This window comes from Camelus ferus, chromosome 1, assembly GCF_009834535.1.
Source record: "Camelus ferus isolate YT-003-E chromosome 1, BCGSAC_Cfer_1.0, whole genome shotgun sequence".
Lineage (NCBI taxonomy): Eukaryota > Metazoa > Chordata > Mammalia > Artiodactyla > Camelidae > Camelus > Camelus ferus.
This window is the reverse complement of record NC_045696.1, coordinates 49,450,878-49,556,554: the sequence shown is the minus strand read 5'-3', so window position 1 is coordinate 49,556,554 and position 105,677 is coordinate 49,450,878. Positions and strand designations below refer to the sequence as shown.

General features: G+C 40.1%; 2 protein-coding genes, 1 long non-coding RNA gene and 1 pseudogene across 3 annotated transcripts; 2 read left to right on the top strand and 2 right to left on the bottom strand.

The window, feature by feature from the left end:
* Window positions 1-13,083: 13,083 nt before the first annotated feature.
* CD96 (CD96 molecule) lies at window positions 13,084-92,904 on the bottom strand. Its single transcript, XM_014567760.2, is given in 14 exon segments — window positions 13,084-15,193; window positions 17,188-17,311; window positions 20,282-20,371; window positions 21,146-21,208; window positions 29,457-29,528; window positions 50,543-50,635; window positions 55,293-55,481; window positions 57,227-57,317; window positions 67,913-67,968; window positions 71,338-71,545; window positions 79,765-79,889; window positions 90,478-90,658; window positions 90,660-90,835; window positions 92,734-92,904. Coding segments are annotated over 14 exon segments (1,638 nt in total). The 5' UTR covers window positions 92,795-92,904; the 3' UTR covers window positions 13,084-15,084.
* LOC106731041 lies at window positions 23,396-28,358 on the bottom strand (annotated as a pseudogene).
* On the top strand, window positions 60,777-63,996 carry ZBED2 (zinc finger BED-type containing 2). The gene is made up of 2 exons (XM_014567762.2): window positions 60,777-60,935; window positions 61,177-63,996. Exon 2 carries the CDS (start codon window positions 62,013-62,015, stop codon window positions 62,664-62,666), a length of 654 nt encoding a protein of 217 aa, XP_014423248.2. The 5' UTR covers window positions 60,777-60,935; window positions 61,177-62,012; the 3' UTR covers window positions 62,667-63,996.
* On the top strand, window positions 71,309-93,814 carry LOC116663310. Its single transcript, XR_004319564.1, has 3 exons — window positions 71,309-71,440; window positions 90,344-90,467; window positions 93,382-93,814. It is a non-coding gene; the product is annotated as an uncharacterized LOC116663310 (long non-coding RNA).
* Window positions 93,815-105,677: the final 11,863 nt, after the last annotated feature.

Below are 105,677 nucleotides of genomic sequence, written 5' to 3'. Positions count from 1 at the left end.
ACTGCAGTCAGTGCCAAGACTGAAGGCTCAGATACAGACAGATCTGCAGGTCAGCTGACATTTAATCACCAAAAGTCCTCACCTCCTCTCTGAGGTAACCACACAGCAGCAATGCAGCTACTTTTCTATACACGTAACTTCTGCTGCATGTTGCCCCCTTTTGACATCTTACTAAATTTCCTCTTCTGGGCTATTATTAACATTCACTTAAGCCTGCTTCTCAGCCTTTTGAGCTGTGTAACATTACCAAAAGTCTGTTCGTTTGTTTTTTACTGGAGGAGTATGCCTTGGTTAATAAAAAGAAAGTCTACACTATTTATCATATAGCTTCTAATTCTTAAAGAACACTTCAAGGTAGTTCTCTACATATTGGGATTAAGTCACCTAGCTATTTTAGTCGATGGAATTCCCCCATCTCCACCACCACCCCTCAAAAAATAACACTATGAAGGAATAGCCCAAGATTTATTTTGCAAATGTCACCTTTCTGGACTTCCTTTGAACTGAAAAAAAAATTTGTTTTAATTCCCAAACACAAAACTTTATGAAAGCAGCCTACGGCAAACAAAATGTGTTCTTTAAGCTCTACTGTGGAGTGTCAGTTTCAATGTCTTTTTTCCCCTTATTTTTCAGCTCTTAATGGGAGGAAGGAGCATAATAAAAAAGCATTAAGCCCTAGACTTAGAGACATCACTGTGTGAGAACTTGAAAATAGGAGAAGTAGGACCACTTCAGAATGAGATGTTTTACACCTCTGGCAGTGTTTGCAATTAAAACTATTTGCTTTGTCCAAGGAAACAGTTCAAAAGAAGGCAACACTCTCCATATGTTCTTGAATCAGTCATGGAGGAAATTTTGCGGGTGAAAACACAGTCTCCAGTATGGTACTCGGCACACAGCAGGGGCTCTATAAATATTTGCCAGAAGGAGGGAGATGCTCAGGAGAACACACTCTGCTGGGTTCTGGGTAGCACCTCAGAGCAGCGCTTTTCAAACTTTAATGTGCAAATCAGCTGTATTCTGATTGAGCTGGTCTGAGACAGGCCCGAGGTTCTGCATTTCTAACAAGATTCTAGCTGGTGCTGATACTGCTGGTTCAAACCCATCTTGAATAACTAGCAAGGCTTTAGGAAACAGACTCATGTTTGATAGGTGGGAACATGTATTGCGTTTTCCTTCTCTTTTCTAAGATTTTATAATATTTTGTCACTTTTATAATGAAAAAAATAAATTTGCATTAAAAATCCCAGCTAAGAATTTTTAACTATTAGAGAATAGTTTTTCTGTCGTACATTGTAATGGAAACCAAATTATCAGTGGGATTTTTATATTATGACACAGTTGCTTTCGATAAACTAATTTTAAAATAAGAAAAACTTTTATAATTTGGATAGTTAATCTTTTCTTCTACTGTATTATGAAATTTATCAAAGGGAGAGGAGACCAAGTAAACAGGAGGACTGAAATTTTAAAGCAAGTCAGTCTCTCTCTCTCTCTCTCTCTATATATATATATTATTGAAGTATAATCAGTTTACAATGTTGTGTCAATTCCTGGTGTACAATATAATGCTTCAGTCATACATGAACATACATATATTCATTTTCATATTCTTTTTCACCATAAGTTACTACAAGATATTGAATATAGTTCTCTGTGCTATACAGTATGAACTTTTTGTTTATCTATTTTATGTATATTATCATCAAATCTTGAACTCCCCAGTTATCCCGTCCCACGCTCTTCCCTCCCTACCCCCATAACCATGTTTGTTTTCTATGTCTATAGTCTGTTTCTGTTTTGTAAATAAGTTCGTTTGTCTTTTTTTTTTTAAGATTCCACATGTAAGTGATATCATATGGTATTTTTCTTCCTCTTTCTGGCTTACTTCACTTAGAATGACAATCACCAGGTCCATCCATGTTGCTGCAAATGGCATTCTTTTATTCTTTTTTATGGCTGAATAGTATTCCACTGTATAAATATACCACAACTTCTTTATCCAGTTATCTGTCGATGGACATTTAGGTTGTTTACATGTCTTGGCTATTGTAAATAATTAGAGAAAGTCAGTTTTAATCAGTAATTACAACCAAGGGAGTGTTTATCATGTACAAATCATGCTGACTGGTGCTAGGAATGGAAGAAAAGTTAAATAAAAGTTGGAATCTGACGAGCCTCAGATAATAATTCAGGAGAAAACAGAGTAAAATATGTGAATTCCAAAATGTAACGTGAGGCTGAATGCAGGGATAATAGAGATACATGTGGAGGACAATAAAGAGGTACGCATTTTTATGAGGGAAGGAACAAAGGATGCATTATTAGAAGAGGTAGCATTCAAGCCAGGTCTGGAATTCTGAGAAAAGTTTTTGCAAGTGGAAAATGGGTGGAGGGTTTTGGTGCAGGAAAGGGATTGTGTAGCTGAGAAAACATAACCAAAGCTGTGACAATGAATGGGAGATGTGAGAAACAAAAACCACACAAGAGTGGCAGCACGTGGAGTATATGGGGAATACAGCTCACTTACTCTCACGAACCTCACAAGAGCCCAACGAGTTAGTTCTATTCCTACCTGACAACAGACAAAGGCCACTGCTGCTTAGAGGCCCCGTAACTCTGCCCACGAGCTCCTAGCTGGTTAGTGGCAGAGCTGTGACTCCAAGTCTCTTGATCATTATGTCACTGGCTTCTCATTATATGTTACCTATTATTATTGTAAACCCGGTAAAGGATGTTTATGACCAAAGTACATTAAGGAGTTTCGACCATTTTTCCCTATAGATAAAAGGGGCCATTGCAGGTTTTTGAGAAGGGGAGTAGAATGATCCACGTTGTATTTTAGGAAGATAACTCCGGCACAGTGAACTATTGGAGAAAGACAGTCTTTCAGGTAAATCACTGAAATCGGCTATCTAAGCAAGAACAAAGTGAGAAAGCACACTGCAGTGCTGGCGCACGGAGACCGCGTGCTGGGCCTTTTAAACTACGGCGCTTGCCACCCCAACCCCACTTCTCATCTCCAAGGACCTATAACTCAAGGGCCTGAGTGGACCACTTGGAATTACTTTCATCACATGAAAAGTCTCATCAAACTGTCCATTCATTTTTATCATATGTGACCAAACGTGTTTCTGTGAATACGTCTACAAATTTTGTTTTCTTTTTTGGAAATGTTTTTCTCCATTATTTGATCCAGGACCCTACTGAATTCCTAAAGAGGTGACAGTAGGCTTTGCCTTTTCTTAGAAGCTACATTATATTTTGGAAATGTTTAAGATGGTTCAGTTTCTTTTGAATGATTGCATAAAAGAACACCGATGGTCCTAGGGCAGCTTGCCATTTGGGCAGATCTGGTTGGCAGGGCAAGATGGCCTGGATTTTCCTTGACTGAAGGCACCCTAAGAGCCTTGGAAGAAACTCTTAATGATACTGGGGCTGGGGCTGTCTCTGGCCCCACATCTAAGACCCTGTGCTGTCTTACCTCCGAGTCTGTGTGCTAGATGGGAAAGGAAGAGACCTCAAAGAGCATTAGCATCCAGGCATGTGTTTGGCCCAGGGACATTGCCTGGAGGTGAGAGAAGTGGTGTGATCCTTGAATTCCATAGTAATGTCTCATTCACAATTTTTTTTTCCTGGCTGGAGGGTGTGGGGAGGGTGAGGGACTGACACGAGGCGCCCAGTAAATGAAAGATGGGGTGGAGTGTAAGCCTGCTCTGCTTTGTGCCTCATACTCGCAAAGTTTATCCCTAGTCATTCCCAACCTCCTTTCCCCAATTCAAGACCAGAAAACTATGTGATAAGGATCAGAGTAGAATGAAGAAATGTCACCCATGTGGGTGGTGCTAAGGACATGATGACAGTAGCAACAATTACCTTCAGGAACAGTGACATCACTGCAGCAGCTCGAGACACTCAGGAGTGTTCATGTAAGGGCAGGTAGCCAAGCACACTGCCTTGGGAGCACAGATGATACAACTCAGACATTCAGGAATGAGTCAGGAGCTGGGGATCAGTTACTTTGTTGATCAGGGACTAGAGCCAGGGACCACATTATTGTGACCCAGTTCCAGATCATACCCAGGTGAGTGCCTTTAAGAATGTGAGTAAGAGAGCAGCGGCTGGTCACTAGTGTGGTATCACCTCATGCCCACCCAGCATTTAAGCCCACACAGGGATTCTGTAGGAGACAGAAGTGAATGCCACAGTAGCCGGCCAAAGCATTGTTCCTCCTGAACGTGAAAGCTTGGTGGTCAGGCAGGTTCTGGGAGCCTCTCTGCCTTTTATATTATTAGACATCAAGTGTTTCTGGTATATTTAAAGAAAATTTCCTTTAACAACACAATGTTGCTATCATACTTCTTAATCATTTATTTATTTCTTTACTTATTTACTTTTGACTACACATTAAAAAAAATTACATATATGTACTGCTCATTATTTCTAAGGATGTTTAGAGCTTTAGCTTTTTAAACTTAGTTATCAAAGGAATAAAGCCAACCACAAAATAAGAGTTAATTCAAAAAGATACATACACCCTGCTATTAACAAATGTTGTTATAATACTTTTGAGAGAAGCTAAAAACAAGAGATGATGGTAAAATTAGTTTAATGTCCATTTATTCCTTCTAGTGCGCCATACTCCTGCACCCTCTTGCGCTCCCCCTTCCCACCCACCCCGTCACCAAAAAGGTAACTGAGAGGCTGAAGACCTTTATTTTCCAGTTAGTTAGCTGGTCAAGCTGCAAAGTGCCTGATTTAATATGTTATGGAGCCACCTTCTGGTAGTAAAGGCACACTTCATGCGCACAGTGAGTTTGCTCTGTTTCAATTACCCTGAAAAAATATCTCCATGTCACCGGCACCGGTAAGAACAGCTGGGAGGTTATATAAAATACAGATTCCTGGGTCACACTGCAACCCTACTGAATCAGATCCCCTGGGGTGCCTTTTTTTCTGCCTTTTAAAAAAATTTCCTCGGGGGGACTTTTACGTCCCAAAAGCTTTAAATCAAGACTTTGAAATGTCAATCAATTTTTGCAGTTCTTGTCCATGTTGTATGTAAATTTAAGCAATCAGAGAAAACCATTTTGGTTTAACTGGCAGGAAAACCAAGTGCTCTCCCTAATTACCCTGCCCCAAGGTTCCTGGAATTATGAGTGACATAAGCTCTTAGGAGAACGCGTGCGTACTAGTGTGTATATTCTTAATCATTTGACCTGCAGTCGAAATTAGAATGACCTCTGTACATTTGTTATTCATTTAGCAGAGTTAATTTTTAAAAGGAGTACATTCTTTTTTAATGACCTGATTCTGCATATTGGGTTGCTGGCATCAGTTGGAAATACGATGATGCCGCATCACCCAAGGAGTAAATATCAGGGTAGCTGGGAGGAGATATTGTCCTTCTCTCCTAACTTCATTATTAAAGTTACAAGTTTGAAAAAACAACTTCAACCAACGTAAATAATTCTTTTTTTAAAAAGACAAAGTAAATAATTTCTAAGTAAATAAAAATAATAAATCTTTGGTGTTTTTCCCTTATCAACTCTCTCTGAAGGTAGCAGGGTCCGATGGAAGATTGACCTTTTTTCCAATCATATTCTGTATTTTCCCTCCTGCAGCTGTAAAACTGCATCTTTACACACTGAAGCCATTCCTTCCTCTCCTCTTTATTACTTTGCTTTACTCAAATCTTTGACTTCTTTTGCTAGGCCTGGGATGACTGGAACATTTTTACATAAATATGGAACTGATATTCTAAGGTCATGCTGCAGCCGGCAAAAATTTGAATTGTGGTTTTGGGAGTAGTTTTCTAATAAAGTGTTTACATTGGTTACATACTCTAGCCTCTTGGACAGCTCAACATTTTCTCTACCCCCTCCCCACATTCAGCACCCAGGATGAGATGCTCTGACCTCAGCAAGCCAGTCTCAGAAGACACTTAGTGATGTTCTCAGAGTGAGGAGAATGAAAGGCCAGGATAGGAGTCACCTTTGGCGCTTCCAGCACCTTCACGGTGGCAGGACTGGTATGTGTGTGGCCCGAGAGCAGAATTCCCCAGCTCTTCCACCTGAGATGCCCTAACCCTGGGGAACGGTAAACGTGTACTCTCTGGAGCCCTGTAAGGCAAGCACTTATCATGGCATTTCTTTCAAGTTGCATGTTTTGTTTGTTTGTTTAACAAATTCATTCAAACTTTGTTATGTGTAGACTACACTTGAATAAAATTGATGTTCTAGATGTGCTATGTTTATCTTGTGGCTTCGAGTCCCTTCTGGCACACACCCATATCCCTGGGCATTCATGTCCCCCAAGATGAAAGTCTCAGGTCTGAGGGAAAGGTACCAAAAAGCTTATTAGACACAGCAAAGATTCTTGGTTCACTCAAGCTCCAACCCACTCGGTGAGGTGGAAGACCACACGTGGATGTGAGGCCACAGCTTGAACTAGTATCCATTTGCCCAAACCTTAGGCAACTTGGAGCAACAGCAGGTTAACAGTCAGTGACACAGGCCAGATTTCTCTTGCCACTGGAGACGTGACTATCTCCTTCAAAGAGCAGGGGACCAAAAAATTCCTACCTAAGACTTCTACTCTCCATCAGGTAAAAGCTTCACCTATAGAACGAACTCCCATGGCTATTCTCTGACATGTTGAGATCTGTTCTTGCTCTCAGAGTTTCAGACCACAGCTCCTCACCTGGCTAACTGGCGTTCTTCCCCCGGGGTCTTACTGAGAGTAACTGACACATAACATTGTGTAAGTGTGTACAAGGTGATGAGGTGATACATGCATATGTTGGGAAATGTTAACCACAATAAAGTTAGTTAACACATTCTTCGCATCACATAATTACCTTTTTTTGTTGTTATGGTGAGGACATTTAAGATCAATTCGTTTAGCAACTTTCAAGTATACAATACAGTATTGTTAACTACAGTCACCCTGCTGTACTTTAGATTCCTCAGAATTTGTTCCTCTTACAACTGGAAGTTTGTGCCCTTTGACCAACATCTCATTCCCCTCACCCCTGATGGTGTTTGTGTGTCCTTAGTTTAGTCTTCACCGATTCCCTGGGTCTGGCTTTCTCTCGGCACCTGTGGATATCTGACTGATTCCACCCACAGGAGTGAAACTTTGAAACTGACCTAGAAACCTGTTCAATCTAAGGCATCTGTCAACCCACCCAGATTTAGACCCTGATCTCCTCTAGCCTGACTGGCCTTGCACAATAAGAACATTTTGAAGAATATAGATGTAAGTGGATGTACTGATCCATGACATGGAATGAGTCAAACAAAATCTCAGCTCACCAGATTTAGTTAGAGACTGTCACCTCAGTTCTCTGTTCCACAAGGGACTTTTCTATCTCTCCTTCACTCATTTGTCATCACCCAGACCATTCGTGCACACAGTACTGAACTGAGTGCTAACCTGGCCCAGGGCTTCTGCTCACTCTGGGGGTGCTGAGCTGTCTCCACAGGCATTCCAGTCCCACAGAGGAGTTCACTGCATGCATTTCCTTAACTCTGAGTTCTGATTTGAACATGCTACCCAAGCAACACAACAGACTAAAAAGTTTGGTCTCAGTAAACCAAACTTAAGTCTCAGTGCATCTTCAAAGTAAGTATTTACTGAACACATACAAATTGGTCAAGCTGTTTGGTAAAAACTTGGAGAGAGGAATAAAGTTCTCTAGGAGAAGAAAGGGAGGTGGTTGCTGGGTCTTCTGCCCCCACTTCTGCTTGGGGAGCCCCAGGTGGGAAGCTGCACCCTGAGCCAGAGCCCGCCCCCACTATGCCCGTGGGCGGGGTCCCGCTGCGGGCACTGCTGTAACTGTGAACTGTTTCCATAATTTCTGCTAAGGTGTCACTTAGCAGAAAACACTGCCCAAGGGCTTGAGCAGGAACTGGAGTTTCTCTCTTGGGTGAATTCCGGAGAGACAGCTTAGTCTCCTTTGATATAAAGTGGTTTAATGGTGAGAGGAAAAGTCTGCCCTGGAGTTCTGGGGAAATCAAAGGGGTCCATTCATTTCCTTAAGAAAGAAAAACTGACTGAAGTTTTGGTGGGTCCCAGCCAGTACCTATGGACAGAATAGGACCCAGAAATGAAACAAAAACAGTCAACTTGCAGGATGAATCCTCATTTATTTTATTCTGAACTTTGAGATTAAATAACACCCAGAAATAGAGAGGAAACTCCTCCAAAGAAATGGATCTTGGTATCTTGTCATAATGACTAAGGGCTGTAATGTTTGGAAAAATAGGCTGGTTTTGAATCAAATTAAGTATTATTTATTAGGGTCTTAAGAACTTTCTTCCTTAAGCTTTCTTTTTGGAAAAAACTTTTTAAAAAGTTTGCAAAAATAAAAACAGTAGAATAAAAAACCCTGCATATTCCCTTTACCTAGATTTATCTATTGTTAATATTTTATCACCTGCTGTTCTCTCTCCCTGCATGTAAATGTACATACGCATGCATGCATGTGTGTGTATTACATACCCATGCGCACATACCCACCTGAGAGTAAGTTATATACATCATGGCCATTTACCCTAAATACTACAGTGTGCATTTTCTAAGAGTAGGAAAATTCTCTTAGATAACCACAGCAGAGTTATCAATACTTTAATCTAGTTTCATGCTTATATTTCAGTTTTCTCAGCTGCTCTGACAAATGTCAGATCTGATTTGCCAGATTTCTTTTATAGCTTTTATTCTCCTACAGTAAAGGATCTAGTCTAGAGTTACATAGTGCAATTAATTGTCATGTCTTTTTAGCCTTCTTTAATCTGGAATATTTTCAGAGCTCCCCTCCTTTTTTGCCTTTAGGCATTTCCTATTTTGTGTCTTATTTGATGCTACTTTGTGACTGGATTCAGGTTATTCATTCTCTGCCTTAATATTACACAGGAGATAGTGTGTCCTTCTCAGGGTATGACATCTAAAGGAGCAGGGTGTCCATCTGTCTGTCACTGATGTTAATTTTGATCACTTGATCAAATGGTTGTCTAATTTCTCCACTACATAATTACTGTTTCTTTTTTCCTCCCTTGCAGCTAATAAGCTTACTTCAGGTGGACCATTAGAGACCATGAGAATAGCCTGATTGTCATTAAAATTTCGTTAATTTAGTATTTGATGATGAATCTAGACTGATTCAATCTTTACTATAATGATTATGAAATGGTAAGTTTCCAACTTCAGCACTTCGGTACTTACTAGTCAGCTCTCAGCATTCTACTGTAGGCAACAGCCCTCTATTCCCTTCTTTCCCTTCTCTCTCCCTTCCTTTTCTTTCTTTCCTTTTCTTCCTTCCTTCCTTTCTTCTTTGCTTTTCTTTTCCTTCATTCATCCCTTCCTTCCTCCCTTTTCTCTCTCCCCCTCACCTTATGTCTGTCATCTATTACTGGTAAGGATTCATGAATTCCTACTTTTCTCAATGGGTTCTAACTCATTGTATAGGTAATTATATTGGTGCTTAAATTGTCCTAGGTTTGACCAGCAGGAGATGTCAAGCTGACCCCTGTGTCTTTCTGACATACCCCTAGCATTTTTTGGAATATGTTCTTATTTTCTGGCGTAAGAAGATAGTCCGATCTCATATTGTATCTACTTTGTCCCTCATCAGATATTTCTCTGAAAAGTTTTTATTCCTTTCAGCATGAAATTATATTAGTGGCCAAAATCTGAGTGTCAGGCGTGTTTACTGCTACCAGAATATCTTTGCCTCTTGGTCCATTCAAAAGACAGATCTGGGGAAACTAGGCATGTACATATACTTGCAATACAACACACGTGTCCACTGCACTGTCAAGCTTACCACCATCATAGGGATAGATGGACATCATATAATATAAATTATATGTATTTACATAAATATACTTTTTAATTTTTCCTTCTTTCTTACACAGAAGTAGCATATTACATACTCTTTGCACTTTGCTTTTTTTCTCTTCATACTAACTCCCGGAAATCACTCCATATTAGTCAATAGAGATTTTCTTCTTTCTTGTTTTCACAGCTGTGCAGTTTGCCATTTTGTGTATTTACTATAGTTTATTCAATCAATCTCCTATGTTTGTACATTTGGATCGTTTTTAGTAGTTGGCAATGACAAATAATGCTCCCAGGAATAACTTTGTGCATATATAGTTTGATGTCATTGGAAGCTGAGCTTCAGGGTAAATTCCTGAAGAGAAGTTGCTAAGTCAAAGGATAAATTAATATGGAGTTTTGTTCGATATTGTCAATTCCTCTCTGTAGTGGTGGTACCATCTTGCATTCCCTTCAGCAATATATGAGAGTGCCTGTTCCCCCACAGCCTTGACAACAGAGCATGTTGTCAAACTTTTCAAATTCTTGACAAGTGAATGAGGAAGAAACAATGTCTCAGTGAAGTTTTGATTTGCATTTCTTTCAATGTGAATGAACCTGAAATTTTTTCAAGTGTTTAAGAGTTACTTTTGTACCTTTTTTTGGTGACTCATTGGTATCATATCCTTAGCCCATTTTTCCACAGAATTTTCCAGCTTTTTTTATCCTCAATATTTGTAAGTTCTTTATTACTTTTTATTCATGAGATATGTTGTGAATATTTTCACCTAGTTTATCATTTGCCTTTTGACTTTGCTTTTTTTCCATGTGAATTATGTTTAAGTAGTCAAATTTATCCATCTTTCCTTTCATTGGATCTGGTTATATACATATATTTGCATAGTTACAGTTGCAGTAATTTTATATACTATAATTCTAGTACAGTATATAATATGGCCATGTGTATATATACACACTATAGTATATGTTTGTGTGTGTGTATATATAGTTATATATTAATAGGTATAGATATGCACACACACCTTATGTACATCTAGAGTTAAGGAATATCCCATTTTCTCAAGAGCTTTTATTAGGAATGAGTGTTGAATTTTATCAAAGGCTTTTAAAGCATCTACGGAGATTAATCCTACACTTTTCTTCCTAAACCCTATTTATATGGTAAATTACATTGAGAGATGTTCTATCATTGAGCCCTCCTGGTATAATCCTTCGGTAAGGTTTCAAGTCCCATCACTATGTCTCAGATATCAAGGTCTCTACTCAAGTATATTTGCTCTGTTGGACTTTGTTACATCTTCCTGGCTGTAGCATGCAGCTTGGTAGTTATCACAGAATCCAGAAAAAAGCCTCTTTGCAAGAGCTGAGAAATAAAATGCTCTGTTTCCACCATTTCACCATGTGTTTCTGGCTGGAACCTCAGCCCATTTCTGCCAGTTAATGTCTTTTCCTCCCATGGTGGTAACTTTCACTCGGCATTTCAGCTGTCTCTGCTGGACACTTGAGCTTTAGCTGGTTGGCACGGCTGTGACTGCTGTTGCCACAAACTCGGGCTATGTATGTCCACCCTCAGAGAAGTTTCTCCTCTGCTCAGAGCCCCTAAGACAAGGCTCTTTTCACTGTCACTGGCCATGATTAGTTTTTAAATTTTCTTTCCAGCTTCTGATCGTGATCACTTTCTTTCCTCTTTTCATTTCCTAGTCATTTTTTCTGCACACTCTCTTGGCCATCCCACTCCAAGGGCTCATTATCTCTACTTTTCTTTGTTATCTGACAACAACATTTGGAATATACTACCTGGGCATTAAAAAAAAATCAGTATTTACTTAAGTGCACATAAAACAGCTCTTGTCTATAGTAAAAGGAGATACCAAAGCAATTAGATATCATGATATAATGGAGACTGATCACACTCTGGACTGGAAATCAGAGAGCTGGGTCATCATTTTGGCTCTATCACTGCTAATTATGTAACCTTGGGTAAGTCAACGTTACAGAGTTTCTAACTCTTTATTTGTAATATGAATTCTAATGCCCATCATGATCAAATATTTTATGATTTAAAGACCTACACCGTAAAGTTAATTTGGTCAAGCCAACCATATGTTCATCAGTCAAAACAAAACTTAGGCTGAATCAAGGGAAAGACTATTTTGATTAGGTTAAGTTTGATTTTATCTCTCACCCTAGGACTAAAATATGCCTGCCTTGGGACTTATGTGTATAGATTACTTTTGCTACAATAATGCTATGTAACAATCACACAATTTCAGTAGCATATAACAATATTTAATAATGCACATTTGAGTTGCATTGGTTGGTTGCATTGGAAGTTGGTTGGTCTAAACTGGGCCTGGCTTGAGTGGTTCTGCTCTGATCCATGATTCTCTCATCTTCTTCTTGGAGCTAACAGGCTAGCCTGAAAATGTTCTTCTTATGGTAATGACAGTGAACAAGAGAGTGAGTCCAACCATACAAGTGCCTTCCAAGTCTTGGGTTAGTCATGTTCATGATATTCCACTGTCCAAAGGAAATCATATGGCCAATTTCAAAGTCAAGGAGTACTTATGATACAGGTAGGTAAAGAAGTGAATACTTCTGAACAACAATGTTATCTAACACACTGTGCTTTGGAAATGATTGATGAAAATGCTTATGTACTATTTCTTTCAGTGAAAATGAAGCCAATGATGAAGACATGTAGAAACCTTAGGGATTAGAGTCCAGTGTTGCTACTCCTGCGGGAAAGAACTAAACCCATTTCTAGTGAGAGGAGCGGCTGGTTTGAAACAGGCTCTAAGAACTTACTTGCACACAATTTTAAGGTGCAGGTGAAAGCATCATATTAGTCAAATGAAGGAGGTTAAGATCATAGCACTGCCTAAAAAATATCTAGAGTCCTTCTATGTTGCAGAAAATTCCTCTGAACCACTGAATGAGTATCCCTCCATGAAGGAGCAACTGTTCACTCTACTCAAGTTGGAGATGGATTTACAAATGTGAACCAGATCTTACTTATAAAACCCAAGGAGGGTACTTCAAAGAGGAGGTTAAGACAAAAACAATGTAAGACACTCGTTATGTGATAGACTAAAAGATTATATGACTTGTACTGTACACCGTCTATCCCTTTACTAAAATAATCCAATTCTGCCACTTTCTACCCCAATACTTCTACCTGTATTCATGTCACCTAATGAAACAGCAAAATAAAACCACAATGACCTTTCCATAAATTACTGATAATTAAGGTTTATTAAATAAAAATAACTATACATGAAGCAATAGTCATACATATAGAAGTTAGTCTTATTTCTTTCTTGAGAACGAATGAGAAACTGAGGGTCCCCGCCAAAAGATCAACTGAGGATGCAGTTATCTGAAGACTTGAGTTGGGGCAGGAGGATATATTTCCAAGATGGCTCACTCAAAAGCCTGGCTTCGTTCCTTGGCAGGTGGACCTCTTGGTAGGGCTGCTTGTGTGCCCTCACAGCATGGTGACTGGCTCCCTCCAGAGCAGGTGATCAAAGAGAGATCAAGGAAGAAGCTACAAAGTATTTTGTGACAAAGCCTTGGAAGTCACACTCTGGTCATTTCTGCAGTACCTTCTTGGTTATACCAGGCCTGGGGTTGGTACTCACTCACAAGATTGTGCAAGTGCATGACTCTGAGTGTGAATTTCTCCTTAAATTTTATAGCCTAGGTCCTTTGCTTGCCTTATCTTAGTACTGTCCAGCCATAGAAGCCAGCTGTATCAAGTGTCAGAGAGGACCACATAAGAGGCAAGAGTCCTGGGCGACATCTTGGATCACAAGAGTTAAGCACTCAGCCAAGATTCTGACTAGTGAGAAGGGACTGCCACTGGTTTGGCAGTTCTCAACCTTGGTTGAAAACGTGAATCATCTAGGATGCTGGTATTCGTGGGCTTCACTCCACAGAGATTCCGATCTAATTGATAGGGGTTGGGATGGCCATGATGTTTCAAAAAAATAACAACTCTGCAAGTCATTCTCATGTGCAGCCAGGAGTAAGTACACTGCAAATGAGCTAAAGGCTCCTATTGAGACTGAAATCCACACAGAATGTGCCTGTCATATCTAACAGCAAGACCTGTTCTTCTCTCCTAGGGCTGTGGGATGTGGGGAGGTTTAGAGCAACAAGGGGTATCAGTAATTTATTCACTCATTATTGTTGCCAGAAACAGAGCAGGTCAGGTTGACGAGATTTCTTCTCCATCACCTATATGTTCTGTTTGAACTGTTCTATAAAAAATGGGTGGGAGTAGGGTTAATTCATCAATGCTAGTCTGATTTGAGGTGCTTTATTTCAGGATCTGTTTCAGGACAGACCAAAACAGGCAGATTGGATGAACAGCAAAGTCCCAAAGGAAAAGGAGAATGATGGGAATTTGATGAGTTGGACTGGGTTTAGACTGCCTGTTTACTTACATAACACGTTTGCCAATAGTCTGATGCACGCACACACACACACACACACTCAGAGGTAAAGCTGAGGATGAGACCACTCAGCTCATATAATTTTAGAGGCCAGCAAAGTGTTAGATCTACTAGGCTACGTGGCTGTGGTTGTCAGCTAGTCGTCCTGCTGCTCCCTCCCCCTTCCATGAGCACGACGGGAGGCGGGGTGAAGGAGGATTGGAACCGGGGTCCTTGTGCACGGTATTCTCTTCTCCTCCAGGGAAGATAAAGAACTGAATTTCAGTTCAAAGACTAATTGCACATTCCCATTTTTCAGAACTCTTGTTACAACTTTCACATTTTCCTCTTGTCATTTTCCTAGGGAACATGACAAACAGAGATTATCATAGTATTGGCAAATTGTTCAGAATGTTGGCAGATGCCCAAAGAGAGGAGGATCTGGTAAGGACATATGCTGGAAACCATTGTCATCACCTCAATCAGAGAACTTAAAGTGAAAAATAAAAAAACACTGCAAGTATTTTTTTGACGACAATAACCTAATTGACACTTCTTACATAAGCAAGAAAATCCCTGCAGGTGGCACCGGGTGTCGGCAGGACATAACTGCTCACTCTTGTTTAAATTTCGGGCACAGGCTGATGAAAGAGGGTGAGTTGCTGGGAAGACAAGTCATTCACTTCTGACATCTGTTTCAGCTGCAGCAGAGGCTTGGCTGGAGGGCGATTATACTAACAAAGCACGGTATCTACCTTTCCCATAGGATTCCAGCAGAGTGCGGCCTGCGTGGCGAAGTCTCAGAGGACTAGAGTGTCTCCATCTCATGACAAGGCAGATCACTTCCGATGGACTCCTGAATGCAAGTGTACTTGATGGGAGGTGGAGGGGGCTTGAAAGGCGGGGGTCTTTCCATGCTAGGAACAAAACATCACTCATTCAAGGTGATATATGTATGTATACGTTTTAAAAATAGGAAACATCGAAAGGGAAAACATGCTCCACTGAAGAGAAAGGGAAAACAGCATGCTTTCTTGGTTCCCTCAAAAATTCTCCTGGCATAGCCTCCTTGTTAGTTGTGTTATGATAACACCATTAATTAATATTTGTGCGGTATTTTACAGTTTGCAAGGCATTTTTACCATAGCATTATTTATTTTATGTTTAGGAACTGAATATTATTGTCACCATCCCACAGATAAAACTGAGGCTCAGAAGTTTCAAGCAACTTGCTCAAGAGAACCAGACCAGCAATTCTTTTAACTTTCAGCTTTTAACCAGAACCTACACTCTCTATGGCAACTGCCTCCTAATAGAAGTGTTTCTGTTATGTAGGTTAAAACATTCCTCCAGAGACAAAATTTTATAATTCTCAGACCAAAGACTGAAGTTTTTCAAATAGCCCCTTCACCAACCCTACCCCCGGCCCTCACCCACACACACACTGTGTACTGGGGGGAAGGATGGAGTAGGGGATAAAGCTCTCCTGAATCCCCGAGTTGATTAGCACTGGATGGATCATGCCCAATCCCTTCTGTTTGTATCAGTGAACATTCTTGAAGTCACCTTTGTATTGTTTAAAGTGCTGTTCTGTGTTAGCACAACTCATCTCTTTGTCTAAAATGATTCAAGCATACGAGCGTGAGCTTAGCTGTATAAATGCTCCAGCTGTGCTGATATCAGGAAATAGAAGTCTGTGAACAGATTTATGTCCATGACTCAAACACCTCTACACCTTGTCTATCAACCCATATCACCATAATTTCTCCAGAGAGATACAGATTGTTTCTCATCTCTATATACCACAGACATTTGAATAGAGAAAAATACAAAAAATCAATTCAGATTTTCAGATTCCCATTTTCTTATTTTAGTATAAAAATCCACAATGCCTATTCCCTGATTTTCTAATGCTGTAATGGGGACTATATCTATCTATCCATCTATCCATCTATCCATCTATCTATCTATCTATCTATCTATCTATCTATCTCAAAAGGTGGATAAAACTTAAGAAATTTGCACTTCCATTTTTTCAGGAAAATTAAGAACTTCTCAAGGTCACGGTGGTCAGAGACTTGTACTTGGACAGGAATCCAGAATTTATGACCGCTGATTTGGTGCTTTATTCACCACAAAACACCTTCCTGCGTGTGGCTGTAGGGTCTTGGAGGATACACTGAGAAAGTAGAAGAAGGTATTGCACACAGTCAGTGTTCTCTTAGACAGCAGTAGGAAAATGCACAGAAGACCAGCTCTCTGTATTATGAGGCTCTTTTCTAAGCACGGCCTAATCTAGGCTGATCCAAAATAGCCAAGTCAGAAAAGTGAGGCTTAGCCTTACATGTTATTTCAGACTGCTGAGTGGAGGGAGAAGGGCTTTGGAAAATATTTCAGTAAGACAAAAATGGGGTAACCTACTGCTTACTTTCTTTTCCCCTGGGGAAAAAAGGAAAAGGGCAGTAAAAGCCCATTCTGCTGAAAAGCAGCTGGAAATTTCTTAAAATTACCTTTGTCACTCAATTTCACACTTGAGTATCTAGGCCCAGCTGGGCCCTGGCAGTTCAGAGGTGCATGAAAATGAAAAAAATAATGAAGATTAAAAAAAAAAAAAAGATCAGTTTCAGTTTTGAGGTGAGGTGAGGCTCAGTTCTCATTTCATGCCCACTGACCTATTCCATCCAATGAGTGTTCTAGCCTGAACAGGTAGAGGGGGACCAAGTCAGAAGCTGCACATCTAATTCCAACTGTGTGGTGCTGGGGAGGCTAGGCAGCCTTTCTGAGCTTCCCTGAGCCTTACTTCCTCAGTTAAATCTGAGAGAAACTCCATATAGAGATGATACTTACGTGCTGGGTGAATATTCTGTACGGAAAATGTATCTATTCCTGCATATCTTAGTATTGTACTCACATTTCTTTTTGGTACTGACACCATTTCCTCACTCCAAGACCAAACAACACCAGGCAGGAAAAGAGCAAAGCTGCTACGATCACCGGCCAAGACATTCCATCTTTGGGCTTATTAACCACAATACCTGACAGGGCATAAAGAGAGACGAACCTTAAGACCAAACTTGGGCAACTGGAAAGTAGGATGAATTATCTTGCTCACCTGAAATAGGCTGTATCGAAAGGCCATGGAGTACTCATTGGTCACAATCATGCTCTGGGATCACATCTATGCCTTGTTCTCATTTCTGTTTTTGCATTTATACAGTTGCTTTTTTTTTTTTTTAACATGAATGTCTGTCTTGTTAAAATGTTCCAGAACTGATTTTCTTTTCCCAAGGATCTGGACAATTCCTGGCACATGGTGTCCAATGCAATGTTATTTGTAAGAATGAACAAAGAAAACTGACAATCTGCAAATTTGTTTTCCAAGTTTACTTCAGCAAAGAAAACCTTATATGTGAAATACTGGTCTAGCTTTGGATTTTCTTATTCTTTAAGGAGTCATTAAATGCTTTATAGAATATTAGTGTGTTAAGGAAGAGGAAGAAGCATTATGACATTGAAAATGCTGAGAGTCCAAAGTCAAGAAGGCCTGGCTAATACCTGTGGAGCTGTTGTGCTCAAAAGCCTATCATCCAAGACTTTCCATTTGGATGACACTCAAGGAATGATCTCCAGGGTAGCAATTTTCTAATCCTTTTCTATAGCCTTCCTTCTTTTTCTTTTTTTCTCTCCTATCTGTTTCAGCAATAGAAAGGGGAGAATTGACAAAAGGGGTAAAACTGAAACCAGCTGCTCTTCCTCCTTCTATGGTCTGAAAAGAGAGGAAGTTGAAAGTAGAGGGCTGGCGAAAATTCCACTGGCGGGTGATTAACAGACTGATCTTTCTCATCCATGCTGACTGTACACATATTCAACTCATTCATTCCCTTTCTGGCGTTTGAACACCAAGTCAAATGGTATGAATCAAAGACTTCCAAATACTGTGGATTCTAGACCAGAGGCAATATAAATACAATATTCTAGACTGTTTCACGTTTTCTCTACCATAAAGGGAGAATTCTTTTTGGAAATAAGATTGTTGGGTTCTGCCTGGCAGAGAATAAAAGGGAATGTTCATAATTATATGGTTACTTAATTTTTCCCTTTTTAAAAAGTATTTTATGGTCATGTTAAAAATTCAAACAGTACAGAAATATAAAATACAACGAAAAAGAAGTGTCCTTACGACTTCAGGGGCCAGCTACCTGCACTGGAAGCAATAACTTTGAATAGTTAATTATGTATCCTATCAGAAATTTTTAATGCATATGTAAGCAAATGTATGTATTGTGAACATATATCACTTTTATTACAAATGGGGGCATACTATACATACTGTTCTGTTCCTAGCTTCTTTCTCTTAAGAAACATTCTTGGAATATTTTTCACAGATGTGCACAGAGGTTTACCTCATTCGATTAAATGACTGGGTTGTTGCCCAATGTATGGATCTGTCATAGTTTATTTAATTGATTTCTCAATGTTATATAGTCAAATTGTTTCAAGGCTTTTGTTTTTTCTAACAACACTCCAGTGAAATTCCTTATACATTATAGATAGATCTTTAGCTCTTTAGATTACATAGATCATTTGGGCAAAAAGTGCACTTTTGTATTAGAATTATCTGGATTGCTTTTCTTTCATTGTTTCAGCTAGATTATAAACTGTCCATAGGTGGAGACTAGTTTTTTAATTTCTTTGTTTGCCTCAGATTTATTACACTGCTTTTCCTAAAGGAAAGTCTCAAAAAATACAGGCCAAAAAACTGGATTTAAAGTATTAGTTTAGCAAATCTTTTCTATCTTTTTACATAGTTTGGACGGCCGCCACATGATGTTGTTACGTTAACACTGGTTATCAGTGCTGAAGATTTTCCCTTTTACAACACATATCCAGGGATTCCAGGTCTTCCTCATGCTCTCCCGGCTTCAGCCCTGTCAAAGCAGACACGGAGGGTCCCCTGGAAGCCCACATAGTCCTATAATACATAACCATGTATCACTGTATGTAAAGCTGGCTAGAGCCCTCGCAGTGGTTCGAAGCGCTGGATTATTGTGATCACAAAAGAAGCAATGATGCAGATGGTCAGCTTAGTAAAAACTGACCGGGCCCTATGCTAGTAATATGGCAGGATGTAACATTTTACCTCCAAAGTTTTAGAGAAATGAAAGAACAAAAGATTTTAAATAGGTCTTACATCAATGCTTACAAATTTTCTCCCAATCAAATATAGAAAATTAGACCACTGACTTCAGGAATGTCTCAGTGGAGAAGTGGTCTTGCCCCATCTCTAACTTAGGTAGTTCTTTAAAGCACCAATATCTTAAAGACATTGGTAGGACCTCAGTTTGCCATTCTATTGCCATGTTGTGTGCAGGGTGATACAGTGATCTGGGGACTGTATGACTTTTGATATGAAATAGACTAAGTACCTAGGTGGAGAGTTCACAATTAAGGAAATACTTCCTAAAGTGAAATAGTCGACTATGCCTCTGAATTTACAATCAAGATCTGCTTTGGGAGGGTCCTAACTTTACTGAATACCTTGATCTCTTATGATACACAACAAGAGATTTCATTTAGCATGGATAAAATTTTACTAGTTGAATTATAGGAATCCTTTGTTCCAACAATTAATTGCTTTCTTGCTTCAGATTTTATTTCATAGGACTAAAATGTTTCTCATTACTTTTCATCTGGCTAATTCTTATTCACTTTTCAGATTTTAATTTGATTATATTCTGAGAGTCATTTCCTGTTCCCCAGTTAAAATCAGATCTTTCTGTTAGACTCTGACACCTTGTGCCATATTATAAGATCTGTCACAAATAAATTTAATTGCATGATGATTTATTTACTCTGTGTCATTTATAATAAATTAAAATCTTCAGGAGGCCGGTATTTTCAATGTACACCTAACACCTGGCACAGTGCCTGACAAATGGTAAGTATTCAATAAATATTTATTGAATGAATAAAACATAAAATAAAAAAAATGATAAATGACTCACCAGTGATATGGATGTCATTATTTTTAGTAGACCCATTGGCAGTTGTGGGAACTTCTGAAAATGCTCTGGTTGTACTGTTGAAGACATCACCTAGGGATATAAAGGGATATCTGAACTGATCGTAATGGCCATCTCAACTTCAAGAGGTATAAAATCATGACTGGATTTCACTTGCCATTAGAAGAGCTCAGTTTGAATGGCCTAAAGCTCTTAAAATACTATGTGTAAAGTTCACTAAGGACCAGTTTACACAAGGCTAGTATCCAAGGATCTGTCTACCAAAAGAGTGAAATTCTTATTGGCTTAAAGAAAAAAAGAGAAACAATACAGTATATACAACAAAATAACATCTGCTAAAGCATGTCCATGAGAAAGTGGTCATGGGAAAATGCCTGACGTTGGGGTCATGGAAAGATGAGGCTTATCCACAGTGTCCCAGGGTATCAGAGGTCCAGCCAGTCAAAATACTGATTCTCCCCACTCTAATGTGTTTGATAAGGTCAATAAAAATTGGTAACATTCAAGTAGATGAATCCATGCTGACAAATCATTCCATTTTCCAATGGAAAATTAAAACTTAAAATTTATCTTAATGGATTTAATTGCAAAAATGCTATTATGTAGATTTCACTTTGAAATAAAATAGAGAAAAATTTAAGTCTTGGTCTCTGACTATCTTTTTTGAGTGACTGGGAAGAATTTTGGTTCCATTCATTATCACTTTCATCATCATTGTCATTTTCATCAAGATGAACTTTTAAACACCTATCTGGCATTGGTGATATCAGTTCTTGTTTTCCCACCTCTGCCCAAATAAAGCAGACCATGACCTTCCCCAACCCTAAATCTCCCCTAAGTACTCACCATGAAGTGTCGAACCTGCACTTGAGGTGGATGAACTGTACGTTTCACTGGGCATCCATGAAGCTATTAAAGGAAGAAGATATTGGAAAAGTTAATCTGTATAAGACTGATGATTGTATTGTCTCTTCTTGATCTTCAATTGAATTTAATAATTATGAAAAAGGGATATTAGTGAACATTTAAAGCAAGATCACCAAACTATTCTGCAACACACATTAGAATGTCCCAATGTAAATTGGGTGTCCAGATGTTACCAATAAGGAAGGTTTTGATCACAGCCATTTAAAAGCAGGAAGAAGAAATGGAAGGAAAACACCAGGAGGGGCTTCTCCATCTACAGAGAGTGTGTTGTGACTGTTCTCCTGTCCATCTCATAGATGAGCTGAAAGAATGGGAGAGAAGGAAAGCCCAGGTGTGTCACAGTGGCCTTTGGTCAAGAAAAGATGCCATCAGCACTTTGACGACCTAGAACACACACAAGGGAACAGAGCAGTTTGTCCTTGTGGGTAAGCTGACATTCTTGTTTGACTATGAAAACTGAACTGTGTTGATTGCGAATTATCAGACCCTGCGGTCACAGGCTTTGTTAGCTGCTAGGTGAATCCTTTTGAAACATTCAGAGGCAAACTCCCCTTGAGTGGATGGCAGAAAATTCCAGCAGCACATATGGCTTTTGAAATAGATTTATCAACTCATTTTGTTTAGTTCTCCATCGCTGGCAAGAAAGTTCCACTTCCTGGCAGGCTCCACATATCTGTGTTTGATAACAAGCCTATAATGTGATGTAAAGTAAGATAATTACAGTAGTACATGGTTACAATCAGTAGAAGGATATTACCTTCATTTAATTAAAACACTGGTATACACAATTTTCCCAGTTAAATTCTTTCTTTTGTGTCAAGACCACAAGAAAGCAAAACCAAAATAAAACAAAACAAACATCAAAAACTTCCTTAGCCTGACCCTTTTTTGGTTTCTCTCGAGATGCCAATGGCAATACAGCTGCAGACAAAGGCATGTAATCAGGCCTTTAGAAGAGGTGCAAGTCAGTGCTTTACAGGACTGCTCGCCCGCAAGTCTGTCACAGCTGCTTCCACTTGGGGTCCCCCTCAAGGGTAGGCTGATTTTGCATATAGCTATTTTGAGTTTGTCTAGGTCAGGGAGATGCTCTTATTTTCAACATAATTCTATGATCCTGCTCATGTGACCTTGACTACTTCTCATTCTAGACAGAATGTCAAGCTCTGCAGGTGATGATGGACTAAGCACTTTTTAATGCTAATTTTTAATGTTTAGGCCATTAGGCCAGGAGTTTGATTGACATAGAGCAAGAAGCAACTAAAAAGAAACTGGAACCAGGCCTGGATTTAGGTGAAATTATGAAGAAGGCAGTTTGTTCTGGAGAATCCTACAGTTTTTTTGGCCCAATATGGTGTCTCGTTTACTTCCTACTTTTAAGGCTTGATGCCTTTATTTCTTACCTCTTCAAAGGCTTGCAAGAAAGGATGTGATAAATTAATTTATGCTAAGATATAAATGTTTCAACAAGTGCTATCACTTTGAGCAAAATGGGTATTAAAAAAAGATTTTCTACTTTATGTTCATTATCACCAAGTCGATATAAAACATTTATAATGATAAGTTACATATGGACACCAATAGTTTTTTCACCAAATACAGAGTAGTCTATTCTGTTTAATATTGATTTTCTCCAAAAAAAATAACCCTACATACATAACACAATGTCAGAAGATGGTAATACCCTCAGCATGATCCATCTGTTAAAAAAATACAGTGGAGAATGTGTTGAGAGAGGGAAAGAAAAAGGAGCTTACAGTTGATGGAATCAATGTGTGTGAAAATAGTTCAGTAATGTAAAGGAACAACTTCAAAAGCAAGCATATATTATATTATGAGTCTTTCAGCAAGATGAAGAGATGAGGAGTTCTTGTACCACTTCTCCCATAGGAGACGGGGCTTCTTGAGGAATGCTAGTTTACAAATCTTCAGTAAGGTAGGATTAGCTATCTCCAATGATTTATCTTTCCATAAAACAATACTTTTCTAAAAGCTCATCCACTCCATCATTCAGAGATCCAGTTTTTAGAATTTGTTACACACTGGCTACTCCATCTGCTCTTCTTAAGTCTCCCTGTGAGTCTCTCAGCAGAGTTACATTGCTATTGGCCTTTAATTGACTGAAATATTCTGTGATCTTCAAAGTATCATCATGTTGGTTAAATACATGAGTTAGTTCTCCTTTAAATCTTTTGAGAACACAGTTTCATTAAAATCCATGAATGAACACTACTTTGACACGTGGATGATAAACACCAGAGTGACGGATAACTTCCTCTATGGTACCATTATCAGCAGAAAATATGAACATAGGATGATACTGTGTGGTTGGAATTTCTCAAATAAATTCTTATATCCCTCCTTTAGCATAACATCAGTTTCTCCCACAATTCCTTTAAAGTTAGCTTTTGATAAAGATTGTTCAACAAGGAGACTATGTGACTTAGCACACTACCATAAAAGGGCATTTCTCTTCTATGGTAAACACAAGATCAACTTCAATAACACTGTATTTTTCCTTGAGTTGCAATAACATTTTTTGACACTCATCTGTAATCAGCTCATGGTTCTCAATAATATTATGACATGTTAAGCATCCTTCCCTTTGTAGGAAAATCTATTTAATGTCATATCAAAGTCCAAGATTATCTGGTTTGGCAGCTTCTCTTTCGACAAAATCACAGATAATTTTTGACTCACAGGGTTCTTGAGGCAAACTGAATTTTTTGAAAATTCTGGCATTACTTTATGTGTAGAGACTTTATTTTGGGTAACGAATCTTTCTTAAGGCACTCCAAGTTCTTCTGTCCTGAATTTTGTCCTGGAACAAAGGCATAGGCAGCAAGCAATAACCACAGATGCAGTGCTTGGGGACAGAGATCTCAATGATCTCGGTCTTCTGCCCCATCTTTCTTTCTCTTCAAGGTGGATATGTACTGGGTCAGCACCACTCCTTCCACCAAGATGCAAATGCTGCACTAGCTATGGTGTCCCCTCTTGCCATGACCATCTAATCCATAAATGGGACCCACATGCTCTTCCTGACCACAAAAAGGAGATGACACCCAGGAACTTTGAAAGGATGGGGCATGTGTGCTAGCTGTGGAGAAGCCCCCAGAAATTGGTACTTTAACAGAAGACTGAATTTTAAGTCAGAGGAATAAATCTTTAATTTGATCTAGACAGGAACTAGGTGACAAAATGGGAGCAGAATAGTGTTTTAGAGAAGAGGAAAATGGAATGAAATGTAACCTGGGACACAGAAGATTTTAGAATGTGAAGACAAGAGGGGTGAGTTCAAAGAATCAGCATCCCGGCCAACAAGGAACAGAGGGGCCGCAGGGATTATGGTGCAGCCTGAAATAGCGCCCAGCCTCGTTGTAGGTCCTGGCATTGCTATGTCCCTCCCACTGACCCTCAGCTCCTCAACTGTAGCCTCTCCCTCACCTTCTGCCCACGGAAAGTAGAAGGCGCTGCTATGAAATTATTAGGCACTACTACCTGGAGCCTAAGAAGAACCAGCCAGGACCAGGGGCAGGATAAGCAATGCATTTGTAAGATTTAAGAAGAGTACGTAGATTTTGAGGAATATGGGATGCAAGGTCAAAGAACAGAATAAAGACGTCATGTGAGATCAAGAAGATGTACTCTGAGGCCTGTGTGTGTGTGTGTGTGTGTTTGTGTGAGCACGCACGTGCATGTGTGGTGACAGTGAACTTGATTTTGGTAATGGGATAAATTGGAGGCTTAGGGACCCATGGGGACTTGTACCATTCTTCTGCTTGTCTAACTTAGACAGACTGACTGATTTCAATGTGGCTTTAGGCTCCACTGGGTCAGGTGGATGACAGGAAAAACCAGAAAGAAAAAAGTAATTAAGCTTCAATTTTCTGCTCCATAGCCTGATCATCTGAGGGTCAGGATGAAAATGTGCCCCAGGATTATTAACCTTATACATTCTGAGTATTTAGATGACCAGATTTGGTACCCTCATTTCATAGGTGGTTAAAGTAAAATATGCATTCCTGTTCTAGACTGAAGGAAATTTGGAAGCTGAACTAGGATAAGATTCCAATATTCTTCAATCCCAGCCTAGACCTCGTCAAGTCAATAAATAAAAAAAAATGACAAAAGAATATATTAAAATATACACTTATAAATTTAGTGTAAAGGCAATGTACTCAGAACCTTCTAGTGACATCCAAATATATACGAGCTACACAAAATGCACGTATAAGCAAATATCCCATAGAATGTGTTCACAAATAGCAAGGGCCCTAGAAACACTGCAAGTAGGTTTATTTCACCAGAAATCCATCCATTATCATTCTTTTTCTGCCTCTGAATATTTCATAAATCTACTGAACTAAACATACTGGGAAAAAAAATCCCATTACCAATGCCTATTTGCGAATCTTGCCAAATGTATCATCTCATATTGGATGTCACATTACAGTCCAATCCAACGAGCAGAAACATGTTTCAAAAACAGTTTGGGAGTGAGCAATCAATATTAACTTGTTGGATCTTAACGTGTTCTTGTGAATGATTATAAATAGAGCAACTCACTGTAGGGAATTTTCTCTCTCAGCTTATAGATAAAAAATGGCAAGTGGTTAACAAGATCTTTTTATTCCTGTATAAATAAGAATGTGGGTTTTCACTGCCAGAAAAAATTGCTTCTTGGGTTTTAGAGGCGCTTCCTAGATTTCACAATTTCTATTTTTATGGTAAGAATAATAAAGAGATGTCTGAGGATAACTGAAGTTGTCAAGTGGGGAAGGACAGAAAAAGTGAAGGATTATAACAGTTCATTATGAAATCTATTTAAAAGACCAAGAATATACTTGTGTAAATTATGAAGAACTTTCAAGCAAGACCCTTTCAGTTTTCTAGTTTCTGGGGCAAAAAGCACCTTGGGTGGCCTCTGTGCTTCGTATTGATGTGATGCATGGGATGAAAAGGAATTTATCCTGGGCGCACATGCCAGTATAATAACAATTTAAATAAAGAAAACAAGTAAAAAGTTCAAAACTTTCAATTAAGCAGATAATTTCTTTTCACTGTGCGTGTTTTCTTCCTTGCCCATATGTACCGGTATCTTTTCAATCATTCAGCAAATACTTGCTAAGCATCTACGGCATTCCTGCCACTGTTACAGACACTGGAACACTACAGTGAAAAGACAGAAAAAGGGTGAGGTCTCTGTTCTTGTGTATCCTAGATTTTAATATATTTTCGACAAACAATCAAATAATTCGAATAAACAAAGGAAAACATCAAATGCTAAGTGTTATGCTGAGACTTAAAATGTAGGATAATCTATACATCATCATAGCATAAATTTAAGCTGGAGTTCAGCATTTCCTATAACCCTGTCCAATCAACTTTTATCCTCAGTGTCACATGATTTGCTCCCTGTAACCAAGAAGTACTAATTCACTTATTTATTCAATAATATTCATCGAGCCCTAACTCTATGTCAGCCATTATCTCAGGCAACAAACAAAAAAAAAGATCTTAGGGAACTTACTTGTATTACAGTATTAAAAATAAAGGGTGACAAACCAGTGTAGGTAAAGTAGAGTTTCAGCACAGTTTATTATAAACAACTCAATTTTATGTTAACACCATATAGGATAAACGTTGATCTAGGAAGTATGAACTTTTATCCCCAGTCTAATGTTTTTATCCTCAATTAATATCTGATTGGTAAAAAAAATTCCAGCTCATACCCTTTTCTGTATAGCTTAGTATGTTACAGCTATTGTTCTGATTGGTTTCATAATATCCATTGAGTTATGATCTTAGCCTATTCCACATTCTTTTATTATTAGACCTATTTTTCTGAACCCCTCCCCCAACTCGTACGGATTTTGGAATTATTATAAATAACTTTATAAATGTTTACTCCCTGTCCCATCCCTTGTATGCCCATTCAGAAGCAAATGCTGTTCTGAATGTTTTGTATTAGTCACTTATATAGTTTTAAAATTTTTATCACATATTACATCTAAGCCATATACTGTTTGGTTGCACTTGCTTTTAAATTGTATTTAAAAATATCATTCCATGTACTGTCACCTGGCGTTTACTTTTTTGCCTCAAGACAGTGTTATCAAGATGCACTCATGCTGTTGTATGGGGCTGACCTTCACTCATTTTTCATTGAACCATAATATTTTATTATATGACTACAATACTATTTATTTTTCTACTCTTCTAACTATGGCCATTTAGATTATTTACAGTTTTTTGTTATCATGAGTAGTGTCTTCCCCCCAACATCTGCGTACATATCTCCTGGATACATGTAATACTTTGTCTTCAGGCGGTGTGTACCTAGGAGTAGAATTGCTGGATTGTATGGTATGACGATATTCAGCTATAAAACATAATACTTAAGTGATGGAAAGAGACGGTACCAATTGATACTCTCATCAACAACACATAAGAAATTGTATTGATCAACATCCTATATACCACGCAGCAATTCCAGACTTGTTAATTTTTGCAAATGGATGACAAGCACAGTGACAGTCTTCCCTGGCATGTCCTGATTATTAGTGAGGCTGAGCATCTCCAGATGTTTTCTAGCTACTTGCGTTTCATCTTCTGTGATGTGCCTGTTTGCTCATTTCCTATTGCTCTGTCTTTTTAAAAATTGATTTGTAAGCATTCTTGATGTAACGTTTTGATCCTTTGTCAGCTATATATTCTTGATCATTTTCTAAACTTGTGTGGCAAATATCTTCCCCCAGATTATGGCTTGCTTTTTTAAAAAAAAAAAAAAACCAACAACTTTCTTTTGAATTTTCTTAATTTTATTGTATTCTAATTTTTAAATCGTTTTTATGGCTAGTGCTTTATGTCTCTTCTTTAAGCCTTTCCCTATGCCAAAGCCAGGAAGAAATTCACCCTTATTTTATGACATGTTTTAATATTTAGCTTTTGACATAAATATCTTAAACTATATGGAGTTTATTTTTGTGTAATGTGCATGGTGGAAGTGCTTTTTAATGCTTTTTTCTTATAAATAATCAGTGTTCCCATGTCCATTTACCGTTTAGTCTCCCCTTTTCACAGCCACCTCTGGCATAGATCTAGATTCTGCTGCCTGATGGATCCTCCTCATGTCCTCGCTCTCCTGACTCTCCAGACAATGCCTTCTCAGGTCTTGTATTTGGGTACTGAGTTCATAGGTGTCTATTATAATAGCAACATATTTGTTGAGAGAAATATGTTGCATTAAATTATAGACGGTGGTACCCAGACTAATGATGAAGGTGTGTCATGAATTAAAGGTTACGATGAATGTAAATCTGTGAAACTGAGGCCCATAAAAGAGATGCAATAAATAAATTATGCTCAAAGAGCGATTTTACAGCAGGTTCCTTTTCTCTCTTTGATTTATTTCCTAAGGACAAGTTCCCAGCAGTGAGATGACTGAGCCAGCGGGTATAGAAGACTTTCAGAGGTTTTCAATGTACAACTTAAATGCTTTTCAAAAGGGGCACACACATGTATTCTGTAGCAAAGAGCCTGGGAGTTAAATTCAGAGTTCTGCACCCATGAGGTCCAGGATCTTCGTTCTCTTGGCTTCAGCCACATCCTTTGTCACTTCTTACCACACTGATCTTTGTCACTTCTTACCACACTGATCTTTGTCTAACACCACTGAGACACAGTGTACTTCCTTTCCAGACCCTGCTAATACCTGCTAAAGCAGCATCCGCAGACGCTGCTGATACGTGGTCAGATTACAAGTAACAAACCATTTCTGTCCCTCCTACTGACCTCCCTCTTTTCAGTTTTGTTAGTAATAGGCATAGTCTAGCTAATTTCCTCTTTCCCCAGATCTACTCAGTTTGCTTTTAAAAATTTCCACTAGTTGTAACTCCTAACACAGATGTCCCCTTCCTCGGTAAGTAACCCTGTTTAAAATGGCAGGGCCCCCTCACCCCTGACCCTCACTGTCTCCCTTCTCTGCTTTATTTTTTCCATATCACTTATCACTATTTGTCAGTCTCTCCCCCACCAGAATTTGGTACTTAGACCCGTTTTGTTTGCAGGTGTATCCCCCAGCAACTACAACAATCCTTTAAACATGACAGATGCCTTGTAAATATTTGTTAATATGATCGTAAACAAGGCACAGAGTAGTTGTTCAATATATATGTTGGATGAATGAATGAGACCCAGAGGACGCCAAGGGGCTCATAGTTATACTTACAGTACTTGACATCTTTCCCACTGGAGGTCTCAGAGTAGCTGAAGCCTCGGGTAGTCACATCGGAATTGCTGGCTGAAAGACAAAAATTTTAGAACCCAACCTTCTTATAAAGCTATTATTTAACTTTACTTTGATGTGCTGAATTTTTAATCTATATGATTTTGGGGGAAATCTGAAATTGAAAATATGCTTCTTTATGCATGAACACTGGCTAGCATATTAAGCCAAAGTCTGTAGTTTATGTTTAATGCCAACTTGTCTCTGATTTTCTTTCTTTTTCTGTTCCTGTCACCAAGTCAGATACTGGGAGTATTGTCAAGATTACTTTAATAGTACCTTAAAATCCCACAACAAATGAAAGGTACAAAATAATAACAAATCATCAACCTATATTTTTAAGATTATAGTGACTGTCATATCAATATATAGTCATCAGATTACAATTTGCCACAGAGTAACTCAAAACCAAAATAACAACATCAAATGAAAACACTAAGCGTTTTGCCCAAATCTCAGTATTATCACAGCTGTGGTGAAATTTGTGCGTATGTTGTCTCTTTTCAGCCACATGAGGAAAGCCCTGCTCTTTGAGCACTTTGAGGGGTGACAGTTGGAGTCGATGCACTCACATCCACAAGGGCTGTTGAAGATGGAGCTGGATATCCTATTCTGAAAACAAAATTCCCAAACTGTCATAGGTATTTACATGCACATGTTTAAATATGCCACTATACTTAACAGGAGTGGCATGTAGAACATGGAATATTAGAGTTGGAAAGGATCTTGGTGAATACATAATGCAATGGCTTCATGTTACGAATTATGAAACTGAGTTCAAAAGGTCTATGCTTGTGGTTAGATACCTGTGGGAGCCCATGATTGGGTTAACAAATTGTAACAGATCCCAGCTGCTTATCTCCTTAAAGAAGATGTGCTTAGTAACTGCCTTGAGGTTTTAGCAACGACCCAGGCCCCCGGCTATAAACGCTGGGCGTGCCTGCTGTTAGATAGTCTTCTATCCCCAAAACAGCCTTCGGCTGGAATGGTATACAACTTATAAAAAGCTGCAGACTCAGAGGTGAGAAGGCTGGTTAGCCAATGACCGGTAAGATCCTCTGAGAGGGGCAACTTAAGACAGGCACAGCCTGAGTCCAAGTTGTTAAGCAGCTGATTCTCATAGTTCTGCCCTGATAAGCTGAAAGGCTCAACATGAACATGATTCACCAAAAAGGGTCTTCTGACCTTGAGCCAAACACCAACAATAAACAAAGCCATTGTACTCATCGTGATCCCACCCTGTCCTTCCCTAAATTCCTGCATTCCTCCTTTGACTGTACTCAATAAATACGGGAGATTTCAGAGGCTCGTGGAGTTGGCTCTGGACTCCCTCTCACTCTCTTGACTTTTCCACAGAGTCTTGAGTAATTCGTTCCGTCTCGGTGGGACTTCTGCTGGCCAGAACCCACAACTGGTGACGGACCCACAGATACCAGTTATTCAATATCATTTCTTTGATATTAACCCAGTTCCCCTAACTCCGAGTATACTACATTCACACTTTAAAAATACACTGTTCTAGTATCTGCTATGTGCCAGGCTCTACTCCGCCTGCAGTGCGTAAGGAAGACTAAGCCCTCAACCTCGTGGAACTTACATTGCAGTGGATTTTCCCAATTACCCGTAACATTTTCACATGCTAAATATGGTTTAATAAGTACTTCAATTTTTAGCTTTCAGAATCATCTCCATCTTCACAAGCCATCATTTCCCATTTTCCACTTCCCTCTCTTCCCCTCAAAATGAAAGACTAATTCATATTCATTTGAAAATATCTCTAGAGATAAAGCAAAGTAGACTGAAGAAGAAAAATACCCAGCCACAGCCCACTGAAACATGTTTATGTCTCTTGGGAAGACAAATCTTTAATAGATTTTATTTATATGTGTTTCTCCCTTGTTCCCAAACACATTTATGGTGGTTTCCATAAATATGCAGTGCCGGAAGATAAAAGAAGTGGATAGAAAGGGAAAATAGGTCAAAGAAAAAATTATTAGAAAAAGCAAGCTGAGTTTCGTTGAAACCTGAGTGGTGATATTACATTAAATGCGTTTCTTGATGTGGTTTTCTCCTAGTAGATACGGGCTGCACATTTGGCCAGAACTTTCTAGTGACAATGCTAAGAAATAAAACATATGTTATGCCATTGATGAACACTATTAGAGAAAAACAGTCAATTTTTAAAAGAAGCACAATTATTTGTTCTATTGTGATTAAAAAGAATTCCCCTCCCCCCAGTCTTTATAAACAGGATACTGTATAATGTGTACAACACTCTCAACAATATCCTTACAGTGTGTCAGCCATGATGCTCACTCACCCTCACACTTTAGTTAGTGAAGAGCATGGCAACTTGCCGGGTACCTCAATTCTGGGAAAGGGTATGCCTTCAGTAGAAACCATGGGTAATCACATTTCTAAAAGAAGTATATGTAAGATAAATAGGTAAACTGGTAACATGCTTTATAAGTAGTCTACACAAGAGCTAATCAACAACAATCATTTTGCAATACACCCATGAATGCAATCAACACCAAAGACACACTACACCCTAGCTCCATGAACCCAGTCAGATATGGGGAGATGTGTTAGAGGCTGCCCCACATGATGCTGTATGAGGAACAAAAATGGGCAGCCAGCATTGGGGTGGGCAGAAAAATGTTCTCAAGATGGGATATGCACAGCTTCATTTGTCCAACAAACAGCCAGTTCCCAGCATGTACCAGAATGGGGGATGAAGTGAAGAGAAAGAGGAATTTCGCCCCTATCCCATGGAGTAGACAGTTTAATGAGACTAAAGTTCAGGGTGGTGGATTACGGGGTGATCACCAAACCTAGTCCTCTTCTCCTCACCACAGAGAGACTGCACTTCTGAGCCTCCTGAGCAGTTAGGTGTGGTGGCCGGGAACCAAATCCCAAGCATTGGACTGTGAGTAAGAGTGATGGTTGTCATCAAGGCCTGACTACAAAACGCCCCCTGTGTGATCTTCCATGATCTGTCTCTATGTACTATCCAGATATTATGATGCAGGGTGACAGAGCTGCCACAGCCTGGGTTCTTGAATGACTATGGAGCAGAGAACCCAGCTACTAGCTTGGCCCTTTGTTGGCTCTTTGTTAGGATAAACAAATTTATATCATATCAAGTATAAATGAACAAAATGAAATTTTGGAATTTGTTGTTACTGCAGTCTCCTTTCACTTACAAACAATCAAAACAGAATTGCAGTATGAGATGTTACATATTATGGCAGAGAAAATACACTGTGCTGTGGGATTCCAGAGGAGGAACACACAACCAGGACATAGGAGCTCAGGGGAGGCTTTTTGAAGCAAGTGACTTATCAGCTAGGCTTGAAGGATGACAGGAATTAGCAAGACAAGTTGGAGAAGGAGAAGTGGTAAGGAGAAGAGTGTTCCAAGCAGTGTGGGCAGACGAGGTGGGAGAGGACTGAAGTCTGATCAGAATGTTGGAGGCACTCAGCATGAAGTAAAGGGATGATGAAAGAGAAGGAAGAAGAAGCTATATCCCAAGATCCCATGGAGGAAGTAATATCCAACTAGTCCTTACAAGATGCTCCGATCTCCAGGTAAATGAAGGGTGGCTTGGACTATACGTTTAAGGCTGTGGGGGAGAAGGGACGTGGACAGGTTTCAAATGTGGACTCAGCAGGGCTTAGTGAATGGCTGAATGTAGGCAATAAGGAAGAGAGAGGTCAAAATAATCCCAGTTTTCCAGCTTGGGCAGCTTTTTGGATCAAGGTGTCATTAGCTGAGAAAATAAACAGAGGAAAATAAATTTAAGAAGGGCCAGAGGCATGAAGATGAAGTAAATTTTAGACAGATTGATTTTGAGGGCATATGAGACATTCAGTTGCAGCAAAGGGTTGATCATGTGAGTCTGAATCTTAGAGTGAAACCAGGCTGCAAATGAATTATTTGTGACATCAGCATGTAGACAATAATTGGAGTAACTGAGAGCTCCAAGGAGGATGGGTCCAGGGAGAAGAGATGTGGGCCTAGGATGGATCAATGGGGAACACTTCCATGTAAGGTACCAGCAGAAGAAAAGGAGATTGAAAAGGGGGAGACAGGGACAGAAAGAAAGCCAGGGGGTATGATGTTAGAGAAACCAAGGTGACTGAGGGTTTTCAGACGCAGGACCAGTCAGTCCAATTCAGCAAATGTTGGTTGGTGAACACTGTGTACCAGATGCTGGGTCAGTGGAGTCAAATGCTCCTAAGAAGACAGATTTCCATGTAGCTGTCAACTACTAGGAAGCCACCGCGTTAGACCTATCAACTTGCATACATGCTAGGAAACATTTGCAAACCATTTGAAGATTTGCAAAAGTGGTATACCTTAGCTATTAAAAGCATGAGTGCCAGAGCAAGACTCTTGGGGTTGAATCCTGGCTTTGTTCTAGGTTAGATGTATGATCTTGGTAAAGTCTATTGACCTTTCTCTCTTTCTCACATTCCCCACTTGTAAAATAACAGTACTTTTCTAGTAGGATGATTGTGACAACTGAGAAATTGTCACACATATAAAGTACTTAGAAGAGTGCCTGGCATGAGGTGAGTGCTGAAAGCTATATAATATGTCATCTGCAGTTTAGTTCAGGTGTTGAAAATACAAGGGTATTATAGCAATAGTTGACTTGAACCTCTTGAGTTCTACCATTGCCCCATTTCCCTTGGTCTTTCTAGAAGGAGGCTGATTTGAGGTAACCAACCCCTCCTTCCTCAGGCTAGCCCAAGTCAAGAACTACATTCCAAAGCCTGCATCAGAAAGGGCTACCTGTCTGGGGTGAAGAGAGCAAGAGAGCAGCTGCTTGACAGGCATCAGCTCTGTGAAGAGATTGTAATTTCTATTGGCAGAGTCACCTACAACCATCCTCTTTCACCTTACTGAGCCACCAGTGGTTCACATTCTTGTGTGGTCACTGTAACTTCTGGCTCACTGCCTCCCACCACTCATTAAGAAAGGTTCAGTGGAACAGAGTAGAGAGCCCATAAATATACCCACAAACTTATGGTCAATTATCTTTGGCAAAGGAGGCAAGAATATACAGTAGAGATAAGATCATCTCTTTAGCAAGCAGTGTTGGGAAAGCTGGACAGCTGCATGTAAATCAATGAAGTAGGAACACTCCCTCATACCATACACAAAAATAAACTGAAACTGGCTTAAAGACTTAAATATAAGACATGACACCATAAAACTCCTAGAAGAGAACATAGGCAAAACATTCTTTGACATAAATCACAGCAATGTTCTTAGGTCAGTCTCCCAAGGCAATGGAAATAAAAGCAAAAATAAATGGAACCTAGTCAAACTTATAAGCTTTTGCACAGCAAAGGAAACCATAAAAAATGAAAAGACAAACTACAGACTAGAAAAGAAATTTGCAAATGATGCAACCGACAAGGGCTTAATTTCCAAAATAAACAAACAGCTCATACAACTCAATAACAACAACAACAAAAACAAATAATTCAATTACAAAATGGGAAGAAGACCTAAACAGATATTTCTCCAAAGAAGACATACAGATGACCAGCAAGCATATGAAAAGATGCTCAACATCGCTAATTATTGGAGAAATGCAAATCAAAACTACAATAAGGTGTCACCTCACATTGGTAAGAATGACCATCATTAAAAAGTTCACAAACGATAAATGCTAAAGAGGGTGTGGAGAAAAGGGACTCCTCCTACACTGTTGGTGGGAATGTAAATTGGTGCAGCCACTATGGAAAACAGTATGGAGGTGCCTTAAAAAACTAAAAATAGACATATGATCCAGCAATCCCACTCCTGGGCATATAACTGGAGGGAACTCTAACTTGAAAAGATACATGCACCTTAATGTTCATAGCAACACTATTTCACAACAGCCAAGACATGGAAGCAACCTAAATGTCCATCGACAGATAAGTGGATAAAAAGGATGTGGTATGTATATACAATGGAGTATTACTCAGCCATAAAAAAGAATGAAATAATATCATTTGCAGCAACATGGATGGACTTAGAGATTATCATAGTAAGTAAATCAGAGAAAGATGAATATCACATGATATCACTTACATGTGGAATCTAAAAAAAAAGACAAATGAACTTATTTACAAAACAGAAAACAACTCCACAGACATAGAAAACAAACTTATGGTTACCAAAGGAGAAAGGGCATGGGAGGAGGGATAAATTAGGTGTTTGGGATTGGTAGATACAAACTTCTATATACAGAATAGATAAACAACAAAGTCCTACTGTGTTGCACAGGGAACTATATTTGATATCCTGAAACAAACCATAATGGAAAAGAACATGAAAAAGAATATATATAGATATAGACATATGTATAACCAAATCACTTTGCTGCACACCAGAAACTATCACAGTACTATAAATCAACTATACTTCAATAAAAATAATTAAAAAAATAATATCCATGAGACAATTAAAAAAAAAAGGTAGGTAATACGAAATAATGCACAAAAAGACTGCCTTCAGGATATATGAAGTATTTGCAGAGAAAGCTCAGATTGCCTCAAACTGACTGGGATCACGTTCGTAGTCACTGCAGAACTGCACTTGGGAAGTGAGCACTGGCATTAGACGCTGGCGGGCTGCCTAAGAGCAGGGCTGCTGGCAGAGGTCAGCCATCGTCACTCTGTGAGTCTGTTGCGGGCTGTGCTCCACCGCGCCCTCCAGAGGAGGGTCCGGGCAGTCTCTGCATCAGGAGCAGCTATGCTTCTCTGCAACTGGCTCACTATGATTTTGTGAACCTATAGATCACCGAGTGAATCTGAATTTATCGCTTTCATCGAGATGGCTTTATCTTTGTCCCTCTTGGCAGTAATTCCTTCAGTTACCTATTTTTAAAATTTTGTATTGTTACATATTTTTAAAGTTATCTCATATCTATACAAGAAAAATGCACAGAACACAACTAGCCATAAGTAATCACTGGATACTGTGAGATCCTGAGAGAGGTGATGTGCTCCTCCTAATTACTAGAGAAAACAGGTGAAAGAGGAAGTGGAGCAGGGAGGTAAAAAGAAGAAAGACTATCCACATTTTGAACAATTCTCAGAAGGATTAGAAAAGAAAGATCCCTTTTCTCTGGGAGTCCATTCCTTGTGCGGGAGAACGTGCGGCTTTCATTGCCAGTCAGCAGTCTCTTATCTCCCCTCCCGCGGGCCAGCGGGCCAGCAACAAGTCTTCGTTCATTCATTCATTCATCCTTCCTCTCCCCCACCCCCTCCCTCTCATGCCTAGAACTGACCTTCACAGTAGTCACCAAATGACTTAGTAAGTGAAAGCAGAAGGGGATGGTTTCAACAGTGGTGATACGATCATAACAATGGTGATAATTGTGAAGAAAAAGACCGAGGCAATAATCAGAGAATTAGTATTTACTTATGAGCTGTACCACCATTACAGAGAAATCTAATAAGCAACTGCCAGACACCTTTTAAAATACTTCTTACTTACAAGCATCAGACAGGTTCTGATTGCCCACACTGGGTGATGGCACTGATTAGTAATTCATGATTTAATTCTGGCAGGATTCACTGGAATCCTGATGAAGTGTGATAACTGAGAATTTCATTTGTATTGAAATGACTGATTAAATGTTCTTTTCTGGAGGTCAGAAAGTAATGTGACATAAATCCTTGCTTACTGCTGAATTACTGCAGGGTAAGGAGAACTCATTCATTTGATTCCATCTAAGAGTGTTGTTCATGGGAAGAGGAATACTGCCCCGGGCATGCATCCTGCCTCGATCCTTGAGTCACTGGGTCTCCTGCCTGGCGTAGATATCAGGGCTGCTCTAAGCCTCCCCTCACAGGTAGGCTTATGGAATTTGCTGAGGGCTGAATATGTGCCAATAAGCTTCTGGGCACAAAAGGATCAGTGAGACCCATCACTATCTCGAGGGAGCCCAAGGTCATTTCAGTCTTATTGGACTCTAGCTGAATTTTGTTTCGGTCTTGGCCTGAGGGTTTGTTCCAGGCTGCATAGGTTAGTGGAAGAATGATCCCTTTACTATGAGACCTTGCCATCATGCAGAAGTCAGAGCTGAAGCCTGCTAGAGAACTATTTCCCTAGACAGATTAAATCCTCCCATTCCCCTTGGCTTTACACCATGGTTCAAGGTAAAGGCCCCTGGGTATTACATGACCTAATTGTTAACAATCTCCACACTGTTATCTCTTGCTACTCCCTGCCTATATTCTTTCATTTATTCACCCAGCATTTGGGAGCCTCTATCTTCCAGGCATCATGTCTGCCACTGGGGACACAATGACGAGCTCCCCTGGAGTTTAAGTTCATGGAGGACATGGACATTAACCGGAGAACCACACAAACCAATCCAAGTATGAGAACACATGAAGGAGGGAAGACCAAGTCAGAGTCCCAGGAATGCTGCCCTGAGAAATATAGAAGGAGAATGGAGGCAGAAAGGGGGCCGTGGGAGCTTTCAGGCAGAGGCCACAGCAAGTTCAAAGGCCCTGCACGTGGTCTCACACACTGTGGTTTAGTAGTAGCAATGTGGTACCTGTCTATTCCAGGGCTGGGCCATTACAAGCATCCAGGGAGCATTTGTTCTGCATGTTGAACTGAACTGAGAGCTGTCACAGTGCACGCCATGGCCTCAGCAGTGGCAGGACAGTGATCGAACTGTGGCATGCCAGCAGCAGCCAGCGCTGCTGGTTTCTCAGGGTTGTTTGGTTTTGTTTTGCTTCTGTTTTAAAAGCTATCCCTTCCTAGAGCCTGACCTGGAGATTCTGTAACTATAAGAGGACATATGCATCTGACAATCTCTGCACATCAAGTACAGCATGTTAAAATAATTGTATTCATATTATTTTCAGTCACGTCTTTAATAGATTCATGTTAGATACTTCAGCATGTGAATAAGCCATGTTAGCTCTTGTCTTTTCTGTTTCAAGGTTATGTTTACACTTACGAGAGCAAAATCTCTTCAACATTCCAGAGTTGGTTCTACATTATGACATATCATGTTGGCAAGTAGAATGCCAAACCCAGCAACAGACAGTTGTTTGATGGTTGTTTATTTCTTCTTCAGTTTGGGTGTTTATTGTTACTAAACCTTGTACGTGTCCAGAGATACATAATAATGATCCTTTGTTTCCAGGAAAGAAGAAGGGTTTTAGAAGAAAACACCACTTTGTACAAGATGTCTTGCTGTATTAATTCACAAACTACCAAGAGGTTAGATGAGATCTGAAACCTTCCTAGCCCATGTCTATTTCAACTTAAAATTTTTTTCACTAAGATGAAAAATTTCCCTCTATGTTATCCCTGGAAGTTCCATTAAGTCAGAAGACAGCTCTAGGCAGTTCTGAGTCGAATGGAGGAGACAGAAACTTGTTCTCTAAGAGCTAATTCTGGTCGCCTCCTTGTGACATTGTGAAGCAGAGCCAAATCTCTTAACCTGGACTCCTGCCATCTGCCCAGTGACTGCCCCTCTCACGGCCGGAGAAGGGAAAGGCAGGGAAACGCTAGAGGCCCCACAGCAGATTAATTGGGGGGAAATATTGAAATAGTTTCCAAACAATTTAAGTTAATTATATAATAAGGATTACTATGTACCAAATAAAAGAGACAGATGAGAAGTGGTGATAGGGTAAGGACTAAAGAGAAGGGTAAGGAATAAAATGGTAACAACAACAACAAAAAAGAAATATTGATTTGATCATTGCTTACTCCCTCAAAGAATTGAAAAATATAAGTAAAGGTACTGATTTATTTTAAGATGAATTTTGCTCGCTGGACCCTTCTTTTGATCACGACATCCTTCTCGGACTGGACTGTGTGAGCCTTTGCTTTATCATTGCTCTTTATGCATTTTCACATTTCCTAGTCATAATAACTATATGAGCTAGATGATATTACTTCTGTTTTTTAAGATAAAGAAACAGTATTAGAAAGGTGAAAAAACTTGCCCTGGGTTACAGAGCTAGTAGGTGGCAGAGGTAAGAATTGAACTCAAGCCTGTCTAACACCAAAGATTATATTCTTTCCAGTCTGGTAGCCTTAAAGTACAGGCAGCCTTGTTACAGGACGCGTCATCAGAACCAGGGCTTAGCCACGGAAGGGCTCAGTCCTGGTCCCTAACATGCATCCGCCCAGAGTTGAAGGCATTTACAGCCTCTGCCTGTCTCCTCTCGCCCAACATCACCTCTCAGTTTCCTGTGATGAGACTACGCCAACTGCGGGCCCTGACCAGGTGCCTTTTTCTTTAGGGAGCTTTCTTCTGCTCTTTCCAAAACTCTTCCATTGTTAGTCACATTCTCCTTCATACTTTAGAAAATATTCTTAACCCCTCAAATATTTACTGAGTTATCAATACTTATTGATAACCATGTGTTATCACTCTTCTAGGTGATCGAGATACATCGGTAGACAAATCAGACAAAAAACCCTGCCTCATGGGATTTAGTTTCTTGTAGGGAGGAGCCAGAAAAATAAATTACACAAGATGCTAAAAGATGCTACGGAGAAAAATAAAACAGGAAAAGGGGACGGGGGTAGGATGGGGGTGTTGTAGTTTTAAATGAGTTGGTCATGGAAAGCCACACTGAGAAGGTGACGTGTGAACAAAGAGTGGGAGAAGACGAGGGCGTGAGCCATGTGGATTTAGAGGGAAGAATTTCCAGGCAGAGGAAACAAGTAAAACGGCCCTGAGGTGGGGGCAGCTGAGGCACGTTGGAAGATCAGCAAGGAGACCACTTCAGGTGAAGAACAGTGAGTGAGCGGTGGCTAGAGTAGTGGGAATGTAGTAAACTGGATGTAACCTGTGGCCTTTCAGGCCATTGACAGATATCTGCCCTAGCTCACTGCCCCCGCCTCTCCTCCACTCATGTGACCTAGATCCTGGCGGGTTTTATTTACATCTGAATCTATTTCAAGTAGAAGTAGGACACATAATTCTAGACTTTTTGTTTTTATTAAAACACACAATTTAGACAAAAACAGACTGGTTAATTAATCAACCACTCTATTTCCTAACTTGGGTTCCTACTATGTTCCCAAAGGGATTTAAGGGAACTAATAATAAAATGCAGCTTTCTGACACTTACTATGAACCAGGTACTATATTAGGTGTTTTGCAGGTCTGCCTCTTCTGCTGCTTTTAATAACCCATGAGGAAGGCACTATCCATGCTAATACTCTTCCTTTCCTTCTTTCTCTTGTCTTTCCCCATTTTCTTCAAGCATCCTCACCTTGGCCTCACTTTTAGAACTCTGTCTATTACTTTTCAATCCATCACACTGTGCCCAAACCTATAGCTTTCAGTGGACCGTCTCAGTAGGTAAACCATCAATCACCTCATCATGTTTGCTTCATTTTCATTACATTTATTTTATTTTACTTACTCATTTTAAAAATTTTTAAATAAAATTGAATATATTACTGTGTACACATGATGATTTGATATACATATACATAGTAGAATGATTACTATAGTCAGTTAACACACCATCTCCTTTCGCATACTTTCTAGTGTGCCAAGAACACGTGAAATCTACTCTTAGCAAATTTCCAATATACAATCCAGTAGTATTAACTATAGTCATTATGCTATACATTAGCTCTCTAGACTTACTAGTCCTACTTAACTCCAACTTTGTACACTTTGACGAACGTCATCCCGTCTCTCCTAGCTCCCTGGCCCTGGTAACTACTGTTCTACTCTTTGCTTCCATGTAATTGACTCTTTTTAGATTCCACATATATGCAGTTTTTTTTCTTTTTGTGTCTGGCTTATTTCACTGAAGCATTATGTCCTCTATGTTCATCCACTGCATATGGTAGGATTTCCTTTTTTAAGGTCAAATTATATATATATATATATATATATAAATTTTTTTGGTCCCATCAATTGGAACTTAGGCTATTTCCATATCTATTTGAACATGGGCACACAGATTATCTCATAGAGGTGGCTGATTTCATTTCCTTTCTGTATATACCAAAAAGAGAGATTGCTGGATCAAATAGTAGTTCTATTTTTAAATTTTTTAGGAACTTCAAAGACTGGTTTCCATTAATGGCTGCATCAATTTACATTCTCACCAACAGTGTACAAGGGTTCTCTTTACTCCATATCCTCACCAACACTTGTTTATCTTTACTTTTGTTGCATTGTGACACATTGTCACAAGTGTGAGGTGATATTTCACTGTGGTTTGATTTGAATTTCTTTAATGATTAGCAATGTTGAGCACCTTTTCATATACCTTTTGGCCATTTGTATGTCTTCCTTAAAAAAATATCTATTCAGATCTATTGTCTCTTTTTTTAACAGTTTGTTTCTTGCTTTGCTATTGAACTAAGTTCCTTATATATTTTGGATATTAACCCTTTATCAGATTTATAATTTGCAAATACTTTCTTCCAGTCCATAGGTTGCTTTTGAATTTTGTTGGTTGTTTTCTTTGTTGTGCAGGGTTTTTTTGGTTTGATGTAGTACACTTGTTTATTTTTGCTTTTGCTGCCTGAACTTTTGGTGTCACATCAAAAAAATCATTGCCAAGGCCAACTGATGTCAAGTTTTTCCCTATGTTTTCTTCTAGAAGTTTTATAGTTTCAGATCTTATGTTTGTCTTTAATATATTTTGAGGTGATTTTTGTGTATTGTGTAAGAAAAGGGTCCAATTTCATTCTTTTGCATGTGGAAACATATCCAGTTTCCCGAGCACCATTTATTGAAGAGCCTTTCCTTTCCCAGTGTGTATTCTTGGTAATTTTGTTAAAAATTAGTTGACCGTATTTGCTTGGGTTTATTTCTGGGCTCTCTATTCTGTTTCCTTGGCCTACGTGCCTGTCTTATGCAAGTATCATACTGTTTTGATTACTACCCCTTTGTAGTATAGTGAGAAATTAGGAAGTGTGGTGCCTCCAACTCTGTCCTTTCTCAAGATTGCACTGGTTATTTGGTGTCTTTTGTAGATATGCATTTTAAGATTGTTTTTCTATTTCTGTGAAAAATTCATTGGAATTTTGATAGGGAACTGCACTGAATCTGTATATTGCTTTGAGTAGTGTAGACAATTTAACAATATTAATTATTCCAATCCATGAACACTGGATGTCTTTCCACTTGTTTGCATGTCTCCAATGTCTTTCATCAATGTTTTATAGTTTTCAGTGTACGGATCTTTCATTTTCTTGATTAAATTTCCTAGTGTTTTATCCTTTTTTGATGCTATTGTAAATGGATTGTTTTCTTGGTTTCTTTTTTTTGTTGTTGTTGTTGGTGTCACTGAATTTCTTTTAATTGCAATGGTTAATGCAGAACAGAATTTTCAAATGGAACTCTTCGTACATCCCTTTTAGGTGAGGTCCCAGAGGCTAAGAATGAAATTATAGGCAAGTCATTCTCACTTCTGGAGCAGAGTTCTAGACCACCTATGAAGGACATGTGAAGATAGAGTAGAATGGGTTCTGTCAGTTCAGGTCCATCAACAACCTCAAGGCTATGAACAGGGAGAGAAGCAGCCCTGGTGAGGATTTCTTTAGAGAGAGCTGTCAGGGTGCTGTGAGTTAAGTCCCTTTTCATGGAGTAGGGAAAGAAAGGGATGCCGCCTCACCTTAGTCCAAGTGAAGTGTCATTTCAAGAGACCCCTCAGAGCTCTTGGCCTCTGTGTGCTGGAGTCTGGAACAAAGGAGGCTGGTGACTGACTCAGGCTAAAGAGACTACACTGGGAGCCCTGCTTGGGCAGCTGTGTTAAATGGGCATAGAGAGGAGAGGTACAGCCCCCCTGGGAAGAGGAGCACCTCCCCCAAACAGGCGGCCAAGGAACACGTTTTCCCAGACAAAACAGGATGCTACGAAAAGAAATCTTTACTCCCCAAAATACTGAGAGGAACAAAAAGCTCCCAAGCAGACAAGCCTCCAGATGCTTACAGGCTGCAGGGATGGGGTAAGGAGGAGACCGAAAGAGAGGCACGGCCCACAGCAGGGGGACAGAATCTACAGGCCAGTCACAGATTTCTGAGAAATCTGCCAAAGTGCCCCATGACATTAAAGTATCAATTTTTATTCTTTCCATCCTTAGGGTACCTAGGTCAGATAATAGTCAGCCTGGCAAGGAAGGTCTTTCCTTACTTACTTCGCCCCTGTTTTCCCCACGCTGTGGCTGCCAAAGAGAGTTCCAAGCCAACAACTAGTAATGGAGGAGAAGATGGGGCCAGGAAATCTCAAAGATATCTCCCTTGTCTCTCCTTGACCCCCACAGACGGAAAAGACAGCCTCACGTCCCAGACTTTCAGAGCTGAGTGAGACCACACTTGGAGAGGAGGTGGGGAAGTCCCGGAGTGAATTAAGTTTTGCAAATTTTGACATGACACTCACAAGCTTTTTAAAATTACTGACACAAATCTGTTCTTGTGGCTAAAAGGGATCAGACAATATTTATTATGTGAAAATCACCAATAAAGTCAAAGAAAAAATCACCTAAAATTTCTTTCAAAGGCTAGGAAGAAACTCAATAGAGCTTGCTTGGACAGGAAATGATGCACAAAAAGAAAATTATTTTTTGCTAACCTACAGAGTTCAACTTATTTGTTCAACTAAACACAAAGGTAAAAGTTATTTGTAAGTTCAGGTTGCTGTTGTCATAGGGATCTGGTTCATCAAGCTCAATGTCCAAGACTTTACCTATGCTCATGTAAAATTAAACCTAAAAGTTTAACTTATTTTCTCAAATAGTAATATTTTTCACTTGACCTTCCACTCTGTTGACATCACATTTATTGACACAGCTACCCAGAGTCTCCTTGACAAATGTGTAATTGTATTCCATCAATTCACCTGCAGCACAAAGAGCCTTTAAACCCATAATGGCATCAACTAGACAACTGCACTGAAAAGAACATAAGTCATCACCTACATCTAAACACACGTGAGTCAGCCCCGTCAACTCCCGCTGTCAGGATAAAGTGGATAACGACCCTCAGTCAGCATAAAGGAGGCGTGTGTTGTGAAACCTTAATTTCTGCATACAACTGTTTTCCTGTGGGATGCAGATTGTTTGGTGAACATGTGCTCACTGAATGGCTAAAGGCAATGTGTACTGCTGGATTAACCATCTAGGAAGGATTTTTAGAGCTCCCTTGGGGGGAAGATGACAATAAGCAGGACAGAGCTCATCATACACCATGTGGTACATTCATCAACACTCAATAACTATGAAACGAATGGAAGAATGGGATGTCTAATAGATTTTCCCTGGAGGTACCTCACTTCAAAGGGGGGAACTGAGTAAACAAATACCCAGAGTAAATCAGTCATTGAGGAAACTACCCTTGACTTACAGGTGACAGGTATAGAAAAAATTGGGAAATTCTTTAACAATCTGTAATGTGTGCCCCAGATAAAAGGTTGTGAGAGATGCAAAATCTAGAATTCCCAGGATTCAAGGGAGAGCACTGGAGTTTGTACGGATTCTGTACGCATCTCTGCGAAGTAAGGATTATAGTATAATTATGCCGAGAAGAGAAAGGGTAATGGATGGAGGAGGGCCTTTTCCTCCAATTTATTTCCAACTGAGGACCTGTTAGCCCACTTCCAGAGGCTGCATTTCTCGGAAAGCACTGGCCCAGAGAAGGGAAAGATTAATGAAAGCATAGCCGCCATATTGACCTTTTCAGGGCAGCCATGCCAGCTTCACACTGGAAGGGGTATTCAACGTCTAAAGACTTATACTGAGCACCCAACATGCACTCTCAGAGGCAGTTTGAAGTTGCTGTCTGGACTCCTTTCTGTCTGTTTCACTTTCTGCATGACTTTGGGTGAGTTTTGTAACCTTTTTATGCCTTTGTATCTTCATCTATAAAATGGGGACGGATAATAATAGTACATATATTACTGTGTTTTGAGGAAGCTTAAATAAGAGAATACATTTACTAGTTGAGAATGGTGCCACACACACAGAGGCACTCAAACACTAACAAGGATTGTTACAATTATTGCTTAGTCCTACAATACAACCATGCCAGTTGGTGAAAAATTTTAGGTAATTACTAGTGAAAAAAAAAAAAAAACCTGGAAGGCCTTTGATGATAGTTTTCTAAGCAGCTTTTATTTATCCCCCATATTGAGGCAGACAACTCTGCTGAGTCTTCTGTCACACACAGTACTCTCCACTTTTATATCTGCCCATTCTAGTTCAGAACATTATCACTTTACATCTACATCATTTGGTCTTCTATTTTACTTACATTTTTCATATACTCAGAAAGCCACAGTGGCTGCTTTTTGTTGTCCAGATCACAGCCCAAATCCACAGCCCATTATCTTAACCTTCACCTGGTTCTACCTCACCTGAGCAACTTGCAGCCCCTCCCTAACAAGCACTGTAGAACTCACCCTGCTTGTCTTTCCATGTCCTACGCTCATTTCATTTTATGTCTTTGTCTGAGGATCTGTCTCTCATCTATCTTCCATTTGAGACTATATTTCTTTCCAGACCTGCTGTGTAACTTCCTTGATTCCACTCTCTGCCTCAGAACGCATTTATTTTTCTTAATTTTTGGTGTTTGGATACATATGATAGAGGCAGAAACTATGGGACAGCAGCAGAGGTGTCCTGACTCCTTCACTGCATACCCTGGGTAACTGCTTCCTTCCGTCTGTACGCCTCAGGTCTGACCCCCTGCTCTCCAAGGATCAGGTGTGCTCACCTGGAGAGCTGGCCAATGGTTAGAACCCGAGTGGACCTGGTATTGCACTCAGAGCTTCCAGGAGTAGGAGGATCCAGACTGTGAGGACTTGCTAAGTTTTTAGAGAGGGTTTAATATCAAAATCAATGCCCTCAGGTCAAAGAGTTGTGTACAGACATATAAATAGAAGGCTGAGCCAAAAGGCCTCTGGCCTAGTGGCCAGTGAAATGGGAGGCCAGGAAGTGGGTCTGGCTCAGTCATAAGCTCTGAGCAGCTGGGGGCCTGCCTGTTTCATTCGTCACTGTCTCCCAAGAACTCAAAAATTCCTGGCTCATAGTTGGCTTACTTGTTGAATGAACAAATGTCTTGGATGATGATCATAGTTGGGGCTGGTGTTTCTGAGGCCTGCTCTCTGAGGAGCAATTCATAGCCAGTGAGCTGGGAGGCACAGGGCTCTGCTCGGAGTCCTGCAAGGCCCGGAGTTACCAGTACTGCTCCTCCCTAGATTTGTCAGGGGTCTCTGATGGTTCCATGTGGGCTTGTCTCATCTCATCACGTCACCTGTCAGCCTCCTGTCCTTCCCTAGGACAGTGCTGAGAACGCCAGTTAGTTCAGGCTGAATTGAGCTAGGCTTCCCTGGGTAGCCCTTGCAGTGGATTATGAGTTATAAGGTTCCATTGTGTCCATTATTTTCTACAGTTGTTTAAAAAATATCCTTTCATTGAGGAAAAAATATGAATTATATGTTTGCAGCAAGATCTGTGGCTTAAAAATTCAGACTGAATTATACAGTTCACTATATCTTAGAGTCTGGAATGAAACCAAAGCCTTTTGAAGTTGGTTTCCATGACATGTTTCATCTCGCTTCCTTTCTTGAAAGAACACACAAGGGCGAATCCTACCAGCTTCTGAGGCAGTCGGTCATCATGTGACTTCACAAGTTACCCTCCAGGTTGCCAAAAAAATTTAGATTTTTCAGTTGTAATTCAATGTTTATTCTAAGTAGATAAGTTTTATTTAGATATAACCAGCCATTGATTTAACATGTTTTTTGACATATAAAAATCGGACTGAAAATTGTTCCAAATACAATCTTGTTACTACCTTGACAGAGGTGCAGATTTTGTAAAGTGAGAAATAGCTACTTTTATTATATTGGAGCCTGAATTTAAAACAGGGCTTCTCAATCTCAGCCCTACTGACTTTGCAGACGGGATAATTCTTTGCTGTGGAGGTTGTCCTGTTCGTGTTGTAGCATCTTTGGCCTCTGCCCGAGAGATGCTAGTAGCACCATCAACCCCCTAACTGTGGCAGCCAAAAATGTCCCAAGATACTGTACATGTCCCTGAGGTGGGGGGGGTGGAGGCAAAATTACTCTGGTGAGAATCATTGATCTTTAATAGTTCTGAGGTCCAATGTGGTGGGTGTTTATAATAAGGAGGTCTTTTGATTCTTCAGAAATTTCCCAACTGTATCAGCTTAGTATGATAGTAGATCAGGTAGCATGCTTTCTGCTTTTTAACAAATATGTTTATTTGACTGTGCCCTTTCAACCTCTCTAATACTAGAGCTATATTAGATTGTAGATTTTTTAGGGTAACAAGTATCCTTTTCTTTTCCTTGAATTTCTTCACAGAAATAAGAATGGTATTTGATCTGATGAAAGAATTTAGTGTATGTCAACTAACCCCACAGAAAACTCAGCTAGAAGTAATTCATTTCTGTGTTCAATTGGCAGAATGTACATGCCATGACAGTGTGAGTGTTTTTTTCTCTTTTGTTTACTGTTATATTTCCAACACCTAGAAGAGTACCTGGTGCATAGTAAGTGCTCAATAAGTATTTGGTGAATGAATTATGTCACTTCCCTTCTAAAAAAAGGTCTAATGGGGTCCCTCCCATTTCCTAAGGGATAACATTTAGAATCCTTAGACTGGGGCTTAAGGCTCTCTTTAGTCTGCATTTTCCAATCTTCATCCTTGCTTCTCTGCTGCACAATCCCACTTCTCTGACCCAAACTTATCTACTAATATTGTCAAATTCCCATGAATATTTTTACCAGTGCACAAAGGCTCACTTTGTTTTCTTTGTTTAAAATGTTTTTTCCAGCTCTCAACTTAGTCAAATAAACACAATATGTAATTCAAGGGTCAGCTTATTTCATCTGTCTTAAGTAACACTTCCTGACTCCAAAAACTCATAGGGACCTTTCCATACTCAAAGCCTAAGACTTCTTGGTCTGTTCCTCTCCCTGAGCATTTTAATTCTATAAAACATGGCACCTTGTATGCTACTGTTTAGACTGATACTTTTCCTATGTGCGTATCATCTCTCTCCAAGTGCACTGCAACCTTTTTGAAAGCAGCAAAACAAATTATCTTTTTTTGACAATGTTTTTGAGTCTATTAACTGATATTTACATAGTGAAGAAACATTATTCTCATTCATTATTTTTTATTCATTTATTCAACTATTTTTTGCACTGCCTACTCTCTGCTAGGCACGTGTAAGGAAGCAAAACAAATACCATCCCTGTCCTCATGAAGTATTTAGCCCAGCTGGAGAAAACATGCTACCTAATGCACTGAGAACTAGATTTAGAGTCAGAAGACTTTGGTGTGAATACTAACTTTGCCACTTACTAGTCATGTGATCATTTAAGCTCTCAGCAACTCAGTGTCCCCATCTGGAAAATGGAAATAATAATGTTTGTTCTGTCTACCTCTCACAATAAAAAAGATAAAACCACATTGAATTTTATGTGCAAACATTTTCTAAAAGTTACAGGATGTGGTTGTTTTAATTTGTCCACAAATGCTTTGACACCCTTTCTTTCAAGAACTGGAGCCCAATTTTCTCCCTCTTGAGTATGAGTTGGACTTGGTGCCTTACTTCTAACAGATAGAATATAGCAGAAGTAATGGTGTGCAAGTCTGGAAGCTGTGTCATAAAAAGGCACTGTGGCTTTTGTCTTGGTGACTCTATTTCTTGAATTACTTGGTTTAGCAAAAGGTTGCCATATTGTGAGCAGCCCTGAGGAGAGATCCCAAGTGGTGAGGAACTGAGTCTCCTGCCAACAACATGCTCAGCTTGGAAGCAGAGCCGTCATTTCCAGTCAAGCCTTCAGATGACTAGTGTCCCAACCAACAGCTTCACTACAACCACATGGAAGAACCTGATTCACACCACTCAGCTAAGCTGCTCCTGGATTTGTGACCCCTGGAAACCACGTGAGCCAATATGTATTTCATAAGTTGTTAAGTTCTGGGGTAAATTTGCTATACAGCAATGGATAACAAATACATAGAACACTAAAGAGATTTAAGGTACCATTGTTGAATATACCAATATTTGTTGAATGAACGATACCATAATCTACTATGGTTTATTGCTGAATGATGAGTTAGAAGTAGAAGAAAAAGCAGCTTATAAAGAAGAAAATGACAAAGCCTTAAGAATCAGGAGAAACCAGATGGATGTAAAACTTCTGCTGGGTGATTTGCAGGCATTTCTCACCCTGCCACATGCCTCATTTTCTGAGAGGTATCAACCTGTGACAGTGGCTGCAGGCTACGTGCCAAAGGCTACAGGCTAAAGGAATTGTTCATTCCTCCTGACTGCTTTGTTTTATTCCATTTTCAGTTCTCATTTTGAGCTAAAATGGATAGTTTTAATTAAATAAGAAATGAAAGCCACACTTCTACTCTAGAACATACTTTTTCTGTGTGTTAGTGAAAGTCACTTTGGTTCTTTGTTAGACACAAAGGCCATGGACATGGGGATTTATGATTTGTTTGCATCAATGCCAACTTCTGAAAGTCACTGCTAGCCCTCTGCCATAGTAACACTGACCCAGCCTGACCTCCATTATTAATAATGCCACTGGGAGGCTGGATTCATAGTTCTCATAGTCAACTTTGTCAGAATTAATTTGCACGAGAACAAATTTAAATTTAAAACTATCTATCTACCTCGGGTCCACAGGATCCCCATTGACAACCAATTTCTTTAACACCCCATGGAGAACACAATTGTGGAGGAGGACTGTCAATTTATTAACTTATCTAACAATAAATACAGAATGTACACTTCTCACTGAATATTTACTGACCCTGATTTTGCCAAGCCTTCAAATGAAGGACTTTGGAAGTTGTGCTAACTCTTTTACGCCACAAGAACTGTACTCAGTATGTTTATCTAAAATGCCATAGATAAGAAAAGGGCATGAGTTATAAATCTTCTGAAATCTTTTTCTTCATCAGTCTACTTGGTTAAAGGGTTAATACCTCGGGAAAAGTAAAGCAGTGTGGAAACATCCTTACTTGTAGGAGATATGCTGTTGGCTAGAGAAGGCTGGGTGCCCACGGTGGATTCCACAACACGGAGCAGAGGCTCTGTGGGAGGGTTCTCTGGGCCTGAAAGGATGAAGCAGACATTGATAATGAACAAAATATGGTTCCAAAAAAATACAGTATTAACTTAGTTCCCCCCCAAACTTTTATTTATTCATCTAACAGAGTATTATTGATTAAAAATCATCATTATTGCCCTGCTATGGCTAAGGCAGTGGAGCATAATGGTGGATGACAAAGACATGGAGCAGTCTTCAGGGAGCACACAGCCTGGAAAACAGATAGGTAGCCAGGCACCGTGTTGAGTGCTGACAGCGAAGTGCAGGGCACCATGGGAATGCACAGGAGAGGCACCCACCAACAGTGAGAGGTCAGGGAAGGCTGACCTCTCAGAGAAAGCAACATTTAACCAAGACCTGGTAAAACAATTATAGCAGCTAATGTTTTGAGGTATTTGAAAAGTAACCATACAGTTTGCAAATCCATAAACCCACAAAGGTTTTAATCAGTAAGAGTAGAAACAATGGTACAGCTCCCCAGTGGAAAGGAAAGTAGAAACTCTGTCTTGGTCAAAACAAAACTCAGGGGGTATAAAAAGGAGTGGTTAAACCAAATAGGGAAAAATTATTCCCCAAAACTCAAATGCAGAATTCAGCAGAAACATGTCAGCCAGTTTTCAGAACATTATATTTACCATAACGTTTTAAGGGGCTGAGTTGCTGGCCTAAAGCCACATCATCTATTCCTGAGAGTGTCTGTTCTGCACAGGCTGGGCAGGGCTCTCAGGGCCACCCTCATGGGCAGCAGTGGCCATGTGTCTGTTCCACAAGGGCAATCGGGTCATTTCTGGAGCCTCCTCAGAGCTTGAATCAGCCATCAGCTGGTCCACCCAGAAATGAACCAAACCTCAGGGTTTGCTAGGTCCTTACTTCTCAAAATGTGGCCCATAGCATCTCTTAGGATCTTTTTAGAAATGCAGAATATCAGGCCCTGCCTCTCCCAACCCCTCAACTAAATGAATCACAATCTGCTTTTTAACAAGGTCTTCGGGCAATCTATATGTATAGGAAAGTCCTTTATTGACACTCTCTGTATTCCTGGGGTCAGTTATGGATATGAAGGAGATCATGAAACCAGAAGTATTTGTCTGGCATATCTCACCTTAAGATTCAGTGGTCCTCTCATCCCACTCGAACTCTCCCTTTTTAATCCTTTCTCCACATACCAAAATACACATGGACACTCTCTCACACACACTAAACTACTCATCAACCCTTAATTCTCTTTGTACCCCAAAGGTCTTGATCAAAACAGTTACAGCTGGAAATCTATTTAATAAACAAATCTCTGATGAGGCTGATGGTAATCAGAATATCACCCACCCCAGGAGGTAGTGTTTGCATTCAGCTTTTGAATTGAAACAAAAGAAAATATCCCCTCCACCTGACCCCAAACAAAATAACTCTTGTATAAGCCAAAACACTGACTCTGTCGTGCTGCAACATTAGACATTCTGATAGAGCAGGCTGGCATCATAGGATATTTTTAGAAAGAGCTTTTTATTTTTCTTTTTTTTTTAAGTTGCTGTCGAATCATGAGAATTCTTTAGGCCCTGGTACTCAAATAGCTGCCTGATGAGCCACCTTCACCTTGACCTCTTCCCCTTTCTGAGTTTTTAGACTAAGAATCACTGAGAACTTGAACATCCTGGGAGACTGGTGGGTAGGTGAGGAAGGAAGCATCTGAGAGGACTGTTATCTTCAGCCTTCCAATATTATTACTCTTTTCTGGGAACAAGAGAGAGCAAAAACTCCTCCCTTGCTCTCCCCAAATCTCCCTCGTGTTATGTAAGGGTCTCAGAATTTCTCCACGTTGGCACTCAGAGACAGGTTTTCCTCCTGCATTTTCATCTCAAGATCTGTCAACAGTAATAACCTGACTCTTATACAAGGCATCAAAAGTTTACTCCAGAGTTCATAAAGCATCCAGCAGTACTGCTGCAGGCAGAAAGCACATTTGGAAGTAAATGTTTAAGAACTTGTAACAAATGGGAAAATATGATACGATAATGACATTGCTTTGCAGAGCCTCAACTGCATTTTCTAAATCATTCACAGAGATAAATGTGAGAATGTGACCAGAATACAAGCTGTAATTTTGGGAAACTGAACTCTTCAAGATTTATTGTCTTAAATATTTGATCATAAAGGATAAAAACTTATTTGACTATTTAAAATTAACCATCCACTCAGAGCCTAAAATTATACTAGATCAAGGGCTGTCCTGTAAAATTGAAATTACGGTGTGCTCTGAGTATCTGAATCGGTGCTCTTTCTTATGGCCTTAAATATATTCACTTTTTTTCTGATCTTAAAACCAAACACAGTTTAAGAGAATGAGAAGATAAGCCTGGAAGAAAATATCTGCAAAAGACATATCTGATAAGAACTGCTATCAAAATAAACAGAGAATTCTTAAAACTCAATAATAAGAAAACAAACACCCTGATGTAAAAATGGGCCAGAGGCAGCTATCTCACCAAGGAAGATATAGAATTGGCCAATAAGCACATGAAAACATGCTCTGCATCAAATGAGATCAGAGAAATGCAAACAGAAACAATAATGAAATTCTGCTACACATATTCCAATGGCCAAAATCCAGCATACTGACAATATAAAATGCTGACAAGGATGTGAAGCAACAGGAACTCTCATTCGTTACTGGTGGGAATGCAAAATAGTACAGCCACTTTGGAAGACAATTTGTTGGTTTCTTTTAAATCTAAACATACTCTTACCATACAGTCTAGCAATTGTGCTCCTTGGTATTTACTCAAAGGACTTAAAAACTCATGTCCCACAAAAACCTGCACATAAATATTTATAGCAGCTTTATTTTTAACTGTCAAAACTTGGAAACAACCAAGATGTCCTTCAGTAGGTGAACAGATACATAAATTGTGGTATATGCACTCAATGGAGTATTATTCAGTGCTAAAAAAAACAAAAAACAAAAAACGAGCTATCAAGTCATGAAAAGACAAGGAGGAACCCTAAATGTATATTATTAAGTGAAAAAACTCAATTTTAGGGCAGTGAAAATTTGGGGCTTTATGATACTATAATGATGAGTACATATCATTATGCATTTGTTCAAAACCCATAGAATGTACAACATCAAGAGTAAACCCCAAGGACTTTGGGTGATTACTGTGTGTCAGTGCAGGCTCATCAACTGCAACAAATGCACCGTTCTGGTGAGTGATGTTGATAATGAGGGACAATACGCATTTGTGGGGAGAAGGTAACGAGAAATCTCTGCACCTTTCTCTTAATGTTGCTGTTTATGTAAAACAGCTCTAAAGAAGTCTTTAAGAAAAAAAAGAAAAACAAGAACCAGTTTTAACATCATAAAATACTGATTTTTTCAAACATGGTTCCGTCTATGATGGGAATAGGATTCTCTTTAGAAATTTGAGGTTACTTAGTCCTTAGCTCATGTCCTTAGATTCTGTCACAGCTACTGGCAAATCTGTGTGAGAACCAGCCACCTTTCTACTGTTCCAAGACTGCAGCCCCCACCATGTCTAGTCCTGTAGAAAGGAGGTGCACTTATTTCTGAGGGAATTAGGCAAAGTTGAGTATGGATGTTTCATGACCATTTCCGACTGATAAAGTTCACAGAACGGTATGTTCATGCACGCGCGTGCGTGCACACACACACACACACACACACACACACACACACACACACACGAGCAGGGTTGCAGGGATGATGCTACTGTCCCGGTATCTAAGGCTCGCATTGGTGACAGGGCTGGGAGGGACCTAATACACAGACTACAGTCCTGAAACAAAGGAAACTCTTTCCCTCATAGATTATTCTGGTTTTGATAAGTAAGTTATAGACCATAATATTTCTGAAAATAGGAAGGTGGTAAAAGATGTTAACGGTCCTGCAGAGTTGTAATAATGACTTGAAAATCCGTTTAAGTTTTATAGGTGTTACTTTACTGGTACATATGCATATTTGACAGTTGTCATTACACACTTCTATTTTTTATGGGCAGTCTGTTGTCACAATATTTGTTGAGGCATTTGCTCATATCTTTTATGTAGTAAGCTTTTATTATTTGATCCGGTTCAGAGTAATGAATATTCTGGTTAATCAATGTTGTAATAAGTAGAATGACCCCACATGTGAATTTTCAAGTCACAATCATCTTCTGTGTCAGATTCTGTGCTTCAAATTTAGGGATACTAAAATCAGTATATCTCATACATGGATTATCCATTCCTAAGTATTAGAATAATATATGCTATATATAAATGAATGCTTTTAGTAACTCAGAATTAATTTTTAAGATTTTAAAAACTCTCTTGTATTAATGTTAATTTTTGTCATATGGCAGAGTAACATAAATGCTAGTTAATTAAGAGTTATTATTAATAGAATTTGAACAAGAAATTGCTGTATTCACCGGAAATTCTTGGAAACAGTAATCAGCTACTTTCTATTTGAAGAAATTCTTTTCAGTAGAGTCCCTTTAGTCAAAAAAATATTTGCTACTTTGAAATTTAATAATTTTGAGTTGTGTAGAGAGAGTTTTCAGTATATCATGGAAATAATCAGTATCCTATTTGTTTCAATTAGAAATGTTCTGAACTTACAGCAGTCTTGGCCACCCCTTGTTGACCTTATTATATAGACAACTCACCCAAGGAAAACGTGATCTTTTCTGATGAGTTATTCCACACTTTGTTTCCGGGGACTGGAGACAGAGCCATACACCAGATGGTCAAGTTGTTTAATTGGGCTGGTTTACTATCATACACATATGTCAACACAGACTTCAGTTCCAAAAATCCACCTCTGTCTTTTCTCTCTTCATTAGTAATGTGCATTTCTATGAGGCAGATAAGAACAAGGCTGGTCACCAACATTTTCTATATGAGTCATACAATGATGCCAAGGCATGGCTGGAGACAGTTTGGTTCATGGTGATGTAGGGTTTAAAGTGGTCAAACCGTAGCTTTTGCGTGGTGAGCATTTGTTTTGGCAGGCCTGGAATTAACCTGAACTGTTTTTTCAAGCTCCTGCATGACACCGATCCATGGTCAAGGTATGAAAAATGTTGATTAAAAGTGTTGCTTTACTTCTGAGCATGGGTCCAGTGGGTCTGCAGCAGGCCTTCCCAGCTCACCAGCTTTGTTTATTGATAATGGTGAGATTGATGATTGGCCCCTGGCCTGGGTGAAAGTCTGGGACGACTCTGCTGTTGAATGTGGGTATGTTGCAGGAATATACCTAAGTGACCAGTAAAATTTAAAACGACCTCAGCTGAGCATCCCTTTTGGGTCCCCCCACTTTGAGGTGCTATAAATGTGTACAGTGTGATGCATATCCTTACTTTAAGGATATTGTTGCTAGACTGTATCCTTTTCCTGAAATAAGCTGTAGATTTATAAGCACTGTCACTGTGGGTCCTGTAAGCCTTCTTTAGAAATAGAAGCCTGTTTAACTGCCACTGCTTGGACCACCTTCCAGTAGCACAGATGGTGGCAGGAAATCAATGTAAAACTCTGTCACCATAGGTCTGAACTTTCTAAGCTCTCACAACTTCTTTACATTGAAGGTTCTAAATGCTAGTTCTGAAGTTACTACTTGCCAAAGTGATAACTAAATGCAGCTGTATGCTAGTAAACTTCTGGGCACACTGTCTGGCCTCACAGCTGCAAGGGTAATGGGCACATCGAATCGGGGCTTATTTAAGACAATATGTGTATAATGACTCATAATAGATACTTTCAGGGTTGCCTCCTGTCACTATTGTGGGTGAATTCTTTTAAAAGTGACCTAATAACAAAACCAGGAATGGTCTGAAAATGAATCAAGTGGATCAATATGACGATCATTCATCAACATAAACTTTAAATTTCATCAATTAAAAATATCAAGGCAGCAAGAGCTATGTGACTCAGTTCCTCTTGAAAATGTATGAGCTTTGAGGAAAAATGACTCAGGAGAAAGGAGAAGGGCTGTTGTTCCAGGTAGGAGGGGTTGGGTGGTTCCGGCAGAGGCTGCTGCGTTTATCGCCTATGGAAAATACGGCTTTGTATGTTCTCACCTGAGCTTGTCTCGATGTGTGTCCCTGCTCCAGGAACTTTTAATCCTCCTGGTGAACAGGTTCCTTGTCATGAAGCCAAGTCCTTTATGACACTCCCTCCACCCCTCCTCACCCCCACCCCATCCAGATCCTTGTAAGAAAAAGTAGAAATTGTTTGTTCATTGATTTAATGTAGTGATGCTAAGTTAATTCAACAAAATGAAATTACTAATACATATGTGTTGACTTAAAAGTGTTTGCCCTCATATAAGAGATCTGCTTTTACTAACAGTTAAAGAAAACAGTGTTTATATGTGAATTGATGACATCAACTATATTTCTGACATTCTGGGAAATGCTACCTCGCATCTCCTTGGAGGAGCCAGATGAGGTGTCAGAAAGTGACATGGGAGGCAAGATGATGTTTTTCTTGGAAGGAGAATCGTTCTTACGTGCCAAGGTCAACTTGGGCAGTGGTAACGTCTATTGTTCTTTGTTTTCTTTCTTTCTTTGCCAAACCCACTTCCATTGACTGATTTCCTTACCTTCTCTTTCACCTTGAGGGAGGCTTCTCTCTATAAACCATGTAAGATTTGCTGTGGGAAATACATTCCTCAGTGAGCAGGTAAATGTTCTCTGGGGGCAAAGACAGAACGCAGAAAGAATTATTTGCAAATTCGGAAGGAACTGGTGCCCCTTACATCTCCACCAACCCGCACATGAGGCAAACTGGCACAAAAATGAGGTTCTCCTCTTTTAACAAGGCAGCGTTTGTTCACCTTTAAGAGGTTGTGTAAAATGTGAACTGTAAGTAGGCAATCTCCTGTAGAGATGTTATAAATTAATGGCTAGAATCCTACGTCAACTTAAGAAGAATCTAGGACTACACTAATGTTGCAAGTCTGGACTCTGGGATCTGGAAAAGGGAAATCACATCTCCATACAGAAAGAATAAAATGGTATAAATGGAAACCAAAGAATAGAAAGAAGAAGCTGTAACAGGCAGAGAAGAATATTCTGTTCCACCAAAAGGTAAAAGAGAGCCACACTTCGGTTGTTTCCATTCTCCAAATAACATAAAGTACTATTTGTAGCAACAACTGCAGAAACCATTTAATATAAAAACCTCTCTTTTGACTTGTAAAGAGTCTTCCTAATTAATTTTTATTTTATCATCTTGACAATCCTATAGGGAACGTAAGACACTCCTCATTATTGCCACTTGACAGATGGGGAAACCAAGGCACAGAATCACAGAATGGTAAATGGGAGTGGAATGTTGTTGAGGGCATCAGTTAGAAGTGTTACCTCAATCCCAGTCTGAGATATTTTCTAGAAATAAGAAAAAAGTAGAACAGATAGCTTATGTTACAAAACCAGAAAGCTCAGAGGTGGGGTAGCTATATTTTATTTCCACCATTGTGTTTGTTCCTTGTGAGATGGTGGTTTCTTCAAGAGACTGGTGAAAATATCCAATAAGATTTATTGGATCTTTGTTATTTTATCTGAGACACTGTAAAACTATAATCCCATTTATAGTTACTTGTTTTCTCATCAAGAGACGTGTATCTTACATATGACCAGCCCTAGTTCTTAGTTCTCAAATATCTTCCACAATTGAGTAATATATTAGTTAACTAGTAAAGGACAATAAACTATATTTAATGCTTGGGGTGCCAATTTCCCCACAAAGCTTTGCCCACAGGGTCTGGTCCTGAGCAGTACTGAGAAACCAAATGTAAGGATACTAAGTCACATTTTCCTGGTGAGAGCCCACTGAGGTGCCATTTAACATCCCTCAGTACATCACTGCAAAATCCCAGAGGAAATCATGAGACTTTCAGAAGAGGTTATCTATTATATCCAAAATGGTAGGTAGCAAACACTGCAGCCTCCAGTTTTCCCACTCATTCAACATTTGACAATGGCAACACAGGCATGTGACAGGAATGCAGATTCATGAAATTATGCCACTTTCTGTCCTAGAAAATCAAAAGTGAAACCAAGTCCCCTCAAATATATTCTTACTAAGTAAAGGAAAGAGAATTCAGTTATTTTATCCAATAATATGCCAAAGATCAATGTTTATCTTCAGGTGGTCCATGAAGGGATGTAAAAGTTACAGGAAAAATTTTTTTGAAATGTTGTAAAGGTGTGTATTAATGCCACTACCTTTAACTGCTCTCATGATTTATTTTCCCCATGCTCAGCCACCCCACCAAAAGATGATGACATGGTAATATCAAGAACAAGTAGGGGTTCCATTATTTTATAAAGGCAATTGGCTCCCTGTAGAAATTTCTTGTCACCCTAATAAAAATGTTAAAAAGCTTTAACTCTTGTAGATTTTTCTGAATTCAGATTTTATGGAAAAACTCAGATGTCATATATTCTATACCATCTCCAGACAGTGTTCCAAGGCTTTGTTTAGGGATATGGTCCTGGTCCTGAAACTCCTCTAGTCTCTAAACTTGAAAAGCTGCAGACTAAAGTAGTTCACATTGAAGTCAAACATGTTATGAAACGTCAGGCAGTACGGTTTTGCTGAGCAGGCAGAGCTGTCTTTATTTGGGAACTCCCAAATGATTAAGAAGAGAAACACGTTAAATTTGAAAAAAACATGATGTCAATATGCACAAGAGTCTACGTGCACATGCGTACAACTGCACACGCACACACGTTCCTCTGCTGAGAAGTCAAAATCACCCACTCACTCATTGTGGACCTGCTACATTCATGAGACAAGCCAATTAATTGGTTTCTCTAACACATTATTCTAAGTACATATGGAATAAGTGAGCAGTAGCACAAAGAATTATGCAGTAAGTGTCAAAAAGTTTGGACATTCTGTGGGAGAGAAGAGAAGGGTGAAATCTGGGAATAATGCATAGAACAGAATTGTACTTCGTGGGCAGGGAAGAGCTGGGCCTGGATTCTACAGGTGGTCTGTGGTGGAGAGTGGCGGGGGATTCACAAAGATGGACAGATGGAAAGGCTCATGGGCTTAACTATGAGCGGGCGATGTTGTCCTGGAAGCAGAGGTTGGAGCACGATGAGGTTGGTGAGTCAGGAAAAACGAACCCAAGTCTGGCTGTGAGACTGGTCATTTTGTTATTTCTGTAGGTGAAAGACTGCACTGGGGACCATTTGCAAGTTACCTCATTCTAAGTTGGCTCAAGTTTGGACAGAATCTTTTCCAAAGGGCTTTTCACTGAATCAGTTTGAAAATACTAACTTTTCAGTATAGAAAGAGAAATCTTTAAAAAAAACAAAAAGAGTTTCCCTGTTTGTTTCCCAGCTCCTCATTTCTATTTGGAGTCTCCCCACACCCATACACTTATTTTTCATTTGAAATTTAAGTTTCAGTCTCCACATGCTTTCTACTCTATCATTTCTATATTTTCTCCTATAACTCAAGGTTTTTTCTTCCATAGATAACCTTCTTCAAAAAATGCCTGTCTCTTCTTGGTAGGTTTTCCTTCCTAAACATTTATATATGTATAAATGTGTATACACATACATTTATGAATCAAAAATGTATATGTACATATAATGTCTATGTATATACATTAAGTTGTGATTACCCCTTTATTTAACTCCAAATGAGAGTAGAAGCCAACAGATTTTGGCTTTTCCAATTCTAGTTACATAATATAATAAAAAGCAATCCCAAGTCTGTTTCTCAGTTTGCTGTATTTCTCTAAATTAAGGGGGTAAAATTCTTTTACTTAATTTCCCCTTTTCCTCAAGTTCTTTGCCTTTTCTACTGATTATATTTACAACATCAATAGTTTCCAACTAAAAATGAAACTCATGGTCTAACAATTGGACAAAATACTTGATACCACAGATGTCCTTGAGGAATGTGCTTTCTTTGCCCATATTTCACGCTTTCCCCCTCTTAAATCTCCTTCTTTGCTTGAGAGACCAGATGATCTAGTCCTCTGGAAACAGAACTAAGACTTGTAGGCACTTGACTTACTGTTTCACTGCATGACTTTTGCCAGGGACATCTTTTTTCCACGGTGGAGAGGGGCGGAGAAAAGGTCTGCATTTGTGTCTAGAGGTTGCAGAAAAGCCCCACAGGCAGGAACACGCCCACTTGGAAACACGGCTTCCCTGGAAGTGGGAGGGAACAGGAACTGGAGGGGCCCTCCTCCTGGAGGCCGGAGTCAGCTAACAGCTACCCAAGGTGGCAGGAGCTCTCACCCTGCACTGGAGCCGCCAGAGACCAGTCCGGAGCCTTGCTCGCCTGTAAGTACCCATTTGTAGCTGGCAGGGGGGGTTGTTTCCTAACTGTTCGGGGTTGCACAGCTTGACAAATAAGGCTCTCATTCACTTAAGAAATGGCCCAAGAAAGGAGAAAGAAGTCAGGCTGTTTTTAAACCGTAACATAATTTCCTACTTACTTATTTACCCTTAAAATGGGGTAAATAAGCCGAACATCTGGAGTCAGCTGCTGTCAGGAAGGTCTCATCAGCTGTTGGCTTTGCAGGTCACGGTGCCCGGGAAGGCGGTGGGCTGGCGAGCTGCTTGCCGAGGACAACTGGGCACGACCAGGTCCATGGGGATGCGCTCCACCTCTCTCCTCCCTGCTTGCCAGTTCCTCCTGCTGAAAACAGCTAAGCCTGCTGTTTGGAGTTCTTAGAATCCCAGCCCCAGAGCGACCTCCCTGGAGACAAACGGACCTCACACTGAGAACTTTATCTCCCAGACCCTGGCAGGCTCTGTAGCCTCCGGATGGCCTATTGCAACCGTTCTTAGGAAGCACGAGTCTTTCCTACATCGGCACCCGTCCAGGCTTCTACCCACTCTGAGGAAGACCCAGGGAGGCCCCAGCCCTGGGCGTCCTGAACAGCCTGAGTCCTGAGGCTGCTCCTCCTGCCTCCAAATCGCATTTTCTGGGTCTCCGTGAGCAGAGGAAGAGCCGGAGCAGCCAGGAGGAGAATCGAGAGAAAGCCTAAAATTTTCAATATTCAAAAAGCCCCTGTGGTTCTGGTTGACGCAGGGAACACCGAGTTCACTGAAGAGCCGTGTGACTGCTGTGCTGGTTTGTTTCGTCCTCTGGCCCAGCCAAGGCGGGCTCAGGCGTCCCTGGGTCATGGAGGGAGCGCAGGAGAGCCTCGCAGGCCATTTTGCTTGGCTCTGACTCACCCTGACTCTCCGCTGAAGCAGAAAGGAGGAAACATCACACTACCAGGTGTGGCCAGCCTTTGGCCATTATTGTGAATCCTCAGGAGTTACCACAGTCCCTTCCCGAGTACACATTTAGCCTTCGTTGTGGTTCAACTCAGACTTTTGGCTCCAGGAAAGCTGTAAAGAGGAGACAGGATGAGGCGGGAAGAGGAGGAGGAGGAGGCAGCCAGGACGAAGGCAAAAGGGCACTTAGAAATGAAGGAGGAGGAGGAGGTCGGTGAGACGGGAGAACCGGTTGGCCCTTTTGCCAGTGCCATGCCCACCCCAACGCCCCACAACAAGGGGACCCGGTTTTCTGAGGCCTGGGAGTACTTCCACCTGGCTCCTGCCCGCGCTGGGCACCACCCCAACCAATACGCCACCTGCCGCCTGTGTGGCAGGCAGGTGAGCCGTGGCCCTGGGGTTAACGTGGGCACCACAGCCCTGTGGAAGCATCTGAAAAGCATGCACAAAGACGAGCTGGAGAAGAGTGGCCATGGTCAGGCCGGGCAGCGCCAGGACCCCAGGCTTCAGGGGCCCCAGCTCCCCGTGGGCCTTGAGGGGGACTGGGCCAGGCTCCTGGAGCAGGTGGGCACCCTGGCTTTATGGGCCAGCCAAAGAGAAAAGGAGGTGCTTAGGAGGGAGAGGGCAGTGGAGTGGCGGGAGAGGGCTGTGGAGAGGAGAGAGCGAGCCCTGGAGGAGGTGGAAAGGGCCATCTTGGAGATGAAGCGCAAGATGAGGGCTGAGAAGGAGTCCTGCCAGAGGGACAAAGAGCAGCCTGCAGCAGCGCACCCCTTCCATTTCGTTTAAATGGGGTTGAGGGAATCTAGTCCGAAAAGCCTGACTTTAGACTCCTAGCAAAGAGCCATTTTAGTTCCAGCTTAAGTATATAGCAAAGTGGGTTAGAAGGATTTTGTTTCTAGGAGAAAGAGAGCATAGTATTGGTTAATCTCAGCCGGTCTGAACTGGCCAAATGCTTATCTATACGGTTCCTACAGCTGTACTGACCAAAACTTTAAAATATACTAACTAAAGAGAAATGTTGTTTTGCCACCACGGGTCTGTGAGTCGCCTGGGGGCAGATTGTACCGGCCCGTCAGCACTGATGAGTGAACATAACAGGATTTGTGCCTAGCACTTCGTTTGTGGGGAGCTGACGGTTTTGACGGTTGAGGTTAGTTGGGTAGCCAAAATGCGCCGGTGTGACCCGCTCACTCTTCAGACCCTACCATGAGCAGAGCTTAAGCTTTCTAGGACAGAGGTGTTTGCACACATGCTGGTGTTGATTTGAGAACTGGATACAAAGCTTGTTCTGTGGGGCTCAGCGCTGTAGGGACAAAGGAGCTTGAGCCCAAGATCTCCAGATGCTTCCAGTGCGTATATTTCTGTCATTACTGCAGTGCTCACATTAAAGCTGTTTCATTGGTACAACCTGTTTGAATCTTGTAAGTCTTGCCAACAATCAAACACGTAAGTAATTCATGCAGAATCAGCACAGGGAGAATTAAAGACTTTTCAACTCCCTTGAATTAAACATTAAGAACAGAGGATATAAAAATTTGTTCATAAATATTTTAAAACATAAGTTGATTCCCTATTAAGCTCTGTTAAAGAAGGAGTTTGTGAGGAAGAGATGAAAAAGCTCAGAAAGAAAAAGAAAAAGGTGGAGAGATGGGGTAAATGGGAGAAATAAAGAACAGAGGAAGAAAAGTGAAAAAGTAAAAGGAGCAGAGAGGAAATGTGAAGATAAGAGGGGACAGCCCCTTAGGAAAAATTCACCACGGAAAGGTAAGAGACCTTGACTGTCTGGGAGAGTGAAGGACACAGAACATTTTCTTAGCTTCTGAGGTCAATTTTAATGAGTTAAGCTGCTTTTGTTTTTGTCCCTGTAGACCATACAAATCGCTCATTCATTTGAGCAGTAGGCTTCAGCTTATATTCCTGTCTTTAAAACACTAACTGCATGCCAATGCATTGTTCTCAGATTTTTTTTTCTTTAAAGCTGTTCATCTTTAAATATTCAGAGATGCTTTGAAGAAAGGGACTCAGTAGTCCATATGGAGGGAAAAATTCCCTGGGCTGCTGAGGACATGCTTAAAATGTTAACTCGGGAAAAGAATAAAACCAAACTGGAAATTGCTCTGGCCTTTGTGCTGAAGCTGACTTGTTTTGGATGATTCCCGTGGAACCTAATATTTATTTATTTTCAAACTGGGTTGGGAGTGGGGAGGAGGGGAGGGTGAGGAAGATCAGAGGAGATAAAGACAGCATCTCATCTTGTAGATAGCCCGAGTACTTTCAGGCACGTATCTCCCTGAAAGCAGACAGGATCCTGGTATAACAACGGCGCTGTGCCTTGTGCGGTCCTCACCTCCGTGGCTCCTTTTTATTGCTTGTTCTCAGACACATCAGCAGCACTAACAGCCAGATCTGTCCTCACTGTGAGCTGTTTGTGGAACAGACACAAGTCCAAACACCAGGCTTGTGAAAAACCTGGGCTGCACTGCAGTCCCATGATCCCCCTTTTTTCTGGAAACATGCCTGCTAGAAAAGATTTCACTTCCCTTGTGGTTCCCTCACAGGGGTGTGGTGCCCCTTGTAGGGCCCTCTCCATCTGTGTGAAAGCTCAGGGGCTCACCACTGCAAATGACGAGGCCACTGGGATTCACACGGCTGGAGATTTGGACTCAGAGCCTTATTGCGCCACAAAATATGCTGCAGAAAAAGAGGCTGCAATACCTAATACACACACACACACACACACACACACACACACACACACACACACACACACACGGCAGGGGGGATGGAACTTAAGAAGGTTAGGGAATTCACAAAAACTCAGACTTTGCAAAACCAAAATTAAATAAACAGAAATAATCAAATTCTGTAAATAGCGACTGGAGCTGTCCTGCTGAACTCTGACATGGGGTTTTAGGTCATGGCATCTGTTTTCCATGGTTCTTGTTATTTGAGCCTCTCATCCTAGTTAGACATTTCAGCCCCATCTGCTTTTGTTTCCTATGTTTCATGTGAGGTAGTTTTCTTTGGACTTTTTTCCTCTAAATTTTGTCAAACATAATAAAGTTAAGAGAGTGACAAGGAGCTGATGGAGTGAAAGCACAGGCAGTGGAAAGGAAGCACGTGGCTCTGGGAAGGACTGTGCTGTGGCGCTTTCCTGGATGTCTCGCGTGCCTTCCTCTGCTGTATCATCAGAGTGGGGCACGGCGGCTGGAGGCCGCGACTGAGGGGCTTTCTGGCCCAGCATCTTTGCTCCACTGCAACAACCTGCCACATGGGGGCCTGGGGCTTAGGGTAAATAAAGACTCCCTTTCCACTGAGCTGTGGGAGCGAGGCTGCACGCCACGTCGGAGCCCCGGCAAAGCCAAACCCTCGGAAACATGCAACAACATGACATCCAAAGGGGTGATACTCTCCTTGGACATCCCTAGCGTGTCTAAGCCTGAAAGGCATCACTGTTAGAATGGTTTGGGGAGGTTTTCTATTCTACGGGGAAACTAACCATAAGCTTTGCAACTTTAATTAATGATGTTGGAAGACACAGTTCCCAGCTGATCAAATCCCTATTGTCCTAACACTAAGGGCTTGGTGCAGTGAATATATATGTAGCCCCTAGTAGGCATCCAATATGTGCATGTTGACTTGGTTAATTTCTAAGGGATGAAGGGAGGTAATTCTAAGGGATTACCGTTACTGAACACTTATGGTTGCCAGATGGTAGATACTTTGCCTACAGTATCTCATTTGATCCTTATGTCACCATTGTGAGGTTGAGCTCACTGTCCCTGTTCACTGATGAGGAAGCTAAGAAGCTGAGGTCCAGGGCTCAGAGTTAATAGTGACGGAGGAGAATTCAGACCCAGGTCTATCAGATTCTATAATCTATATTCTGTTTTTTCATTATCCACCCCCACCCCATTTCCTAGAATCAATCACATAATAGATTTATGAATATACATGCAGAGAAAGGAATAAGTGACAGAGTGAGTGAATGATAAATAGTGGGGAGGGAAAAAAACATTTCTGAGACATCAGTGATGAGCTATGTACTCCACCACTGTGCATAAATTTAATTCATCTAAGAGCCCTGTGGATTATTTATCATGATCCCAGTTTTAGAGATGAGTTAGTTGGGACTCATAGAGCTTAACTACTTGATGAGGCTAAGTAACTATTAAGTGGTTAAACTGGGATTTGATCTTAGTTCCATCTGCCCCTGAAGCATGATGTCCTTTCGTCATGCCCTCCTGCTGGGATATGGGCGTGCTGAGTTCTCATCCCAGCTCTGCCCTTTGTGAGTGGCTCGGCCAGTGGTTTAGACTTTCCAGGCCCCGGATTCTCATCTGTGAAATGACAAACGCTCTACCTACTTCAGAGGCTTATTGTGGGAATACTACATGGTAAAAGTATGCAAAGGTGCTTTGAAGAGTTAATAAATTATTCAAAATACAGTGCGGATTATACGACTATCAGAGTGAGAAATTACTAATGTTTGGCAAGGTCTTAAAAGATCCACAGACAAGCTGTGTCCTGTAGCTGGTTATGAGGAGTTGGTGAGAGATTATTCACTAATTCCCCAGGAAGGAAAGTTCCCTGGTTTTACTAGTCAGAGCCTAGGGAAGCATGGGTACAGAAGAGGAAATCTGATGATACAGAAAACAAAATCCTTTAAAAAAAAAAAAACCCCAAAAAACTGGAATTCTTGGATCCAATCCTGTGGTTCTCTATCTGGACTGAGTCCATATGACCTGTAAATACTGGCCCAAGAACCTACCAAAAATCCTTACAAGAAACAAAAGTACCTTCCAAACATTATATCATTAGAATATTTGTTTCATTTAAACTGTTGAAAAGAAGTCCACTAATAAACTTGAAAATTAATTGTGCCAGAAAAAACCCTGAAATCTTTCCTATGTACTCAGGATGTAACAATTAATCCAGGAAACTAATACATAAAATCAACAAAAGATACAAGGACCTGAATAATGCATATATACACTCATGTAAAACCACACCACAGAGTCTGAGCTGTGATTTGTATGCAGCCGTCAAATTACATGACTGATACTCAGTGAAAATATGACCAGAAATCATAAATTATTTAATGTTCTTGGGGCTAGAAGAAACTAGAATATGAGTTTAATTTTTTCTCATCCCACATAATAGGAAATGTTTGAGAATTAATGAGAATCTTTATTCCACTTGCAGTTTTGAAAAGTTTGAATGAAGTCACAATGTCACAAGACAACTGAACAACACACATAATAGTAATAACAACAAAAATGCTTATTGAGCACGTAATATATAGCAAACAATATACTAAGAACTTTTCATACATTATTTTGTTTCATTCTTAAAAACAACAACTGCAGATTACTCTCCTTAACCCCTTTCAGATAGATGGGAAAACTGACTACAAAGGTGTGAAGTAAGTAGTCTCAGGTCACAGCCAGCAAGAGGAAGAGCCAGGACACGAGCCCAGATCCCAGAGGCTAGAGGCTGGGAACTACCTACAGGAAACTGAAGCCAGAGGGCCTATTCTAATTTCCTTTTTCTCCTGCTCTTCCTCCTACTCCCTAAGAAACAGCCAGGGTTCTAAAGAAGTTCAGAAGGCACATTTTCTCTTGTCACTTAAAAATAAAAACATTGGGAAAGCTGGTATAGGAAATGAATTAGAACAAATTAAATGTCAGCTTAGCAAAAAACCTCATTCTTACACCAGGATTCACACTGCTTTCTGCCCCACTTTTCCTACACTATAGGCTTCAATTTTTATTAAACAGACATTTAAACAACTGAGATAATTTTTCCAGGAAATTTAAGAACTAAGGATCACAAGATCACATGTTCTGAGAGCCCTAAGTCAGAAAATAAGGATTCCTATTGGGATTCTACAATCAACTCAGCGTTCCTTCATTCCCCTCCAGACATTAATTGGAGTAAAGTCCTTTGAGACAACATTCTGGGCAAGGATGCAAACTGACATACCTTGGCACATTATGCTGTAGATTTTCAAAAGCTTTAATGTGACTTACCTCTCCGAAGACATCCATGGAATTATTTTCCACAATCATGGGGGTTTCTGGCTTAGCTTAATGGCAAATAAAACACAGTTAGTTATATGGCACTGAATGCTACTCTACCTGGTCACTAGTGTGTGTGTGTGTGTGTGTGTGTGTGTGTGTGTGTGTGTGTGTGTGTGTGAAAAATTCATAACTCATCAAATATTTATTAAACTCCCACTACATGCCAAGAATACACTAGATGCCTAGGAAACAGAGGTGAACAGATCATATTCATCATCCTCAAGAAACTTACATTTTCATGAAAATACAGATGCATCAACTAGGAATTAGAATGCATGGGTGTAAGTACCGTTACTAAGGACACGTAGTATTTGAAGAAAGCTTTTAGGAGAAGCTTCCAAACCCAACCTTGCAGAATAAGAGGAGGCTTTTGAAAGAGGCAGCATCTAACTGAAACTTGACTGATGACTATGGAGAGTCAGGTGAAATGAGGAAGTGGAGGAGAGGAGGGGCTGGCAGTGGGGAGAGAGAGAAGAGAGAAATATTCTATGTGTCCAAAGGTCTAGAAATAGAACTTAAGTTATAGGCCCCTGAAGAGGACAGGAAGAACACTTTATTATTGTTTAGCTGCCTGGCACTAGAAAATAGGGAAGATTTCAGCGATCTTCTTTTTGTCCTGCTAGATTGTAAGTGCCTCAGAGCCAGAGTACTTTATTCATTTCTCCATCTCTAGCACTTAGCAGTGCCCAGCACAGACAGTGAGAACATCACGTTGACCTGAAGTGGCTTCAAGTAAGTTCTTGAGCACAGCAAACAAAGCCCTCCATGAACCAGGGGAGAAAACATGAGACCCCCCATCACAGGTGCAGTCAGCGTCCACCACATCCACTCGGTTTCTGCTTACTAAGGCGCCTCACTGGGCATACCTGTGACGCTCTCCTGAAGATTTACTGGGGCTATGGGAACACAGTCAGTCCACAAGCAAAGCAGACTGGAAACTGCAGAGAGTACATGGTGATGACAGATGGGGAGTTGGAGATAACACCCCAGCTTCCTTGGGGTAAGGCTGACGTGTGTTCTCCCAGAGCTTCCCTGGTGGGAATGAGCCCTAAGTCCACAGTGATAACTGGCTGGATCATGTATATTTTATTATCTTCCTTCCCTTCCTTGACACACTTTCCCACTCTATATTTCCTAGGACTACCTCTCAAATAAATTAACTTAACTCAAATCTTTGCTCAGAGTTTTCTTTCAGGGGAACCCAAACCAAGGTACAACCTAAAACAGTAACAGAAGGAGGGCTGTTTCTGATCTCCTATTAGCAACAAATGCCAGTAGTTTGAAAGGCCTGAAAGAAAGAACAATTACTAAAAGTTGCAGGGGTGATAGAGACAGATTCTTTGGGGGGCTCAGGACAACTATGTTTAGAGCTCAAGAGTGCAGTAGAGCAAACTTGTGATGGTAGACGACTCCCCACTAAGGAAAGGAACGTCAAAGGAGATGTGAGGGGGATGCAGGAAGTGGCGAGGGGAAGCTTCTGGTCCCTAGTCCATCAGAGAATAAAGGCGTTCAGGAAGAAGCAGTAAACTGGATGTAGGGCATGCAGAATGGCTTTGTGATACACTTGAGTATTTATCTCAAGGTTTTCATGTTTTTATTTTTGGCTTATCCTATTTGAGGAATGACCCAGGGATACAGAGTAGGTCCTAAATAAGATAGGAATTACACCGCTGTGCCAGGATCGCTATAATGTACAGTCGGGTGACACCCCCAAATAGAGTAAAGGCTGGATGAGACAGCCCAAACACAACCTGGCCCACCTGCTAAAGGAGAAAGCCAGGAAGCAGGAAGAATCCAATTCTATGAACAGGCGGGCAGAGTCTCATATTTTCAAACATCCACTGAAAGGAGTTCAGAGAAGAAGCAAACAAATAGAAAAATGCAGAGACAAGGTGATAAGGATGAGAGTGTAAAGGATTCCAGACCAAGATGAAGGTATTTACATGCAGCAAAGAGATTCAGGACACGGTTTAAATGTTTACAAGGCAATTAGATCGAGTTATGGTAAAAAACCCTTGGTCAAATGGGGCACAGTTTGCCTAACACAGAATTATTTCTTCTCACATCCTGGATGGCTGCCTTCATCGATTTGCCAATAGTCAGGCCAGATGAGTCAGTTTCATGTTTGTGCTGAGACAGTCACACCCTATAAGTGAGCGAATGGTGGTATCAATAAAAGAGGGGAACAGTCTTTCCGACTCTTCAAAGGACAGTTGTTTAGTCTCCATAAGGAAACTGACATCAGGGGCAATCAATTATTTCCTAGCCCACGCCCGAGGAGAGATGGAGAAAGAGGGAGGGAAGGAAGGAGAAAGGGAGGGAGGGCAGGAGGAAGAGAGTGAGAGCCAGGAGAGAGAGATAGGAAATGCTATCAGCAAGACTTCCAACTAAATAAACGTTGGCTGTATTATTCCCATCTTTATGAACTAAAGGGTTTGTGTTTCCTTCAAGATACTGAATTGTGTGACCTCTAATAAAAATGCAATAAGATTCTAAGTAAAAGCAAAGATTTTTCACTTATCCTGTCATTCAGAGAACTGAGGAAAGAAATCTAGCAGCCCCTGCTCTTAGGTTTTGTGAATTATCTTCTCTTTATCTCATTTTCAAAAACAATTAATTGTTCACCCACATCACTGTTTTTCTCTCTGCCTTTATTTAAAAATGATGTTTTAAAAAAAACACAATTCTTGGTCACAAAGATAAAAAATACCCAAATCCAGGGGTTTCTGTTTATTAATATTTCCTTGCATCACTGAGCAAAATAGAATTCTCACATTTCCCTTAAATTTGCACCGTGCAGAGCCTCTGCAATTTGATTGCAGCCACAGTGGGGAGTTCAGCTAAGCTCCACTCTCCCGCGAATGCAGGGTCAGAGGGCCATCCCTGCAGGTTCCTTTGCTGGAGGAGCTGGACAGTCTCTCACCCCAGCTGGCCCTGGTGGGGGTGAGGGCACTCATGCAGAGTTTCTCTGGAGCTGTGTTTATCTTCGTCCTATTCTCACAGTGGCCTTATTCCATGTTGCCCCAGCAAGCAACTAAGACAATTAGATAGCTAAGGAATTAGACTTTGGCAGTTATAATTAAGGAGACTTCCAGGATTCTTAGGAGACATCAAAATTGCACATAAGGTACCAGGACACTGACTGACCTCTGGCTTTCTATAGGATTTTATTCTATTAAGTGAAACATCATTCTTTAGCATTCTACCTTCATCCCCACCCAACGTGAATGACAAGTGTCAAGGCAAACAGAACTCCAGAATAGCAAGCCTTGTGTGCCGGCTCTCCAGCTAACAGGCTGCTTCCTCCCTAGGGGAAGAAAGCAGGAGGCATTGACAGAAACACAGCAGGGAGTCCAGAGAACGAAAACTCTTACCGAAAACCTTGACCGTGGTGAAGCTCCTCAAGATTCTGCCAGGCCTGACTTCAACGTGGCAAGAGAACTTCCGGTCATCATCGTGGATCTGGACTGGAGAGAGGTAGAGTGCGTAGTCTGTACCTAGCTTGACTCTGTCTTTAAATAGCGTGGAATTGCTGATGGGGTGATCTTGGGTAATAAGTGTTTCCTGAGTTCCACTGTCCTCCTGATGAGACAAAACGGTTACCAGCTTTGAGTGCTCAGTCGTGCCAGCTCTGAACTAGGTGTTCCACATGCATTAATTCATTTACATTTTGTAACAACAGAGATGATGAAGAACTGAAATTAAGAAATATTGAGCATGTTACTGGAGAAAATACCATTACACTTGACTTTCAATTAAAAATTGCTGTCATTCTCTCCCACACACATAGAAACTTGCTGCTCTTCTGACTAAATCTTCTCCTTCATAACCACTCATATGCTGTACAACAGGGTTGGGATTTGGGGGGCACAGGACGGCGAGTTAACGTCAGATCGTAATTCTTATTTCAAGTTCTGACATCTCAATGCTAAGACGTGCTCACAAGGCTGTATCAGTTTTCCTTATCAAATCTTCACTGAACTGGATGATTACAGTCATCCTCTCTTCCTAGCATGCCTTTATTTTAGCTCCCCTCAGAAGCCAGGACTAGAAGGGGGTAAAGAGAGACTGCTTGGGTGCAAAATTTAAAGAGGCACTGACTCTCAGCGTCCTGGTAGTACAGGGTGGGCACGTGAGAGTGAGTGCCTCCTTAAATTTTGCATCCTTGGTACCTCCTTCCCTCAGCCTGGTCGTGGTCCTCACCCTTCTCCCCTTATTTCTGTGTTTGTGACCTTCAAAGAGGACTCATAGTGGGCTGTTAAATGCTCATCTGAATTTTGGAGATCAGAGTTTGACTGGAGTTCTTTGTTCCTCTAGTCCATGTCTTTCTGGGTCTGTGAAGAAGAGCCCTCATTATTCTTGCCTTTCCCTGAAAGTCATGGACAAGGTCCAGGGGTGTCACAGTGTTGGTCAATGTCAGTAGAAGTGCTGACTAAGGGCCTAGTGAGGAGGGGACTCCGAGGGGCACAGGGATGGAGGAAGGGTGATGTCCTCATAGTCCTTCAGTATAACTCAGTGTTTTCAACTGAGTTGCTCTGAACACATCCTGATACACGAGCTTCTGCTGTGGAGATTCTAATGCAGTCGTTCTGGGATGACTCTCATCCCACGGCACGCTTGTTTTTATCAAGGGTCCTCAGAGGAGCCAGGGCTGAGAACCACTGGTCTGACTCTAAACAATGGATGAATCATTGTGCACAGGGGTCAGGGGAAACGAGGGAACTGACAAGGAGGAGGGTGAACAGGAATGCACTGGATGTGGAAGAAGTCATGAAATAAGAAAAACAAAGGCCTGTGATTTGAAATCTGTAGTTTAAAAAGTGAGTCAGATTCAGAGCAAAAGAAGGGAAGCCAGGTGAGGGAGGGAATTCAAGTACGGGCCAGGAGCAGAACTGGCAGAAACAGGAAGGCAGACTTTTTAAACAGTTTCTATAAATGCCCCCAGGATCTACTGAGTAGGAACTCTTGTGTAAGACACAACTCTTCAAAGAGTATGGCAAGGACTGGTATCAGCTTTATCTACGGACGTACAGACGGTACCATCTGCAGAGAATCACACCCTGCTTCAGACTCACTCCTGAAGCAAAGTACATACCTTTATACCCACATAAAGGATCTAAGAGTCTGTGATGCTGTCTTCCTAATGAGGAAGGGCACAGAAAATTAAAGGGAGAGCACTTATGTTCTGGAGACATAAGGGGCCCCTAAAGGAGCAGAAGTATTGGGTGGTAGCAGCAGAAGAAAGAGGAAGGCATTTTAGTCAGCTTCTGCAGATCTTGGGCCAGTGATTAAGGAAGCAGGCTCCCCCTGCTGGTCCTTCAGCACAAGCTAAGTTTTATAGCTCTTATTTTATGCACAGAGACTGTTTTTGTGAGAATCTTGGAGCTCAAATGTTTCTTGGTCTTGCGGTAAATGACGATATTTGGAACATTTTCATCTGTCACTTTGTTGGGGGAGCAAGGGCAGTCAGAGGCTAAGAGACTGGTGTGAAAACTGCTTTTTCCTTTATTGTGTAGCTGGGGGTGACTGGCCAGGGTGGTTTAATTGATGGAGAAAATATTTTTTTTTAAATTATGCACTGGGTTTTTTGTTTGTTTTCTGGGCATTTGACTGCTGTAGAGGAGGGCTTTGTTCCTTTGTTGGGAAAGACGGATTAGTTGCAAAGTGTGCCCTGTAACCTGTAGCTGGAGATGCCAAGAGATCCTAGAGTCCCCAGATATAAAGGGGCTGAGGTGGGAAACTGCACATGAGTGGCTACTTTTACGGAGCAAATGGGAGGAAAAGTGAAAAACAGCATTGCAGGCAAACAAAGAAATGTCTAGAGCTGGGAGAGGGAGAGACAATTCTAATATTATGCTTATGACCACTACTGAATTTTTATATTCTTATTATTCACAGCTTAAATTTACTCCTGTGTTTTAGGCACTGTGCCAAGTTCTTTTAAGCCTTACCTTATTTACTCCTTACAACAATCTGGAATAAACTGAGGTTAGGTAACTTGCTCAAAGGTCACACAACGAAGGCCCTTAAGTCACAGCATCAAATAAAGGACAAATAAGAATCAAGATGTATTAATAAAACCAAACCAAGAAACATATAAATTTTTTTCTGGATTTGGGAATGAAAAATTTAAAAGAAATTTCAGGCCCTTATACAGATGGGAGATTACAGAGGTGTGAACAGTTTGCTGACTGAAAGGAGCCTTTTTATGTTATACTGACCTACCTTTGGTGATAGGGGTCAGAGAATATACCTCAACTCCCACCTGATAATAATGATCTCAGGTAACCTGTTCTGCAGGAAATAGACTGGTAGGGGGTCTTATTATAGAGTCTTTATTCTTGCCAGTTTTTCTTTTCTTTCCTTATTCTTCAAAGAAATTATTTTGACGACTTTTAAAATATTAATAAATATTTCTAAAACTTCAGGATTTTCAACTTGGACCTTTATGATTTAATGAGGAATGTAGATTGAACTAGTTAATGTATATAATACATCTCCATAAGTCATAACATTTAACAGATATTTGATTACTACTTACTGTCCTTCAGCCTCAACTGGTTAACCTGCTGTGAATTCATGAGTGTTCACTATCTGCCTGGCTAAACTGAAGAATTATGTAGAGTCCTAAAACTAAACCTTTAAAGATGCGTTTTTTAATACAGACTGACTACAGGTGCCATGCTGCTATTCAGCACCTCATGGAAACAGGAGGCTGACTATGCAGGATGGAATGAAACCTGAGGCCAGGCAACGTATCCAAGGTTACACTGAATTCTGAGACAAAAGGAGAATGTGTGCCCTTTTATGCACTTATCAAAATATCCTCCCATATTTTGACTCAGTGGAAAAAGTTAATAAAAATTCTACAATTAAAATTTTTGGAGAACGACTACTTAAAGCCATGCATTCCTCAGTCCTTTCTCCTGCCGTTGTCAACCGACATACACACACTCGTTGGGGGCACGATGCCATGAAGGCCCAGGAGCCACAGGCGGACTGGGAAATTCTGTTCTTGGAGCAGCATAGCAGAGTCTCAAAACAAACAACAGCCTGCATTTATTTCAAAACTTAACATTTTGTTCATTATGGATTTCCCCTTAATTTTGATTTTTACAAATATTTTATTGAGATATATACCTTGGCTACTAATTTTGGGGGCACTCCCTTAAATTTTGCACCAAGGTGAGGGTCCTGCTCACCTCACCCCAATCCTAGCTCCTAGACCACAAAGCTAGCAGAGCCAGGGTTTGAAAACAATAATTTCCCTCTAAAAGCCATGCTGTTAATGACTTTGCTACATACAGCCTCACAAAAGTAGTAGAATGGACAGTCCTTGACTTCTCTGCTGACAGTCTGAGGAGAAGAACAAACTCACAAGAAAAACAGAAAATCAGGACCCAAAGAAGAAAAATAAATGCATAATTAACTTATGTCCAGGAATTGGATAAAATAATTAACATGATGAGGGCTGGGTGGGATCACAGAGAACTCCTCCTCAATGTCCTATAAAGACCTGACAAGCCCTAAAATAATTTGTAGAAGTTTTCTTATTTTAGTCCTAGACCCAGAATTTTCAGTGCAGAAAAGAGGCCATGGTGCCATTTGATTTAGTGAGGTTACCTCATCTTGAGGCTGTCCTGAGCTCCTCGTCAGAGCTGGCAACGGTGGCCACGACACTGGTACTGAGGTAGAGAGCCCTTTCAACACACTCTGTTAACTGCATCCATTGCTACTTCTTTATCTCTAAACAATTTCTTTTCTTTTTTCTTTTTTTTTTTTTTTGGTGGTGGGTGGGAGTAATTAGGCTTATTTATTTTTAGAGGGAGCACTGGGGTTTGAACCCAGGACCTTCTACATGCTAAGCATGCACTCTACCACTGAGCTATACCCTCCCTTCAAACTGCTTCTTACCTTTACTTTTCTCCATTTATTCTCTATCCAGTCGGTGCTATAAAATAGCTGCTTGCAAAGCTCCCTACGTCCATTTTAAAAAAATCCAAAGCAATATGTTCCCAGTCATTACAATTGGTTGTCAACACTTTGTAAGCTGGCCAGCACTTTATTTTTGATTATGGTGAAGACAATTAGGGTCAGCTACCATCAGGTGGACGGTGACAGCTCTGTTTTCTGAATAGCTAGGTTTCCCACAGGCATGGTAAACCAACACTGTTTATAGAATCACTTCAGGTTTTGTTTACATACAAAACATTACAAGTACTGAAGAAGACTATATTGAAAAGATACATTTATAGATAAAAAATTGAAAAAAATATAAGCATCTAGGTTTAAGTTATGTGTCTTTATTACTAATATTGAGCTGTCTGAATCTGATTTTTTTCTTACTTTATTTTCACGACTTTAAAGAGAAACATCATGGCTTTCTCTTTATCCACCACCTTTGAGAACAAACATTCCCTAAACACCTCTCTCACCCCTACTACCAACTTGTGCTCACAGGTCCTGGGTCTTGGTGTAGTACATGCCTATTGTTTGCTGGTTTGAATTATCCAGCTCACATATAACCTCAGTGGTTTTCCAGGTCCATTTAGTCAGAATCAAACTATTTTCCCTCTATGCTCTCATTTTTTACATTTTTATTCAAGTTGTATTTCATAGTAGGAAATATGTCCAATACAGTTTTGTGTCCCTGCAGGACCTAGCACTTAAAACAGATTCACATATGTTTGTTAGATTGAATGGAAATTTATGCTGTAGGAAATCAGGATGATAGTTTGGAATGAACACAGAATATGAGACTGTATTTAGAAGCTCCCAGTGTAAGCATGAAGAATTTCCCTGATGATTATATCTTGTGCCCCAGGACATAAACTGGGAAAAAAATTTAACTTGTCCTTTCTCTATCAACTGCATTCCATCTAAATACACACATTGTACAACTTCTTACACATCATCCCACCATGCTCATGGACCCTCAGTGTCCACTGAAGGGTAACCCTTTGTGTTTACTTAGTCACTTCTCATGCTAGATAAATGGTGGATACACTATTTGCACCAGATGCCTTTTCTACTTCAGTGTAATTGTGATCCTGAAATGTTACTTCCCCAAATGCAAAAGATCTGCTCCGTGAACACATTTAACACAGCCTCAGCATGGGATCAGGTACACACAGCAAATAATATTTTTATGATAACTGAGAATCCCAGTAATAACCCTTCCCATGAGGGTCATAACTGAATTAATTTATAAAATTTCACATACAGGATATGCATGGCTTTTGCTTTCCAGTGACCTCGATTTAAATGATTCTAGTTCATCAAATTGTTTCCAGGGTTTGACTCAGCACCTGAAGCGGGTGCACTCTGCAGCTCCCCGGAGTTACTGAGTTCAGTATAGCAGTTTCTCCCCTCCTGAGCTCATCTTCACCAGTGCTACTTTTTAACCTTTTTCTAAAAGCCACATTATATCATGTCTGTAAGAACAATTGGTTATCATTATGATGATTACTGCCAGCTTAACGGGAGACTAAAGAACTAAAATATGAGTTGAGGGGATATTTATGCCCTCTGCAGACCTATAACAGTCATGACATAAAGAGCTGCACAGTTTATTCCTTAATAATGGGAGATTTGATGATTTCATCTCAGGCTTGCTGAATCCCACCTCGCCAACAGCGTGGCGTGCGGATGTAAATCAGAGGAGCAAATAGATTTTGACATTTAAAAAGGTAATGCACAGTAGGAATTCAATCAGTACATTTGCCAATACAATGTTCCCTTTGAAGAGGGGTTTCTTTCAAAAAGATTCCCCAAGTTGTCTCCATCATGATGCACTCTTTAAAATCAGAGCATGGCTCCACGTTCCAGCAGACGTTTAGGGGACCCTCTCTCACTATGTGAGCTCAGGTACGATCTCTCTGCTCCTCATTTATCCTAAATGTGCTGGCAGGATTCAGAGATAATGTCCATGTGCCTTCTTATCAGGTATCTTATCACCCATCAGGTAGAGGACACTGTATCAGTTATCTAGTCACTGACACTTAATGAGCTGCTCATTAACCAATCAGCCAGACAGCATGAGGTTTAGTGACTACCAATTTAATACCAGGCGAGTGAATAGGACTATGAAGAAAGGAGATGAAGAGAAACAGATCCATTCAATTAGTTACTAAATCTTTATTGAGTGCCTATGTTCTAGACACTCACTATACTAGATGACAGGGATTTTTGAAATGAGTGATGCAGCTTTCTTGTCCTGGAGGAGCTCAGGGTCATAGAAAAGGCACAAACTGCCTGAAAACTTTAATTGCTTGGAAAAACTAGTGAGACACCCTCCAGATAAGACCCCTACAGATCAACTTGCAAGCCAGCAAAAATCTCTACAGTAAAGCTTTATTAAACTTTAGTCTTATTTATTATTATTAAACTTACCACTCGCATTGATAGCAAATTTGTGATAATTAGGGTAGAAACATTGTGGCCATTGATGGAAAATATTAATAATAAAAACAAGGTATAAACAGTGCATTTCCATTACAGTAATGTTTAGTATAGCAGGTTTCTGCCTTCTTGAGATCATCTCCACTTGTATTTTCTAAGACCCACCTTGTATCACATTTGTTAAGAACAACTGACTTATACTAATGAAAGGCATAATGTCAGGCAGGAAGTCTGACATTTCGGAAACTTAAAAATGTGGTTTTTGACAGATAACAAAGAAGCATTGTAGATTTTAGAGCAATTTGAGAAAGTTATTTTATAATTTTTTTGATCCTACTGACTAAAAAATACCTGTATAGTCAAAGACGATCAGTAGGTTGCATTTTAAGGCCTATTTGCAAGTCAGTTATTTTGGATTTGGCACATCCTCAGAGAAATCATTTTATACGAAGGGTCTAATTTCCAAGGCAGTCCACAAAAATCTAGTAACTTGTCAGAGGAATGATCAGTCATGTGAGTACAGTATTTTGCAAACTGTATCAGCTGCTACATTCACGGACATTCACTAGTTCTGTAAGAATTTTTAAATCTTGTGTTTCCATTTTGTTGATGATCTGAGATTAATATAATCATATTCTGGATCATCTTAATAAACACCCTATTACATAATTCTTGAAATTGTGTTTATGGTTTTTATAACTGTGTCAGACTTCTGCTACCAACTGACTTCCCGACAGTATCAGAGGTCTACTATATATAGTGGTGAATAGCTGGCTGCCGTTTGGTTGCCTTGCTTTGGGAAATTTCTCATAAAAATCAATTTCTGTGTGTATGTGTTTAAGTCAGAAAACATGGCAACTTTGGGCCTGGCTTTACCTGTGAAAATAAAAGAGCTGAGCAGCGGCTGTTTCTGGCACAGGTCCTGCTTCTCTGATGTACATTTTCTCCCTGTGTTTGATAAGCATTAGAGTTCATGTGTCCCCGTCTAAAGCACTGTAGTGTACTTCCCAGGATGTAGTGGTAAGGGTTCTGGGAAGAGCAGGTGCATGCCTCTGCACATGTTGTGTGTGAAACAAACGTGTGAGCAGGGGCTTCTGCTGGACGTGGCTCCACTATCACACATCTTCTCTCTGTAAGCAGGGTTCAGTGTATAGCTTGAGATAGAAACTAAGCTTTAGGAACTACTTTCTAAGTTACTGCATCCAAAAACCCGGAGGCTTGCTGAGTTAGAAGGAATCCTAGGGTCCCTCCTTCCCTACCCCTCACTGTTCCCCAGCCTTTGGCATAATGCCTGCCTCTTGTCCAGTATGTTTCCTTTCCTATTATTACCTGTTATTCACTTTTACTTCATTAACATTTAAAGATCATTGCAGTTATTCACTGAAAAGGGCAACACTTACCACCAACCATGCAAAGGTGAACTCGGATGAAATTTCTAAGGAGATATTTTGAAAGCATGGTATTTCCAGAGTTTGGTTTATCTCTATTTCTACTGTATGGTTGCTTCTCCATCCATCCTGTGTCACTGTAACAAAACATAAGTTGGAAAATACATGGATCTGTGACTGGTTTGTAAAGTGCTTTTAATCTAAAAAGGTTTTAGTATAGACGGTCATCTACCCTCAGGGTACACCTATAAAGAGTACCCCACCTATAGTCCTCATTGTACAAATGGCAAAACAGAGCCACTAAGAAACAGAGTTGCTTCTCGCTGAAAAACTACACAGAAACTAAAAGAATCCAAATTACAATTTGGCCCCTCCCTCTGCTTTAACCCCAAATTGGTGCCTTAGGTTTCAGATCATATTTCCTTGATCTGGTAGAATATAAAACTTTATAACCCAGCCTCTAATTTTTTAAAAAAAATTAATAAGCATTTTTAAACAGATATTTTAGGTTCATAGCAAAATTGAGTGGGAAGTACAGAGCGTTTCCATATACCGCCTCCTCCTACGCATGCACAGCTTCCCCCACTCTTAACATCCCTATCAACAGCGATACCTTCCTTACAGTCAGTGAGTCCCCATCAACATGTCACTATTACCCAAAGTCCACAGCTTATTTACGTTAGGGTCCACTCTTGGTGTTGTAATTCTATGGATTTTGACAAATGTATGACATGTATCCACTATGGTAGAATCATACAGATAGTCTCCCTGCCCTAAAACTCCTCCGTGCTCTGCCTGGTCATCCCTTCCTCCTGACATCCACTGATCTTTTTACTGTTTCCATACCTAATTGTATTTTTAGAGCTTATAAATATTTCTCCAAAGAAGAAATGATACAGAAAAATATATACGGAAACAATACAGAAAAATATAAAATATATAAGGATGTATCTGAGAAAGCACCACTCACGAATTATTTTCATTTTTAAAGTGATATGAGATGAATAGTCTTATAGTCTCCCTTTTTGAGAAAGTTATATACAAATATATATATACATTTGTGACTGAATTATAATAATACCAAAATTAATTTATAAATGAAAATAATTATATCATCCCAATATCCTGAAAATCGTATTTCCTTTTTTCTACATCTATATAAATCTTGTTTGTATGCATGTATTTTTTCATACTTTGCAATTTTATTTATCAAAAAATGTTACCTACATTTTTACTTAAAATGTTTTGCATTGTTCTTAAACTACAGTTGGTTGACAACTTTAGAGGCTTTATGTCTTATATACACACCATCATTTGTTTAGTCATTTTCAATAACTGAATCATGATCTTTCAGTTTGGGTTTTTACTTTATTTAAACAATTACAATCTATGTATTAAGGATCATCCTTAAACTAGCTTTCTTCTGACCATTCAGCTACTTAAGATAAATTCCCAGAAGTATAATTAATGGATCATGGGGTATGAACATTCTTCTTACTAACAGCACATCGGAATATTTCTCAGTTTGAGAATGTTATATCTAGCCTTAGAACTCTGTTGTATTTCAATTTGTCACCAATGTCAGCTGTCCTGATAACTCCTCCTCCCCTTTTCCTTAACTGAAGCCAGCCTTGCCATTAGGGTCCGTCTTCTCTGCATCATTCTCAAAAAGTAGTAGTTATTTATTTTCTTACACCCTTATTTCCTCAAGATCAGGAGGTGGGATCAGTGCCTTCTTCACTCTCTATTGGTGCTTCCAAATATTACTCCAACTCCATAATTTTAAAAACACAACAAAACAAAACAACCCTGTGTCTTTTTTGTCATTTAACTATAATGGTACTTCCAAATGTAGTTATTTGTACACCACCATCAATTTTTAATGCCATATTTGCATACTACCATTTATAATATTTAATTTTATTCTTGAAATTATTGCAGTTTAAACTGATAGGCACTAATATTTGTGAAGTTGACTGAAATCCACTTGATACGTTAATTATATTTTAATGTGCATTACTCAGATACGTAAGTATTAAAATTTTGTAAAGCTTGCCCAGATTCTGGGAAGTTGGCAATACAAGTGGCACAACTTTCTGAAACTCCCTGTAACAGCAGACTAACCAGAGTAGCAAAACTAAGACCACAAAGGCAATGTCTACGGGAACACTACATAACAATGTATATCACCATTAATACGTGGGGACAAACCACTAGGCCATGTGGTATTAACAACTGTGCAAAAACAAGCAGAGGAAGATCAGCTGGGCTTCTGAAGGGCCTTAGAACTAGAGAATTACCCCTCAAAAAAACAACAGGCAAGCCCTGACAAGACAGGCAGACTAATCTGGGAAGAGCAGCAGAAATGGAGAAGGAAGAAGTCTGTAGGCACCAAATTACCAGTGCCTTCAAGGGAAACAAGAAAATGCTTGTCAGTGGTTGAGCAGAGGGGACTCTTCAGACTTATCCCAGACTGAGAAGAAATCCCTGGGAGTGGAATCCAAATTAAACAGGATGGGCCCAATAGGAAAAAGCAAAGAGGCAATTTAGATAAAAGTGAGGGACAGGAGGAAAGGAAGTACATCTCAGAAAGAAAAATGGCACATAATTTACCTTGGAAATAACTGAAGAGAGCACTCTAGAGACACAAGCAAAGATAGTGTGGCCCACCCTTTCATGACAAAAATCAAAATGCATTTAACTTAAACATACTTAGATAGAACAATAGAAAAGAGATGGGGCAGAATTACATATAAAGATACCACAAGAAAAAGAATAGAGAATAAAGTAACATTCCTACAACAATAATAGCATATTAGAAAGACATGACTTCAAAATAAATAAAAACTACAGCCTAATCATTCAAAATGAGCTAACAGGAAGAAAGACAATGATATAACCTATGAAAAATTTTAGATAGACTGGTAAATGAGTCAGTTGGAGAGAAGAAAGTTTAGATAAGTGAGAGAATTCAGGGAAGGGCTGGAAATAATAAGTTTTGAAAATCATTCCAGAAATTAAGAGCAAACTAGATGAAGACCAAGAACATATTAACACAAAAGCTAACGCATTAAAAGAAATTTTTAAAAGATAGAATAAGGGAAATTTTAAAGTGAAATAAGGTAATAAATAATGAATTTTAAAAGAAAAAAGAGGTAAAAGAGATTCAAAGAAAGAGACAAGCAAAGAAGATAAAAATGTTTAATAGAAGATACTAAAGGAAATAATAGAAAAAATACTAAAAATTATAATTCAGGTAAAATATCTTAAGATAAAATGACTAAAAAATACATATTAAAAGATTATACTGCAAAAGTAGGCAAATAGGCTCAGAACAGACATTAAGCATATTCTTATAAAAGTATTAAACAAGGCCAGATGTGGGAAAGAAAATCAAATTGTTATTAGCTTTTTGACAGCAATTCTTTATGTTAGAAAATAATAAGGTAACATATTTAATATACTCATGGAAAGAAAACTGTGAGTGAAGGATGTTATATTCAGTCTTTAATATAAAGACTATGTTAAATCTGTTGCATCATGTAAGGACTCAGGGACTGTTGCCTTTGTGAGCACTCCCTGAGGATCCTGCAGTAGAATACATTTCAAACTGAAGAGGCATTTACATAAAGGCTGGGGGTAAGTGAGGAATGTGTATTTACCTTTAGCACTAAGAATAAATAATTGTTTTAAAAGAGTAGTAATGAACATGTATTTTAAAATAAAGATACAATATAAGAATCAAAAACAGGGTTGGGGGGGCACTTGAAGGACTCCTGGCTTTGGGGCCATGAAGATGTCAGTGGAAAAAAACTGTAAAACTGAGCAAATGTGTTAAAAAACCACCATGAAAACTGACCAAGGCAAATATTTAATTAAGAAGCATTTCTTCTTGAAAAACCACTAGAGTGTCAGTAAGAATTGTAGGAGTCTTTAGCCTTCTTGCTTACAGATCCTTCCATCCCTTGCTTTGGTTGGTGAGAAAAGATAGTTTCCCCATCTTGCAGCTGGCTACAAAACCCAGCAGCTTTCCTTCCAAAAGGGGCAGACTTAAATTAGGTCTGAGCATGAAAATCCTTCTGTCTGTCAACTAACAGGAACGAGCTTGGTCAGAAACAAATAGAGAAAAGCTGACGCTTGGTTAGCTTGGATTTGCAGTCCCACTGTGGGTGAAGGGCAGACCAGAGAGACATTTAACATGGGGATTCTAGAAATTAGAGGGTCATAAACTAGCTGAGATAAATTCCCTACATGTCCCAAGCTGACTGGGAAAATATACACACGAGTGGGGGAGACCTGAAAGAGCCCAGTAAAAAGTAAGAGCCAAGGGAGACGAGATGGTATTACTGTCTTCAACTCTGAATGCACTCCCTAACTCCCTCCCATACACAGCTATGTGTAGAGGGTGGAAGCCTAATGGACTTGAAGTATTTGAGCACAATTTTTGCCAAATTCATCTGTGGACCAATAAAGGGGTTTTGTCAATATACAGGAACTCCTTGGAAGCCAAACTAATATCATAAGAATTATATAGTAAAAGCCAAGCAGAGATAATGAAGGTTACACACTGCAAAGGAGACAGATTTTGCAATTTAAATATGGGTAAGTTACCAAAATTTAAAAAAAAAATCAGTATCTAGTGTTGTCACATTATGTTTTTTTGTTGTTTTTTAATGTCTAGTTTTCAACAAACAATGATGACATATGAAGGAAACAGGAAAGTGAAATCCATACTCAGGAAAAAAGCAGTTCATTGAAACTGATTCTCGTAGACCCTACATTGGATTTAGCAGACTTCAAAGCAGCTATTGTAAGTAGGTGCAAAGGATGAAAGCAAAATGTGATGACAATGAATCAATACGTAGGAAATTTTAGTGAAGAAATAGAAAACTATAAAATAAACCAAATGATTATTTTAAAGTTGAAAAGTCAATAATGAAAATGCAAAATTCACTAGAGATTCTCAACAGCCAATTTGAGATGGCAGGAGAAAAAAAATCAGAATATCTGAATAAGGATTAATATAAATTTTCTAATCTGAAGAACAGAGAGAAAGGATTGAAGAAAAATGAACATGTAGGATAATGTCAAGTGCCCTAACATATATGTAGAGTAGAGTCATAGAAGAAGAGATGAGAGGATGACAAATATTTGAAGAAACAATGGCCAAAAACTTCATATTTGATTTTTTAAAATTTCCCCAAATTAATCTACACATCCAAGCATTTTAAAACCTAAGTAAGATAAATACAAAGAGACACCCACCTAGGCATATCATAATCAAACTGCTAAAAACCTAAACAAAGAGAAAAGTACGAAAGCAGTGACTGAAACCAGCAAGAAAAAACTGCCAGATTTATCGAATGGAGGGACTAGTAATAGAACTGCTGGCTCACGTCTCACTGGGAACAGTGCCGCTCAGAAGACATATTCAATACACTGAAAGGAAATGCAGTCCACTAAGTATTCTACATTCAGTGAAACTATCCTTCAAAATAAAAATGGAAAAAAAAACCCTGAGAGAATTTGTGGCAAGTAGATTTATCTTATATGAAATTCTAAAGTAAGTCCCTCAGGCTGAAAGGAAATGACACCAAATAGTAACTTCACTCCACGGGAGGGAGTGAAAAGCACAGAAAATGATAAATATATGAGTCAATATAAAAGACTATATATATATATATATTTTTTTTTTCTTCTCAGTTTCTTTGAAAACATGAAATTCTTTAAACCATGAACAGTAGCACTGTTCTGTTGGGTTTATTATGTGAGATCATTCATGTGTCTGCTTCTTTTTCTATTTTCTTTTTTTTGTTTTTCCCACAACTTTCACCATCCCTTCCCTTTGGTGTTATTGTCAATAATAGCACAATATATATTCTTTATATATGTAATATATAATAAACTGCATATATAATTTATTATATAATACACATATATAATAAAATAATAACAAAAGGAAGGGATGTGCTAGAGCAAGTTGTGAAAAAAAAAAAAGAAAAAATAGAAACATTGGAGTAATCCAAGAAGGACATTGAAATAACTCTTTTTAACACATTCAAAAATAGAGAAAAAGATGAATGGAAATTTCATTCATCAAAGCATTAAAAATCTATCAAAAACAATAACTTAAAAACATAATATCAGAAATTAAGGACAAATTTGATGAGGTTGAAAACTTACAGGATATCATGAAAAAGAAGATTTGTGAACTGGAAAATAGGTCAATAGAAAATTTCTAAACTGAACAACAGAAAGGGAAAAAAAAGAAATACAGGAAAAAAGCATTAGGATTAATAAAAATATATTTAGGCACAATTTTTTAAACTAGAAACCTAACATCACAAATTTAAATGCTAATTAAAAAAAGCAAGCGTTAGGAATAACATGAGTGAACTTCTGTATAATCTGGGAATGGGGAAAGCTTTCCTTAATTGTGACTCAAAATTAGAACCAATAAGGAAAAAGACTGATAGATTTTATTTCATAAAAGTAAGAATTACACGCATGGGAAACAATGTCATGAGAAAGTAAGGAGAGATGCCGAACTGAGAAAATATTTGCAACTTCTATGACAAAGGGTTAATAGATTTTACATGGGGGACATTTTCAGCCTAATAAGGATAACAAATTAAAACTCATTAATATGTTTAAATTCATATGAATTCTTGATACTTAACACAAATACTTATTGGTCACCTAAGAATGTTAGTGAATCAACTCATTTTTAAAATTGGTAAATCAAGGGAAAGAATCATGTGTCTATTCTGCTTTTCTTATATAAACTGTACATCTAGTAAGTAATTGGTTCATGAGAGGAAGTTTCTGTTTATAAGAATACTTCGGCTACTAAATGAAGGAATGATAGAATTAGAATATCACTATTTGGCAACCCATAACGAAGGAGTGGATTTGGGCAACACCCATCAGTGGCTGTTAACATTACACAACCAGACGTTATGTACCTCTGATGTAACTATACAACATCATCTACGAAACAGCCTTGTCAAAAAATAAAAATAAAAACCTTAATGTGATCAAATTTGTATATCTAACTAAAAGTGAAAAAGAAAAATGGAGGTATCATGAGATATAAAAGCAAAATCCAGGCTGTGAGTAATTCTACAAGACAAACAATCAAATTTGCTCAACAAATACACTGTAAAAGAGAAAAAAGAAATGTAAGACACCCTTCAGATTAAAAGGGAACAGACTGGTCAGAGGCAGTGGGTGGGGAGTGGGCAAAATGGGTGAAGGTGATCAAAAGGTACAAACTTCCAGTTAAAGATAAAGAAGTTCTTGGGATGCAATGTTTGCTTGGTGACTAAAGTTAAAAATACTGCATCATATGTTTAAAAATTGCAAAGAGACCATACCTTAAAGGTGTCATCGTAAGAAAAAAATTGTCATTGTGTGAGGTGATGGATGTTAACCGAACTGACTGTGGTGACCATTTCACAGTGTACACACATATCAAATCATTATATTGTACACCTAAAACTAATATGATGTTGTATGTCAATATCGCAATAAAACTAGGGGGAAAGGTCAAAGAACAAACAGCCTGAGATTTTCCAAGACTGTATTATCAAGATGATTCTATGCTATTATTCTGTTATCATAATCTACACTACTTCTATTACCAGTACTCTTCCTCCTTCACCTACTGCTCCTAATGACAGCATTAACAGCCCTCAAGGTTTTTGTTTTAATCTGGGAAATTAAAGCCATGTTGTACTTTTATAACTAATCCTAACAACTACACATTTTAAATGCGTTGAAATCTACAATCTGAAGCATTATGGGATCCAGTCGCATTGAATGAAGGAAACCTGGATTACAATAACCCAAGGCTTAATTCAGAGAACTGCGTTTCTTGGAATAACTCGAAAGCTAACCTAAGAGGAAAGTCTGTCAAGTGAAAATGAAAACAGAGCAGATGCCACGCTGTGTGTGACAGCTGTGCCCTCATTCACAGTCTCAGAGCACTAGCTCACATGAGGAACAAAAGGAACAGGAAGACGTCACACCCACCCCTGCCCCTCAGCATCTTCATGTTAGATTCATATATACCACTTCAATTTGCATGTGTTCATGTACTTCACCAGAGTTTGCGCTCTTGTGTGTTTTGCTTACCTCACTAGCCTGTTAACTTGAAGATCTCCCAGAGATGTGAGAGGTAAATGGCACAAGTGAAAGAAGAAAGTAAAGATCAAAAGAATAAAGGGGGGAAGGATGTGTCATTAGGTGGGGACTTGACAGCGTTTTCGAGTGACAGCTGCCCCATCAAAGTGTCTACCCCTTAGCTCTAAACCAGGCTTATATATTTAGTCACTCCGCTGTGAAAGAATGTTTTCCCTTTCTGTTTTCCTCTTTTCTATTTTGCTCACTTTGTCCCCAAATACACAGTACCAGAACCATTGCTCTACCTTTTTTTTTCATCTGGTCCATTTCTCTAGCCATTTTTTTTTTCATCTGGTTCAGCTGACCAACAGCAAGTTTACAATCAGAAGACTGAGAAATTGCCAACCACAAAGCAGTAGACTTGGCTTCTACCTCTCCAGTGATTTGTAGTTTTTAGTAGCTACAAGCTTGGCTCCTTTGGGTTGCCCCTTATTTTAAGAAATACACTTTCCTTAAAGGCAACACCACTTTCCTTTCTGAATAACATGCTACCTCTTCTTCATTGCTGCCTTTATGTTGAGCCATTCCCACATGCTACTTCCTATAGGGCACATCAAATCATGTTGTCGATTCTCCATGAAATAAATATTAGGTCCTCAGATATGCAGTAGCATAGTTTACAGTTTTAGGAAGAAGGTACAAAACCTTTGTCTAAAGCCCAGGTCAATATGTACTTGTGCTAATATAGGACACGTGTCTGTTGGGTTCCAAATTAGGCAAATATAAAAAGAGAAGGAGGAGGACTCATTTTTTAGTAAGACCAGAGAAATCTAGTTCACTCATTATTACTATTAATTTTCTTAGAGAAAACTACCATTTACTAAACCCTTACTCTTTGGGAGGAACTATGCTAAGTACGCTACACAGATTATCTTATCTAACCATCAAAATATTGGTACCTGTGAAGGAGGTCCTATAATTATCTATATTTGTTGTATCAGGAAACAAAAACTTAGAGATCTGGATTAACTTGGCAAAGATGATGTATACAGTAAATGACAGAGTCAGCATTCAAATCCAGGCAACCTGGCTCCAAAGTATGTGTAGCTGAACATTGTTCTATACAGATTTCCTCATTTCTCTTCACTCAAACCGACCACCCTGCCCCATCCCAAATTGAAATTTTTTTTTCCTGGAAAACAGCAGTGGGAATTGAGCATTGTTGAGAAAGAGACAGAGGAGGTCCTGCTCTATACACAGCTGGACTGCCCAACACCAAGGACTTATGTCTTGATGAGAAATGGAGAGGAGGTAATAAGCCCACACCTATTGCTTGTCCTGTGCCTTCTTTAGCACAGCCTTCATGAGTTGATTTTTGCTGTTTCTTTCTTATCCTACCAGGTCACTTTGCCCCTGAATTAAAAACATTCCGTTTCCAGTGCATTTTCCGTTTGTTGGCTTTCATTTCCATCTTTTCCATTAGTATAAATGGAGGTCATTTATTTTAGGACCAACTAATTTAGGGTAGCCATTATTTTCATCATTTTCCAGATAGGCTCAAAGAATGCACATGACAGGCTCCAGATGAAATTCATTTCTAGCCGGAAAGGGGCTAGTGCTTTAACCCGATTCCTGTCTCCGAATGCAGCCCTCTACAGCAAGTATGAGTGAATGCCGCCTGTCCAGCAGCCTCCTTGGTATCTTTCCCTGCCGTATACTAAATCTATCCAAAGATAGATTGGTAAATTTCCCCCGCAAACCTGTTCTGATTCCTTTGCCTCCCGTCTCCGTGAGTGGCACCAGCGTTCAGGTGTGCATGCCAGACACATGCGTTTTTTCGCGCTCCTTCACTCGTGCTGCCATTGTCCTGTATCCACTCTATTGCCAGGTGCTGTCTGTTTAATGCCCAAAGCATCAAATTTGTCATCTTCTTTCTATATCTACGCAAACTACCACTCTGTCTCCTCTGGGCTACTGGGATTGTCCAGCTTGTCCCCACCTTTTCCTTCTTGTCCCCCTTTACTTCATTCTCATACTAAAACCAGCACCATCTTTTTATAATCCAGATTGAATCGGGCTATAAATATTGTGCCATCCTTTGGCTGAAAATACTTCAATGTTTTCCCATGGCTCTTAGATAACAACCAAGACCCTGAACATGGCTGACAAGGTTCAGCATGATCTGGTCCCTTAGTCCTGCACTGTAGTCCCACTGGGTGTAGCTTTTCCCATTTCCTCAAACACACCACAGCCCAGCACACCAGCTGGTCCCTCTCCCTGGGTCACTCACAAACCTCCCACCTCCCAAGTGGTGTTAATACCTACTCATTCCTCAGACCTCAGCTCACTTGTTACTTCCCCAGGGTCACTTTCCCTGGCTCTCACAAAGCGGTTGTAGTCCTTATCACTGTTGTGATTTTACATTTATTTGTGGCATTATTTGATCAATTTCTGTCCTCCTTTCCAGGCAACACCTCTTCTTGCTCAACCGTTCTGTACGTAGCACCATGCCTAGCACATGCTTGGCTCAGAATACGTATTTGCTGAGTGAATGAGAACTGAATGAACTCATGGCTTCTTTCTCCCACCAGGTATGCTTACCATTTGTCTGAATGAACAGGTTGTAGATTTTGGTCTGAATGCCCTCTGGATACATAGTGAAGCTACACTCGTACTTCCCAGTGAGCGAGGAGGACATGTTCTTTAAGTGCAGAGTCCACTGTGACACACTGCCAGGAGTTACTCTGAAAGCCACCAGTGACTCACAGCTGACTCCTGCTGCCACAGTAGAAGCCATGTTCAGGATGATAAAGGGCAATCAGGTCTACCTTATCGGTGACCTTGGACCACTGCATCTGCACCAGGAAGCCCTTCTTCCGTGTTTGGCAGGTCAGGCTGACATCAGAGCCAGGTAAAGCATAAATGTCTTCTTCTGCATTGAATGTTTCTTCCAATATTCCTGAAAAGGAAGGCCATAAGCCATCAGTTTGCCTGATTCACATGGAGTGACTCTTAATGAAAAACCTTGGCTGCTGCTGAGAACTTTCCTCCCTGACTGCCTCAGGGGCAGGAGAGAGCTTGCGCACGATCCAGATAGGGAACTGTAAGACTCAACACAAATGAGGAGGCATTTGCTTGAAGACACTAGAGGAAATTATTGACTTTTGAATATCTACTTCTTTGTCTACTGGTCTGTCTGAAAAATAATTTAAGGTCTCAGACTACCTGGGAATAAAATTAAGCCTATTTAAAAAATCGAAGCCCACCAACAAGCGTATTCCTTACAATGAATATAACTGGCTTTTTTGTTTATGAATCAACAGCATATAACACACAAATAGTTTTATGAAACTGAAATATAACTAATATGTATACAGCAGTTTTTAAAAAATATGTTTACAAGGGATTTTAAATAGGCTATTTTTTTTATTCCTCCTCACACACCAGAGTGATGCTGTTAACACTCTATCAGAGAGGAAACTGAGGCAAAGAGAGATTAAGTGATTTGCTCATAGTCACACCTCAGGAAAAGAATATGAATTCGGTTGTCTGTGCTCTTTCTATAACCTTCATGACCTCTGAACTGCCTTCCAAATTGGTTGAGAAGAGTAAGAAATTTGGCATTCAACGTATGAGGCTCAAAAGAGCCACCATTTCCACAGAGTTAGGGTTCCTGAGGGAAGGAGGGAACAAAGAGAGGCAGAGACTTCTACTGAAGGTAGGCCATTGGTCAGCATCATCTCTCATCAACACCGAAACACCAGGCATAAAAGAAGACTCTCTCCCATCAGCTCTCGGACCAAATGGCACAGGACACTTAAAACACGTTTAGCACTGAGTCTTTGACATGCCTTCAATAGTGTAGGTTTCATTTTGGGAATTAACATGGAATACTGTTACAGGAATGGTATATTATTGTGATAAGTACCACTGAAGCTCACAAAGGAAAAAGATAAAAAGATGACAAGCAACTGAGAAAAAACTAGGCTCTCAAAGGTACCTGACAAATGGGAATTACTACAATTTTATGGATGCAAAATTTGGGGTAGGCAGAGGTTAGTGCAGTTTAATGTCGCCGCCTGTGAGCTCGCCTTTGCCTGATGATATTCCTCTGATCCTGTCTACAGCATTATATTCCAAAGTCTCCTTTGATTTAGAAATTCTCCTTAAAGTCTTTGTCGCTGTATCTGAAAAGCACAGTTAATTCTTAAGACACTCAGGCTCACTGTAATACTCTCCTACTATGGAATGCAGAATGAATCTTTCCTCCTGCAATTTTCAAATATGCCCTTCAGGCACTGGTTCCCACTGTCACAAGGACCCTACTTTGACTCCCAGGTCCAAACCTACACAAGCCTTATTAAAATTCAACATACGTTCAACTCCCAAAGATCTTCGTATTTGGAGGAGAAGTGCTTATTACGTCCCCAAGAAAAAGTATTTGAGAGAGAGGAAAAGTTGAGCCAGGATCTCTGAGCCTTGATGGCTTTGTGATGTTTTTTTTTAGTATTCCAGAGTGGTTCTGACTACCATTTGGAGAGCATTTCATTTTTAAGAAGCACAGTTTCCCAATCACTCCAGAGACCCTCTTAGGAAGGAAATGGGTGAAAATGTCTCAGAGCAGTGGCTCAAACCACCCATACCATTCTTGTTTTTCATGTCCGTTAGTAATCATTTCTAGATTCTAACGTCTCCCTGATAGCTGCCACTTAAATACACAACTGAAAAACCTTAGTAACAATCTGCCTTTGGTGATCAATTTCGGCAGCAGTCACAAAGCATTTTAAATGAACAGAGGCCCCCTTCCCCGTAAAGCAGCCGATGTGACAAGAAAGGACAAACGGAAGGAAGCCTTACCCCTGACAAAATGTATCTGGATGATGGAATAGACAGCACAGTATGTCCATTTTCTCTCCATCTTCTCCTGAGGGCTTTACACCAGCATTTCCACACTGATCACCCAAGTCAACCGATGCCTTTAACTAAGCAAACTCCAGTTGCCCTATTTGTGCTGCAAAACCCCAAACCTACCACACGCTCGCCATCTGTTTATCACTTGGCGAGACCCCAGGAAATGAAACGTAGACAGGAAAGTAATGTGGTTCAGAGCTAAGTATAACCTTCAAGAGAACAATGTTGAAATTGTCCTCTGAAATCCTGTGTATCACCTTCACTAAAAGGATTTTCAGTATCCAAAGATTCTCCCTCCTTCAGGATCTGTGTCAGTCAAGCTGCTTCTAAAATCCAAACAAAGGAAATCATGCAGAGCAGTTCATAATGTGCTTTTTATACATTTCTTTTCAGGAGCACAAAGTCATTTAGCAAATGTGAGCTTAGTGTCTTGCATAATAGTTTTTCTGTTCAGTTTTAAAGTATGTTTTCTTTCCAGAATTGCTTCAGGGTGAAAGAACAAAGAATTAACACATTTAATTTTAATAAAATCTGAAAAGTAACAGAGGAGAGCTCCAGCTAAGAAACAGAATTTTAATGTCTCCCTTCTTGCAGGGAAACCCACATTCCCTGGAGGCGGAGAAGTGACAGCTCCTTTTCCACCCCTTGTCTGGGACAGGCTGGAGGTCAGGTGGGGAAGCCTCCCACACTGCTGGCTGGAGATCTGTTTTGCTGATGACAGAAAAGCTTGTCTGTGCCTCAGCGAAAACCATACAGAACAAGACAGAAGCAATCAGAATCCAAAGGCAGAGAATCTCCCACCTTGGCTGGCTACCAGGCCTGTTCCATCCACCCAGTGACTTCCATTTACAGAGGACTGAGACTGGATTTCAGGGAAGTGACTCCTTGGTAAAACTGTCTGGTTAGTTACAGAAGGACATGAGGACTGTTCCCTGCCAGATGCAACTGTACTGGTTGGTATCTTGGGATAAAGCAGGCTGTCCTTACCTTCCAACACTGAGAAAACAGACGTTAGGCTGGAACAACAGCATAAGTTTAATGAGCAAAGAATAAAAACCAGTAAATATATACAATCTCATGAACGATTGATGAAATCTTCTGCGACCCTAATCTCACTACTACAATATAGGCACCACCCAGCAAGCCTACAGACAAAAGAGAAGGCTGAGTTGTGTTCCTGAGATGGTTGCTCTTTTGAGGTCGGGGGGGATAATTCTGACCAGGTTGTCACCGTGTATCATGACATCATGTATCACGTGTCACGCCATCACATAGGTACTGATCCATCCTATGCAAGGACTTGGGGGGATATGGATGATGCTAAGACATAAGGCATCACTCTTGATATTCAGGAGATTAGAAGTTAGTTGGGAGAAGAGACTACAGTGAAACAGGATGTGCAGGCTGCCCTCTACACCACCATTACAAGTATTTGCCATGACGACTGTCATACTTACTCATTGCTACTCAGCTAATGATGTTTCCTGCAAAGGCCAGAAATTAGAATTATTATTTCCTATCCCAGGGCTCCCCAACTTTCATTCTCACCACCACCCCTACCTCCCCACTAAGTTTCAGGTCACTGAAGGTATTGGGTCAGGTGGGGCTGACAGAGGTATATTCAGGGAGGACCAGGGAGCTCAAATTCATTGATTGAAAGGCAGGAGGAAATACTGCTGCCCTTGATGGCTTCATCTTCCCCTTTCCTAGAAATTCCCGTAAATCACAGTGATGGAGTATAGTGGCAAAAACAGGCCAGATGGTAGAATCCTGATCTATAAGTCGATGTCCCTATTAAAACTGGGACACATTACAAGCCTGGGGAGGGAATTTCACTCCACTTGTCATATTAAGAGGAATCTACCTAAATGGAAACTACTAAGACTCCAACTATTGAATTCTCTAAGAACAATATCCTCCCCCTTGGAGTATCTAAAGGTCTATCTCTTATTGCTTTAAAGTGAAGCAACTCATCAAAAAAAGGCCCCCAGATTCAGAAAAAGGGAAATCCTCATTTACTTTCCAGAGCTACAGATTCACTTTCAATGGATTACTTGCCTCTCATTGGGGTTGGGATGCCCAGGACCCCCATTTAGTGGCTACTGGGCAAAGCTCCCCCATTGGGTGATTTTTTAATTTTATACTCCTGTGGCCTGGAGTCATCAGATTTGACTGCTTTTCCTTTGAGACTCCCCTAGGCTCTAAGAGAGGAAAAATTCAGATGCCCACAGAATATTAATTGTAAGCACCTGGCGTCCTGCAGCTGCGAGGCCCGCACCAGCCCCTCTGTGGCTGTCTGCGTGCAGCAGGTGGCAGCAACACCCTGCACACCAGCACCGCCAGCCCAGGTGATGGGACTGCCCTCACTGCTTTTCAATCCCGGCAGTATTTTCTAAAGGCCCTTTCAGCATAAGGATAGGCATTCTCTGTACTTAAAAATAACTCTTCTATGGAAGTCATGTCAATCTCTTTCTATTATCCTCCCTGCTCACCAAAACCCAACTGCACAGCGTTTCTTCTGCCTTAGATGACAGTCTACTGCATATAAAGAGAAAACAGAAGCAGTCAGTTTCACATACAAAAAGAAATCCTAAACTTCTTGAACTTCAGAGGAAAACTCAGTTATTTACAAAGAGAAGTGGGGGCACACATTATTTCAGCTAGAAGCAAGCCATAATTGTGTGTCTGGGGCATATTTTTTAAATGCTCCATCTAAATACTTACCCTCAATGAGAAAAGCACATTTTCAGAAATGGGAAGTTGAGCAAAAGGTAATCTTACTTTTGGGGTTTTCACAGAGGTTAACTAAAAATATTACTGATTTGTCTTGGATTTTATCCTTTAACTACTTCTATAAAAAATAAGAATGTGGAGTGTTATACTTTTACACGTTTCTTTCCCAAAATGCTTAGAAAACATGATGCTTAATTAAAAACAACAACAACAACAACATGTATTTAGTGCCAACTTTTAAGGTATTACTGAAGAGACATAGTTCTAGGTGATTTTAAAATACAAATGATAAAACACAGCCCTTGGCCATAAGGCACTTACTATTTTGCCGGGAAGAAAACGTCCATGTGTGCCAAGAGTCAAATAACATAAAGTACAGAAGGGAATGGGTGGGCAGCATGGGTCCTTAGAAAAGGGGGGAATCTGCCAGGGGTCCCATGGGCTAGGAACATCTCAAGTGTGGAATCTTAACCTGGCTTTATATTGTGGAAGTGAGTCTGGTGGAAGTCATGAGGTAAGTCATTCCAGGCAGAGGAAATAGTCAGAGCCAACACTCAGGAGTGTTGAAGTTCAAGGCCAATTCAGTGAGTCAGCAGGGGCTTTACTGGGGGAGCTTGAGGCAAAGTCATGCTAGGGGTGAGCTTAAATTCTGGGGGGCTTTGAATTCTGGACTACAGATTTTTTTTCTTCATGTTAGATTTTACAGGATTTTCAACAAAGGAGTAGCATATCTAAAAGTAACATTTTAGAAGACTGAATTAGGTGGACATGTGTAGATTAAATAAAAGAAGGAAGAAAAAAAGAGGCAAGAGATCTGTTAGGAATTTAGTATTTCTTTAAGCACCTGAGGATGACAGCTTTCCTATTGGCAGTGGTTATGGTAAAGTGTGATGGCGGCATGGACATTACAAAGAAAGAGGGGGTAAGGCTTGATGTCCATGGAATCAAAATCTCTGAATTTTCATGCATCAGAATTAGGAGGGAAGAAAAACTGTGATAGAGCTGGATTCCTGCTGGAAGAGCTACCCTACCCCAGGAGCAATGGTCAAGGGCTCACTGGACTTTGAAGGGGAAGAGAGGGATGACCTGCTAGGTACAGCCCTGCCTCCAAGAGAATCAAGTTCCTCCTTTTGGCTTTCACTCAAATTTATCAGTTTTAAGAATTACTATCTAATGGAAGAGAAGGTATTACATGAAACTTTATGTACTGCAATCCTTTATCACCATCATTTCCACCATGCTCAATTCCATCCATTAAAGACTGAGTTTCATGTAATACATTTTTCTAATGACAACATCAATATCTGGTCATTACAAGAAAACACTTTAAAAGGATAACAAAGAAAATAAAAATCAGCTGGAATCTTAACTACTCAAAGACAACCAAAGTACTTACATTTTGTCTTGTATCTTTTGAGACATTTACACAAATATGTATAGAAGAAAAACCGGATTTTTATTATTTTTTCTGCATGCACTCTACCCTCTGCTTTTTTTCACTTCATAATATATTGAAGACATATATACATGTTATAAAACAAAGGTAAACTTCTTTCTTTTAAAACAGTTATATAATTCACAATTCTACAGATGTACAGAAAAAAATATTTTTAAGTAAGATAGGTATCAAATTTCTAACTTATGTTTTACTTTGAGAAATAGAATGATGAAATTCAATTGAATAATTATAGCAAGCAATCTTTGAATATCTATTTTCAGTGGCAAGTTGAAATAAGGATAGACAGAGTGGGGCGGAGGGGGACGTTATTCTGATTTTGCCAAAGCCCTGGGAAGCTGATGACTCAATAATCACTCAATAATGTTGACTTTTGCAGAAATACATTTTAAAAGTGATTAACATTTCTAGGGTTAAGTTAGCATAGCCAGAATTAGAATATTTTAAATTTTACATTCTACCTGGTTTCAAAGCATTGAAATTTATTTAAAACGTCTCTTCACATTCAATGGAGAAATAGAAAAAAACACCTTGAGAAACTGAGAGTGTTGCAGTTGATTTTAGAGCTTAAAAAAAAAAAAAGACAGTATGGAGCAAAATGACACACCTTGATCCTTTTGTAGACTGCTACAAATATATCCTTAACCACATTGTGTTTTTACAACTACAGATTCACATGGAGATACTGTGCTGCTACACTGGGAGAAAACAACAGGCTAGGTTAAAGCCAACCAAGGACTGAGTCCAACCTCAGTCACTAATCCCCCTCTTCTTTTTTCCCCAATAATTTGTCTTTAATAGAGTTCTGAGTCCAAGAGTAAGAGCAAGTGAGAAAGGGAAAGAGAGAGAGAGAGACCACGTTGGTTTTCTTTTTTCTTTTCTTCTTCTTTTTTTTTTTTTTTTTTTTTTTTTGTGATGATGTAGCTCAGTACAACCTCAATTAAGTAATGTTATCAGGAAATAGGAAATTGTGATTAATAGCATTTCCGGGGTAATTGAGAGATAAACCAAATTATTTTCTTAGAAGAGGAAGGACTGTAATGGAGAGGGGAAATGGTAGGGTACAAAAATAGTCCTCCTTGCTGAACATCTTTTTAAAATGTATGGCTTCACATTTCTGGCTCAATGAAAACCTTGTAATGAACAATATTTCATTTTATTTGGTGATTGAAGATCTTACAGAGACAACGAACACTGTTGTGAATCTCAGATCCCAAAGTGGAACATAAAAATATAGAGGATAGTTGTGAATAAAAACACACTCCCCTCTTCCAGAAAAGAAGTCTAACTTTCTAAAGATTTGCTTCTTTTGTGAAAGAGTCAAAAACAGGCGTAAGCTGCTTGAACACAACGATTGTGTAATTTCTACCAAGATTTATAGAACGTTGGAGCGAGAAGTAACTGTACCATCATCTGACAGAAAACAGAACCCTTCATCTTACAGATGAAAAAACTGAGGACCAAGAGGTAAAACCGTCTTGCCTCAGGTCAAAGATTTTCTTATAAAGAATCCTGTACTGTTTGTTATACTGAGTCTTATTTCAACACTATTAAACTGTTCAGCTTAACGTATTCAACAGCTGAAACCAACCATTCTTCAAATTAAAATGCAAATTGCCTTCAACATCTTGACAAGGAGGCAAGAATCTAGAAAACACAGGTTTTATTTTTCCCCCAAGACATTTTTCTCTACTAACCTGCACCTGTACATCACAGGAAACAATAGTGATATATACATGTATACATGTAGTCACACACACACACACACACACACACACACACACATATAAACACATACATATATATTATACTTGTTAGAAAAGCTTCTGTTTCTATATTTTGCTTACTTGTTTTTCAAGTTAATTTTCCGGAGGAATTCTGACTACTTCTCTGGGTGAAACCAGGCATGCTTTTTTTAAATGGAAGTTATTGAATTAACCTCACCCTGGTGTTACATAACTCAGCATCAGTTTTATCCTATTTTCATTGTTCTTTAGCCATTTGTTCTGTATTTTTCCCTCAGGTTTTGCTCAGGGAAGACACTATGGGTCTCCTATTTACATCTCCAAGCAATTCTCCCTTTTCAGCCTTCCCTCTGTCCCCATACACACAACTGGTGCAGGCGGGGGCACCTGACTGGGAAGGCACAGGCTGAGAGAACGGGATGACCACGCAAACAAGTTATCGTGGAAGACACCGGGAGTGGAGAGTGCTCTGAAGCAAGACGAAGAGCCTCAAAGCTTTTTTTCCCCCCTAAACGAGATCATGTTCAAGAATGTTAGGAAAGCTTTTCCCCCTCCTAAAGCAGAATCATGCCTCATTGCTTCTAAGAAAGGTAGAATCTACTTGGAATTTGGAGCATTTGTGTCAATTTCACACTCTAACCACAGTAATAGAATCAAAAAACCTCAAAAGAATCACCCCCTTATATGATAAATGAGGACTCTGGTGCCCAGGGGAGGGGAATGATGAACTGGAAGTCACAGAGTTATCTATACCATAAATATTGAGCTCAAGGGTTTGGCTTTACCTAGGGCTACGTTTTTCCCACAGAAACAAAGATTAAAAATATCATGAGTGTTGCTATGTATGTGGCCACGAGTAAAGGACAACAAAACCGAGTTGAAATGTGGGTGCCGGCTTGTCGACCAGACTCACTTCCTAGCAAAGCAAATTACCCCCACACACCAGCCTCACAGCACATGCAACTCAAATGTGTGCCTTTGTGACACAACTGCTCAGAGACCCCGAGAGGGACCCGTGAGAGGTGCAAACCTCAAATGTCAGTTCTGTAAATGTCCAAGCTCCTTTGTTCCTACATCTCTAGGACATATGCATGCTCAAGAGGAAGTCAGCACCTCACCGCAGCTCCCCCCACCCCGACCCCGCACTCACTCCCTCACCACAGTCCTGCCCCCTCTTTCCTTTCTGTCCCTCTCCGTGTTCACTAAACCCCAGGGTGTCTGCATTTACCATTTTCTCTGTTAGGAATGCTCTTCCACAGGCTTGTTACATGACTGGATTTTTTCATTCTGGGGTTGTTCAGATGTCCTTTCCTCCAGGAGGCCTTCTCCAACCCCATGGTTGTGCCCTCCTCCCTCACCATGGGTCTCTGTCACATCAGCTGCTGTATTTCCTTTGTCATGTTTATCACTGTAAGTTAAGTTCCTTATTTTCTTGTTGGTATGTTGTCACTTTCCATTAGAATGTAAGCTTTCTGAGGACAGGGGCTTTATGTATCAGTCTCCTCTATGCCTTGTCAAACATCTTCTCAACTCGCCTTTGCCCTCCAGCTGCTGTGGATTCAACCTGAAAGCTCCTCTCCCCAGCTGCCCTGAGTACCCCTTACTTCCTGACGTGGGCATCTCCAGGGCGGAGACACAGCGGCTCATTCACTCAGGCACATACACAACTTGGGAAGTACCAGGGGTCAGTGCCCCATGGAGGGACACTTGACCAACGAGAAGCAGAAGCTGCTGCATAAGCCCTCCTGTCCTGACGTTTAGATGGTCGATTCTCAGATTCTCAAGTGCTCCTCAGAGGGCACCTATAGGGACACAGATTGTCTACGGAGTGAGCTGCTTAGTAATGCACCCCTGGGCTGGCTTTCCCTCCTTCCTTCCTTTATTCTTTTCAGTTTCCTGTTCCAGAGAATAACACCCCCAAGTAACTGGAAGAAGGCCCTTATCTCAGCTGTGATCTTGGGAGGAAGGCACACAAAGGCTGTCTCCTTTCTCTCTGCTCTATCTCCAGCCCCCCTTCTCTGATAAAACTCTCTTGACTAAGAAACACCTTTTCCCATCAATAGGAGCAATATTGCATACTCACCTCACAACATGCACAAAATCGAAATAAGTTGGTCAAACTGTCCTAAACATAAGATACATCCTTCTCTCTGATGAGCTTCTCAACAAATATTGGGCTCCAACTCCGTCAGGCACTAGAGTTGACCTACAGAGCAAAGACGAAGAACTTTTCCTCTCCCCTGCCGTCCTTTCAGTGTTATCGAGGGGTTGGGGGACCACTGTAAGGATGGCCAGCCCAAGGACTCCCACGGAATCTACCACCAGTTAGATGGACTTTTAGGTCCTCTGTGATGTGTATAAGGTAAAAGAAATTAGCAGCTTGTAAAAGAGCAGAAAACACCTTGACAAAGTGAATATAAATTTTAAGACATTTCATGGCTGACTTGATGAATGCTCAAACCACTGTAGAAAATACAGAAATCCTTGTCACATGAGCATGGAATTCAATAGCAGTACTTAAGATGAAATACGGGTGACAAACCAATGACAAGATTCTTTGATAGCCAGAGTTAAACGGTATAATGCTCTAACTATGGGGAAATGAACATGGCAAAGTCTAGCTCTCTTACATATAGGCGTTATCATATTTTTAAAGTATCAGAAAAGTCACGATGCAACTTCTGCTGTCACTCGTGGCTTAGCGTTCACTGAAGTAATTGCTCCCTGGGAGCTGTGTTACTCCAGAGCTGCTAAGCAGAAAACAGAAGGTGCACTCAAAGGTGACAACTGAGTAGATATTAACACAGAGTTTATTTATAAATGTGTGGTGGGTATAAGGGAAACAACAAGCGATGGCATAGTTCTCAGAACCAGCAACACTGAGGGGACATGTGAGAGGATCACCAGAGAGGGTGACTGTTGAGAGAGGACCTCCTGATGGGAAATGTGTGTCCATTAGTGTGGCCAAGCCATGTCAACCCCTCAGGTGGGGACATGAGGATTTAAACATCTCGACCTCATTTTTTTCCCTACCTCTATCTTTTCAAGTAATTTTAACAAACATGTAATTTCTATTTTGTCAAACAGAAGAAGGAGAATGGCGTCGAGATGTTTATGTGCACCTTGGGCTGAACCAGAGGTTAAGGGAGCTCATTTACATAGTCCACACAGCGTCGCCTCCCAGGACGGTGAGTAGGATGGACCCAGAGGGACAGACAGGTAATACCCAGCACCCCAGCTGTATGGCCCTCAGTTACTGTAGCAGCAGAGGGCTGGAGGCTTTCTTTGCTGGTCCACCTGAACCAGGACAGGGCTCGTGCTGAGTGACCAGCTTACTGGTGAGGAGGCACCTCAGAAACCCCCAGTGAGAGAATGTTCAGCAGGGTGACGGATGAGAACCAGCTGAGCATCATTTTCTTCCTTTAGTCTTGTGCAATGAGGTGTTATGTCCTGTCATGGGAAAGAGCTCCCCCTACTGGCAATAGAGGGGAGGATCCCAGATTTCATGGAAGAAAACCGTTGAAATCAGGAGACTGTGTGTCCTTATGTTCCATACAGAGTGACTAAGACATTCTTTTGAGACTCTCACCATTGTAGAGTAGCATTTAGTTCTTGCCTTTAAAGAGGCAAAGGAACAGCACTTTTCAGCTCCATCAGTTTGTCACTTCCTTGTATGTCAAAAGCATTCCTGTGGAGACCAAGTATAATCATTTTAAAGACTTCTTTTTTTCATTAGGTCTCAGCAGCCTAGGTAGGACTACATTCCCCTGACAGGTAAAGAGGGGACAGAGCACAGGCATCAACTTGAAATCCTTATTTGGGGAAACCCTTGGATTTTTCCAACAAATTCTTTACCTTTATAATGTAGGAAAGAAGCCTAACATGGAGCATGAAATATCATAGGCCAGGAAAATACTCCCGTGACCTATTAGGAGTGGAGATAGATACTTGAGAATTAGCAAACCAGAAACCGATTGGTTTTAAAGCGGGTAGCAGGACCCACTTAGCCACAAACCATGAGCTAAGACTCCTCTTTCACGTGTCTCTATCAAGACATTCTATACCACCATCTGAGGGGGAACGGTGAGGGTCCAGGCAGTCCTGGATCCTCACACGTTGTCATGGTTTACACTAAATCCACTGGATAGAGATATTGGAGATACAATTTCTTATGTAGAGATTGAATGGTACAACATGTTGCATTAGTTTTCTAGGGCTACTGTAACAAATTACCAGAAACTTGGTGGCTTAAAAGAACAGAGCTTTATTCTATAACAATTCTGGAGACAAGAAGTTCAAAATCAAGGTGTCAGCTGGGCTGCCCTCCCTCCAAAGGCTCTAGGAAACAATCTGTTCATTGGCTCCTGAGCTTCTGGGGTCTGTCAGCATCACTCCAATGTCATGCTTCAGCCTTCATCTGGCCTCCTCTTCGTCTCACTGTCATCTTCTCTTCTATTTCTAATAAGAAATTAGTCACTGAATTTAGGCCCACCCGGTTAATCCAGGATGATCGCATCTCGAGATCTTTAACTTAATTACATCTGCAAAGACTCTTTTTCAAATTAGGTCACATTTACAGGTACTGAGGATTAAGCCATGGCATGATTTGCTGGGAGGGGCACCATTCCAACCACTAAAGACATCATGAAGCAAAATCATCTCCATATTCTCTAGTCTTTTAAAATAATTTCTCTTACTCATACTCAATACCTGCTAATTGTTCATTTAGCCTTCTAATTTTTGAAAAATATTACTTCTACTTAAAAATTTTTTCATTCTTTTCATCTTTGTTTAACGTCTTACCACCTCATGTTTCTAACTACAGGGATTATCACACCTACACCTGTACACAGAAAGAGAAATATCTTTATCAATTTGGAGCAACTGAGGGTAGAATGTGGGCACTTGAGTTAGATCTGCTGCAGTTCTTTGCTCTGCCATTTCCCAACTGTGGCCTTAAACGAGATGCTTAACCTCTCTGTGCTGCTGTGTCTGTAAAATAGGGTGGGTGCAAAGAGGCATGAGATGTAAAGTGCCTGGTACCCAAGTAAGCCCGCAGCAAAATTAGCTATTATTAATACAAAATGTGCAGCACTTTCTAAACTGTTTTTCTAATGATAACAATAACTTTTGGCCAAAATGTTAGTTTGCACTTACTGCCTAACTCTTTCCTTGATGAAAACAATCTGAATTTATTTTTCTCTACCTGTATCAACTGAAGATTCAAAAGATCTGACAAAAAGTGACTGGTGTTCTGGTTAGTGCCATCCATCATTAACTAAAGTTCCCAGCTATGTTTCGAATCTCTAGCAGACAATGATGTATGAACCAAAAGCTGGTCAAAGAATGATTTTCAGACAAGGGTTGGAGCTCAGAGCATGAGCAATTTAGAAAATCACAAGGGAGGCCCTGGGGACATGAGGAAAGCACCAGACAGGGCTGCAATGTCATCTTTCCAAGTAGCGTTATGTCCAGGGCATGGTTAGGAACTGAGGGTTTAGAATGAAACAAACTTTTGTTTAACTTCTGGGATTCACTAGCTGTTAGTTAAATGACCTTGGTCAAGTAGGTTAAGTTCTTGGAGCTTCAGTTTTCTGACCACAAAGATGAAGACTATGACAATACCCATCCTCCAAGGTGGCTGTGAGAGTTCAGTGAGGTCGCATACGTGAAAGCGCTCGGTACAGAGTCTGGCCCATCGTGTAGCGATGCAGTAATATTAAACAAATAACACACAAGGGAGGGGAGTTAAGAGAAGGAAGACGGTTTCTAGACAGAGCTCTTCTCCAACTCAGTGAGGCTGGACAGTAAGGTCATTTAACTTTACTGGGCTGGGGTTTCCCCATTAGTAAAATAGTAAATTGTTAATTATTACAGAAATGAAACTGGCCTTCTAGTTCATTGATTCAGGATGAATTTAATGATCAACACTAAATAAACTTCTAGAGACCCAACATTTAGTAGTTCACTTGGCCTGCCATTAAGTTATAAGAGATTTCCATGAAATATACATAAGATGACAGACCATATAAAACATGAACAATGACAACAAATTATTTGGATGACTCTTTGCTCTGGCGGATGCAGCTTGTAATTCCTTAATGTGCCTCCTCCCCGCTCCCTGCCCTGGCTAAGGAGGCTTTTTCTCTGATCCTTAAAAAATCAATGCTACAGTAAATTAATCATGGCCTGTTGTAGTGATTGGATTAATGGGAAGATCTTGCTAGGGCTTACATCAAAGCCTAAAGTAAACAGCCACCCAATATACAGATGTTCTGGTTAAGGCATAGAGCCACCATAAAAGACACAAAATTGAATTAATAAATCTACCTACTCAAAAAAAAAAAAAAAACTACTAAATTGGAAGAGTCTGAGGTCTCAGTTTCTCTATTCTTTTGCCTCCTTGGCAATTTTGCTCAAATCAAATGTACATTTTATTAAAACTGTAGATTCCACAGAAAACATAGGCAAGTTAGTCAATGTACCTGCCCCAGTTGCTTCCTGGAGTGGTGTCGGTTCAATACGACTTAATCTAGACCAGATGAATGTCTTCATTTCTTTTAAATTCATTGGTGAATTTAAATTAGTCCCAGATCATTCAACAATTGAATCTTTTAAGCTAAGTGTGAGGAAGTCTTTTAAGCTTCCTTAGCAAAAGAAGGTTGAAACACCGTGACAGAAAGGAGGGGACAGCTAGGAAGCCCCGTCTCTGTGAATTCACATGGCGCGAAATGTTTGGCACAAAGCTTAGGGAACAGTGAGGCCACATGTACTCAGAGATGACCATAACGTTCTGATCTATCACATTTCACTCTCCCCACAAAGCAGGTGACAAAACAGGAACAAAGCAAAATGAATCTATTCTTATTAGATTGGGGCCGCAATCTCATATTGGGTTTAGATATTGGATTTCCTGACAGCTTCCTATGTTGTCCACTTATTGCTTTCAAGGGAGC

Bases quoted from the DNA above. Each gene is read 5' to 3' on its own strand.
- ZBED2 (XM_014567762.2), top strand. From the start codon at position 62,013: ATGAGGCGGGAAGAGGAGGAGGAGGAGGCAGCCAGGACGAAGGCAAAA.